The 105,155-nt window shown below is 39.5% G+C and overlaps 5 protein-coding genes across 7 annotated transcripts; 1 reads left to right on the top strand and 4 right to left on the bottom strand.

The window, feature by feature from the left end:
* Positions 1-21,143: 21,143 nt before the first annotated feature.
* On the top strand, positions 21,144-92,941 carry LOC135461342 (uncharacterized). 2 transcript variants are annotated; one of them, XM_064738384.1, is made up of 10 exons: positions 21,144-21,347; positions 22,727-23,292; positions 23,386-23,485; positions 23,917-24,098; positions 26,045-26,145; positions 27,560-27,703; positions 28,352-29,942; positions 30,222-30,394; positions 33,168-33,242; positions 90,364-92,941. In XM_064738384.1, exons 2-10 carry the CDS (start codon positions 22,845-22,847, stop codon positions 90,928-90,930), a joined length of 3,381 nt encoding a protein of 1,126 aa, XP_064594454.1. In that variant the 5' UTR covers positions 21,144-21,347; positions 22,727-22,844; the 3' UTR covers positions 90,931-92,941. The 2 variants fall into 2 exon arrangements, with proteins under 2 accessions (XP_064594454.1, XP_064594455.1); XM_064738385.1 differs by lacking the exons at positions 21,144-21,347; positions 22,727-23,292; positions 23,386-23,485; ... (4 more) ...; positions 30,222-30,394; positions 33,168-33,242 and adding exons at positions 78,360-78,563; positions 79,892-80,644; positions 81,076-81,257; ... (2 more) ...; positions 85,479-87,063; positions 87,343-87,515.
* LOC135466288 (uncharacterized) lies at positions 37,600-51,793 on the bottom strand. Of its 2 annotated transcripts, none has more exons than XM_064743707.1 (5): positions 51,773-51,793; positions 48,479-48,552; positions 47,325-47,455; positions 45,323-46,812; positions 37,600-44,968 (listed from the first exon to the last, which is right to left on the bottom strand). In XM_064743707.1, the coding sequence occupies exons 2-4, from the start codon at positions 48,546-48,548 to the stop codon at positions 46,666-46,668; spliced, it is 348 nt and encodes a 115-aa protein (XP_064599777.1). In that variant the 5' UTR covers positions 48,549-48,552; positions 51,773-51,793; the 3' UTR covers positions 37,600-44,968; positions 45,323-46,665. The 2 variants fall into 2 exon arrangements, with proteins under 2 accessions (XP_064599777.1, XP_064599784.1); XM_064743714.1 differs by lacking the exon at positions 51,773-51,793 and adding an exon at positions 50,661-51,434 and having other exon boundaries at positions 47,325-47,452.
* On the bottom strand, positions 51,585-53,282 carry LOC135466281 (RNA-binding protein 47-like). Its single transcript, XM_064743695.1, is given in 4 exon segments — positions 51,585-51,910; positions 52,620-52,863; positions 52,865-53,202; positions 53,205-53,282. Coding segments are annotated over 4 exon segments (723 nt in total). The 3' UTR covers positions 51,585-51,847.
* On the bottom strand, positions 63,568-69,210 carry LOC135482009 (uncharacterized). Its single transcript, XM_064761819.1, has 4 exons — positions 68,264-69,210; positions 65,534-67,232; positions 64,653-64,834; positions 63,568-64,067 (listed from the first exon to the last, which is right to left on the bottom strand). The coding sequence occupies exons 1-4, from the start codon at positions 68,471-68,473 to the stop codon at positions 63,753-63,755; spliced, it is 2,406 nt and encodes an 801-aa protein (XP_064617889.1). The 5' UTR covers positions 68,474-69,210; the 3' UTR covers positions 63,568-63,752.
* Positions 69,431-78,077, bottom strand: LOC135482273 (uncharacterized). The gene is made up of 6 exons (XM_064762172.1): positions 78,023-78,077; positions 74,598-74,902; positions 73,927-74,112; positions 73,572-73,683; positions 71,895-72,034; positions 69,431-70,339 (listed from the first exon to the last, which is right to left on the bottom strand). Exons 2-6 carry the CDS (start codon positions 74,857-74,859, stop codon positions 70,110-70,112), a joined length of 930 nt encoding a protein of 309 aa, XP_064618242.1. The 5' UTR covers positions 74,860-74,902; positions 78,023-78,077; the 3' UTR covers positions 69,431-70,109.
* Positions 92,942-105,155: the final 12,214 nt, after the last annotated feature.

Below are 105,155 nucleotides of genomic sequence, written 5' to 3'. Positions count from 1 at the left end.
CAGGTACAGCCATCTTCCACCTACAGGGAAGTGTCAGGTACAGCCATCTTCCACCTACAGGGAAGTGTCAGGTACAGCCATCTTCCATCTACGGTGATGTGTCAGGTACAGCCATTGTCCACCTACAGGGAAGTGTCAGGTACAGCCATCTTCCACCTACAGGGAAGTGTCAGGTACAGCCATTTTCCACCCACAGGGAAGTGTCAGGTACAGACATCTTCCACCTAGAGGGAAATGTCAGGTACAGCCATCCTTCATTCACAGGGAAGTGTCAGGTACAGCCATCTTCCATCTACAGGGAGGTGTCAGGTACAGCCATCTTCCACCTACAGGGAAATGTCAGGTACAGCCATCCTCCACCTACAGGGGAGTGTCAGGTACAGCCATCTTCCACCAACAGGGAAATGTCAGGTACAGCCAACTTCCACCTACAGGGAAGTGTCAGGTACAGCCATCTTCCACCTACAGGGAAATGTCAGGTACAGACATCTTCCACCTACAGGGAAGTGTCAGGTACAGCCATATTCCACCTACAGGGAAATGTCACGTACAGCCATTATCCACCTACAGGGAAGTGTCAGGTACAGCCACCCTCCATACACAGAGAAGTGTCAGGTACAGACATCTTCCACCTACAGGGAAGTGTCAGGTACAACCATCTTCCACCCACAGGGAGGTGTCAGGTACAGCCATCTTCCACCTACAGGGAAGTGTCAGGTACAGCCATCTTCCACCTACAGGGAAGTGTCAGGTACAGCCATCTTCCATCTACGGTGATGTGTCAGGTACAGCCATTGTCCACCTACAGGGAAGTGTCAGGTACAGCCATCTTCCACCTACAGGGAAGTGTCAGGTACAGCCATTTTCCACCCACAGGGAAGTGTCAGGTACAGACATCTTCCACCTAGAGGGAAATGTCAGGTACAGCCATCCTTCATTCACAGGGAAGTGTCAGGTACAGCCATCTTCCATCTACAGGGAGGTGTCAGGTACAGCCATCTTCCACCTACAGGGAAGTGTCAGGTACAGCCATCTTCCACCTACAGGGCAGTGTCAGGTACAGACATCTTCCACCTACAGGGAAATGTCAGGTACAGCCATCCTTCATTCACAGGGAAGTGTCAGGTAGAGCCATCCTCCACCTACAGGGAAGTGTCAGGTACAGCCATCTTCCATCTACAGGGAGGTGTCAGGTACAGCCATCTTTCATCTACAGGGAGGTGTCAGGTACAGCCATCTTCCATCTACAGGGAAAGTGTCAGATACAGCCATCTTCCACCTGCAGGGAGGTGTCAGGTACAGCCATCCTCCACCTACGGGGAAGTGTCAGGTACAGCCATCCTCCACCTACAGGGAAATGTCAGGTACAGCCATCTTCCACCTACAGGAAAGTGTCAGGTACAGCCATCTTCCATCTACAGGGAAGTGTCAGGTACAGCCATCTTCCACCTGCAGGGAGGTGTCAGGTACAGCCATCCTCCACCTACGGGGAAGTGTCAGGTACAGCCATCCTCCACCTACAGGAAAGTGTCAGATACAGCCATCTTCCACCTACAGGGAGGTGTCAGGTACAGCCATCTCCCACCTACAGGGAAGTGTCAGGTACAGCCATCTTCCACCTGCAGGGAGGTGTCAGGTACAGTCACCCTCCACCTACAGGGAAGTGTCAGGTACAGCCATCCTCCACCTACAGGAAAATGTCAGGTACAGCCATCTTCCACCTACAGTGAGGTGTCAGGTACAGCCATCTTCCACCTTCAGGGAAATGTCAGGTACAGCTATCCTTCATTCACAGGGAGGTGTCAGGTACAGCCATCCTCCAACTACAGGGAAGTGTTAGGTACAGTCATCCTCCACCTACAGGGAAATGTCAGGTACAGCCATCTTCCACCTACAGGGAAGTGTCAGGTACAGCCATCTTCCACCTACAGGGAAGTGTCAGATATAGCCATCCTCCACCTACAGGGACGTGTCAGGTACAGCCATCCTCCACCTACAGGAAAGTGTCAGATACAGCCATCTTCCACTTACAGGGAAGTATCAGATACAGCCATCTTCCACTTACAGGAAAGTGTCACATACAGCCATCCTCGTGGCTGAGTTGGTTATTGCGCTAGCGTAAGTGGGTTTCTTTGGGCTCTGCTCAGTTTCCTCCCACCATAATGCTGTCTACTGTTTTATAAGTGAAATGTTCTTGAGTGCAGCATTAAACACCTATCAAATCAAATAAATAAATTTGATGAGATTGGACTGCTGTAATCCCATGCAGAGACAGTATAAGCTGTGATTTTTCTGCAATCGAAAAAGCAAATCAACGCAAAGAAAACCATGAACAGTAATCAATAATAAATTCGTTCATTAACAGTATTTTAGGCCATTGGCCCCATATACATGCATCTCTGGAAGTTCATAGGCTGGTGGTGTAACTCAGAGTGTCCAGGCAACAATAGTTTACACACTGTTGACTCTAAGGGACTCTTGGAACTTGGTGCGTCGCTCTAGAGATAGGTAACAGGACTTAGCCAATTCATTAATCAGGCTTAAGGATGCACTTGAGCCTGGGTAGAACAAAACAGTGTGATAGTCTGGACAAATATTTCACTGGTAAATGCTCACGATGAAAGTCCTCGTACATTGGGCATACCAAAACCAATTGGAATTGGTCTTCAGCAAGGTATTGATTGCAGACAGAACATTTGTAAATGTGCCAATGTTGACATGCAGGCCAACGGTACCAACTCTCATGCTTGCCAGAGCGCTCATGTTTTTTACGATTTCTGACAAGGCTCAAGCATACCTCTTCACCAAATACAATTTTATACATCCTGTACAAACCATATCTTCTGCTAGATGCCAGAGTGGCACTCCACTCTCGCTGGAAATTATCAACAAGACGTTGTTTGAGCTCTGACAGAAACACTTGTTGGTTCATTACCCCTTGGTTTACCCAAACAAAACCAAACCTAGCTGGAAGAGCAGCTGTTTTACCCCTGTGGCCCATGTACGTTATCCTGTCCCATCAAGATGTAATGGATTATGCTGTTCTTGGGTATCTCGGGTCAGACATGCTTATTATCTTAAGCCAGTACTTGGCACAGCGGATTGCAGTGGAGCAGTACAATGGGTACCAACCACACTCCCCAAGGGCCATAGCATTCGGAGTACTTTGCCCCATCCTAAGCCACTGTTTACAAACCAGGTACTGAACTACATTTTATTCTAGTTGTTTGCATTTTTGGAACCCCCCATATCTCTTCAGCATCACTTTGGCATCAAACAGTTTAAAAAAGCTACTCAACGGCATATCACGTAGGTACTGCATAGTACGTAGTATCTCTGTCAGTGCATACTTTGCAGAATCGACAAAAATGAAAGTTGAACTACGGAGACTAATAGTGGAGGTAAAAGTTAATCCTAAATATTTGAAATTACTCAATACCTCCTTGTTTCCTATTGAGTCCTGTTTCCTATTGAGTCTTGTTTCCTATTGAGTCTTGTTTCCTATTGAGTCCTGTTTCCTATTGAGTCCTGTTTCCTATTGAGTCTTGTTTCCTATTGAGTCTTGTTTCCTATTGAGTCTTGTTTCCTATTGAGTCTTGTTTCCTATTGAGTCCTGTTTCCTATTGAGTCCTGTTTCCTATTGAGTCCTGCTTCCTACTGAGTCCTGTTTCCTATTGAGTCTTGTTTCCTATTGAGTCTTGTTTCCTATTGAGTCCTGCTTCCTATTGAGTCTTGTTTCCTATTGAGTCCTGTTTCCTATTGAGTCTTGTTTCCTATTGAGGCCTGCTTCCTACTGAGTCCTGTTTCCTATTGAGTCTTGTTTCCTATTGAGTCTTGTTTCCCATCGAGTCCTGTTTCCTATTACCCATTTTTTGGAAGCTAGTAACCAACCACCCAGTACTAGAGTATAAATCACTTTTCCGCCTTTGGTTTCATTGGTTTTAAACCTTCAAGCAGCAAGTACACATGTGCATGTGTTTGTGTGGTAGAAGATCACAACACATCAATCATAAAGAGCATATAGCAGAGCAAACTATTAAAATATTATTTTGCAAATGTGAACTATTACAGCATTATGGCACAAATGTAAACTATTAAAATATTATCTTACAAATGTAAACTATTAAAATATAATGGTACAAAAAAATGAGATTAGTTACAATAATGCATGGTTCTCCCTTTAAAAGTTTTAAAAATATATGCAAATTATGGAATATAACACATGCAGATGCAATAATATTTTAAGACAGATACATATACATATACACAGATGACCTAAGTTTCTAATTGTGAAACATTTACAGCTCAGTGTGTTTTGTAATCCTTCTCTTCAGAGTTTACAAATAAACGCTAAATTCTTAGGTTGTAATAAGTTAATGCCAATATGGATCAACATCAGCCTGATTAATTAAAATATGTGCAACCCACAAGATACACATGTAACCTATGCCTTTCAGGATCCTCCACAATTAGTTCTTAAAATGTAAAAAAATTAGAGAAAATTGATCCACATACCTAAAGGGATAGCGATGAATGGACATCACCTAGAACGGCCGAATATTGGCATCATCCACAATTAAACGTCCCACATACTAAATGTAAACTGTTTATTTTGATAACTAGTTTTCAAAACATGAGAACATCACAGAAAATATGAGCGTATATTAATTTAATGATAGACTGTAAATATGTACCAATCACAAGCAATTAAAATAGTCAAAGGAAACTATGAGTTTCATGAATCTCCTGTACCAGAGAACCTGACCCAGAAACCAACAGAAAAACTACATCTTATATAACACCATAGCTTCTAATATTTTCAGCATTTATCTATAGGTCTTCACACACTTGGAAAACTATAATGTGTCTTTAAGGGAAACTATAATGTGTCATTAAGGAAAACTATAATGTGTCATTCTTCTAATTATTGGGAGACCTGAGCCACTGATTTTAGCCAATATATACCAGTCTCTAATTGTATCAGGAATATTGAATTTCTTTTCTCTCACATGGTTATACCATCTAATGAACAACATACTCATATCTTTACTTTTCCAAAAGGCTGATAAAGAAATGTAATATTCTGCTTTAAACACTACTAATATCCGTCCCCAAAATTCTAAGAATTAGCGTAATGTATGCAAGAACAAATCATATCATTAATTAATCTACTGACTATTCACCCTGATATCTTTCTTTGTGGAGACTTTCAGCTTCACATGATGTGGTCTTCTTATTAATCTCACAATTCATTAAACAAAAGTAACAAAGACCTGCTAAAACCTAGCTTACAAAGTACATTATCAAAATAACAGCTTTACATGTTGATTACCAATATATCTTGGAGACAGGCTAAATGTTATAAATATATAAAAAATACAGTTACATATACATCATTATCTTCATACCATACATGTACATGTTTTGTTTAAACACCTTTCTATATTATTTTCCTTTGAGCATTGTTTTTACTTTGACAAGGGGTTCTTAAAAAACGATTGGTCCTACCTGTTTAGATTATTCTTTTTGACTCTGCAGAGACTTTAATTTCACTTTGTGAGACATTCTTCTTCATATGGCCTTTACACATGTAGAAGGTGATCTGTGTCTTTGTGAAGTCTAATTCAGTTGACTAAGTCGACGTCTTACATTGTAACCATGAATGAACTTAAACAGATAGTGAATCAATGCTGATTGACTGACCGAGATAGGATTTTCTAGGTTAAATCTTCTGGCCTTGAACAGATGTGCCTGAGCCTGGACATCTCTCCCATCAGCCAATCAGAAGGGATTCTGGATTCTGTACCCTTTAAGCAAATTACCAAAATCACAGATACCGGTATATCTTTAAAAAATGGTCTAAACAACAAAAACAACAACCAAAAAAAAATGTAAACAAAAAAAAAAAAAAACAGTCAAAATAACAGATCAGTTTCATTGATACAATCACTATTGCATGGACAATCTTTACAATTTAGTATATAGTTTGAGTAAAACTACCGCTGTTACCTGTCAGTAATTGTGTGTATTGAGGCTTCATACATGTACGTATCAGAAATTCTGAAAGCCAACTATATTCCTGTACACCTATTTGCTTATATACTAAGTTTGAAAGGTTTCAAAGTATATAACAGTTTCAAGCAGGCATTCCACAGCAAAGCACTGAACTGATGACAAACACAATATATACTGTATACAGACTAACAATTATACTACAATTTAATCTGGAAACTGTCTTGACCAAACCATTTTGAATCGGAGTCAGAATAGTCCCTGTGTTGACTCTTGTGTCCCTGTGTTGACTCTTGTGTCCCTGTGTTGACTCCTGACAATTACAAAGGGGGTTTCCTTGAGTCAATCTTCAAGAATCTGTGTAAAAAAAAAAACACATGCACACAACAGTTATATAAGCATCATTCTCTACAACTACATGTATTGTGACAAAGCTCTGACATATAGCTGGTTATTCTTTGCGGACCTTAAACAATAAAGGTTCACTATAAAGAAACCACAATGAGGGGCTATGTTCCTGCCAACCGACCTTATTCCCACGTCACAGTATGCCATCTGTCTGACAATAATGTACATGCTGGTCAGTTGACTGGGTAATAAAAAATCATGGTACAAAACTCCTGGTGCACAGCTTGTACAACAAGCCATAGCTGCATTTGAGCATGCAACAGCATTCGTCCAGGACAAGAGCAAGACATTATTCAAATGAGCATGCTCAAATCAAACAGTGTCTATTCCAACAGCTTTATTTAGCTCCCTGATTAACACTATGCCTTGCATAAGCATAAAAAATAATAAAATGGCAATACATACTTCATCAGCAAAGTGCAGGTGATGAATTCCGTACGTTGTAGAATCTTCCAACAGTTATGGGCTTTCAAAGGTGAAATATAGATCAGAATGCTTCACTGTTTTTACCATTGCTACATACATAGTATTCAGTCAGCCCTCAAGAGCCTTGAGAATATACTGACCTGCATGAAAAACTTCACCGTCTTCTTCATCCAAAACTTCAGGAAAATCATGCTGGTTCAGTGCAAAGTCTAGGTCAACACTGTCATCAAAACCGCTGTCCTGTCTGTTGATGGCTCCTCCTCCGACAGCTAGCCCCACCTCCACCTCCTCTAGCGCCACCTCTTCCTCCTCCTCCTCCACCTCATCCTCCTCAGAGTCCATGTCACTTCCACTACTCTCACCAGCAATTTGACGCTGGATGTTGTTAATCTTCTTGTCATACTTTCCGGATTCCAAATCCTAGGAAATTTGTGAATTTATTAACACATTATTTGGCAACACTGAAGGCTGTTCATGTGCAAAATATTGAACCATTAATGTTACAAAGATGTACTGTATCAAATCGAGAAGTAAACATATGGTTTATTATGACCTAAATTACATTATTCTCAAGTTCATTAACACTCAATACGTTTCACTTAAGCTCAATGAGAAAGCACATTTCATATAAACTGGTAAAAGAGTTACACCAGTCATACCAGGCCAAATTTAACTTCTAATTGAAAAATAAGCATATGACTTCCAACTGCTAAAGTGGCAGTTTCACTTACCCTGTATCTGTGGCTCGGTTAGCGTGCTAGCGCAGCGTAATGATCCAGGAGCCTCTCACCAATGCAGTCGCTGTGAGTTCAAGTCCAGCTCATGCTGGCTTCCTCTCCGGCCATACCTGGAAAGGTCTGCAGCAACCTGTGGATCGTTGTGGGTTTCCCCCTAGGCTCTGCCCAATTTCCACCTACCATATTGCTGGGGCGTCGTCGTATAAGTCAAATATTCTTGATTACGGTGTAAAACACCAATCAAATAAATAAATAAAATACTTACCCTGTAAAAGTTTCTGATTCGCCGTAGCCCAACAGAATCCCTAAAGCCTCCATCCACTCTTTCGTGGGTGTCACGCACGTAATGGTAGTCTTTGTGTTTCCTAGACAATCCACCATACTTCATCATATGAGCAACATCGTCATAAATCTTTTCGGCTTTCTTGAAAGCATTTTCAGCTTCATCTGAATAAAAAAAACAGCCCCAAACACAAATTACATTTATATTACAGTTTACACATTCTCTGGTAATTTAAGCCTAAGTGTAAAGAATTCCTTAGTGCATTTAATTGATACACATGCAAAACATTATCTGATATACAATGCAACACATTAATTATAATTAAGTCTCCACAAATACTTTGCTTCTTGTCAGCCACCACAATAACACATTATTTAATAATGAATCTAATGCTTCAAGCATTTCCTCCAACATTTAAAAAACAAATTGCTGTCGTCAACATATTTTTAAACTCTACAATGAATGTGGAGACAGTAATTCTTCAGGAATGCAATGTGCGCCAGCAAGTAATGCCATGGCAAATTATTATTATTACAAATAGTACAGCCTATCAGAGATTTTCTCAATCTTACCAGTGAGGTCATTATTGGCCAGTTGTTTTAAGTGCTTGCCCTTGCAGTACTGTATATATCCAAGAAGATGCAAAGTGGTTGTCAATTCTACGTGTGGTGGTTGAAAATGACCCTGGAAAATACGAAATGATTTATGGGCGGCTCTGTAAGCTTCAGTGAATTCCTTCAACCGTTTGTAGATATCTGCCATATTTCTCAGTCTGCGAGCCTGAACAAGCTCATCTGGGAAGCCTAGCTCCTTGTCCATGTCTGTGGCATCTCTGTAGTATTTCAAAGCCTTGTGGAACAGTCTCTCGGCTTCAGAAGTATCTGGTGGTTTTTGTGTTGCTATGGAATGATAAACGGCGCCAATGTTGACCAGGTAATTTGGAATGTCTCCATGTTTTCCACCTTTGTCAAGGTTTCTGTTCATCTGCTGTAATGCTTCCTGGTGATACCTCTTGGCGGTTTCAAACTGGTTCAGCTGAAAGTGCACACAACCCATACAGTTTGTCACCCGTGCCATTTCAGACCAGACATATTCTTCCTTAGGGTACAACAAATGGGCTTTCCTGAAATGATCCAATGCCTCACGAAGTACTGGTTCTGATGAAACCCGATCATCTTTGTATTTTGCATTATCAAGTGCATCTTGACCCATCAACATGTGATAGTCGGCCAAAGCTAGGTTCTTGAATGCAGAACGGCCCTGCTGCCCATCTTTTACTCTTGGAAGCATAGTTTTCAGGTTGCTTCGAAGCTTCTTTACTCCTCGTACATTATCAAGTATCTTCTCGCTTATCAACTCATGAATCCTGGAATAAAACACAAACAGATCATCCAGAGCATCCTCTTTCTGTTTTGCCAGAGTATGATAGAAATCGGCTTGTCCGAAGCGAGAGCCAACATAGGACCGAACTTTGCTTAAGTGGAACAGGCACTTGACATCTTCAGAAGTGTCTGCCTGCAGATCATATCGTTTCTCTTTCAGAAGCTCAAAAAATTTGTTGAGAAGGACTGAGTTTTCATGGATATATAAACACGCTGAGATGCTGTTTCTATCTAACTGCCTTCCCAGTGTTGTCTTAATGTAGTTGTAGAAATAATTGCAGAATCTTTCTTCGGCATCATTTTTCATCTTTTCATACAAATCTGGCTCTTCATTGCTCTTCTGCTGCAAAAATCGCAGAACAATAGGATGGAAGGTATATAAATAATCTTCTGGGGATATCACAATTGACTTTTGACGTTTGGGCTCAAAGCTCATCACCCTGGGTGATTTGGGAGTTAAATCTCTTTTCATCAATGTCTCGTCATCATCTTCCTCATCCGAGAGCTGATATTTTTGCAGACTGAAGTTTTTTTCCTCAAATTCTGAGCCATACTCTGCCTCTGCTTCTAACAAATGGTGATTTCTCAGCTGTTTCAAAATATCTTCGGCTTTTTCTTCACGCATATTCATGACAGCTTTTGCCATGCTCCAATCAAAAGACGTCTCAAACACACTAAGCTGAATAAGAGCGCTTTGGCAAATCGGTGACAAAACCTGGAAACTTGCATTTAAACATGCCGTGACTTGTTCTTCCCCAAAGCTTGATCCTGTCGACTTCAGGCGTCGAATCACATCCATTGGCTGGATGTCAGAACGACTCAAATAATCTCCCATGATCTTTATAACTAAAGGACACTGTCCACACAGTTGGACAATTTCCCGACCCTCGTTGTTCTCTATCTGCAAATAGACAGATTTTTAAGTAGTGCTGAAGGTTAATTATGCACTCCCACTCACAGAAACAAGCATAAAGTCGATTGTGGTTATAAGGAAATAAAAAAAGTGTCAAGTTGAATGAATCACAGTATCACGTTAAGACAATACCAGGCCCTAAATGTAACCCTTGAAAATAAACCACAACGACACATACGTAACTTAAATAATATAACTTAATAATGTTACATGTACATGAAGTACCCTCAACTTGGCCTAGTGACGCTGCATTCTTGAATGATGGGGAGCAATTTCAAAAGCACATATATGCGCTGTAGTTTCTGCAAACAGGGTCGCACCAAATTACCTCCCTTTGGGGTCACTCTTGTTTAAAAGGTGCACTTTAAAGAGTATGTTCTGGTTAAGTGGGACCTCATAAAATTTCTGGCGGCAAGTTTTCCGAGTAAAACTGGCATAAGATATCTGATAACCTAGTTTTAAAGCAGATTTTAATTTTGTGAACTTATTCGGAGAACTCTATCATAAACATTATGTATTTTTTAAATCCATTCGGAGGTAATTTTAAAATCCTGGCCCAAATTATGTTACAATAAACAAGCTCTTGAACTGAAAACACTGACTTCATTTACAATCTCTCAATACTTCTACGACTCTCAAAGGTTAATATCAAGTTTCATTAAACTCTGTTGTCTAGAAAATATTTGTAACTGTTATGGTATAACCTACACACGTGCTGTGAAATGATGTCCCACTTCCTGTAGCTTCATGTCTCCGAAACTAATGTCATGTAACGTCATAGTCGCTTTCATGTAACAAGGGAGTTAATTCAGAGCAGGCCTACTGATCATCACCGATCAAGCTGGTTGGTAATTTAAGGCCAGGCAAATGCCATGATTATGTGACTCAGATAAAAGTAGACAGCATATGTGAATCTTTACCTGCTAACTGTATCAACAAAAATTTGTTATATTCGACAACAGTAAGCTACTTGTACTTTATCTCTATACAGCAACTGGCAACATGCCTGAACACTTACATCTCCCGCATATCGCTTGAGCAGCTTTTTGGCATCTTCTATTGACAACCTGCCCAGAGTGACTTCCAAGATGCTCCCATCTAAGCGTGTCATGAAGACACTTTCTCCTGGGTCGTCTTCCGAGTCCACCAGTTTTTGTCTGCAGGTGATCAGCAGCTTCACTTGCTGAAATGTAATGCCAAAAATTTGGAAAATACAAGAGTTCAGCATTATTTTTCCCAATATTCCTCCTGGAATAACAAATTACTGTATTTCACAGAAAGTTTGGTCTGTATAATTGCACATAATACAAAGTTTGGCCCGTAAAATGCGCAATTAGGATAATTTTGATGCCAATATTAACGCCTTTCTGGGAAGAAATTAATCAAATTTCACAAAAAAATCTCTTTAAGTGGCCATATAAAGTGGATCAATCAATAGGAATCCGGTCAAATGTGTCACTTTATGTTTTACAGATTTCTGGGACCCATATAGAACCCACATGGTTTCATTAAGGATAGTGTCTGCTTCATATTTTTACTGACATACTTCTACCAGATCCATAACCTCCTAATATGTTGATTTGATTGATTGATTGATTGACTTACTTGCAGTGATTTAAGGTTTTTTTCACTTTGTATATCATAGTGGTCAGGCTTATGAGTGGAGAAAAGCAGAGTGCCCACAGGGTAAGTGGTACCACTGATCTTAACCAGAGGTAACTGAGACACCTCCTGACTTAAAGATATAGCCAAAGGCAAACATCAGTGCAAACATGTGTGCCAACATCAGAGCAAACATCAGTGCAAACATGAGCGCAAACATCAGTGCAATCATCGGGGCAAACATCAGCGCAAATATCAGTGCAATCAACTCTGCAAAGATCAGCACAAACATCAGTGTAATCAGCAGGGCAAACATCAGTGCAAATATCAGGGCAAACATCAGTGCAATCATCAGGGCAAACATCAGTGCAATCATCAGGACAAACATCAGTGCAAGCATGAGGGCAAACATCTGTGCAAACATCAGTGCAATCATGTAGGCAAATATCAGTGCAAACATGAGGGCAAACATCAGCGCAAGCATGAGGGCAAACATGAGGGCAAACATCAGTGCAGTCATGTAGGCAAACATCAGTGCAAATATCATGGCAAACATCAGTGCAATCATCAGGGCAAACATCAGTGCAATCATCAGGGCAAACATCAGTGCAAACATGAGGGCAAACATCAGTGCAAACATGAGGGCAAACATCTGTGCAAACATCAGTGCAATCATGTAGGCAAACATGAGCGCAATCATCAGTGCAAACATCAGGGCTCATATTTATCACACATCTTAAGCCTTAAAGGATACATGGAAGGATATCTAAAACAAAAATTATGTTTCTAAGCCAAATGAAGAAAATTATACCACAATTTCTTTTTGTTGTTTTGGCTTTTTGAATGTTCACCTGCAAATTACTGCTCTATTTTATGCATATTTTCCGTCAATGGTCAGATTTTTTATGTCACCGTTGCTCTTCCTCAGAGCGTGATGAACACCCCCACATTCTCCATCCACCCTCAAAGTGGCCTGAGTCCAGGGAACCTCAATCGCTATAGTGATGAAACTGCCACTGTAAAACTCCTCCATTAAACAGTCGTAGATTCTTGCTTCACACTGATACGGTTATATGCTGAATAACAGTATTCCATGGTTTATAAATTTACGTTGGTTTCTGTTCACATGATTTATTGTCAGCTGGCTGCTAGCCCTGTATACAGTGTAAGCAAGGTGACATGTGCTCAGACTCTGCATGGCCTCGCCGGGCCAGCTTAGCACGTCCTATTGGGGCAAGTCAACATTTACTCTTTCATCTCATGATAATATATTTGTAATTTTGAAAAAAATAATGGTCATAGTAAATGTTGAGTTTCTTAGGAGAAAAAAGTTGCAAACATCTGATCAGTAGGTGACAGAAATGACTTAATGGTCCGCCAATACACACCTTGTTTGTTGGCATCCTCAGAAGTTCTCGGAGGGCATTGAGAAAATTTACATTCCGCGATACATCATCAAGGTTGTCCAGAAACAGAATTACATCTGGATAAAAACACAAGTACAGGTAAATAATTATTTCCAATGAAATCCTATTCTGTCACACTGAGTAACCATTCATTATTAGAAGGTTATAATCAAGTTTATGTCCCGAGAATGACAGTGCCCGATAACTGTAACATTAATGGTTCTTACTTACCTAGGTTTTATTCATTTGATTACAGTTTTTAGGCCATACTGAAGAATGTTATATCATGAGACGGGCGGCGAGAGAAAATTGGGAAGAGCCTGAGAGAAACAATCTGTAGGTTGCTGACGGATCTTCCCATGTACGAAAGAGAGGAAGCCAGCATGAGCTGGACTTGAACTCACAGCGATCGCATTGGGGAGAGTCTCGTATGTCAATGTGCTGTGTTAGCATGCTAACCTGGTGTTGTACATTTGTCGGTGAATATGTCCTACACCTGGCAAGGTGTGATTGTTTTCTTATGATTTGGGCAATTTGTACCTGGAATACTCAACCATCTTGTCATTTAATTTTTTTGAGATCGGAGATGTTAAGGCTGGGCACAAAGTTCATACCTACATGTATCTATATAATAGACAACAGGGAAATGACAATCTTTACCGCGGCAAACATGAAAATAAATGAATGTCAATTGTTACAAATCGTCATCTCTGTCTCTGTGTTTCCATAAAAAAATTAAGACTATATGTGGAAAGGAATCTGAGTAGTTGCCTGGACTCAAGCTTCAAACCTGTCTATGGCAGATAATATTGAAATGGCAATATCTATGCTTGGAGTTTTACGTGATACGTAACAATTTTTCAGTAGTATGAAAACTAGGGGTCATTCAATGTGTGTATACTGTGTCTTCTTGTGGTAGGGCGAGCCCATGCAACCAAAGTGCTGCCGCCGAAGAATCATACCGAAGACACCAGACATGACACACAACCCTGTTACATAAAACTGCCACCAGGTCAACCTGTTCAAGCAAGCAGTAGCAAGTCAATTTTTAAACAATGATTTATTTGGTTAATCTGATTGGTGTAACGCGCCCAGCACTATGGCGGGAGGAATATATGATGATCCGCAGGTTGCTGGCAGACCTTCTCACGTGCAGCTAGAGATGGACCAGCACGAGCAGGACTTGAGCTCACAGCAACCGCATTATTGACGGTCTCTTTGTTCACTGTGTCGTGCTGGCGTGCTAATTCTTCAGCCACGGAGGCTCCCCTTTTTGGTGTGACACCAGGTATCGCAACTTTCAGGTGGATGTCCTAAACACTAGACCAATGGCAATCTGGATACTATCACGGCAACTCCAGCAATTAAATGTCATGACACACTGTCACCTCTGTATCTGTGAATCCACAAAAAGTTAAACCTCCACAAATTTGTCATTTTGTTGAATTCTTCAAGTCAGTATAATACAATCATGAACAGAGCTTAAGCATCACAAACCCTTTTGCAAGTCCTTGAGTTTTTCTTGAACAGCCATTTTCAGATCATTCTCGGTGTGCTTCTGTGGACTGTAACCTTGAATCTCAGCTGACAAGCCACTCAGAACAGAGTGATAGAAATCAGCCACAGTGTTCTGGCCTCTGAAAAAGAACATCACTTTTCAAAGTTTTGTATAAAAATAAAAATGTTACTAAAGATGATCTCTGTATGGGGTCTGCCAATCAACAGGTAGGCAACATATATTTTAACATCTCATGAACTCATGTAAAACACAGAAAAGTGGAATAAAAAAGAAAACAAAAAACGGTGAAATTTGGTGATCAAACATCAGGAAATCTACCTTAATACATGTACTCTGATACATAGTGGCCTTGACCTTGTGACTTCACAGCAGTATAAGTACATTGCAGAGTGAACAAACATCAGAAAATCAATCTTAATAATGAGTGAGTGAGTGCTTGGGGTTTAACGTCGTACTCAACAATTTTTCAGTCATATGACGATGAAGGAATCATTAGGGTGCATGTACGTGTAATGTGCCTCCTTGTTGCAGGACGGATTTCCACCGCTCTTTTATTTAGTGCTGCTTCACTGAGACGACTTACCGAAGGCAAGTCAGCCGCCCCACCCGAACCATTATACTGATACGGGTGTCAACCAGTCATTGCACTATCCCCTTCATGCTGAACGCCAAGCGAGGAAGTTACAACTTCCTCTTTTAAAGTCTTAGGTGTGACTCGATCAAGGATTGATCCTGGATCTACTGGTCCCGAAGCGGACGCTCTACCAACTGTGCTATCCGGGCCGGTATCTTAATAATGTACTCTGATACATAGTGGCCTTGACCTTGTGACATCACAACAGTATAGGTTCACGGAAGGGTTAAAAAACATCAGAAAATCAACCTTAATACATGCACTTTGATACATAGTGGCCTTGACCTTGTGACATCACAACAGTATAAGTACATGGCATAGTTAACAAACATCAGAAAATCAATCTTAATAATCTACTCTGATACACAGCGGCCTTGTGACATGACAGCAGTATAGGTTCACTTCAGGCCTATGCTTTGATTTGGCTGTACAAACAGCACAGTCCTCAAGATACTTTTACAACAAATATCGGACTTCACGCAATACCAATGTGCTGTTTTACACGTGGTAAAACAACACAGGATGGTGTACAGCCAATACATGCATGAGGAAATATGGATCAGATATGATTATCTGTTATTTCTATATTTCAGCCAACTAAAATAGCTTACTGAGTGTACATGCGTGAAAAATAATCTGGGGAACAACAGTGTGATGTCGCAACTATCGTTATATTTGTGAGAAATCCTTCCAACAGTGAATGGAAATGGTCAAGAAAAATAAACTTTTTGTTACAAAATCACCCTCACCATGTGAATCAATAATCAGACACTGAACCCTGTGTCTATGTGCCACACACTCTATGATGGACAGGTGCAAATTGACATTGCCCCACATTACATTTGGGAGGGGACAATTATTCTCCAGCAGCTAGACTTTAAATGGCCGGTTTACCAAACATAATTTGCTGGCCTTTAAAACTAAAGTATAGAAAAAACAGAAAATAAAACCCAGCCAGCACAGAGTACATGTAGGACTTATCGGCCACAATCATGCATGAGACTGCTAATAGCAACATACCTCAAGCTTAATGTCTTCTTGACAAATATTTCGGACTTTTGTCTGAGTCTGTAGCACACCTCTGTAGCCAAGCTTGTTTTGCCCATCCCAGCTAAGCCACAAATACAGACCCCTACCGAAAAAACATGTAACAGTGTTTGACTGTTTCAGATCAAGCTTGTTACTAAGAAAAATCATATTTTGAATTACTTAATAAGTATTCATTGGCCTCCTCAAGAATTCTTTACACATAATGAAACTAAAGCCGTGACATTTAAAGGTGAAGGAAACCAAAGCTTCATAAATGTGTACAGCAGTATTCACTTTAAACAAGTTCTCATCATTGACATTAGTACTTTACATTCACATCATATACCTTGAATTTTAGAAGATTCTTCCTTCAAAAAATGGCATATCTTCTCAAACTCTTCTCTTCTTCCGACAAAGTTTTCATCTTTGGATATTCCATGCAGTCGCATCTCCTCCTTTTTAGCTTTAAATTTTTGCAGGTACTCACTGATGATGTCCTGCAGCCTCTCACAAGTTGGTCCAATAAAGTTTTCTACACATGTAGACACAGAGAAAGTACACACATGGTGTAGTAAGCCAAACAATTCAATTAATTCCATCAATATTTTTTCTTACACTATTGAAAAATAAATACATCCACTGCTTCAGTGTTCAAATGTCTTTTTCACATCAATATATATACATAACTCTATCAATAATTGAAAGACAAGGACAATGAGAAACCTGGGGTAGATCGCCTGGTAAATATGACTTTTCATTTTGGTGATGAAAGTCATATTTTTCCACTAGCATATGATCCTAAATTCCACACAAACCTCAAAATATGTTTTTATCATCAACAGAACTTAAATGATTTTGAAACTTAGTCACGAATAAAATTTTAGGAAACTTTCAATAGGCAGATATATCCCAGTCCAACCACCTCATCCACAGAGACTGAAGATATATTACATGCACATTCTCTGTCCTTACAATAAGAAAACAGTGAAATGCATTCTTACAGATTTTGAGTTTTACCTGTGTGTTTAGCAACATTTTCCAAAAACTTCAGTAGCTCCTCCTGTCTCCCCTTAAACTTGTCATGCAGAAGTTTGAAAAAACTGTTCCAGTCCTTCACACTCTCAATGTCTTCTGTTTCCAGCTTGTCCTTGGACAGGATCTTCATCTCATAGAAATCTTCATTCCTTAACTTGGCACTCATCTCACTGAAAAGCTCAGCATAATCAACCTCCAGGCAATGAGAATCCAAACATTCTGCTACTTCTGAACTCCCCGCCATATTTAAACACACTCTCTATAACTCAGGAAGGACCAGAGGTTAGCTGAAACACACAAAGGGCATGAATTCTGGTAATATTCCGTACATGCATTGCTTATATATGCCTGTAAATCAAATTAGCAGTATTAGAGATTTAATTACAGGAAATGATGATCCATTTTTAAAAGATTTACTAGTCTTATTCTTGTCAAGAATTTGTGCTTATACTGTCTGTGGTTATGTATGCTGAATGCGGGTGGTGAATTAATATTCATACTAAACTGAATTCAACTTCTGGGCCATTGGTGCAAATTGAACACCTCAAGTTTACAAACTCCAAGTTATGCGGCGATGTAAGTATACACTAAATAATCAACACAAAAGGGCTTGTTGGGAAACAGCCTGCCATGCAGCTAGCCAGTCAGTCAGCCAAATGGTCATACTAACAAAGCCTTATCATAATGCGACTTTTTTTCTGGGACTGACAGAAAACAAATGTATACAATATGTATAAAACAGAGGCCTTACCAAGAAATATAAACTATGCCTAAAAATGAATTTTTTTTTTTCACATTTTTGGCATATCTTTCTTAATTTCACTTAAACATGCTCATCTTTTTACAGATGGCCCACCTTTTCATGTATCCTTTAAGTTGCTTTTTGGAAAGGTATATGGAAATTTAATTACAACACAGAATGAAGATAAAAATAGAGATAGAGATCCTTCACTTTGACGTACGACTGCACAGATTACACACGCGTAGACCTGTCTTGTGTTTCCAGATCATCAAATGCCCCATCAATACATTTTTTAAATTACCAGTATCATTTTTAAATCACAGGATGTGACTTTGTCTCATCACAGATCGCCGCATTAACAACGCCTGGCTGGAAAAAGTTTTTGGACTTGTTGATTGAGATCAGGTTACATTTATTTTTTTACTTGATTGATTGGTGTTTTATGCAATTAATACTTCACTTATATGACGGTGGGAGGAAACTGGACCATCCGCAGGTTGCTGGCAGATCTTCCTGGCACATATGGCCAGAGAGAAAGCCAGCACAGGCTTGACTTGACCTCACAGCGACTGCAATAGTAAGAGGCTCCTGGGCCCTGGCGCCATGCTGACGCGCTAAGCACCTCGGTCACAGAGGCCCCAGCAAAACTATAAGATGCAATAGGGGGTTTCAAGTTGGAAGTCTGCTGTCATCAAAGGTAAAAAACAGTCCTACTGTGTCACGTGAATGGTGAAAAATGTAAGGCAACATTTGGTAAATTTGTTGACCTTAATTTACCATTCACCTGTCCCATTTTTTCAGTGGCATAAATCACACCCCTATTTTTTAGGAACTTCTCAAGTTCACAAACACTCAGATTCTCAATCTTCTCTATAATTCCTCCACTCTAAATTACTTTTCATGACACTTTTTTCAAATGTCCATTTTATCAAGAACGTGATCAAACATAGTTGCAAACGTTTTTGACAGGTCACATGATACAGTCGGATTTTTCTACTTTCTACCTTTTTTTCTGCCTTTTCCTCTGTTATAATGTATAATGGGTAACAAGTAAGCTAGCTATAAGGAAACCTACTCTTTGAGTCCTACTGTCATGCCGGTCAGAGTCTTCGGCAACTCGGCCATCCGTGTGCTTTCCGGTCTAGTCACGTAGAGTGTATATACTAGGATGTAAAGTGAATTGAGATGAACCATTCAATCAATATCTCTAGACAAGTCCACATCTAGCTAGGTCTATATACTGAAAACATCACATATAGTGTGGCGTAAGAAGCTGGAGTGTCAGTGCCCCCGCCCTTTCAAAAGTCAACATATATTCTCTCTCACCCCCATGCCTACCCCTACCCTATAAAAATACATCACAGTGACTGTTCAATGGTTTCCCTTACTCTTTTGAATCATATGGGTCTGCCAGGAGCCTGCGGATGGTCGTGGGTTTCTGCTGGGCTCTGCTCAGTTTCCTCCCACCATAATGCTGGCCGCCGTCGTGTAAGTGAAATATTCTTGAGTACGGCATAAAATACCAATCAAATAAATAAAATGAATCGGATGTTAAAACATTTCTTCAAATAACTTCACAAAGATTAACGCACTACATGTAATTTTACTGGTCAGATATTTTCATCTGGGGAATGCAATCATATGTCATCAGTGCAAACTGATATCTGAAATTTTGTAACTGGCAGTCAGGCTATGCAAGTAAACATATGGGGCACCATTTGTCACTTTCTGATTTACCTACATCATTTATGTAACTGTGAGAATTTCTTTCTTCGGGAGTCTAGCATTGCCAAACACAAACCAATGCATTCACTGCTCCGATTTACCAAAATTAGGTTGAGTATTACAGGTTTGCTCTTTCCGGAGTCAGAGGAAGATTCATTTCATCCACTTTGTTACAGCACATTCATCTTCACAAAGTGATCAAATGTAGGGTCCTAAAAATCTAATAATGGCACCGTTTAAAACCTGACGTTTTGCAGCCGATAGATACAGATTAGTTAGACCTACCGTTTAATACAACTAGTCAGTGCGGCTTAGAACTGCATTGTTAGATCTACAATTAACCCACATCCGTTATAGTCCTGCAACTGCACTGTGCAATAACCACACCTCTTTTAAACCAATATAAGTTCTAGTTTTCTTTTAAAAGAATCTCAAACACATGTACGGCAGGAGCCAAGAGCTTCCGGGACCTTTTCAGTCCCTGGACCCTCGCCTCCTTGGTTGGGACAGTGCACATAAACCCCACCTCCCCACTTTTCATCTGCTTCCAATGTCTGACATTCATAAATATACATGTATAATATAAGGCAAAAGAAAAGAATCTGGCCCCAAATACATAATCAGCAGGGTAGGGTTAAATTTCACATTGTTTTAACTTAATTCAATTCAAAACAAATTAATGCATTAATCTAATTCAAATATAAGCACAGGTATAAAACAATGAGTTAAGATCTGGCCTCTGGCCTTAATCCCAAGTAAGCGTCAGAGTGACAACTTTGTGTGTAAATTTTGCGACATCATGATCAACTCGATCTGACCCCACGAGAAGGTCTATCCAACCACTGTTTCTGTCAACAGGCCTTGGTCTACGTAGATATGTTTAAGAATTAAGGCTCTCCCAATTACAGCTCTAGACTAACTGTGAAAGTTAATGACGCCAAAATAACCCTTACTGGTACTGTGTTTTCCGCCAAGTTCTGGTTTGTTGCCTAGGAAAATGCTCGATAGATGTCCCAGACCCGGATGTACAGGAGGGTCAGGAGAGAGGGTGTTCACAGTGAAAACTCTATGCTAGTTTTAAGCGGTGTTATTTTATAATATACCATTCCATTCAGTATTCTTGTTTATATGTAACTTTCTAATGTCTGCAAACTTCGTTTACCGGAAAAAAGCGAAATCTATGGAATGGCCCGAGACATGAGGACACGAACTCCATTCATCGAGACCCTCTTCATCGAAAATGAAACTAAATCGCCACTTGCGAGTGGGCGCCATTTTAAGTATTTCAAGTCGGATTGAGTCTGTAGCTGGGTAGGTTTGATCACAAATTTCTAGTTTTTGTCAATAATTACAAGTAAACTGAATTTCCTGCAGAGTGTATCACTACAACTTCTGCTGACTGCACAGTTTATGGTAGGCCTGCACCACTGACGCCAGCCCAGAGAGGAGTTGGAAGTAGGCCTACTCACCTGGGGTAGAGCTCCTGCTGTCAAGGTACAGTGTATGACATTCAGACTTGGATGCTCGATTCCTTGCCTTGTAATTATTGAATGTACAAATTATTGATCGAGTGTAACCATGCCATCCCAATAACAGACGTCCTTTCTATGAAACATCAGTTGCGGAATGTAAGTCTGTATCGACCAAGACGATGTTGAGGGGGAATTTCTGCTTCTCGTGTGTTGGATCGACGCCTGCCTCTATCGAGTGTGATAGTTCTTTGGCAGCACTTTAGCAGCATATTTACCCGCCCGGCCTCAACATGTATGCACACAGCTAACAACACTCAAGCTCATCTGTCTAGCTCCAGCGTGAGAAACTGACCAACAACAACAAAAAAAAAAACACCCCAGCATGTCTAGCTTCAGCGTGAAAAATTGACCAACAAAAAAAAAAAAAAAAAACACCCCTGTATGTCGAGCTCCAGCGTGAGAAACTGACAAACAATCAAACACACCTATTAAGCTTCACTTTGAGAAAGTGATAAACAAACCAAACACACACTGTCCAGCACCACCTTTGAGAAACTTGACAAAAAATTAAACATACCACTCCAGCACCTTGAGAAAGGGAACACGACTTTCAAGAATTAAACAGGCCCCACTACGTACAGCACCATATATCTTGACCAGGGTGTACTGAGGAGATGAATGTGGTTTGGGCCAAAACGGTATGCTGCTGTCTGTGAAACAGTTGTTGAATATTACACGGTTTGTAAATCAATTAATTTTTGTTCTGGTGATCCATAAAGGATACACACCTATCCCACTACCCTGTGTAAAATAGCCATTTGGTTACATGTAACTCAATCATTGTAAACAATTTCCAAATGATGTCGTATGCAGTAGTTCTGTGTTATCATACGTCACTTCATGGAGACTACATCACAGCTTAGGCCCGCAATCTGATGGCAACGTGTTTCATTGGATAAAATTCTTTAGATGGCTGCCTCGATTCACACCAGCCATTTGTGCAGTATTGACAGTTTGTTCAACATGGTGTTTGGTGAAATCTCATCAAAATAATAAAGTATGATACTTTTTAGAAAGCTTGAGGATCCTGCTTTTGACTGAAATATGTTTCAACCAGGTGATGTCTGCTCCTGTAAGAAGACCTGTCCAACTCCTGCACTCTCTGCTGCCTTTCCTGACTGTGCCCTCCCTCATGCCGGACACATCTCTGAGCCAACCACAGCTTCTCCGCAGCCAAACACCATGCACAAATCCATGTACCTTTTGTTTCATAAGAGTTCAGATATCCGTAATGAATGTCTTTGATATGTCACAACCTGCATTCTGCTAATATTAAATACTTTCTAAACTTTGAGTTTAGTAGTGGTTTTTACGGTGGTTTTATTTTTATATAATTTTTAGGCTCCCCTTGGGCGATGACCCCCAGTTTGACATGGAACTGATCTAACATGGCTTAAGAGACCGGCTTGGTCACCAGAAAGTCTAAGGTGTGCATGACACTCTTTGTGACAATTCAGTGATGGAGAGTGAAAACGACGAAATAGAGGAGAAAGCCCGGGGCCTTGAGGATTCCCAGGTTCACCCTAAGCAGGCCTTGGTCTACAAGTTAAGGAATTTTTTAACGAAGGAACAGCTGAATGAACTAATACTGTTGGGAGTAGGACATGTTGATGGGAACGGCCAAGACATTACAGACATTGGCCAACTGATGGATGCCGTGGAGAGAAATGGTGGAGACTTCATGGAACTCCTGGTCAACATCTCCAAAAGAGAATTTGGAAGTCAAATGATGGATTCCACTGGCGACACATTCCGAACATTAGTCCAGAAGTACAGTGATGAGATTAAAACAGCGAAATTAAAAAGAGAGCTAAGCCTGTCACCGAAAGACGCCAACTTCGTGGGAAGGATAAGAGAAATGAATGAAATCCTGTGCTTTTTAAGGACTCAAAGCCCGACTGTAAGAGGTATGATATAAAATCTGATCTCAAATCAGTGTCAAGTTTAAACCCTAACCAATTGTGTAAACAAGTACTGTTTGTTTTGTGTGTTACCTGTAGGTGTCTACATTTGGGGAAACGCTGGGATGGGCAAAACAGCTCTGGCTGAAGAAGTCTGCCACAGAAGTAAACTTGAAACCATACTCATCAACAACTTAAGGTAAAAATTGGTTTGTAGTCTGTTTTGAAAACTCTTTGGCATTCATGTTTGTTTGCCAGACTTCATGATTATTACACATATTATTTAAAATAATTGATGACATCATACTTCAAGGAGGTTGAGGCTCATTCTCCAGGATTCTTCTGCATCAAGATAACTGCAGTAATACCCCGGGACAGTATAAAGAGCTTTTAGCAATTAATAATTGCTACATGCAAATAATAGAGGAAAGAAGGTGTGAATGTTACCTTATTTACATTTTATGAGTCATAATTACCAATCAGAAACCTATTGTTAAATGATTTTCAGGTATACACGACATTGTCATAACAGTCACTAAAATACATCAACTTGATACAATGTACACGGTGTATATGTACATGAGTATTTGCCTGGAATTGTGTTAAATTCAGGTTGTACTTGTTTTACAGGCGTAAGAAGTCGATGAGAGATTTCTTCTTGTCCATATTTTATTCACTCTGTCGTTCCAAGATGATCAGACTCTCTAACGCCCAGAAAATAAATGAGGAAGTGAAATTTACTGAGAACTTTGGACAGACATTGGACACTTTGATAGACCGAGTGGAGGAGACTCTACTGTCTTATAAAACAGGTACATACTCTCATAGTAATTAATCAGCCCATTAGACGGACAGGTTTTGTTGGAATTTATCTCTCTGCCTCAAGGGATATTGTATGGCATTTCATACATGTGACATATATACCTGCCTGGGTATTTGTTTCATGCAGATCATACAGAGGTCAAAGGTGAACATCTCTGAAAGTCATTCATGTGTTAAAAATCTTGTTGCCCAGTTGTGTTGTAATCCGTTCAAAATTCGTGAAGCTTGGTGTATGTCATCTCTACTCTATGGATGCAAACTACACGACTTCAGACCAACTGAACATTCATGACATTGGTCCAGTGGTCAATGTCTGAATGAAGATCTGTTTGAAATTTTGGGTGAGAATAGTACTTTATTCAAATTTTGTTTGAATAAAGTTTACTCTGAGTGAAAAGACAGAAAACTGTCTTTTCACTCAGAGTAGACCTCCCTGTATGCATGTCTATATACGGTCAATGACCTAAGGTTCTGCACGTGAGTTAATGCCGTATACTTTCGCACGATCTGAGTTGGTGACAAGATGACAGAAAAGAGCGATTAGCCCCCTGCCCGTTTCCCATTTCCCAGCATGGCACTCGGCATCTCAGATTGCTAATCCTCACCACATTGGGACAAGTCACTGACAATGAGGTGTGCAGGTCTCCTGACTCATAGGCCTACATGTACATCTCTAAATGTACCAATGAATGAAATTGAAGAAAGTATTAAGACAGGTGATGTCTACTACAAACCTTTAAATTCCAAGCACTGTCTCAAAGAATGACCTCGCCAAACATGGACTGTGCAGGCACAGTGTACACTTCAGGCAAACCAATTATTGGTAGGTTGGACCTACGTGGAAGTCATGTTCTGCTGAGAGCCCTAGTTATTCATCGAGTATGTGCACAAATGTATTTCAGCACAAAGACAATTTTGCTGAGAATATCTGTACTCAGCTTCTTGCGTACATGAAATTCCTATTTAATATGTCAGTCTACACGCACATTTAGTCTCACCGTTGGAATGGTCCTCCGATTGTGGAAGAGTTCCTTTCCCCGCGTTTTTATATCGAGAAGCTCCCATTAAACAAAACGCGTGCCACACGAGGTTTCCGTAAACTCTCATGATTTACTATTATCCCTTGTCGGTAGCACTGTGTACGAGCCCGGCATATTGGGAGACAGGATATGTTTGAGTTGTTATCACATTAGGAGTTTGCACAACACCGTCACTGGCTTTACAAACAAAATGTTTTTTATAAATGTGATTTATGTGTTGCCATCAACAGATGAGATTGTTTTGCTTTTCACCAGCAATAACCATGTTATCAAAGGGTAAACACTTGGAAATTGCGAGTCGTGTGATTGTAAGTGGCTTGGATGTACATGTAGTAAAAACCAATCTGTATGACTTAAATTTCATCTCAGTGGACTCGAAGTATTAAGTAATAAAGTATTTAACTTTACAAAATATGACCGGAAGTTGACAGCCTTTGAAATTACGTTAGAATGAACAAGAAATGTTTAGTTGCAGCTGTGCAAATGCATATGTGTAGATGTCACTTTCATCGCAATTTGACAACTTCATCTCCTCTGATGGAAGGCCTATTTTTGCGGATTCGCGGTATGCTGAATTCTGCTACAGCTTTGAGTGCGGACAGCCCTGCAGTTTGAAAAAGGATATTTGACATGACACACCACATGCCTGAAGGTACTGGGTAGTCACACTTAATCTCCACAAATTAGTTTTTCCCAAATTCCCATTTGAACACAATGAATGCTGCGATACACTTTCCAAGTACAAGTGTGAAACTCTAGTTCATTTACCGTAGCTTGTTTCTTTAGTTCATATAGACCAGGGGAATTTGGGCATGTTTTAAGAAAGACTGTGAAGATTTTTGAACAAGGAAAAGGGGTAATTAATCTTAATCATTAAAATTACCCTCTTGTTGCAGATACAGTTCTTCTTCTTGACAACGTGGATGAGATTGAGCAGCACACAGGAGAAGAGTTTCTCACAGCCTTACAGACATTTCTCAACATCAAGACTGACAAGGTATTCACCAGAACTTTGGCTTTTGGTATGATTCTAAAACAAAGCTTTGGGGGCCTCTTTGGCTCAGTTGGTTAGCGCGCAAGCGTAGCGGAATGACCCAGGAGTATCTCACCAATGCAGTCGCTGTGAGTTCAAGTCCAGCTGATGCTGGCTTCCTCTCCAGCTCTGCCCAGTTTCCACCCACCATAATGCTGACCGCCGTCATATAAGTGAAATATTCTTGAGTGCGGCGTAAAACACCAATCAAATAAATAAATAAATAAAGCATTTAGCTTTATTTTGACAGCTTTAGTCTGACAGCTAGCACATCTGACCAAGCGTTTTCAGCTTTGTCCGATTTTTATGGGGTAAATGGTAACCACTACTGAAAAAGGCCTTTCCCACCTTCACCATTGATGCGTGCTGAAGGGTTGTAGTTGTGTAGGTACTTCATGCCCTCAGGGAATTAACAATGACCTAATATGGCTGAACTATGAACTGTTACCATGTCAGCAAGAGTATGCCACTTTATATGAAGATTATAGATAGAATAGGCAATATGGCAAGAACTTGCAGTCTTGCCAGTCACATCTGACAAACATCCTGATTTACTGTGCCAAAGCTGGATTTGAGCTTGCAACCTCACTGCTCAAAAGCCTGACATTCGCCGTGGTGTGATGATCTGTTGATGCTCTCACCAGTTTTATTTATTTATCTATTTCATTGGTGTTGTATGCCGTATTCAAGAATATTTCACTTGTACGACCCTGGGTCTACTGCACCCGATGCAGACGTTTTACCAACTGAGCCATCGGGGGCGGTAGGTCCAGGGTCACTTCTGGATTGGGTCACACCTAACACCCTGGGGGGAAACCCACAACCATCCGCAGGTTGCTGACTCAGCAGTTTTAACATTGCTTAAAACATTCATGGACTTAAGGAGGGTGATTGATGAAGGAAGAAGTATGTCTTTCAAAACCTCCAACTCAACAGTAACACCTTATGTGTCAAGGACCTGGGTCCTGTAGCAGTAACTCACTTAGCATGTCAATGAGTACTAAACCTAAAATAATTGATAAGTTTGTTTGCTTGGAATGGTCTGTAAACAGGACAGGCTTATCTGGGAAATAGTCTCATGACACAACAACATACTGAAGATAACAATCAAAATGCCTGCTCAAGCAAAGTATACCTCCCTCGACCCCAATCTCCACCCTGGCTAATGCTTAGCCTTTTCCTTTTTCCTGCATGATTTTCTAAGCATTATAGGCTTGAACATTAGACACTTGATTTGGACTCAAGATTCCTGGATAAATTAACACTTAGTCACAGAAGTGAAGTCTTAATTTTTTTAAAAAGTTGCATACAATCCTACATGTGATTATTGCAAACATTCATGCATGCAAAGCATTCTTTGGTTGTGTGTTTTTCCAAGGTTAAGTTTGTAATGACCAACAGAAGAGAACTTAGCCTCCCAGCTAATCCACATCCAGAAACTTTGCTTCAAATAGAACTAAAAGCTTTGCCAAGAGATGAGGCCAAACAGCTACTTAAGAACAGCATGAAGGAAACACAACATGTAAGTGTGTTCTTATCAACTTATTCACATTTCAGTCTTGCTTTTGAACAGTTTCTTTTCTATCCAGGAATCTTTCTGTCTGTAGCTAAAAATATTACATTGTAGTAAACACGGTATGTGTGTGGCCATCCTTCAAGCTCATAGAATGATGGGGCCTCCATGGCCAAGGGGTTTACCATGCCAGAACGGTGCAATGACCCATGAAACTCCCACCAATGCCGTCGCTGTGAGTTCAAGTCCAGCTCATGCTGGCTTCCTTTCAGGCTGTACATGGGAAGGTCTATCAGCAACCTGCAGATGGTCATGGGTTTCCACTGTTCTCTGCCTGGTTTCCTTCCACCATAATGATGCCTGCCGTCATATAGGTGAAATATTCTTGAGTACGGCGCAAAACTCCAATCAAATAAATAAATCGTACAATGCTTGAATATTTTTTGTACATGTGAAAATATACAATTTTTAGTACAAGGAGATAGTGTATAAATATATAATGTTACAGTTTGCCAGCTCTCATTCCAAAAGGAGGATTATAACTTAAACTAACCAATCATAGCATTACGTTTATACACAGTATGCTCTTAATGCAGTCAGTGATTTGTTCTTGCCATATCTATAAATAAAGATATTTACCATGTCTATACATTGCAGGTGAGGCTGAATGATTTACAAAGCAACTTTCTTGTCCAGAAATGTCAGTGCTGCCCCCTGGTTATTAAAACTGTGATGAAAAACATGCAGTCGTATTCTGATGAAGACTTCAGGCCTTGTCTGGAGGCAGTCTTTGACTCATTGTCAAAAGGTCAACAGAAACGTTTGATGGAGTTGTCCTTTTTTGAAACTGTGTTCAATGAGGAGATGGCCAAATCTGTTATCATGGAAGAACAACCTTGCTTTGGACTTTCGAAGTTAGCGAAAGAAAACCTGCTTCAGAAACATGAGATACCTTGTGGTGAAGCTGAAAAAAACATCACATATTCATTCCACCCACTTGTACTAGATTGTTTGGCAAAAGTTTGTGCAAAGTACCCGGATAGAAACTACACTGACCTCAAAGATAAAGCCAGACTTCACTTTTTCGAGTTTTTTTCTGGTAAAATTAGATCATTAAAACTGGAGTCAAATTATTATTACAGAGGCAATGATTATGCTTACATAATTGACTTCAAACCTTATTTTGATCAGTTTTTCCAAGTTCTTCAGGAGAATGGTTATCAATTCCCAAAGAATAATGAAAAGAAAAGTGCTGCATTAGAAACATTGTGCAAAGTTTTAAGATTCTCTTCTGACAGAGAGGAAGAAAATATATTCCTCAGAGATCTGGATCTCTCTTTGGAAAACAAAGACACTGAGGCAGATGCTGTGGAGGAATTTAATGTTAAGGTTCGGAGAGTTATCTTGCTGAGAGAATTAAAGGATAATGAAGCAGTTAACATTTTGATGAAGCTTGATGAGAAATTCAGTCAGATTTATCAACTGCCAAACAAAGATTTTCCTTTGAAAAACTTTGCGCTTGGTCGATATTTTTATGCCAAGGGTTTGATTACCATGGATCAGACAGAACAATGTCATAATCAAGATGAACGAGAGAAAAGGCATGACTTTGCCTTGGGGTGTTTCAGCGACTCGTTGAAACAACTTGAACATGTTGAATCAAAAAGTCGTCTGAAATCCCTTAAAGAAACAATTGAAGTGGAAATGGCAAAAGTACATAATGCTAAAGGGTCTATCCACTACAGGATGCAAGATTATGAAAAATCATTTTTTGAATTTGAACAGGCATACAGTTGCTTGTGTAAATATTTAAAGAAGAACCATATGATCAAAGACGGGCATATGGATGTCCCCTTTTACTTTTACAACATGGGCAATGCAAAATTGAAAATGGCTGCTGAATTCAGAAGAAGAAATGAGAAAGGTAGAGCAGAAGGCAGCTTGGAGGATGCTCTGCAGTACATGCAGAAGGCACTGGACATAACAAAGAAGCTAGGTACTCCAGATAATAAGACAACAGTTTTGTGGCTGCTAAATATCGCTGATGTTGAGAGACAACTGGCGGGTTACACAGAAGCCCTTGAAAATTACAGAAAGGCCTCCAATCATGGCAAGCATGCCTGGCGCATTCTCAAGAAGAAGCCACGCGTGCCACGTGAGCTGTTGGTGAACACACTGCATATGCTGGGTTTTATACAGTATGCAAAAGGGAGGCGTCTTCAGAGATCAGAAGATTCCTCACTGACAGGTGAGTTTTGTCTCGTCTCAAGGTTGCTTTACTTTATTTAATAATTACCTTGTTTAAAGCTAAAAAGCTGAACACAAAGAGGGCTGGGACAGACTGAAAGAATATGGAGAGAAAAATTTTTATGCGTTAATTTTCCCATGTCGTTGATGTATTATGACCTTTCACTGTGTAAGAAATGAGGGACAGTTTTGATTGGTGAAAATATTAAAGTTAAATACTAGCTTGTAGTTTTTATTTGTCACACATAATAAATTACACTACACATTTCAAAATTACCAGATGATGCCAGGCAAGCATTTGAGAAATCAGCTCGATACTACCGATTGCTGATCCTTGCAATTGTCGATGGAAAGCTTTGTCGTCTGATAAACCGTAGGATACGACAAATCCATCTCAAAGTTCTGGAGATTCTGGAGGACAAAGATTGGGAGAAAACTCAACGGTTTTACCAGGTACAGTATATACTTAATTATGTCTTATATTCCAGGGAGATTTGTTTCATTTTTTGTTAGTTTGATTGATCTTTTATTACATACTCATGATTACTTCACACACACATGTATACAGTGTTTTCATGGCGATACGCTTCAAGGATTCAGCAAGGTAAGCTCTTGTGGTCTTCTAACAGAACTAAGCCATTTTATACCTGTACATCAAGGTAAGATCAATCAGCTTGCATCTGCAATACAGCATGTAACCCTCCATCTACATGCGTGTAAGCCTGAACCCCATCACATACCCAGATTAGGCAATATCTTGATCGCTACATTAAAAGCCTCATTCAAATAAGGTAGTATTCTCCTTACGTTGTTGCATAGTTTGATATGGTACCATAACTAATGTAATTTTCATGCTACAGGCAAAGAGCGTTTCTAGTAAACAACTCTGCCACCTGGTGGAAGTCGCACACTCCATCACTGAGCTATATCCTGCTCCCCAGAAAAAAAATTCTCAAAAAAAAAAAAAAAGAGTTAAAATGTGTTCAAGGATGTACAGCTAATTTGCTATAGATTTCCCAACGAATTAATTGTCTCACAATCATTTGGGCATATCCTGTCAGTTAAACATTTTTGGGCAAAACCATTGACAAAATTGCTGTGAAGATAATTTCAGCAGTTGAGTTTCAATCTCTTAACATATACCCAAATAAAGTAATGCACAGTTGAAGGCACTAATGTGAAACCTATAATGATTGCAGAGACAACAAAAGCACAATTTAGTTCACATATCATGTTGGCCTACATTCAGTATTCATCAGAAATTTGTAGTCTACTTCTCCTTTATAATGGATTAGTCTAATATATTTTGCTCAACTACATACTTGGCGCCAAATGCTGTCTGGTGGCTGTGTGACCTGCAAGCTGTCTGTAAATTTGTAGTTTATTTTGACTATCAGTGCCTAGATGGATTGAATTCCACTTCACTGCATGCATGCATGTATTTGATGGTCATCCATTTCTTTGTGTTATAATTTTAAAGGTTATAGTTTCTTCCTACTCCAGTGAAATTAAAAAAAAGAAGTGTGGTTTTCAAAGTGAGTATAAGTTAAAGGTGTTGAGTTTTTTAAAAAATGAATGCCTTTTTGTAACTTGTCAACTTTGGAATTTAACCCAAAGCCCATTTACCCGTGGTAATTTCTGTCACCATGGCATTATCTCGTCACAAGTAGGCATGAGTCCGTTAGCCGTATTGTCTTCAGTGGAGTCCACTGATAGACGTGCCAAAAACAAAAAAACCATGTAGAGAACCATAAGAATGATTTGACTCCAGCCACATAGATAGCTGCATGTGGCATCAAAGACTACACAAACTTTTTATTAGTGTATAATTGTCACCAAGTCATTTTATCTGGTCTGGAAAGTAAATGTTCACTGACAAATCTGAGTATTGATCGGTAGCATTTTTTCTCAGCAGACAATTTTATGAAAATGCAACACTGGTATGGAAAATCATAACATAAACCAGAACCTTGCTATGCAGTAAAGATATTTAAATTTAATTAATTTTATTTGTCTGAATGTCAATATTTCAAGCGATCATCTCTGTGTCATCAGCTCAGCTGCCAAGCATACATCTGGCTGTGTCAAGTACCATATGGTTACACAGATGTGCTCCAAAAATGCGTAGTATCTAGTTGAAACATATTCTATAATGTTAATATGTTTCATAAAAACATTAAATTAAATAAGTACAGTGCCCAAAAAGTTGTACATATTGAGCAGTGTTTTAGTGGCACATGTTTTTGTCTGATCCATGCTACCAGATAGACCGAGGACTTTTCAGTGTCCTGTCTTTCCAACTGCTGAGGAAATAATGAGACAAAGTATAGACTAATTCTGGTTTGCAGATGATACATTGTATAGACGTTATAGTATTGAAAACCTTTGAACCATAGTATAAGTCATGTACGCGCCTCAGTCGGTTGATGGTTCGAGTTTTCATCAGTACTTATGTCTTTTTCGAATGACCAGAGAGCACGTTTAAACATCTATCATTACCTTGTTATTCTATGTGTGATCTGTAGCTCACTTAAAAGGCTGAAATCTTCATTTGTTAAATTTATTTATTGGATTGTGTTTAACAAAAGTTGCATTTCTGGTACGTACAGTGATTTTCCGGATTCTGCTGTGTTTAAGACAAAGATATTTCAGTGTGACTGGAGTAGGCTATACATCACTAAAACTAAGACACTCCTCAATATTTGTTTCAATCTTTAAGTCACGCACTAGACATTCAACAGAAAAATGAGGAGCAAAACATAGATGAAGAATGCCCTTACAACAGCTGCCTATCACAGCTGTAATTGGCTGTGGCTTCTTCTGGTGTCCATTATTGTTGTGGTGGGACCGATTTCCTACCCAGATTCTTTTCAATATTATTTTGGATCATGTTTTCTTGAAGGAGGAAGTCATTGGATTTATTTATTTATTTGATTGGTGTTTTACGCTGCACTCAAGAATATACCACTTATCCGACGACAGCCAGCATTATAGTGAGAGGAAACCGGGCAGAGCCTGGGGGAAACCCACAACCATCTGCAGATTGCTGACAGACCTTCCTACATACAGGAAGCTATTGGAATAACAGTTATATCTCATTTTAATTGGTGTTCTGGCACCAGTACTTGTACCAGTTTTTAAGAAGACTGTCATAAATGATGTGACCTGTTTAATGCTTTATCTATGTTTTATAGTCAGTTAATGGAGAATTGAACTTTATTGGCAGGATTTTCATGAGGGTAAACTGGATTGGGGTGATGAAACAAGTCCTCAGGAAAGACTATCAGAGGATTACTATCTGGTAAGTTCTGATGAAGAAGAAGAAGATCCTTCCAAAACAGCAACTCGTCCAAAGAAACAGGACAGCGGATTTGAGGATGTAGAAGTGGCTCCACCTCCGTCTGTAACAAGACGAAGTGTGTTGGTGAAACAAGTCAGTTTTGATGAGAGGACAGAGGGTCCATTGGGGGAGCCCCAAACAACATTGAGTACAACTCAGCAGGAGAAACCTCCTCTTGGGAACCTCCTGACTGAAGCTGATGCTTCCAGTATGCCACAAAAACGAGCACGGTTCCAGAAGCAAAGCAGTTTCAGTGTTGAAAATGAAGAGCTGTCAGTAACAGAAGATGGTAAGCATCAAACGGAAGAGGAACACAGCATTGACAATGGAGATGTAGAATTGCCTAGCTTTAATGAAGCTAACCGTAGAAAGAGACTTGATTCAGCGCAACATGACAGCGCTTTGGGGGACAGCATCTCTGAGTCATTTGATCGAACTCCTAGCCTTTGCTAACATTTGATCAAACCCCTAGCCTTTGCTAACATTTGATCAAACCCTAGCCTTTGCTAACATTTGATCTTACCCCTAGTCTTTGCTAACATTTGATCAACAGTGTATATCTGCAGTTTCTCCAAATTTTCACTAAATAGTGAAAAAGGAACACATTTCCACCAAGGTTACCTGTATGCAGAAAAATGCAGTGTCCGACGACTTGAAAGCATGGTTACGTCAAATGGTTAGATCAGAAAATGTACAGTATGTCATGTCACCAACATGGATCAGTACAGCTCATGAGCAATTGTTACACAGAAATAATGCACAGCTATTTGTACATGTACCTAGCAACTGCCCAGGAAACTTGAATGAAAACTTAATACATGGACATATAAATTAATGAATTTTATGTCGCATGTGATAAACTTACATGTATACGTACTGCAAATGATCGGACCAAAATTTGAAAATATTTTTTGCAAGTATTTTCATGCGTTACTTATATATTACTGTAGAATACATGTATATAGTGTTTGGATTGTATTGCAATGTGGACCAAGTCTTGTTGACAAAGCGAGATGATATTTTATTACATTGTAATTATATTTTTTGAAAGTGTTCTGCAAAGTGAATGGTTTATTAAACATTGTGATATCTTTATGCCATGATATGTGGTTAAATTTAAAATTGAAATTCATTTCATACTTTGGTTTTTTTTTTTTTTACTTCACCTGTACACAGTACAGTGGCAACTTGAAGTAAGTGATAGGTGTTTTTACTACATATTACATACTACATATTCACTGATATTACCTTACTTTCGAGATAACATTTTCTAACTTTAAGAGTTGGAAATATATGGATATCATTATTATGCTAATTACATAATTTGAAATGTATAAATTATTCATTCAAGTTGCAATGTATTCATTAATAAGGTAAAATGTTAAATGTATCTCAAGAAACTTTTGATGTATTGAGCTCAAGTTTTGGATACAGCCGGAGCTTGGCTTGAACTCGGGGTGAGCAACAGCACTGGTGAGAGGTTCCTGAGTCATTGTGCAACATTACTACACTACTCACCATGTCACATCTCCTACAGATCTGCAGTTGTATACAAGATCTCTTTTTGTTTGTTAGTTTTTTTTGGTCTTTTTATTGGATTCCATCTTATATTTAATGTTTTGGAGATTTAACCGATCAGGTGTGTTTATTGCACATATATTTATATCACATGTACTTACTTATTTAATGGGGTGTTCAGTATTTCAAATGAAGTATTATATCTTTTATTGAATGTTTTGGTGACATATGATTTACCCTATCTGTTATGATTTCGCTCTATACATGTATTTCATGTATTTATTTGTTTTTTGAAATTTCACTATGAAAGTGATCAGGTGTAGGGATGGAAAAAACTGTGCAGAGCCTGGAAGAAACCATCACACCTAGCCAAATAACAATGACAAATCTGCTAACTTAAGGCTTCACACGAACCAACATACCTGGATTACACCTGCCTGGCTGCATGTCAAGATATTTTGTGACAAGTCACAGCTGATTAGGGCGGCTGATTTATACCTAGATGTACTTGTAAGTTATGACAGTGTATTACTAATGTTCGTTGTTAATGTAGCTGATTCCCTTGTTTTTTATGCTTCATAAATGTAGCTTTCCCAGATGTTTCACTGAAACATTGAGATTTGTTTAGCCAGAAAGCACATAGGTATATGTCATATATCAACAAAACTGTTGGCACTTATTTAAATACTGAGGTTTCTGGCGAAGAAACAGCTTTTTATATTTCTCTGTTTGGTATTTTCTTTTTTTTTTCTTTTAGCTTTTTAGAATTCCACAGCTTTAGGTCATTACCGCACATTGGGAGTTGTTCAAAGAATATCCTTTATCACACATGTTTTATGTGGTTTCATATATGAATTTTCTTAAGCAGCTATTTTGTTTCGATGTTGAAGGTTTGGAGAAAATTGAAGACGTCTCCGTCTCAGTTATGTGTTTAGCATGATTTTACACATTGGTGTTATTAAATATTACATATTTTACACGCATTGTGTTCTGGTTATTGATATGGGCTTCTAAGTGAGAAAAGTTCTCACAGATGACATTTAGAATTCTCATACTTCGAAAAAGTTCCCTGACTTTTGACTATCACCTTTTCAAAAATTGCCCAGATTGCTAAAACGGAATGTTACCCCCTCAACAATGGAGTTGGTGCCAGTACATACAGCACCCAGGGCGTCAGTGCATCGGGTTAATCTTTTGCCTTTACGCCATCCTTATTAAGCGCGCCTTTTTTTTTAGCTTACGTCATAGAACAGCAAGCAGTTTCACGACTTCCAAGCAGTCTGAACGAATGCATTTCAGCTTATCCTTAAAGTATCGAGAAGTTTGCGAGATGACCATGCATGTTTTTTTAACAGGCTTTCAGCAACTAAGCAATGATGGTGTATTTAGATACACAATCCATTTAGGGAAATCATGGACATTTAACTGGGCAGTTCAGGGGTATGTAATTGTCTAGTTGCCCTCTAATTCTAGGTTAAACGAACGAGTTTAAATTCTTTCTGAAAAAGGGTGATGTTATTTGCACACATCAAGCGAGAAAAATCGCAGCTTTAATACGTTCAGATTCCACCAAAAGTGCATACCGTGGGTTACAATTTGGTGTAAATTATACATTTCTAGATCTCATAGTTTTCAATTTACACGCCAATGAAATTAAGTACTTCAAAACCCTAAAATTAGTTTTTTGACGATTTAAAACAATCAAAGGAGATTCGGAATCACCGGCCTGATGCATCAAAATTCGAAACTTCTATTTATTGAGAAAAATACGAAAATAAAACACCTGCACACTTACTCTCGTGGCATTGATTTCACGACACACCGGAACTTATTGGTTTTGTTGTAGACGTTCACATTATTGCTTATTTTTATCATAATATTTTTATATAATTTTTTACTAAATACACTTTCATAAAAAGAACAGTATCCATCTGACTTAAGACCTGGATCCTCCGAATGCTTGTTCACATGATGTCTGCCTAATTAATCCTTGATAACAGTTGTATCAGTGGTAACACTATGTGACTTACTTTATGAGTTTTCCTAGCTTTCTTCTATTTCCAAAAACGCATATTACAGTATAAAGTGGAAGTATTAGAATGTGAAGAAAGAAACTGGGAGGTATATAAGTATACATAGCATATGTCTATGATCTCGGGTAGGCCTAATACTTTGGTCAGTTATCATGATGGCTTACTTTCCCGTCTTACATGTCAAGGTCTGTCAGAAACCTACGGATGCTTGTGGTTTCCTCCAACAAAAGTGCTGAACTCTGTCGTATAAGTGAAATATTCTTGAATACGGCGTGAAACTCAAATCAAATAAATAAATAAATTTGGTCAGTTAAATGTTGGGTACGACTTGACTGGAGTTGGGTACGAGTAGACTGGATTCGGTTACGGCACGAGTTACGCTCTACTCACTAGTCGTACCGCTAGGCTAAATTCCAAGTTGTACGTGGGAAGGTCTTGCAGCAACCTGCGGATGGTTGTGGGTTTCCCCCGGGCTCTGCCCGGTTCCCTCTCACCATAATGCTGGCCGCCGTCGTACAAGTGAAATATTCTTGAGTACGGCGTAAAACACCAAGCAAATAAATAAATAAATCCCAAGTTAGACCATGTCTAGTCTGGATACTAATCCTATAACATATCGTCAGTTGCCGCTACCAAAACATTAAAACTTGGATTGTATTTTGCTGGACTCCTTCAACAGAGAAAAAGAATGGTGAGTGGAAGATATCAAGTGAACTCAAAGATTATGGACAGCAAAGCCATCTAACCAAAAAAAAAAAAAAAAAAACGGATTTCCATCGCTCTTTTATCTAGTGCTGCTTCACTGAGACGACTAACCGAAGGCAAGTAAGCCACCCTGCCCGAACCATTATACTGATACTCGTCAACCAGTTGTTGCACTATCAACTTCATACTGAACGCCAAGCGAGGAAGTTATAACTCCTTCTTTTAAAGTCTTAGGTGTGACTCTACCCAGGATTGACCCTGGATCTACCGCTCACGGAGCGGACGCTCCATCACATTTGAAGTGAGGGGCATAGGGGCTTTAAAAACAGCTTAAGAAACTGGTCATACTGATTTTTAAGAGGAAAATAAAAAAGTTTATAGCCCTTAATGTCCTAGGAGCAAAGTTAAAGGAGAAAAATGATGCCAAAATCAGATGAAAGGGCGTCAAAACTTAATTGCAAATATGAACTTTAATATTTTTTGGCTTCTTTTTTTTCGGGAGAAACGCATATTTGAAAATTTTTTCTATGGTGGTATTTGGGACCAACTTTTGGTATTGATCGTTGTTGGATGATAATGTTGTAAAAAAGGATGTGATGCTTGTCTAATAAATTTTTTTGAATGTAAATTTGTTTATATGGAAACATATGCATTTAACCTTAATTATAATAATATTTATGAACATATTAAAAATATAAATATGATCCAAATTGAGGTTTAACACGTGTTAACTGTAAAGAACAAATTCTAGTGCAACAATATTTATTAAATCTGTGTTTCATCCTCATTTATGACATTATTAAACAAAGACTTCGTCGTCATATGACTGAAAAATTGTTGAGCACGACGTTAAACCCCAAGCACTCACTCATTAAACAAAGACTATAAATACCAAAAGGTGGTCCGAAATACCCACCATACAAAAATTACTTTCAACTGTCTTTTTCTCCTGGAGGAAAAAATATTGAAGACCACATTTAGGAATAACTTTTGGCAATCTTTCATCTAAACCTTATTTCATTTTCATGTTTTCTCCACCTTTAAAATAACCTGATTGCCTGGTTTATCTTGTGATAGAGGCGCATAAGAAGTGCAATGCAGGAGATGTTAGGATACATTCCATTGTATTTATATTTAGGTATTTATCTATTGGTTGATTTATTTAACATGATTGCCACATTAATCTGAATAATTCATTACTAATGAAACGGCGGTTGGGCTCATGGGTGATGAAAACCGGAGGTCCTGGAGTAAACCAGTGTTCTTCGCCAAGTAAGTTACAGACTTTCCAGTAGTAGGAAATGTTGAGTTGGTGCGGTATTAGGGAGTGAGTGGAGTGTGACGTCACAGGAAGTGACGGCGCCCAGCCGGGAGAAGACGACAGCCATCCTTAGACTTAGCTGCCTACTGACCCGCCTGCTTACCTACCTGCTTCTATCCTACTGCCTGCCGAGAGAAGAGAGACTGCCGAGATGAAACGCTCTACGACTGCTAATCCCCTGCATGCTGCCATCAGGATGAAACGCTCTGCTTCTGTCCCTGCCCTGCTACCCACCATTGTCGAGCTGCAACAACCTGCCGAGGGTGTGTATAGACGAGACGATTGAGATTTGCCAATCACCCATAGACCCGAACGCTCCACCCAAGCGTGTCAGGCTTGACGGGGAGGGTGGACTCGGCTCAAGACCCTGACTGCTAATCTACCCGAGGTGGGCTTACCAGCGCGGGAACTGTTATCCAACGGTTACTTTCTCTCCACTCGGACAACCTCGGACGGTGTCCTGTATGTTCATGTGAAGAAATGGCGAGCCTACCGTCCGAACGGTCCCCTCTACCCGACGAGTGAGGGTATCACGTTCAAAAGCAGGTACAGGCCATCCCCGACATCGACGCCTTGTTGGTGATGGTGGTGGAGGCTGAAGATAACGACACCCAAGAGCAGGGGATGGAGATGGAGGGGGAAGGGACTGCTGCTGCTGCTACTACCGCCCCCAACATCCCCGACGGTGATAGTGAACACACCCTTACCCCTCGCACCCCTGACTTTTGTTTGTTTTTTTTCCCCCTTCATTCATTCTCGTTCTACCTATGTGTTTTACAGGAAGGTGACTAGGGTGGTGCGAGTTATAAACATTGACCAGTGCCAGGACATTCATATTGGTGATTCAACCGTCATTACGTGGCATGTCTTACCGTGAAAACACACACATTTCATCGTTCTTTGTTCGAGTTCAAATAAAAGTTTTAAGGTTGAAATTTCACCCCGGTCTTTTGTGTTGGTGATGTCTTACCTTTACTTCAGGTGAGTGGAGTGAGTTGTGTTTTTTTTTTTTGATTGATGTTGATATGGTTCGGTCGGTGACGGCACTAGAATGACGACGGTGTCTGCCTTAAGTCTTTCTAACCTGACTAAGCTGTGTACAACACCTAAGTGGAAAGACTGGGTAGCTGTCGTCAACGACCTACAAAGCTACAAGGGTGTACTTCTCAGTATGTTTGCGGATGGTGTGGTGAATGGGGGACGACTGCAGGTGCTGCGAGCGTACACTGAAGACGTCTGCCGGCATGTCAAGGATCCCCGACCCATTCGGCAGTATTATGTAGAAATTGTTCGCCCCGGGTTAATATACGAAGTGCGACTCCCTGCCAACCACACAGTCACTACTCTATCAACGCTCCGTGTTAAATGCCTGTACATTGCTGTAAATAATAATAATACTGTTTTTTTTTTTTAGTGTAAACCCCAAGGTCAGATCTGCCCAAATCTCCAGGCCAGACCTGCTCTGGGTGTTCACCAGTAAACTAGTCACATCAGTAACCAAGCCTTATGCTTGTGGGGGAGTGCCCATGGCCTGAGAGGGGGTTGGAGGTCACATGACCTCCACACCCTAGCCTTGCCATGCGGCCCTTTGTTTTAGCCCCATTCCCTCCAAGACAGCCGAGCAGTCAAGACGTGTTTTGCCAAGATCACAGCCAGTCTTCATTCATACATTTCACCCAGGTAAGAATTTAACCCTTGTGGTCTCAGAACAATTCCATAAACTGATATATATAATTGTTGTTACATATGCACTTATCTGACTGTGCCATATAGGATATATTATGCACATCTTTTTGAGTAATTTAAGTTATTACTTCGAGTAGTTATTCACAAGTTAGTGTGATCTCTGCAAAGAGATACACACATTCTAAAAGGATTGGCTGAATAGCTTTCAGGAATTTACACTAAGAAACAGGTGGGATAACTGCTTCTCCCATCAACCTGTTTACAGTGAAAATATTTGGTTAGCTGTGTTAGTTTGGGATAAACCTCCACATTGGAACTATTAACCCACTTAAGTTCACTAGTTTTAAAAAGTGACCACTGTTTACTTAAATTAATCTGGAATTTAAGGACTATATGTATCAACTACTAGCTTTTGCCTAAACTTAACTTGATCTCCTAACTTCCAGAACAAATAGTTCCTTTTACACTGGTTAACACATGGTCAAGCTTAATTCCTTTGTTTGAGCTGACCATGCCAGCCTCCAGTAGCTACAGACATGTGTATTACCCCAGTGTATGTAAGCAAGGTGGCAGCACATCTGGAAGGGATTAATTTCTCCTTGGCATCTATTGCCCCTGATGACCCCTGCTGGTTAATCTCATCCTATCAGCCCAGCCTCTATCAAGTGGCTAAACAAGATGGCTGCACCAGCAGTACACAGGCCAAATGAAAACTCAGTACAAAAGCAACCACTTGTAACTGTTCTGAGTTTTTGTATTTAGTTATGCCTGTGATAGTCCTAACACAACACAGTCCTCAGAAATTACATATCACTGCAGATGCACATATACTGGAAGTTATCATGCTTTTGGACTTTGACATTTTGAGTCCAGTGTACATGTTCTCTATGGCCAGTCAGTAAGCATTTGTTATTATTGTTGATAGATACATATATATAGATATTAACTTTGTATATACAGTTAATATGCATATAGGCTATCGTGTGGTAATATTGTATTTAGTTTATAGGTATTATCAAAATACCCTGCGTGACCCGTATCATTGTTCCTCATGCGGTAACCGTTGTGGGTTGTACAATATGTATACAGCCCATAAAAATGTACCACTCCGATTATTACTGCATACATTAACCTACACTATTGATTTGTAACCTGTATGTTTAATGATCAAAAGAGTAATTTACGAATGTTATGTTTTGGTTGGAGGTGAAGGTCAGCTGGCATAGACCAGCATGTCTTGTTATATATGAGATATGACCTGGCATCATAAAATGCATTTGTACCCATCATGTGGATACACTGAGTCATCTAAATTTCTAATGCGAGCCTGGCCCCTTATTAGCCTGGCAACGTACTTGACATTATGTTTAGATGCCTCTCTTAAACAGGATACCGGTAACCCTGTGACCCTTGGCCTCTCTAGTATTGACTATGTTGCGATCATTGTTAGCATGATGTCACTTGGTTTCTAGATGCCATGCTTAGACGTTACATGCATTATGGTCTGACTGTCAGGCTGACCTCTCAACTTCAACCTACCTTGACCTACATGTATGTGTATAGGTCGCTGTGTATACATGTGGACACACATCAAACGTGTCTATTATATAATTGGGTTAATAATCATGTCCAACACCGTAACTTGTTTAACTTACCTGTTATGATCATATGGCACTTCTGTTAAGTCTTTAAAAGCTAAGTTCTAAATTATTTACTCATTAATACTTGAAAGCTCTCCCATTCCCTCCAAGACAGCCGAGCAGTCAAGACGTGTTTCGCCAAGATCACAGCCAGTCTTCATTCATACATTTCACCCAGGTGCTGTACCGTCTTGACTGCCAGACGTTACCCTCCAGGCTGCTTCTCCTTGTGAGTCCCTCAGCGGGAACACTGTCCAAACTCAGAAGGAAGGAAGGAAGGGAAGAAACCTATTTACAGATACTCCTACTCTTATACTGATTACCTCTGCCTCACGTAATAAATTCTCACGCTGTGGCACTTGTGAAAACCCACCAGAGCATTTGTGTTTCTTTGTCCAGCATATATTTAACACTTGTTCCCCCAAAAGCCAGTCACGTGTCCACCCGACAAGGTAAGATAGTCTCGCAGGTGATTCAACCGCAGACAAACAGGTCTTACATTACTAGGGAATCATCCCCGGTCTTTGTGTTATTTGTGTTGGTGATGTCTCACCTATAGCACGGGTGAGGTTGAATGAGTTGAGCTAGGGGTTATGGAATGCACCGTACGTGATAGAGAGAGCCAGGCAGGCAAGCAGGCAGACAGGCAGGTCACAGCCAGTCAAAACAAAACCACGTGTCAAAACAAACCACAGCCGACAACATTGTTGGCCTGCCTGACTGCTGGCTGGTGGGTAGGATCGCTCAGCGTGTCTTCGCAACAATGTTTGCCCAGGAAGGCTCACTGCTGCAGGCAGAGGGTCGTCGCTATGGACCGTAGAGCCTGTCGGTGGGATTTTTTTTTTTTTTTTTTGGGCTGGCCTGCCTGCCTGGTATGGATTGATTGATGGATTGATCACCGTGACCTGGTTTGCTCGTGTCTGCCTACCTCGAATAAGCCGTACACAACACCCAAATATGCATGTACACTGGATACTATTCTAATGGAATAAAATAATAATTATTGGACATCACAGACGGCGCCGTGTGGCTCATCTAAGCCCACAAGTATAAACAGAATGTGGTCGGTTCGTGTTGCAACACTTTTAATGTCCGAAACTGCGAAAAATGGGTTTGTAGATTTCATAGGCTGTGTTAAACTTGGTCTGTTTTTGTTCATTTTACTTGGGGACATCACCATTGAGGACAATGAAACAGGTAATCATGTTTAAAAAATGTAAACAAATTAGAGTTTGACAGTGGTAAGGGACGATAACTCTCGGGTATTTCACCGAACTCTGGGACATGCATGCGAGCTTGTCGGGCCTACAGTTCGGCAATTCGGTTTGTTGTTTCTTCCTACTATGAATGGTCCATTTTTCAATACTTAAGATTCACGGGTGAATTGTTTTCGCAGTGGCACAGCGAGTGCTACACAACCGTATGCCTCCAAGTTATCAGCTTATTTTTTGCCTATATGTTGCCTAACACGTTTCTGTGGTCATATTCTCTAGATTTGGTGCCTTTTCTATGTAAATTTGAATAAAAGAATAATTATTGGACATCATAGATGGCGCTGTATGGCTCTTCTAAGCCCAGTTGCCATCATGCTCGCTAGGTCAACACCCACAGCTATTCGCTTCTGCACATACATGAAAAAGTATGACTATCGATACCAGTAGATAATTGTGTGACATGATAAGCTGTTCTATAAGACAATCCAGAAGCTAGAACAACGCGAAAAAAAATTTGTTTTTTCTATTTTGGAATATTACACAGGACAATGCCTGTTGTCAAATCGATGTCAGCGATAGTAGATTGGATTTGTGTCATTTTCAGCCACCCAGATAGCCTTGGTGTTTTTTGCAGAACTCATGTGATGTTTTTTAGTACAACATAACGCTAGACATACGGGCCGTCGACTGAAACTGACATATTTATCATACGATCATGCAGTATAAAGACATGCCGTATTTCGTTCAGAGAATTTCAGGGGGAATAACTCTGGGCCGCTTGTTGACACGGCTATAGATGGGGAACAGCCTTTGGCACTGTATGGCTAATCGAAGCCCACCTGTTTAAACGGATTTATGTAAAAATGAACAAAATAATTATTGGGACATCACTGTTAGCGTTGTATGGCTAATCTAAGCCCACTTGCCATCATGCTCGCTAGGTCATCGCCGGCCGCTATTCTGCTTACATAACCCGTTTCCTAACCACTTAAATAACCCGTTACCTAACCACTTACTTTGACCTGTGACGTCACACCGGTGGTAAACGCAGTAAAAGTATTTATTTTACTGTTCAACTTCACATAAATCTTTCTCGTTTTCCTGTGGTAGAAATTAAATTATTAAATTATTTGAGGATTTTTCAATCAGTCCTTATTGGCTAGACATGAACAACAGCTTCATTTTTATATTCATTATGATGGAAACTTTGATTGGTATCACAAATATTTTACATTAAAATTTGACTAACATCGCTTATTTCTAAGGTCAGGGTTTAAGTAACATATATCGTTATCCAGAACGCGCGAGGCACCGGTTCCACAAATCTGATTTTGTCTGAAGTCAAATTGTAAAAGATGATTTAAACGCTTATTTTCCTAACTCCATATGTCAAAATATTTGGTCTTTATTATAGCACATTATAATACAAACCTTTCTCATGCGAGTCGTGTTGAGGCAGGTGTTTAGTTTACATGTACCTTAGGTCATCAATGGAGTTCCACAGCTGGGCTGGAGTGGCTGGCATAGCTGGGCTGGGTGTAAGGATATGGCGGGCTACTGTACTCTGGGGCTGCAGCACAAAACAATATACTCTGACAATTCTAGTTATGCAAACAGTTACTTTCCTGGCTAATATTCAGTCAAAATATACTTGGGTAACCGCATGCATGTATGTATGTGAGTAGTTAACCATTCATTCTTCAAATGAGTTGCTAAGACACAGAATACCTGATGCATGTCACAAGTGCTTACATAACGGTCAAACAAAGAACTCCCACAATAAAAGGATTGACTTCATATTATACATGCATTTTAGTCGGCAATAATTCATATGTACAGTTAAAACAAAAAATAAATATAGAGAAAAATCTCCAGTGCAAAGATCAGAAAACAGTTGAAGGGAAGCAATAAGCTGATGTCTTACTGGAAGGCATTTTCCCCGGAGAATCTCCGTAACAAGCGCTTGACATTACAGGCACGGCAGAGGTATGAGTCAAATGATCACAGTGCGCACCATTTGTCAGGGAACAGGCAGGAGCAATGGGACGTCCCACCTGATATGGACTGGATGGGGCAACCATAGTACTTACACGCACTTCACCATCTAAGGACAAACAGACCCACAAATATATACACCACCCAGTTGAAGTCCATAAATGGAAACAACAAATTTTGAAATATGTCAAATAAATGTTGAAAAACATATAAACAGAAAATCCCCTTACTGCAGTGCATGTAAAATACCAAGTTAAAGAAAGACCTTCTTTCCTTTATTCTTCTTTGTATACTGATTTCTAAACATGCAAGTCAAAGTTATACTTAAAGCTTGGTTATATAATAGGCAACAGGGAGTTTTTCAAAGCAGTCATAACAATACACATGTGGTCTAATTGCCATGTTAATTTATAACACTCAATTTATAGACTGAGGATAGCTTAATTCTGACTAGGCCTATAAGTACTCTGAAAAACAGCCCTCTGGGTTTGAACTGGGTTGGCATTTTGAAGTGAGCCTGAGGAAGCACTATGCACATTACAAGGCAGGGAGGGTGAGGACGAAGCATACTTTTAGAGCTGTCATATTTACACATTCTCCTTTCACTCAGCTATTAATAGTAATTTTCAGCAATTAAGTTTTTGCAGCATGTCTTATTACATATTATCCAGTAAAGAAGTTTTTATACTTTTCATATACTGTTATAAACATGTAAAATGAGACAGCTCTTACTTTCTTAAATTAACTTTCAAGAAGCAAAGCTGGCTCAGGAAAGTAAGAAGAAATCAAAGCCTACAATGGCCACTTATTCAATCATGTATCATAAGTGAAAAAGGGTAGAGCTTGGGCAGTGAAGCATTTGTTTGTCTTTCCTTTTTTCTCTGGACACTAACTTTACCTTCAACAGGCACACCTAACTGCACCAAAGTGTACTCTGCTGCAAAAACCTTTGCCCCCTCAACAGTAGAACACAGTTTATGTGGGGCAAATGGGTTATGATTTGGAAACTGAGCACTGAGAGCTGGTATGGTGATCTGAAAGACAACTGTACTTTAAAATAGATTAAAAATGTAAATGCCTAACATCAACTTCTACATGACACTTATACATGTATAAATCACAACCACAAAATTCTTTTTTTCGATTTACTTCAGATCAATTGTTTTTATAAGATAACTTACTTCTTATTCTTTCTGGTACACATGGATGTGATTAATTGTATAAATAAATAAAAAAGTTACATTCCAGCAAAAGAACTTGATTCTTATCTCTTCAAACAAGTTTCTTGTCAACATTTTGTTGAAACCTATGGTAGTACCTTGTACAAAAAGAGCTGTTGGGCACCACTTCCATCACAGCAGAATGAAGCTGGTATACAGGACTTCCCCATCCATTCTTCTGGCAAAGGTCATCGAGCACCTATAGTGAATGCGGTTACATGCATACACTTCTGACACTCTTGATTTACTGAAGCCTCACTGGGGCAATCAGGCTATAAATTAAAGGTAATTAGTAAAACAAAAATTCTTCCACAAAACAAAATTAGGGTCAAAGGTTAAACACAGAGCCTTGCATTATGACAATTTTCAATGATAACAAAACAGCCAATTTTTTTTAGCTATTAACACATCTGAATTAACAAAATTTAATTCAAATCTCATTACATGTATACGAAATATTAGATAAGAATTAGTTTCTAAGTATGTTACTTGTTACTTCAAAGTTTAAACAAACACCCATCTTCAACGAAACTGGACTAACTCACCTTCTGGTTAATTGCACAATCGGTTCATGTCTTTTAGTACGGCGTAGGCAGATTATAGATTTTAAGACTTTGTAATCCTTTAAGCATGCTTCAGAAAAAGTTGCAATGCATAACTTTTTAATGGGATATGGGACCAGAAACCTTCTGCACTGACAACGATACACACCTCTGCTGGATGCTTCTTAAAGCCCCACCCACTCATCATCCCTCCTCTTTGCCCCACACCTATACCTCTGGAGCCCTCGGCCTCGCACAGGGCTTTTGATGCCCATGTGACCTCACTCTGCCAACCCCCTGCTAACAGTACAAAAGTACAAATATTCAAGCTATTTCATAGTAAAAATTATGTGACTGAGCCTTCTAAGTTTCTTCTTCCTGCTTTTCCTCCTGGGATGTTCACATAAAATCAAATATATTGAGCTATTAAGGTTCAGTTGATGAAACTTAACATTTCTTTGTATACTTACATGTAAGAAGTTCATAAAACATTTTTTGAGGACATTGCATGGATAGCACATAAATGCAACTTCTTTCATGTCAAATGACTCTATCAACCACAATGGCAAAACCACCAAATATGGTAGTGTACCTTTCCTACATATATGCTGATGAATGGAAAGCTACAGTGACAATTAAAGAATATAGGTTACAGGTGGTACTAACTTCACATTAATTCTTGGCAAAAAGCAAGCCCCTACCATTCAATAAAATCGCCTGTTTTCAATAAAGCTATGCCTTGCACAGTCTTGCAGATATTTCTGCTCCATGTGAAACACCTTCCAACTGAAATCCGTCATTACCTCATTTTGGATTTCAGTTGCCAAAGTAGACTTGCCCATGTCATTTTCCTAGTTCTCACTCTGTACTCTGTATCCATTAGCATATCAGCAGGAGAGCTACAATACTGTACTTTGTAAAACCCACTTATATATGCTTATTTACATTTACAGTTATTACAGACAAATCATAAGGTAAAATTTAATCTTAGGTTATCTAAGATTTCATATTAGATTATCCTAACTTAAATGATTTAAAACCAAAAACAAATATCCTGTCCCTGGTCTGAAGCACACAAATGACAGAGCATCTGACAGTTCTGAGAACCCTGATATTAAACAGACAAACTGGACACACACAGTGGAATATGACAACCTATGCTCCTAATTCTGCAAATATTGTTCTAAGCTAACCGATTTTTTATAAAAATTCGAAGAATACAACTCTATTCTGACTGCAAGATCATCTGCTGTGCTGGATTCTCATCTGTATTCTTATATTGGGTGAACAGAGTTGTGAATTTCAGGCCAAAATAGTTCTTACCTTGCAGGTGGTGGAGACATCGGGTTGTAATATGATGGTGGAGAGTAACTAGGATCAAAATCATAGCCATAGCCCTGAAAAATTTGTCACAGTATCAAGTACACTTGTCATACAACCAAAGCATGCATAAAAGCAGATTGGCTCAGACAGTTGAACAGCTGACTTGCTTCCACTGTAGGAACTTGACCAGTGAATTCATGTACAAATCCAGGTCTTACTCCAATTTCCTCCATCCATAAACCTGATTGTGGTGGAATAATGTGACAATTCTTGAATATAGTATTATACACAGATTTAAAAAAGTTATTATTAAAGATTTTTAGCATGTAGTTCTAATCATTTTTAATCAACTGCCTGAAAGGCTAAGCCATTAAAGTACAAATATGAGGCCTTCAATATTTCTACACACTGGAAAATTTCAACATCATAAGCCATCAGTGCCAAACAGAAATGTACATCAAACATAGTATAAAATGTATAAAACAATCCTCACCCTTTGAAGCATCAGACTATTAATGGCAATGCCAAAGTTCACAGCAAAACAAAGATGACCTTAATTTTGGTGAAAACAAAGGCTCAAAAACCAAACATCTGACTACAACTCATCTTGATGAAACCATATTTCAATTCAATACAATTCTGTGATCTTCTTGAAACTGGATAAAATGGGTTTGAAACTCTAACTTGATTTGTCACATGACATGATGTAACCGTGTAATAAGTTTCAATTCAATACAATGTAACTGTACCGATTACTCTCCCAAGTCATAAAACAGGGCAAAAATAGTTTTTGTTAAAACAAAAAAAAATTTCAAACTAGGAAAAGACACTGTTTAATGCAGGTTAACTCTAACTCAAATCAGAATAGTATCAAGGTTTTTCATTTGAATAATTACACGACAATCAAGCTTCTGAGTGCAAAGAATGTATTACGGCTTCTGAGTGCAAAGAATGTATTAAATCTAAAGTCTTTCTTTATTGAATCTTTTGAAGGTATATACAGGTGTGAAACCACAACATTGTGAAATATTTTCGGGCATACAACTGTGACCAAGTTATAGTGAATGGTGTGTCGTCAGGAAATGTGATATAATGAGAAAGAGGTCTGGAAACAAGTCTGGAAATTTATTCAAAAAAGTTGGATATAAAAGGGCATAACTTTGTTGCAAATAAACAAAGTGGCCCCAGTGATGAACTTCATCTGTAACTAGTCATTTTGAAGCCATGTACCAAGTTTCAATTCAAAAAGACGAATCATTTTAAAACAGGTCCAGAAGTTGTCAAAGTCGTTTTTAAAAGTTCAAAAGCAGCATAAGAAAGGCCATATAATTTTTTTTGAAAATTGATGGAACAAGCCAAAACTTGAGCTTTCTAGATCTGTAAGTCTTTATGTTGAAGTCATGCACCAGGTTTAAATTGAATATGGTGAACTGTTTGGAAAAAAAAGTCCAGAACTGATTGGTACAGACTGACAGACAAGACAAATACCTATCTCCTGTGGTACCAGTAGGAGACTATAATAAGGTGCAGTCGGTTCAACCACAAAAGCACCTTCACAGCTGCTTCCCAATCAATGCCTCCATCACTGCTGACAATTGCTCAGACATCATACATACACCAACGCGTGTAACATGTACCAAATTTTATAAGAATATTAAGTTCAATTCTTAAAATCTGGAAATATAAACAACATAAAAACCAGCACACGGACAACATCTGTTGTTGAAAACAAGATTTCTTGATCCAGACAACAAAAAATCCTCAAAATTTAATTGTGTGCCGGTAACCGCAACAAGAATTCCTGAGTCTGGAACATTTGATCCAAATACTCCAATGGTTCAATTTTGGCCAACAAAAAAATGCAGAAACAAGTGAGCCGGGCAAAAGATTTTGCTTGTGTGAGGACAATCTAGATCTTGTGAGATTATTGTCATCTACATCAACCAATCAGCGTCTATGGAAATGTCATATGAGTACTTACAAAATTGAAGCAACATTTGGGATCACATGACCTTAAACGTATCTCACTGTCTTTCGCCGCTAGAATCTTCAAAAATGACCAACAAATGTTGCCCGTGTGCAGGTAAACGATATTCTGGATCATTTTACACCCGCATCTGAAAATCCGATTGTCGACAACAAAATTGTCCATGTGTGCTAGGCTTTAAGGCTGAGAACTCACCAGTTCCCCTTGTCACCAAAGATCCCCTTGTCCCAATTTTGGAATATCTCACGTAATCTGTTTTGTTCACAGGCTTTGCCAATACAACCTCAACGTAAGTGCCTTCAACATTCATTCCTAGAGAGAAATATATATGACTTATTATATAAAGCCTTTTCATCTTGATCTTCCTTTAATTTTATTTCTTGAAAGAATCAGGACCTAATACAAATGCTACATATCAGTTAAAAAGTGTTCCAGATACTGTCTACCTACAGTTTCTCCCTAAGAAAACTTCTTATATTCTCAAAAATTCCTGGCAAAATGGTCCTGGGAGCTTGGGTTCAATATTCAGCCTATGACATGTAACTATTGAAACAACTTCCCTCTTTAAACCTTTAAACCTTTAAACATTTAATGTTCAACAGCTTCTTTTCATGCTGAATGATTTATTGATTGGTGTTTTTACGCTGTATAAGTGAATATTTCACTTATACGACGGCGGCCAGCATTATAGCATGAGGAAACCAGGCAGAGCCTGGTGGAAACCCACAACCATTCACAGGTTGCTGGCAGACCTTCCCATCCATGTTGAATGAGGGACGATATTAAGTTAATAATAAGCTAACATAAAATCCAAATTATACAGAAATATATCCAAACAAACATTCTAGAGACTGCACACAGCTTATGTTTCGAAGCGTGAATCTGTAAATATATGTAAGTCTGTCCCATAATTGTGCGCCATTTCCTGTACGTAGTTGGAGTATCAATCATCCTATAGGCAAGCAATGTGTCAGTTATTCACTGTTTCATCTTAATTACTTGAGTTAGCATGTTTTCCAAATACTCTCCCTTAGATGTTGGTGGACATTCTATCATGTAATTTTCTGTAAACATCAATCAAGTGAAAAACTGGTTAGAAAAATAATAATGTGCCACATGTGACTGACAAATAAAAATTAACTTTTAATTATCAGAAACAGAACTATCAGAATGGAAATATATCCCACTCTATAAATGCACACAAAAACTACATTCACCTACCGATAGAAGAAATATACTTCCATTAATGCATTTTGTATTTATCCAAAACCAATCAACACAACTCCAAAATAAATAATTTTTCTCACCATTAAGTTTAGTCATGGCCATAATAGCATCATCTCTGTCTCTAAAATGAATGAATGCATAATCTCTTATCTTCTTTACTCTTTCCACAGCATTGTCTCTTCCCACAACTTGACTGCACAGCTCTCTAATTTTGTCTTCTGTAGTTGTCAACATAAGGCTCAGCATCAGTGCTTTTAAGCAATAAGTGACTATATTAATTATTACCGCTGCCTCCCGCACAACAGAAATGACTTGTTGCAACAAATGCTGCGCGCGCGCGCACACACACCACCCTCTCGTGACGGAAAATGAAAGAGCAGACGATAAGAAATTTCAAGAAGTTACGTGACATTTCACACATATATATCCACGCAAAACACCCCTTTGATACAAAAACTTTAGTTCAATTATAACTTTTCAAATAACGGCTTACATAAAGGTCAAATTTGTTTGGACATGTGCTTTTAAGCCATAAGTGACTATATTAATTATTACCGCTGCCTCCCATACAAAAGCAATGACTTGTTGCAACAAATGCTGCGCGCGCGCGCGCACACCACCCTCTCGTGACAGAAAATGAAAGAGCAGACGATAAGAAATTTCAACAAGTTACGCGACATTTTACACATATAAATCCACACAAAACACCCCTTTGATACAAAAACTTTAGTTCAATCATAACTTTTCAAATAACGGCTTACATAAAGGTCAAATTTGTTTGGACTGTGATACCTACTCGTGAATTTTACAACTAACCAACCGATATTTCCGACATCTGGTGCTGTCTACATTGGCAATTAAATGTGTTTTAATTTGCAATGAAAAGACAACCAAAAAGGCTTCTATAGTGGACATTACATGACTTACAGTAGACATAACGTCTTCATCAACATTTTGTTCTGGTTCAGCCCAATCAACTACAATCCGATGGCCCCATAACTGAATTCTGCCGGGAATGAGCTTCCTTCTCACCATGGCGGCTGCCAGATGCGATTCATATTCCACGAACGCAAATCCACGGTTCTTTGCTTTGTCAACGGCTGATGAAGGTACAAAGACACCCGTTACACCATCTGTTACCTTTTTCATCTCCAGCAAAATTCCATCTCTGTTTGTTCTTTGGAATACCTCCAACGAACAATCGACAGTTGTCGATGGATTTCCGAACACCCAAGAGCCGGCCTTTACGAATTTCGAAGTTGTTAAGCTCCTTTACCGCTTGTTTCGCGTCTGCTTTTTTAGTGTACATAACGAAGCCATATCCTCTATTGGATCCAGAGAAGCCCATGAATCTCCTTTCGTAAATCTTCCCTATCTTCTCAAATACTGGAACAGGTTCGTCTTTGTAACAGTCTCTTGGAATCTTTCCAACGAAAATTTCGCAACCCTTTAAAGGAGCCGGGCTTTCCCAGTCGGGAGGTGGACCGCCGTACTTTCTATGCCCATTTTCTGGTGTATCCTGGTGTATCCTGCTTCTTCGTTTGGCGCCCCGGCCACACCATGCAGCAAAGCCTTCTCCGCGGATGCCATACCCACACCTTGCTGTTGGTCTCACTGCTGACGAACTAGAAGTAGGCAAAGTGAACTTTGACACGCATATGAGTGGGCTTAGAACAGCCCTACAGCGCCATCTATGATGTCCAATAATTATTGTTTTATTCAAATTTACATAGAAAAAGCACCAAATCCAGAGAATATGACCACAGAAAGGTGTGAGGCAACATATAGGTAAAAAACATAAGCTGATAACTTGGAGGCATATGGTTATGTAGCACTCGCTGTGCTACTGCGAAAGCAGTTCACCCGTAAATCTCAAGTATCGAAAATTGAATCATTCATAGTACGAAAAATGGCATGTGTTTACACTTCAGTGAGTGTTCGGCTATACCAACTGAGAAAGAAAAGTCCTTTTTTTTCTAGACCTAGCAAGCATGATGGTAAGTGGGCTTAGATTAGCCATACAACGCTAACAGTGATGTCCCAATAATTATTATTTTCTTCAATTTTACATCAGTCCGTTTAAACAGGTGGGCTTTGATTAGCCATGCAGTGCCAAAGGCTGTTCCCCCGTCTATAGCCGTGTCAACAAGCGGCCCAGAGTTATCCCCCCTGAATATCTCTGAACAAAATACGGCATGTCTTTATACTACATGCTCGTATGATAAATATGTCAGTTTCAGTCGACGGCCTGCATGTCTAGCGTTATGTTGTACAAAAAACATCACATGAGTTCTGCAAAAAACACCAAGGCTATCTGGGTGGCTGAAAATGACTCAAATTCAACGAATACGCTATCGCTGACATCGATTTGACAACAGGCATTGTCCTGTGTAATATTCCAAAATAGAAAAAACAAATTTTTTTTTCGCGTGGTTCTAGCTTCTGGGTTGTCTTATAACAGCTTTTCATGTTCCACGCAAACCTTTGCACTGCGACGTCCAATGAGCGAGGGACGTGACGGACCAATGAGCGCGACAGGGAGCAAAACGTCGGCTTGTAAAGTTGAGTGGAGCAGCCCCAACAGCTCCATGCTATGCCAGCCACCCCGACCCATTTTGGTGCCGAATGGTGCTCATCCATTGGTCCGTTTTGGCGCAAGGGAGCTGTTTGGAGCTGCTCCACTCAACTTTACAAGCCGACGTTTTTGCTCCCGTCTCGCTGATTGGTGCATCCACACTTACATCAATCCATGACGTGACGGAAAAACCCCGTGACCTAACCACGTACATAATATCCCGGTACTTACATAACCCGGTGACGTCATACCTGTGTCACACCTCTAAACTCACTCCTCAATGGAACACCAACACCGCAAATACAACTACTGTCATACCTGTAATTACAATGGAAACTTTAGGCCATACAGATGTGACCATTAAGTAATATGACCATTACCACACTCTCTCTTTCTACACCTTGTGTTGTTTAGGCCGGTACCAGACCATCAGTGAAGACGAAACATGAAAAATGTGAGGACAATAGAATCATTGTTGTAAAAGTAGCCTACAGTTTTCCGACATCAGGACATCCGTGTAGGTTCTTGACCTCAAGATGCACTTTACACTTTAGATGGTATAAGATCACTCATGTGAAAGTCAAAATGTATTTTAAGCCTCTTGTGTGATATAATTATACAACACAACAATTACATTCATTTATTTATTTGGTTTAAAAAGCTCGGGCGGAGGTCCATGATATCTTCTTCCACCTACAGGGAAGTGTCAGGTACAGCCATCTTCCATCTACAGGGAGGTGTCAGGTACAGATATCTTCCACCTACAGGGAAATGTCAGGTACAGCCACCCTCCACCTACAGGGAAGTGTCAGGTACAGCCATCTTCCACCTACAGGGAAGTGTCAGGTACAGCCATCTTCCACCTACAGGGAGGTGTCAGGTACAGCCATCTTCCACCTACAGGGAAATGTCAGGTACAGCCATCCTTCATTCAGAGGGAGGTTTCAGGTACAGCCATCCTCCACCTACAGGGAAGTGTCAGATACAGCCATCTTTCACCTACAGGGAGGTGTCAGGTACAGCCATCTTCCACCTACAGGGAAGTGTCAGGTACAGCCATCCTCCATCTACAGGGAAGTGTCAGATACAGCCATCTTCCACCTACAGGGAGGTGTCAGCTACAGCCATCTTCCACCTACAGGGAAATGTCAGGTACAGCCATCTTCCACCTACAGGAAAGTGTCAGATACAGCCATCCTCCACCTACAGGGAAGTGTCAGGTACAGCCATCTTCCATCTACAGGGAAGTGTCAGGTACAGCCATCTTCCACACGCAGCAAAGTGTCAGGTACAGCCATCCTCCATACACAGCAAAGTGTCAGGTACAGCCATCTTCCACCTACAGGGAAGTGTCAGGTACAGCCATCTTCCACCTACAGGGAAGTGTCAGGTACAGCCATCTTCCATCTACAGGGAGGTGTCAGGTACAGCCATCTTCCACCCACAAGGAAGTGCCAAGTACAGCCATCCTTCATACACAGGAAAGTGTCAGGTACAGCCATCTTCCACCTACAGGGAAGTGTCAGGTACAGCCATCTTCCACCTACAGGGAAGTGTCAGGTACAGCCATCTTCCATCTACAGGGAAGTGTCAGGTACAGCCATCTTCCACCTACAGGGAAGTGTCGGGTACAGCCATCCTCCATACACAGGAAAGTGTCAGGTACAGCCATCTTCCACCTACAGGGAGGTGTCAGGTACAGCCATCTTCCACCTACAGGAAAATGTCAGGCACAGACATCCTCCACCTACAGGGAAGTGTCAGGTACAGCCATCCTCCATACACAGGAAAGTGTCAGGTACAGCCATCCTCCTCCTACAGGGAAGTGTCAGGTACAGCCACCCTCCACATACAGGGAAATGTCAGGTACAGCCATCTTCCACCTACAGGGAAGTGTCAGGTACAGCCATCCTCCATACACAGGAAAGTGTCGGGTGCAGCCATCTTCCACCTACAGGGAAGTGTCACGTACAACCATCTTCCATCTACAGGGAAGTGTCAGATACAGCCACCCTCCACCTACAGAAAAGTGTCAGGTACAGCCATCTTCCACCTACAGGGAGGTTTCAGGTACAGCCATCCTCCACCTACAGGGAAGTGTCAGATACAGACATCTTTCACCTACAGGGAGGTGTCAGGTACAGCCATCTTCCACCTACAGGGAAGTGTCAGGTACAGCCATCCTCCATCTACAGGGAAGTGTCAGATACAGCCATCTTCCACCTACAGGGAGGTGTCAGCTACAGCCATCTTCCACCTACAGGGAAATGTCAGGTACAGCCATCTTCCACCTACAGGAAAGTGTCAGATACAGCCATCCTCCACCTACAGGGAAGTGTCAGGTACAGCCATCTTCCATCTACAGGGAAGTGTCAGGTACAGCCATCTTCCACACGCAGCAAAGTGTCAGGTACAGCCATCCTCCATCTACAGGGAAGTGTCAGGTACAGCCATCTTCCACACGCAGCAAAGTGTCAGGTACAGCCATCTTCCATCTACAGGGAAGTGTCAGGTACAGCCATCTTCCACACGCAGCAAAGTGTCAGGTACAGCCATCCTCCATACACAGCAAAGTGTCAGGTACAGCCATCTTCCACCTACAGGGAAGTGTCAGGTACAGCCATCTTCCACCTACAGGGAAGTGTCAGGTACAGCCATCTTCCATCTACAGGGAGGTGTCAGGTACAGCCATCTTCCACCCACAAGGAAGTGCCAGGTACAGCCATCCTTCATACACAGGAAAGTGTCAGGTACAGCCATCTTCCACCTACAGGGAAGTGTCAGGTACAGCCATCTTCCACCTACAGGGAAGTGTCAGGTACAGCCATCTTCCACCTACAGGGAAGTGTCGGGTACAGCCATCCTCCATACACAGGAAAGTGTCAGGTACAGCCATCTTCCACCTACAGGGAGGTGTCAGGTACAGCCATCTTCCACCTACAGGAAAATGTCAGGCACAGACATCCTCCACCTACAGGGAAGTGTCAGGTACAGCCATCCTCCATACACAGGAAAGTGTCAGGTACAGCCATCCTCCTCCTACAGGGAAGTGTCAGGTACAGCCACCCTCCACATACAGGGAAATGTCAGGTACAGCCATCTTCCACCTACAGGGAAGTGTCAGGTACAGCCATCCTCCATACACAGGAAAGTGTCGGGTGCAGCCATCTTCCACCTACAGGGAAGTGTCACGTACAACCATCTTCCATCTACAGGGAAGTGTCAGATACAGCCACCCTCCACCTACAGAAAAGTGTCAGGTACAGCCATCTTCCACCTACAGGGAGGTGTCAGGTACAGCCATCTTCCACACGCAGCAAAGTGTCAGGTACAGACACCTTCCACCTACAGGGAAGTGTCAGGTACAGCCATCTTCCACCTACAGGGAGGTGTCAGGTACAGACATCTTCCACCTGCAGGGAGGTGTCAGGTACAGCCATCATCCACACGCAGCAAAGTGTCAGGTACAGACACCTTCCACCTACAGGGAAATGTCAGGTACAGCCATCCTCCACCTACAGGGAAGTGTCAGGTACAGCCATCCTCCACCTACAAGGAAGTGTCAGGTACAGCCATCTTCCACCTACAGGGAGATGTCAGGTACAGCCATCTTCCACCTACAGGAAAATGACAGGTACAGCTATCCTTCATTCACAGGGAGGTGTCAGGTACAGCCATCCTCCACCTACAGGGAAGTGTCAGATACAGCCATCCTCCAACTACAGGGAAGTGTTAGGTACAGTCATCCTCCACCTACAGGGAAATGTCAGGTACAGCCATCTTCCGCCTACAGGGAAGTGTCAGGTACAGCCATCTTCCACCTACAGGGAAGTGTCAGGTACAGCCATCTTCCATACACAGTAAAGTGTCAGATACAGCCATCCTCCACCTACAGGGAAGTGTCACATACAGCCATCCTCGTGGCTGAGTTGGTTATTGCGCTAGCGTAAGTGGGTTTTTTTGGGCTCTGCTCAGTTTCCTCCCACCATAATGCTGGCTACTGTTTAATAAGAAATGTTCTTGAGTGCAGCATTAAACACCTATCAAATCAAATAAATAAATTTGATGAGATTGAACTGCTGTAATCCCATGCAGAGACAGTATGAGCTGTGATTTTTCTGCAATCGAAAAAGCAAATCAACGCAAAGAAAACCATGAACAGTAATCAATAATAAATTCGTTTATTAACAGTATTTTAGGCCATAGGCCCATATACATGCATCTCTGGAAGTTCATAGGCTGGTGGTGTAACTCAGTGTCCGGGCAACAATAGTTTACACACTGTTGACTCTAAGGGACTCTTGGAACTTGGTGCGTCGCTCTAGAGATAGGTAACAGGACTTAGCCAATTCATTAATCAGGCTTAAGGATGCACTTGAGCCTGGGTAGAACAAAACAGTGTGATAGTCTGGACAAATATTTCACTGGTAAATGCTCACGATGAAAGTCCTCATACATTGGGCATACCAAAACCAATTGGAATTGGTCTTCAGCAAGGTATTGATTGCAGACAGAACATTTGTAAATGTGCCAATGTTGACATGCAGGCCAACGGTACCAACTCTCATGCTTGCCAGAGCGCTCATGTTTTTTACGATTTGTGACAAGACTCAAGCATACCTCTTCACCAAATACAATTTTATACATCCTGTACAAACCATATCTTCTGCTAGATGCCAGAGTGGCACTCCACTCTAGCTGGAAATTATCAACAAGACATTGTTTGAGCACTGACAGAAACACTTGTTGGTTCATTATCCCTTGGTTTACCCAAACAAAACAAAACTTAGCTGGAAGAGCTGCTGTTTTACCCCTGTGGCCCATGTATGTTATCCTGTCCCATCAAGATGTAATGGATTATGCTGTTCTTGGGTATCTCGGGTCAGACATGCTTATTATCTTAAGCCAGTACTTGGCACAGCGGATTGCAGTGGAGCAGTACAATGGGTACCGACCAGACTCCCCAAGGGCCATAGCATTCGGAGTACTTTGCCCCATCCTAAGCCACTGTTTACAAACCATGTACTGAACTACATTTTATTCTAGTTGTTTGCATTTTTGGAACCCCCCATATCTCTTCAGCATCACTTTGGCATCAAACAGTTTAAAAAAGCTACTCAACGGCATATCACGTAGGTACTGCATAGTACGTAGTATCTCTGTCAGTGCATACTTTGCAGAATCGACAAAAATGAAAGTTGAACTACAGAGACTAAGAGTGGAAGTAAAAGTTAATCCTAAATATTTGTAATTACTCAATACCTCCCTGTTTCCTATTGAGTCCTGTTTCCTATTGAGTCTTGTTTCCTGTTGAGTCTTGTTTCCTATCGAGTCCTGTTTCCTATTGAGTCCTGTTTCCTATTGAGTCTTGTTTCCCATCGAGTCCTGTTTCCTATTACCCATTTTTTGGAAGCTAGTAACCAACCCCCCAGTACTAGAGTATAAATCACTTTTCCGCCTTTGGTTTCATTGGTTTTAAACCTTCAAGCAGCAAGTACACATGTGCATGTGTTTGTGTGGTAGAAGATCACAACACATCAATCATAAAGAGCATATAGCAGAGCAAACTATTAAAATATTATTTTGCAAATGTGAACTATTACAGCATTATGGCACAAATGTAAACTATTAAAATATTATCTTACAAATGTAAACTATTAAAATATAATGGTACAAAAAAATGAGATTAGTTACAATAATGCATGGTTCTCCCTTTAAAAGTTTTAAAAATATATGCAAATTATGGAATATAACACATGCAGATGCAATAATATTTTAAGACAGATACATATACATATACACAGATGACCTAAGTTTCTAATTGTGAAACATTTACAGCTCAGTGTGTTTTGTAATCCTTCTCTTCAGAGTTTACAAATAAACGCTAAATTCTTAGGTTGTAATAAGTTAATGCCAATATGGATCAACATCAGCCTGATTAATTAAAATATGTGCAACCCACAAGATACACATGTAACCTGTGACTTTCAGGATCCTCCACTAACTAGTTCTTAAAATGTAAAGAAATTAGAGAAAATTGATCCACATACCTAAAGGGATAGCGATGGACGGACATCACCTAGAACGGCCGAATATTGGCATCATCCACAATTAAACGTCCCACATACTAAATGTAAACTGTTTATTTTGATAACTAGTTTTCAAAACATGAGAACATCACGGAAAATATGAGCGTATATTAATTTAATGATAGACTGTAAATATGTACCAATCACAAGCAATTAAAATAGTCAAAGGAAACTATGAGTTTCATGAATCTCCTGTAACAGGGAACCTGACCCAGAAACCAACAGAATAACTACATCTTATATAACACCATAGCTTCTAATATTTTCAGCACTTGTCTATAGGTCTTCACACACTTGGAAAACTATAATGTGTCTTTAAGGGAAACTATAATGCGTCATTCAAGAAAACTATCATGTGTCATTCTTCTAATTATTGGGAGATCTGAGCCACTGATTTTAGCCAATATATACCAGTCTCTAATTGTACCAGGAATATTGAATTTCTTTTCTCTCACATGGTTATACCATCTAATGAACAACATACTCATATCTTTACTTTTCCAAAAGGCTGATAAAGAAATGTAATATTCTGTTTTCAACACTACTAATATCCATCCCCAAAGTTCTAAGAATTAGGGTAATGTATGCAAAAACAAATCATATCATTAATTAATCTACTGACTATTCACCCTGATATCTTTCTTTGTGGAGACTTTCAGCTTCACATGATGTGGTCTTCTTATTGATCTCACAATTCATTAAACAAAAGTAACAAAGACCTGCTAAAACCTAGCTTACAATGTACATTATCAAAATAACAGCTTTACATGTTGATTACCAATATATCTTGGAGACACACTACATGTTATAAATATATAAAAAATACAGTTACATATACATCATCAACTTCATACCATACATGTACATGTTTTGTTTGAACAGCTTTCTATATTATTTTCCCTTGAGCATTGTTTTTACTTTAACAAGGGGTTCTTAAAAAACGATTGGTCCTGCCTGTTTAGATTATTCTTTTTGACTCTGCAGAGACTTTAATTTCACTTTGTGAGACATTCTTCTTCATATGGTCTATACAAATGTAGAAGGTGATATGTCTCTTTGTGAAGTCTAATTCAGTTGACTAATTAGACGTCTTACATTGTAACCATGAATGAACTTAAACAGATAGTGAATCAATGCTGATTGACTGACTGAGATAGGATTTTCTAGGTTAAATCTTCTGGCCTTGAACAGATGTGCCTGAGCCTGGACATCTCTCACATCAGCCAATCAGAAGGGATTCTGGATTCTGTACCCTTTAAGCAAATTATCAAAATCACAGATACTGGTATATCTTTAAAAAATGGTCTAAACAACAAAAACAACAACCAAAAAAAACAACAAGGAAACAAAAAAAAAAAAAACAACACAGTCAAAATAACAGATCAGTTTCATTGATACAATCACTATTGCAAGGACAATCTTTAAAATTTAGTACATAGTTTGAGTAAAATTACCGCTGTTACCTGTCAGTAATTGTGTGTATTGAAGCTTCATACATGTACATATCAGAAACTCTGAAAGCCAACTATATTCCTGTACACCTAGTTGCTTATATACTAAGTTTGTAAGGTTTCAAAGTATATAACAGTTTCCAACAGGCATTCCACAGCAAATCACTGAACTGATGACAAACATAATATATACTGTATACAGACTAACAATTATACTGCAATTTAATCTGGAAACTGTCTTGACCAAACCATTTTGAATCAGAGTCAGAATAGTCCCTGTGTTGACTCTTGTGTCCCTGTGTTGACTCTTGTGTCCCTGTGTTGACTCCTGACAATTATAAAGGGGGTTTCTTTGAGTCAATCTTCAAGAATCTATGTAAAAAAAAAACACATGCACACAACAGTTATATAAGCATCATTCTCTACAACTACATGTATTGTGACAAAGCTCTGACATAATATAGCTGGTTATTCTTTGCGGACCTTAAACAATAAAGGTTCACTATAAAGAAACCACAATGAGGGGCCATGTTCCTGCCAACCGACCTTATTCCCACGTCACAGTATGCCATCTGTCTGACATAATGTACATGCTGGTCAGTTGATCGGGTAATAAAAACTCATGGCACAAAAGTCCTAGTGCACAGCCTGTACAGCAAACATAAGGAATTCATCATGACTACAGGTTGATATTAATTTCAATGGTATTATATATCTAAAGACTGCTATCAGGGCAGTCTTGTCTATATAGCCTATGCCTCTCATATTTATTGATTTATTTATTTATTAGACTGAGATTTACCTGAAAATTACAAGTACAACACTGACAATGCCAGATTTTTCACAGAAAATGGTTATAAAGACTCCTGAAACATTTTTCAGACAGTTATGATCATTTTAAAAAGAGGTACTGATTTCTTGAAAATGAAGATGTTGCCCTGAACAATAAATATATATAATATATGCCCTGCATATATATTCCAGGCTGTGGAAAACAACCCAATTATGCACTGATTGATGCTTTCTGGGAAAGAATTTGTAACATCTTTGGGCACATGAACAGTTCTAAAAGGGGACAGAAAAGGAGCACCACTAAATTTTGATCAAGCAGCTAGAAAGCCTCATGTAAATGTACATCGTTGTTGTTGTAAATCAGATGAGATTTACAGATACTGTAAACAAACAACGTGCAACATGCACTTACAAACTTTTCTGAACGTATCTATTATTTATACAGCCAATATTTAAGTGCTTTGAGCTTGTTTTCTGTCTAAATAAAAGTGGGAACAGTATACATCCACCTTGCCTATAAGCATGTACTTCAGCTGTACCCCAGCTGCACCTCAGATACACCTAAGGCATCATATTTTTTACCTTATATTTACAGGGTACACCTCCACTGAGGTGTACAATAGATTTACTTAAGGTACTAATTTGCATGATTGGCAGCACCTCAGATACTGCTTCAATACATCTCAAATATACCTTAGACACACCTCAGTTCAGATATGCTACACCCCAAAGGTACACCTCAGAAGTACCTCAAGCATATCTCTTGTATACTTATAACAGTAAGGGAATGGACACAAATGGAAATGCTTGGGATATGACACAAATTTCAGAGCTGCTGTTTAACCAGCCATAGCTGCATTTGAGCATACAACAGCATTCATCCAGGACTGTTGGCAAGAGCAAGACATTATTCAAATGAGCATGCTCAAATCAAACAGCGTCTATTCCACCAGCTTTATTTAGCTTCCTGATTAACACTATGCCTTGCATAAGCATAAAAAAATAAAAAAATGGCAACGCATACTTCATCAGCAAAGTGCAGGTGATGAATTCCGTACGTTGTAGAATCTTCCAACAGTTATGGGCTTTCAAAGGTGAAATATAGATCAGATTGCTTCACTGTTTTTACCATTGTTACATACATAGTATTTAGTCAGTCCTCAAGAGCTCTGAGAATATACTGACCTGCATGAAAAACTCCATTGTCTTCTTCATCCAAAACTTCAGGATAATCATGCTGGTTCTGTGCAAAGTCTAGGTCATCACTGCCAACAAAACTGCTGTCCTGTCTGTTGATGGCTCCTCCCCCGACAGCTAGCCCCACCCCCACCTCCTCTAGCACCACCTCTTCCTCCTCCTCCTCCTCCACCTCGTCCTCCTCAGAGTCCATGTCACTTCCACTGCTCTCACCAGCGACTTGACGCTGCATGTTGTTAATCTCCTTGTCATACTTTCCGGATTCCAAATTCTAGGAAATTTGTGAATTTATTAACACATTATTTGGCAACACTGAAGGCTGTTCATGTGCAAAATATTGAACCATTAATGTTACAAAGATGTACTGTATCAAATCGAGAAGTAAACATATGGTTTGTTATGACCTAAATTACATTACTCTCAAGTTCACTTCCACTCAATACCTTTCACTTAAGCTCAATGGGAAAGCACATTTCATATAAACTGGTAAAACAGTTACACCAGTCATACTAGGCCAAATTTAACTTCCAAGTGAAAATTAAGCATATGACTTCCAACTCCTCAAGTGGCAGTTTTACTTACCCTGTATCCGTGGCTCAGTTGGTTAGAGCGCTAGTGCAGCGTAATGACCCAAGAGTCTCTCATAAATGAACTCGCTGTGAGTTCAAGTCCAGCTCATGCTGGCTTCCTCTCCGGCCATACCTGGGAAGGTCTGTCAGCAGCCTGCAGATGGTTGTGGGTTTCCCCCAGGCTCTGCCCAGTTTCCACCTACCATAATGCTGGCCGCCGTCGAATAAGTGAAATATTCTTGAGTATGGTGTAAAACACCAATCAAATAAATAAATAAAATACTTACCCTGTAAAAGTTTGTGATTTGCCATAGCCCATCAAAATTCCCTAAAGCCTTCATCACTCCTTTGTGGGTATCACGCACGTGTTGGTAGTCTTGGTGCTTCCTAGACAATCCACCGTTCTCTATCATATAAGCAACATTGTCATAATTCTTTTTGGCTTCCTTGAAAGCATTTTCAGCTTCATCTGAAACAAAAAAAAACAGCCCCAAACACAAATTACATTTATATTACAGTTTACACATTCTCTGGTAATTTAAGCCTAAATGTAAAGAATTCCTTAGTGCATTTAATTGATACACATGCAAAACATTATCTGACATACATGCAACACATTATCTGATATACACGCAACACATTAACTGATATATATGCAAAACATTATCTGATATACATGCAACACATTAACTGATATACATGCAACACATTAACTGATATACATGCAACACATTAACTGATATACACGCAACACATTAGTTATATTAAAGTATTTCATAATGGTTTCCTCATAAATAGCAACCTGCTGATTGTCTTGGGTTTCCCCCCAGGCTCCGCCCGGTTTCCTCTCACCATAATGCTCACTTGCGTCATATAAGAGAAATATATTTGAGTATGGCAAAGAACAAAAGGTAAATAAATAAGTAAGTCTCCACAAATACTTTGCTTCTTGTCAGCCACCACAATAACACATTATTTAATAATGAATCTAATTTTCTCCAACATTTAAAAAACAAATGCTGTCGTCAACATATCTTTAAACTCTACAAGTGCAATGAATGTGGTGACAGTAATTCTTCAGGAATGCAATGTTTGCCAGCAAGTAACGTGATGGCAAATTATTATTACTGAAAATAGTACAGCCTATCAGAGATTTTCTCAGTCTTACCAGTGAGGTCATTATTGGCCAGTTGTTTTAAGTGCTTGCCCTTGCAGTACTGTATATATCCAAGACGATGCAAAGTGGTTGTTAATTCTACGTGTGGTGGTTGAAAATGACCCTGGAAAATACGAAATGATTTACAGGCGGCTCTGTAAGCTTCGGTGAATTCCTTCAACCGTCTGTAGATATCTGCCATATTTCTCAGTCTGCGAGCCTGAACAAGCTCATCTGGGAAGCCTAGCTCCTTGTCCATGTCCGTGGCATCTCTGTAGTATTTCAAAGCCTTGTGGAACAGTCTCTCGGCTTCAGAAGTATCTGGTGGTTTTTGTGTTGCTATGGAATGATAAACGGCGCCAATGTTGACCAGGTAATTTGGAATGTCTCCATGTTTTCCACCTTTGTCAAGGTTTCTGTTCATCTGCTGTAATGCTTCCTGGTGATACCTCTTGGCGGTTTCAAACTCGTCCAGCTGAGAGTGCACACAACCCATACAGTCTGTCACCCGTGCCCTTTCAGACCAGACATATTCTTCCTTAAGGTACAACAAATGGGCTTTCCTGAAATGATCCAATGCCTCACAAAGTATTGGTTTTGATGAAACCCGATCATCTGCGTATTTTGCATTATCAAGAGCATCTTGACCCATCAACATGTGATAGTCGGCCAAAGCTAGGTTCCTGAATGCAGAGCGGCCCTGCTGCCCATCTTTTACTCTTGGAAGCATAGTTTTCAGGTTGCTTTGAAGCTTCTTTACTCCTCGTACATTATCAAGTATCTTCTCGCTTATCAACTCATGAATCCTGGAATAAAACACAAACAGATCATCCAGAGCATCCTCTTTCTGTTTTGCCAGAGTATGATAGAAATCGGCTTGTCCGAAGTGAGAGCCAACATAGGACCGAACTTTGCTTAAGTGGAACAGGCACTTGACATCTTCAGAAGTGTCTGCCTGCAGATCATATCGTTTCTCTTTCAGAAGCTCAAAAAATTTGTTGAGAAGGACTGAGTTTTCATGGATATATAAACACGCTGAGATGCTGTTTCTATCTAACTGGCTTCCCAGTGTTGTCTTGATGTAGTTGTAGAAATAATTGCAGAATCTTTCTTCGGCATCATTTTTCATCTTTTCATACAAATCTGGCTCTTCATTGCTCTTCTGCTGCAAAAATCGCAGAACAATAGGATGGAAGGTATATAAATAATCTTCTGGGGATATCACAACTGACTTTTGACGTTTGGGCTCAAAGCTCATCACCCTGGTTGATTTGGGAGTTAAATCTCTTTTCATCAATGTCTCGTCATCATCTTCCTCATCCGAGAGCTGAGATTCTTGCAGACTGAAGTTTTTTTCCTCAAATTTTGAGCCATACTCTAACAAATGGTGATTTCTCAGCTGTTTCAAAATATCTTCGGCTTTTTCTTCACGCATATTCATGACAGCTTTTGCCATGCTCCAATCAAAAGACGTCTCAAACACACTGAGCTGAATAAGAGCGCTTTGGCAAATCGGTGACAAAACCTGGAAACTTGCATTTAAACATGCCGTGACTTGTTCTTCCCCAAAGCTTGATCCTGTCGACTTCAGGCGTCGAATCACATCCATTGGCTGGATGTCAGAACGACTCAAATAATCTCCCATGACCTTTATAACTAAAGGACACTGTCCACACAGTTGGACAATTTCCCGACCCTCGTAGTTCTCTATCTGCAAAAAGACAGATTTTTAAGTAGTGCTGAAGGTTAATAATGCCCTCCCACTCACAGAAACAAGCATAAAGTTGATCGTGGTTATAAGGAAATAAAAAAAGTGTCAAGTTGAATGAATCACAGTATCATGTTAAGACAATACCAGGCCCTAAATGTAGCCCTTGAAAATAAACCACAACGACACATACGTAACTTACATAATATAACTTAATAATGTTACATCTACATGAAGTTACACTCAACTTGTCCTAGTGACGCTGCATTCTTGAATGATGCGGAGCAATTTCAAAAGCACATATATGTGCTGTAGTTTCTGCAAACAGGGTCGCACCAAATTACCTCCCTTTGGGGTCACTCTTGTTTAAAAGGTGCACTTTAAAGAGTATGTTGTGGTTAAGTGGGACCTCATAAAATTTCTGGAGGCAAGTTTTCCGAGTAAAACTGGCATAAGATATCTGATAACCTAGTTTTAAAGCAGATTTTAATTTTGTGAACTTATTCGGAAAACTCTATCATAAACATCATGTATTTTTTAAATCCATTCGGAGGTAATTTTAAAATCCTGGCCCAAATTATGTTACAATAAACAAGCTCTTGAACTGAAAACACTGACTTCATTTACAATCTCTCAATACTTCTACGACTCTCAAAGGTTAATATCAAGTTTCATTAAACTCTGTTGTCTAGAAAATATTTGTAACTGTTATGGTATAACCTACACACGTGCTGTGAAACGATGTCCCACTTCCTGTAGCTTCATGCCTCCGAAACTAATGTCATGTAACGTCATAGTCGCTTTCATGTAACAAGGGAGTTAATTCAGAGCAGGCCTACTGATCATCACCGATCAAGCTGGTTGGTAATTTAAGGCCAGGCAAATGCCATGATTATGTTACTCAGATAAAAGTAGACAGCATATGTGAATCTTTACCTGCTAACTGTATCAACAAAAATTTGTTATATTCGACAACAGTAAGCTACTTGTACTTTATCTCTATACAGCAACTGGCAACATGCCTGAACACTTACATCTCCCGCATATCGCTTGAGCAGCTTTTTGGCATCTTCTATTGACAACCTGCCCAGAGTGACTTCCAAGATGCTCCCATCTAAGCGTGTCATGAAGACACTTTCTCCTGGGTCGTCTTCCGAGTCCACCAGTTTTTGTCTGCAGGTGATCAGCAGCTTCACTTGCTGAAATGTAATGCCAAAAATTTGGAAAATACAAGAGTTCAGCATTATTTTTCCCAATATTCCTCCTGGAATAACAAATTACTGTATTTCACAGAAAGTTTGGTCTGTATAATTGCACATAATACAAAGTTTGGCCTGTAAAATGCGCAATTAGGATAATTTTGATACCAATATTAACGCCTTTCTGGGAAGAAATTAATCAAATTTCACAAAAAAATCTCTTAAGTGGCCATATAAAGTGGATCAATCAATAGGAATCCGGTCAATTGTGTCACTTTATGTTTTACAGATTTCTGGGACCCATATAGAACCCATATGGTTTCATTAAGGATAGTGTCTGCTTCATATTGTTACTGACATACTTCTACCAGATCCATAACCTCCTAATATGTTGATTTGATTGATTGATTGATTGACTTACTTGCAGTGATTTAAGGTTTTTTTCACTTTGTATATCATAGTGGTCAGGCTTATGAGTGGAGAAAAGCAGAGTGCCCACAGGGTAAGTGGTACCACTGATCTTAACCAGAGGTAACTGAGACACCTCCTGACTTAAAGATATAACCAAAGGCAAACATCAGTGCAAACATGTGTGCCAACATCAGAGCAAACATCAGTGCAAACATGAGCGCAAACATCAGTGCAATCATCGGGGCAAACATCAGCGCAAATATCAGTGCAATCAACTCTGCAAAGATCAGTACAAACATCAGTGTAATCAGCAGGGCAAACATCAGTACAAATATCAGGGCAAACATCAGTGCAATCATCAGGGCAAACATCAGTGCAATCATCAGGACAAACATCAGTGCAAGCATGAGAGCAAACATCTGTGCAAACATCAGTGCAATCATGTAGGCAAATATCAGTGCAAACATGAGGGCAAACATCAGCGCAAGCATGAGGGCAAACATGAGGGCAAACATCAGTGCAGTCATGTAGGCAAACATCAGTGCAAATATCATGGCAAACATCAGTGCAATCATCAGGGCAAACATCAGTGCAATCATCAGGGCAAACATCAGTGCAAACATGAGGGCAAACATCAGTGCAAACATGAGGACAAACATCTGTGCAAACATCAGTGCAATCATGTAGGCAAACATGAGCGCAATCATCAGTGCAAACATCAGGCTCATATTTATCACACATCTTAAGCCTTAAAGGATACATGGAAGGATATCTAAAACAAAAATTATGTTTCTAAGCCAAATGAAGAAAATTATACCCCAATTTCTTTTTGTTGTTTTGGCTTTTTGAATGTTCACCTGCAAATTACTGCTCTACTTTATGCATATTTTCCGTCAATGGTCAGATTTTTTATGTCACCGTTGCTCTTCCTCAGAGCGTGATGAACACCCCCACATTCTCCATCCACCCCCAAAGTGGCCTGAGTCCAGGGAACCTCAATCGCTATAGTGATGAAACTGCCACTGTCAAACTCCTCCATTAAACAGTCGTAGATTCTTGCTTCACACTGATACGGTTATATGCTGAATAACAGTATTCCATGGTTTATAAATTTACATTGGTTTCTGTTCACTTGCATTGCACATGATTTATTGTCAGCTGGCTGCTAGCCCTGCATACAGTGTAAGCAAGGTGACATGTGCTCAGACTCTGCATGGCCTCGCCGGGCCAGCTTAGCACGTCCTATGGGGGCAAGTCAACATTTACTCTTTCATCTCATGATAATATATTTGTAATTTTGAAAAAAATAATGGTCATAGTAAATGTTGAGTTTCTTAGGAGAAAAAAGTTGCAAACATCTGATCAGTAGGTGACAGAAATGACTTGATGGTCCGCCAATACACACCTTGTTTGTTTCCATCTTCAGAAGTTCTCGGAGGGCATTGTGAAAATCTACATTCCGCGATACATCATCAAGGTTGTCCAGAAACAGAATTACATCTGGATAAAAACACAAGTACAGGTAAATAATTATTTCCAATGAAATCCTATTCTGTCACACTGAGTAACCATTAATTATAAGAGGGTTATAATCAAGTTTATGTCCCGAGAATGACAGTGCCCGATAACTGTAACATTAATGGTTCTTACTTACCTAGGTTTTATTCATTTGATTACAGTTTTAGGCCATACTGAAGAATGTTATATCATGAGACGGGCGGCGAGAGAAAATTGGGAAGAGCCTGAGAGAAACAATCTGTAGGTTGCTGACGGATCTTCCCATGTACGAAAGAGAGGAAGCAAGCATGAGCTGGACTTGAACTCACAGCGATCGCATTGGGGAGAGTCTCGTATGTCAATGTGCTGTGTTAGCATGCTAACCTGGTGTTGTACATTTGTCGGTGAATATGTCCTACACCTGGCAAGGTGTGATTGTTTTCTTATGATTTGGGCAATTTTTACCTGGAATACCCAACCATCTTGTCATTTAATTTTTTTGATTACAGCATTACATAAGCAATATCTCTATAGCAGACATCAAGAAACTGGCACTCTGGCTACTGTGATGTGACACATGAACACTTCTACATACATGTATCTATGGCCAAAATAGAAGTATAGGTAAACTGGCAAACCAATCGGAGATGTTAAGGCTGGGCACAAAGTTCATACCTACATGTATCTATATAATAGACAACAGGGAAATGACAATCTTTACCGCGGCAAACATGAAAATAAATGAATGTCAATTGTTACAAATCGTCATCTCTGTCTCTGTGTTTCCATAAAAAAATTAAGACTATATGTGGAAAGGAATCTGAGTAGTTGCCTGGACTCAAGCTTCAAACCTGTCTATGGCAGATAATATTGAAATGGCAATATCTATGCTTGGAGTTTTACGTGATACGTAACAATTTTTCAGTAGTATGAAAACTAGGGGTCATTCAATGTGTGTATACTGTGTCTTCTTGTGGTAGGGCGAGCCCATGCAACCAAAGTGCTGCCGCCGAAGAATCATACCGAAGACACCAGACATGACACACAACCCTGTTACATAAAACTGCCACCAGGTCAACCTGTTCAAGCAAGCAGTAGCAAGTCAATTTTTAAACAATGATTTATTTGGTTAATCTGATTGGTGTAACGCGCCCAGCACTATGGCGGGAGGAATATATGATGATCTGCAGGTAGCTGGCAGACCTTCTCACGTGCAGCTAGAGATGGACCAGCACGAGCAGGACTTGAGCTCACAGCAACCGCATTATTGACGGTCTCTTTGTTCACTGTGTCGTGCTGGCGTGCTAATTCTTCAGCCACGGAGGCTCCCCTTTTTGGTGTGACACCAGGTATCGCAACTTTCAGGTGGATGTCCTAAACACTAGACCAATGGCAATCTGGATACTATCATGGCAACTCCAGCAATTAAATGTCATGACACACTGTCACCTCTGTATCTGTGAATCCACAAAAAGTTAAACCTCCACAAATTTGTCATTTTGTTGAATTCTTCAAGTCAGTATAATACAATCATGAACAGAGCTTAAGCATCACAAACCCTTTTGCAAGTCCTTCAGTTTTTCTTCAACAGCCATTTTCAGATAATTCTCAGTGTGCTTCTGTGGAATGTAACCTTGAATCTCAGCTGACAAGCCACTCAGAACAGAGTGATAGAAATCAGCCACAGTGTTCTGGCCTCTGAAAAAGAACATCACTTTTCAAAGTTTTGTATAAAAATAAAAATGTTACTAAAGATGATCTCTGTATGGGGTCTGCCAATCAACAGGTAGGCAACATATATTTTAACATCTCATGAACTCATGTAAAACACAGAAAAGTGGAATAAAAAAGAAAACAAAAAACGGTGAAATTTGGTGATCAAACATCAGGAAATCTACCTTAATACATGTACTCTGATACATAGTGGCCTTGACCTTGTGACTTCACAGCAGTATAAGTACATTGCAGAGTGAACAAACATCAGAAAATCAATCTTAATAATGAGTGAGTGAGTGCTTGGGGTTTAACGTCGTACTCAACAATTTTTCAGTCATATGACGACGAAGGAATCATTAGGGTGCATGTACGTGTAATGTGCCTCCTTGTTGCAGGACGGATTTCCACCGCTCTTTTATTTAGTGCTGCTTCACTGAGACGACTTACCGAAGGCAAGTCAGCCGCCCCACCCGAACCATTATACTGATACGGGTGTCAACCAGTCATTGCACTATCCCCTTCATGCTGAACGCCAAGCGAGGAAGTTACAACTTCCTCTTTTAAAGTCTTAGGTGTGACCCGATCAAGGATTGATCCTGGATCTACTGGTCCCGAAGCGGACGCTCTACCAACTGTGCTATCCGGGCCGGTATCTTAATAATGTACTCTGATACATAGTGGCCTTGACCTTGTGACATCACAACAGTATAGGTTCACGGAAGGGTTAAAAAACATCAGAAAATCAACCTTAATACATGCACTTTGATACATAGTGGCCTTGACCTTGTGACATCACAACAGTATAAGTACATGGCATAGTTAACAAACATCAGAAAATCAATCTTAATAATCTACTCTGATACACAGTGGCCTTGTGACATGACAGCAGTATAGGTTCACTTCAGGCCTATGCTTTGATTTGGCTGTACAAACAGCACAGTCCTCAAGATACTTTTACAACAAATATCGGACTTCACGCAATACCAATGTGCTGTTTTACACGTGGTAAAACAACACAAGATGGTGTACAGCCAATACATGCATGAGGAAATATGGATCAGATATGATTATCTGTTATTTCTATATTTCAGCCAACTAAAATAGCTTACTGAGTGTACATGCGTGAAAAATAATCTGGGGAACAACAGTGTGATGTCGCAACTATCGTTATATTTGTGAGAAATCCTTCCAACAGTGAATGGAAATGGTCAAGAAAAATAAACTTTTTGTTACAAAATCACCCTCACCATGTGAATCAATTATCAGACGCTGAACCCTGTGTCTATGTGCCACACACTCTATGATGGACAGGTGCAAATTGACATTGCCCCACATTATATTTGGGAGGGGGACAATTATTCTCCAGCAGCTAGACTTTAAATGGCCAGTTTACCAAACATAATTTGCTGGCCTTTAAAACTAAAGTATAGAAAAAACAGAAAATAAAACCCAGCCAGCACAGAGTACATGTAGGACTTATCGGCCACAATCATGCATGAGACTGCTAATAGCAACATACCTCAAGCTTAATGTCTTCTTGACAAATATTTCGGACTTTTGTCTGAGTCTGTAGCACACCTCTGTAGCCAAGCTTGTTTTGCCCATCCCAGCTAAGCCACAAATACAGACCCCTACCGAAAAAACATGTAACAGTGTTTGACTGTTTCAGAACAAGCTTGTTACTAAGAAAAATCATATTTTGAATTACTTAATAAGTATTCATTGGCCTCCTCAAGAATTCTTTACACATAATGAAACTAAAGCCGTGACATTTAAAGGTGAAGGAAACCAAAGCTTCATAAATGTGTACAGCAGTATTCACTTTAAACAAGTTCTCATCATTGACATTAGTACTTTACATTCACATCATATACCTTGAATTTGAGAAGATTCTTCCTTCAAAAAATGGCATATCTTCTTTAACTCTTCTCTTCTTCCGACAAAGTTTTCATCTTTGGATATTCCATGCAGTCGCATCTCCTCCTTTTTAGCTTTAAATTTTTGCAGGTACTCACTGATGATGTCCTGCAGCCTCTCACAAGTTGGTCCAATAAAGTTTTCTACACATGTAGACACAGAGAAAGTACACACATGGTGTAGTAAGCCAAACAATTCAATTAATTCCATCAATATTTTTTCTTACACTATTGAAAAATAAATACATCCACTGCTTCAGTGTTCAAATGTCTTTTTCACATCAATATATATACATAACTCTATCAATAATTGAAAGACAAGGACAATGAGAAACCTGGGGTAGATCGCCTGGTAAATATGACTTTTCATTTTGGTGATGAAAGTCATATTTTTCCACTAGCATATGATCCTAAATTCTACACAAACCTCAAAATATGTTTTTATCATCAACAGAACTTAAATGATTTTGAAACTTAGTCACGAATAAAATTTTAGGAAACTTTCAATAGGCAGATATATCCCAGTCCAACCACCTCATCCACAGAGACTGAAGATATATTACATGCACATTCTCTGTCCTTACAATAAGAAAACAGTGAAATGCATTCTTACAGATTTTGAGTTTTACCTGTGTGTTTAGCAACATTTTCCAAAAACTTCAGTAGCTCCTCCTGTCTCCCCTTAAACTTGTCATGCAGAAGTTTGAAAAAACTGTTCCAGTCCTTCACACTCTCAATGTCTTCTGTTTCCAGCTTGTCCTTGGACAGGATCTTCATCTCATAGAAATCTTCATTCCTTAACTTGGCACTCATCTCACTGAAAAGCTCAGCATAATCAACCTCCAGGCAATGAGAATCCAAACATTCTGCTACTTCTGAACTCCCCGCCATATTTAAACACACTCTCTATAACTCAGGAAGGACCAGAGGTTAGCTGAAACACACAAGGGGCATGAATTCTGGTAATATTCCGTACATGCATTGCTTATATATGCCTGTAAATCAAATTAGCAGTATTAGAGATTTAATTACAGGAAATGATGATCCATTTTTAAAAGATTTACTAGTCTTATTCTTGTCAAGAATTTGTGCTTATACTGTCTGTGGTTATGTATGCTGAATGCGGGTGGTGAATTAATATTCATACTGAACTGAATTCAACTTCTGGGCCATTGGTGCAAATTGAACACCTCAAGTTTACAAACTCCAAGTTATGCGACGATGTAAGTATACACTAAATAATCAACACAAAAGGGCTTGTTGGGAAACAGCCTGCCATGCAGCTAGCCAGTCAGTCAGCCAAATGGTCATACTAACAAAGCCTTATCATAATGCGACTTTTTTTCTGGGACTGACAGAAAACAAATGTATACAATATGTATAAAACAGAGGCCTTACCAAGAAATATAAACTATGCCTAAAAATGAATTTTTTTTTTCCACATTTTTGGCATATCTTTCTTAATTTCACTTAAACATGCTCATCTTTTTACAGATGGCCCACCTTTTCATGTATCCTTTAAGTTGCTTTTTGGAAAGGTATATGGAAATTTAATTACAACACAGAATGAAGATAAAAATAGAGATAGAGATCCTTCACTTTGACGTACGACTGCACAGATTACACACACGTAGACCTGTCTTGTGTTTCCAGATCATCAAATGCCCCATCAATACATTTTTTAAATTACCAGTATCATTTTTAAATCACAGGATGTGACTTTGTCTCATCACAGATCACCGCATTAACAACGCCTGGCTGGAAAAAGTTTTTGGACTTGTTGATTGAGATCAGGTTACATTTATTTTTTTATTTGATTGATTGGTGTTTTATGCAATTAATGCTCAAGAATACTTCACTTATATGACGGGGGCCAGCATTATGGTGGGAGGAAACTGGACCATCCGCAGGTTGCTGGCAGATCTTCCTGGCACATATGGCCAGAGAGAAAGCCAGCACAGGCTCCTGGGCCCTGGCGCCATGTTGATGTGCTAAGCACCTCGGTCACAGAGGCCCCAGCTAAACTATAAGCTGCAATAGGGGGGTTTTAAGTTGGAAGTCTGCTGTCATCAAAGGTAAAAAACAGTCCTACTGTGTCACGTGAATGGTGAAAAATGTAAGGCAAACTTTGTTGACCTTAATTTACCATTCACCTGTCCCACTTTCCCAGTGGCATAAATCACACCCCCTATTTTTTAGGAACTTCTCAAGTTCACAAACACTCAGATTCTCAATCTTCTCCATAATTCCTCCACTCTAAATTACTTTTCATGACACTTTTTTCAAATGTCCATTTTATCACGAACGTGATCAAACATAGTTGCAAACGTTTTTGACAGGTCACATGATACAGTTGGATTTTTCTACTTTCTACCTTTTTTTCTGCCTTTTCCTCTGTTATAATGTATAATGGGTAACAAGTAAGCTAGCTATAAGGAAACCTACTCTTTGAGTCCTACTGTCATGCCGGTCAGAGTCTTCGGCAACTCGGCCATTCGTGTGCTTTCCGGTCTAGTCACGTACAGTGTATATACTAGGATGTAAAGTGAATTGAGATGAACCATTCAATCAATATCTCCAGACAAGTCCACATCTAGCTAGGTCTATATACTGAAAACATCACATATAGTGTAGCGTAAGAAGCTGGAGTGTCAGTGCCCCCACCCTTTCAAAAGTCAACATATATTCTCTCTCACCCCCATGCCTACCCCTACCCTATAAAAATACACCACAGTGACTGTTCAATGGTTTCCCTTACTCTTTTGAATCATATGGGTCTGCCAGGAGCCTGCGGATGGTCGTGGGTTTCTGCTGGGCTCTGCTCAGTTTCCTCCCACCATAATGCTGGCCACCATCGTGTAAGTGAAATATTCTTGAGTACGGCATAAAATACCAATCAAATAAATAAAATGAATCGGATGTTAAAACATTTCTTCAAATAACTTCACAAAGATTAACGCACTACATGTAATTTTACTGGTCAGATATTTTCATCTGGGGAATGCAATCATATGTCATCAGTGAAAACTGATATCTGAAATTTTGTAACTGGCAGTCAGGCTATGCAAGTAAACATATGGGGCACAATTTGTCACTTTCTGATTTACCTACATCATTTATGTAACTGTGAGAATTTCTTTCTTCGGGAGTCAAGCATTGCCAAACACAAACCATTGCATTCACTGCTCCGATTTACCAAAATTAGGTTGAGTATTACAGGTTTGCTCTTTCCAGAGTCAGAGGAAGATTCATTTCATCCACTTTGTTACAGCACATTCATCTTCACAAAGTGATCAAATGTAGGGTCCTAAAAATCTAATAATGGCACCTTTTAAAACCTGACGTTTTGCAGCCGATAGATACACATTAGTTGGACCTACCGTTTAATACAACTAGTCAGTGCGGCTTAGAACTGCATTGTTAGATCTACAATTAACCCACATTCGTTATAGTCCTGCAACTGCACTGTGCAATAACCACACCTCTTTTACACCAATATAAATTCTAGTTTTCTCTTAAAAGAATCTCAAACACATGTACGGCTATACACAGGAGCCAAGGGCTTCCGGGACCTTTTCAATCCCTGGACCCTCGCCTCCTTGGTTGGGACAGTGCACATAAACCCCACCTCCCCACTTTTCATCTGCTTCCAATGTCTGACATTCATAACTATACATGTATAATATAGGCAAAAGAAAAGAATCTGGCCCCAAATACATCATCAGCAGGGTAGGGTTAAATTTGACATTGTTTTAACTTAATTCAATTCAAAACAAATTAATGCATTAATCTAATTCAAATATAAGCACAAGTATAAAACAATGAGTTAAGATCTGGCCTCTGGCCTTAATCCCAAGTAAGCGTCAGAGTGACAACTTTGTGTGTAAATTTTGCGACATCATGATCAACTCGATCTGACCCCACGAGAAGGTCTATCCAACCACTGTTTCTGTCAACAGGCCTTGGTCTACGTAGATATGTTTAAGAATTAAGGCTCTCCCAATTACAGCTCTAGACTACCTGTGAAAGTTAATGACGCCAAAATAACCCTTACTGGTACTGTGTTTTCCGCCAAGTTCTGGTTTGTTGCCTAGGAAAATGCTCGATAGATGTCCCAGACCCGGATGTACAGGAGGGTCAGGAGAGAGGGTGTTCACAGTGAAAACTCTATGTTAGTTTTAAGCGGTGTTATTTTATAATATACCATTCCATTCAGTATTCTTGTTTATATGTAACTTTCTAATGTCTGCGAAGTTCGTTTACCGGAAAAAAGCGAAATCTATGGAATGGCCCGAGACATGAGGACACGAACTCCATTCATCGAGACCCTCTTCATCGAAAATGAAACTAAATCGCCACTTGCGAGTGGGCGCCATTTTAAGTATTTCAAGTCGGATTGAGTCTGTAGCTGGGTAGGTTTGATCACAAATTTCTAGTTTTTGTCAATAATTACAAGTAAACTGAATTTCCTGCAGAGTGTATCACTACAACTTCTGCTGACTGCACAGTTTATGGTAGGCCTGCACCACTGACGCCAGCCCAGAGAGGAGTTGGAAGTAGGCCTACTCACCTGGGGTAGAGCTCCTGCTGTCAAGGTACAGTGTATGACATTCAGACTTGGATGCTCGATTCCTTGCCTTGTAATTATTGAATTTACAAATTATTGATCGAGTGTAACCATGCCATCCCAATAACAGACGTCCTTTCTATGAAACATCAGTTGCGGAATGTAAGTCTGTATCGACCAAGACGATGTTGAGGGGGAATTTCTGCTTCTCGTGTGTTGGATCGACGCCTGCCTCTATCGAGCGTGATAGTTCTTTGGCAGCACTTTAGCAGCATATTTACCCGCCCGGCCTCAACATGTATGCACACAGCTAACAACACTCAAGCTCATCTGTCTAGCTCCAGCGTGAGAAACTGACCAACAACAACAACAAAAAACAAAAAAAAAAAAAACACCCCTGTATGTCGAGCTCCAGCGTGAGAAACTGACAAACAATCAAACACACCCATTAAACTTCACTTTGAGAAACTGATAAGCAAACCAAACACACACTGTCCAGCACCACCTTTGAGAAACTTGACAAAAAAATTAAACATACCACTCCAGCACCTTGAGAAAGGGAACACGACTTTCAAGAATTAAACAGGCCCCACTACGTACAGCACCATATATCTTGACCAGGGTGTACTGAGGAGATGAATGTGGTTTGGGCCAAAACGGTATGCTGCTGTCTGTGAAACAGTTGTTGAATATTACATGGTTTGTAAATCAATTAATTTTTGCTCTGGTGATCCATAAAGGATACACACCTATCCCACTACCCTGTGTAAAATAGCCATTTGGTTACATGTAACTCAATCATTGTAAACAATTTCCAAATGATGTCGTATGCAGTAGTTCTGTGTTATCATATGTCACTTCATGGAGACTACATCACAGCTTAGGCCCGCAATCTGATGGCAACGTGTTTCATTGGATAAAATTCTTTAGATGGCTGCCTCGATTCACACCAGCCATTTGTGCAGTATTGACATTTTGTTCAACATGGTGTTTGGTGAAATCTCATCAAAATAATAAAGTATGATACTTTTCAGAAAGCTTTCTGCTTTTGACTGAAATATGTTTCAACCAGGTGATGTCTGCTCCTGTAAGAAGACCTGTCCAACTCCTGCACTCTCTGCTGCCTTTCCTGACTGTGCCCTCCCTCATGCCGGACGCATCTCTGAGCCAACCACACCTTCTCCGCAGCCAAACACCATGCACAAATCCATGTACCTTTTGTTTCATAAGAGTTTAGATATCCGTAATGAATGTCTTTGATATGTCACAACCTGTATTCTGCTAATATTAAATACTTTCTAAACTTTGAGTTTAGTAGTGGTTTTTACGGTGGTTTTATTTTTATATAATTTTTAGGCTCCCCTTGGGCGATGACCCCCAGTTGGAACTGATCTAACATGGCTTAAGAGACCAGCTTGGTCACCAGAAAGTCTAAGGTGTGCATGACACTCTTTGTGACAATTCAGTGATGGAGAGTGAAAACGACGAAATAGAGGAGAAAGCCCGGGGCCTTGAGGATTCCCAGGTTCACCCTAAGCAGGCCTTGGTCTACAAGTTAAGGAATTTTTTAACGAAGGAACAGCTGAATGAACTAATACTGTTATGAGTGGGACATGTTGATGGGAACGGCCAAGACATTACAGACATTGGCCAACTGATGGATGCCGTGGAGAGAAATGGTGGAGACTTCATGGAACTCCTGGTCAACATCTCCAAAAGAGAATTTGGAAGTCAAATGATGGATTCCACTGGCGACACATTCCGAACATTAGTCCAGAAGTACAGTGATGAGATTAAAACAGCGAAATTAAAAAGAGAGCTAAGCCTGTCACCGAAAGACGCCAACTTCGTGGGAAGGATAAGAGAAATGAATGAAATCCTGTGCTTTTTAAGGACTCAAAGCCCAACTGTAAGAGGTATGATATGAAATCTGATCTCAAATCAGTGTCAAGTTTAAACCCTAACCAATTGTGTAAACAAGTACTGTTTGTTTTGTGTGTTACCTGTAGGTGTCTACATTTGGGGAAACGCTGGGATGGGCAAAACAGCTCTGGCTGAAGAAGTCTGCCACAGAAGTAAACTTGAAACCATACTCATCAACAACTTAAGGTAAAAATTGGTTTGTAGTCTGTTTTGAAAACTCTTTGGCATTCATGTTTGTTTGCCAGACTTCATGATTATTACACATATTATTTAAAATAATTGATGACATCTTACTTCAAGGAGGTTGAGGCTCATTCTCCAGGATTCTTCTGCATCAAGATAACTGCAGTAATACCCCGGGACAGTATAAAGAGCTTTTAGCAATTAATAATTGCTACATGCAAATAATAGAGGAAAGAAGGTGTGAATGTTACCTTATTTACATTTTATGAGTCATAATTACCAATCAGAAACCTATTGTTAAATGATTTTCAGGTAGACACGACATTGTCATAACAGTCACTAAAATACATCAACTTGATACAATGTACACGGTGTATATGTACATGAGTATTTGCCCGGAAGTGTGTTAAATTCGGGTTGTACTTGTTTTACAGGCGTAAGAAGTCGATGAGAGATTTCTTCTTGTCCATATTTTATTCACTCTGTCGTTCCAAGATGATCAGACTCTCTAACGCCCAGAAAATAAATGAGGAAGTGAAATTTACTGAGAACTTTGGACAGACATTGGACACTTTGATAGACCGAGTGGAGGAGACTCTACTGTCTTATAAAACAGGTACATACTCTCATAGTAATTAATCAGCCCATTAGACGTACAGGTTTTGTTGGAATTTATCTCTCTGCCTCAAGGGATATTGTATGGCATTTCATACATGTGACATATATACCTGCCTGGGTATTTGTTTCATGCAGATCATACAGAGGTCAAAGGTGAACATCTCTGAAAGTCATTCATGCGTTAAAAATCTTGTTGCCCAGTTGTGTTGTAATCCGTTCAAAATTCGTGAAGCTTGGTGTATGTCGTCTCTACTCTATGGATGCAAACTAAACGACTTCAGACCAACTGAACATTCATGACATTGGTCCAGTGGTCAATGTCTGAATGAAGATCTGTTTGAAATTTTGGGTGAGATTAGTACTTTGTTCAAATTTTGTTTTGACAGAAAACTGTCTTTTCACTCAGAGTAGACCTCCCTGTATGCATGTCTATATACGGTCAGTGACCTAAGATTTTGCATGTAAGTTAATGCCGTATACTTTCGCACGATCTGAGTTGGTGACAAGATGACAGAAAAGAGCGATTAGCCCCCTGCCCGTTTCCCATTTCCCAGCATGGCACTCGGCATCTCAGATTGCTAATCCTCACCACATTGGGACAAGTCACTGACAGTGAGGTGTGCAGGTCTCCTGACTCATAGGCCTACATGTACATCTCTAAATATACCAATGAATCAAATTGAAGAAAGTATTAAGACAGGTGATGTCTACTACAAACCTTTAAATTCCAAGCACTGTCTCAAAGAATGACCTCGCCAAACAAGGAATGTACAGGAACAGTGTACACTTCAGGCAAACCAATTATTGGTAGGTTGGACCTACGTGGAAGTCACGTTCTGCTGAGAGCCCTAGTTATTCATCGAGTATGTGCACAAATGTATTTCAGCAAAAAGACGATTTTGCTGAGAATATCTGTACTCAGCTTCTTGCGTACATGAAATTCCTATTTAATATGTCAGTCTACACGCACATTTTGTCTCACAGTTGGAATGGTCCTCTGATTGTGGAAGAGTTCCTTTCCCCACGTTTTCATATCAAGAAGCTCCCATTAAACACAGAAAACGCGCGCCACGCGAGGTTTCCATAAACTCTCATGATTTACTATTATCCCTTGTCGGTAGCACTGTGTGCGAGTCCGGCATATTGGGAGACAGGATATGTTTGAGTTGTTATCACGTTAGGAGTTCGCACAACACCGTCACTGGCTTTACAAACAAAATGTTTTTTATAAATGTGATTTATGTGTTGCCATCAACAGATGAGGTTGTTTTGCTTTTCACCAGCAATAACCATTTGATCAAAGGGTAGACACTTGGAAATTGCGAGTCGTGTGATTGTAAGTGGCTTGGATGTACATGTAGATAAAACCAATCTGTATGACTTAAATTTCATCTCAGTGGACTTGAAGTATTAAGTAAATTAAGCATTTATCTTTACAAAATATGACCGGAAGTTGACAGCCTTTGAAATTACGTTAGAATGAACAAGAAATGTTTAGTTGCAGCTGTGCAAATGCATATGTGTAGATGTCACTTTCATCGCAATTTGACAAATTCATCTCCTCTGATGGAAGGCCTATTTTTGCGGATTCGCGGTATGCTGAATTCTGCTACAGCTTTGAGTGCGGACAGCCCTGCAGTTTAAAAAAAGATATTTCACATGACACACCACATGCATGAAGGTACTGGGTAGTCACGCTTAATCTCCACAAATTAGTTTTTCCCAAATTCCCATTTGAACACAATGAATGCTGCGATACACTTTCCAAGTACAAGTGTGAAACTCTAGTTCATTTACCGTGGCGTGTTTCTTTAGTTCATATAGACCAGGGGAATTTGGGCATGTTTTAAGAAAGACTGTGAAGATTTTTGAACAAGGAAAAGGGGTAATTAATCTTAGCCATTAAAATTACCCTCTTGTTGCAGATACAGTTCTTCTTCTTGACAACGTGGATGAGATTGAGCAGCACACAGGAGAAGAGTTTCTCACAGCCTTACAGACATTTCTCAACATCAAGACTGACAAGGTATTCACCAGAACTTTGGCTTTTGGTATGATTTTAAAACAAGGCTTTGGGGGCCTCTGTGGCTCAGTTGGTTAGCGCGCTAGAGTAGCGTAATGACCCAGGAGTCTCTCACCAATGCAGTCGCTGTGAGTTCAAGTCCAGCTGATGCTGGCTTCCTCTCCGGCTCTGCCCGGTTTCCACCCACCATAATGCTGACCGCCATCATATAAGTGAAATATTCTTGAGTGCGGCGTAAAACACCAATCAAATAAATAAATAAATAAAGCATTTAGCTTTATTTTGACAGCTTTAGTCTGACAGTTAGCACATCTGACCAAGCGTTTTCAGCTTTGTCCGATTTTTATGGGGTAAATGGTAACCACTACTGAAAAAGGCCTTTCCCACCTTCTTCATTGATGCGTGCTGAAGGGTTGTAGTTGTGCAGGTACTTCATGCCCTCAGGGAATTAACAATGACCTAATATGGCTGAACTATGAACTGTTACCATGTCAGCAAGAGTATGCCACTTTATATGAAGATTATAGATAGAATAGGCAATATGGCAAGAACTTGCAGTCTTGCCAGTCACATCTGACAAAAATCCTGATTTACTGTGCCAAAGCTGGATTTGAGCTTGCAACCTCACTGCTCAAAAGCCTGACATTCACCATGGTGTGATGATCTGTTGATGCTCTCACCAGTTTTATTTATTTATGTATTTGATTGGTGTTGTATGCCGTATTCAAGAATATTTCACTTGTACGACCCTGGGTCTACTGCACCCGATGCAGACGTTTTACCAACTGAGCCATCGGGGGCGGTAGGTCCAGGGTCACTTCTGGATTGGGTCACACCTAACACCCTGGGGGGAAACCCACAACCATCCGCAGGTTGCTGAATCAGCAGTTTTAACATTGCTTAAAACATTCATGGACTTAAGGAGGGTGATTGATGAAGGAAGAAGTATGTCTTTCAAAACCTCCAACTCAACAGTAACACCTTATGTGTCAAGGACCTGGGTCCTGTAGCAGTAACTCACTTAGCATGTCAATGAGTACTAAACCTAAAATAATTGATAAGTTTGTTTGCTTGGAATGGTCTGTAAACAGGACAGGCTTATCTGGGAAATAGTCTCATGACACAACAACATACTGAAGATAACAATCAAGATGCCCGCTCAAGCAAAGTATACCTCCCTCGACCCCAATCCCCACCCTGGCTAATGCTTAGCCTTTTCCTTTTTCCTGCATGATTTTCTAAGCATTATAGGCTTGAACATTAGACACTTGATTTGGACTCAAGATTCCTGGATAAATTAACACTTAGTCACTGAAGTGAAGAGAATTTTTTTAAAAAGTTGCATGCAATCCTACATGTGATTATTGCAAACATTCATGCATGCAAAGCATTCTTTGGTTGTGTGTTTTTCCAAGGTTAAGTTTGTGATGACCAACAGACGAGAACTTAGCCTCCCAGCTAATCCACATCCAGAAACTTTGCTTCAAATAGAGCTAAAAGCTTTGCCAAGAGATGAGGCCAAACAGCTACTTAAGAACAGCATGAAGGAAACACAACATGTAAGTGTGTTCTTATCAACTTATTCACATTTCAGTCTTGCTTCTGAACAGTTTCTTTTCTATCCAGGAATCTTTCTGTTTGTAGCTAAAAATATTACATTGTAGTAAACACGGTATGTGTGTGGCCATCCTTCAAGCTCATAGAATGATGGGGCCTCCATGGCCAAGGGGTTTACCATGCCAGAACGGTGCAATGACGCATGAAACTCCCACCAATGCGGTCGCTGTGAGTTCAAGTCCAGCTCATGCTGGCTTCCTTTCAGGCTGTACATGGGAAAGTCTATCAGCAACCTGCAGATGGTCATGGGTTTCCACTGTTCTCTGCCTGGTTTCCTTCCACCATAATGATGCCTGCCGTCATATAGGTGAAATATTCTTGAGTACGGCGCAAAACTCCAATCAAATAAATAAATCGTACAATGCTTGAATATTTTTTGTACATGTGAAAATATACAATTTTTAGTACAAGGAGATAGTGTATAAATATATAATGTTACAGTTTGCCAGCTCTCATTCCAAAAGGAGGATTATAGCTTAAACTAACCAATCATAGCATTACGTTTATACACAGTATGCTCTTAATGCAGTCAGTGCCATATCTATAAATAAAGATATTTACCATGTCTATACATTGCAGGTGAGGCTGAAAGATTTACAAAGCAACTTTCTTGTCCAGAAATGTCAGTGCTGCCCCCTGGTTATTAAAACTGTGATGAAAAACATGCAGTCGTATTCTGATGAAGACTTCAGGCCTTGTCTGGAGGCAGTCTTTGACTCATTGTCAAAAGGTCAACAGAAACGTTTGATGGAGTTGTCCTTTTTTGAAACTGTGTTTAATGAGGAGATGGCCAAATCTGTTATCATGGAAGAACAACCTTGCTTTGGACTTTCGAAGTTAGCGAAAGAAAACCTGCTTCAGAAACATGAGATACCTGGTGAAGCTGAAAAAAACATCACATATTCATTCCACCCACTTGTACTAGATTGTTTGGCAAAAGTTTGTGCAAAGTACCCGGATAGAAACTACACTGACCTCAAAGATAAAGCCAGACTTCACTTTTTCGAGTTTTTTTCTGGTAAAATTAGATCATTAAAACTGGAGTCAAATTATTATTACAGAGGCAATGATTATGCTTACATAATTGACTTCAAACCTTATTTTGATCAGTTTTTCCAAGTTCTTCAGGAGAATGGTTATCAATTCCCAAAGAATAATGAAAAGAAAAGTGCTGCATTAGAAACATTGTGCAAAGTTTTAAGATTCTCTTCTGACAGAGAGGAACAAAAGATATTCCTCAGAGATCTGGATCTCTCTTTGGAAAACAAAGACACTGAGGCAGATGCTGTGGAGGAATTTAATGTTAAGGTTCGGAGAGTTATCTTGCTGAGAGAATTACAGGATAATGAAGCAGTTAACATTTTGATGAAGCTTGATGAGAAATCCAGTCAGATTGATCAACTGCCAAACAAAGATTTTCCTTTGAAAAACTTTGCGCTTGGTCGATATTTTTATGCCAAGGGTTTGATTACCATGGATCAGACAGAACAATGTCATAATCAAGATGAACGAGAGAAAAGGCATGACTTTGCCTTGGGGTGTTTCAGCAAATCGTTGAAACAACTTGAACATGTTGAATCAAAAAGTCGTCTGAAATCCCTTAAAGAAACAATTGAAGTGGAAATGGCAAAAGTACATAATGCTAAAGGGTCTATCCACTACAGGATGCAAGATTATGAAAAATCATTTTTTGAATTTGAACAGGCATACAGTTGCTTGTGTAAATATTTAAAGAAAAACCATATGATCAATGACGGGCATATAAATGTCCCCTTTTACTTTTACAACATGGGCAATGCAAAATTGAAAATGGCTGCTGAATTCAGAAGAAGAAATGAGAAAGGTAGAGCAGAATGCAGCTTGGAGGATGCTCTGCAGTACATGCAGAAGGCACTGGACATAACAAAGAAGCTAGGTACTTCAGATAATAAGACAACAGTTTTGTGGCTGCTAAATATCGCTGATGTCGAGAGACAACTGGCGGGTTACACAGAAGCCCTTGAAAATTACAGAAAGGCCTCCAATCATGGCAAGCATGCCTGGCGCATTCTCAAGAAGCCACGCGTGCCACGTGAGCTGTTGGTGAACACACTGCATACGCTGGGTTTTATACAGTATGCAAAAGGGAGGCATCTTCAGAGACCAGAAGATTCCTCACTGACAGGTGAGTTTTGTCTCGTCTCAAGGTTGCTTTACTTTATTTAATAATTACCTTGTTTAAAGCTAAAAATCTGAACACAAAGAGGGCTGGGACAGACTGAAAGAATATGGAGAGAAAAATTTTTATGCGTTAATTTTCCCATGTCGTTGATGTATTATGACATTTCACTGTGTAAGAAATGAGGGACAGTTTTGATTGGTGAAAATATTAAAGTTAAATACTAGCTTGTAGTTTTTATTTGTCACACATAATAAATTACACTATACATTTCAAAATTACCAGATGATGCCAGGCAAGCATTTGAGAAATCAGCTCGATACTACCGATTGCTGAGCCTTGCAATTGTCGATGGAAAGCTCTGTCGTCGGATAAACCGTAGGATACGACAAATCCATCTCAAAGTTGTGGAGATTCTGGAGGACAAAGATTGGGAGAAAACTCAACGGTTTTACCAGGTACAGTATATACTTAATTATGTCTTATATTCCAGGGAGATTTGTTTCATTTTTTGTTAGTTTGATTGATCTTTTATTACATACTCATGATTACTTCACACACACATGTATACAGTGTTTTCATGGCGATACGCTTCAAGGCTGGAAGGGCATAACATTAAGTATTTGTACTTGACAATCTCCCTGATATTAGACCTTGCTGAATCTACAAGATCTGGATTCAGCAAGGTAAGCTCTTGTGGTCTTCTAACAGAACTAAGCCATTTTATACCTGTACATCAAGGTAAGATCAATCAGCTTGCATCTGCAATAGAGCATGTAACCCTCCATCTACATGCGTGTAAGCCTGAACCCCATCACACACCCAGATTAGGCAATATCTTGATCGCTACATTAAAAGCCTCATTCAAATAAGGTAGTATTCTCTTTACGTTGTTGCATAGTTTGATACGGTACCGTAACTAATGTAATTTTCATGCTACAGGCAAAGAGCGTTTCTAGTAAACAACTCCGCCATCTGGTGGAAGTCGCACACTCCATCACTGAGCTATATCCTGCTCCCCAGAAAAAAAATTCTCAAAAAAAAAGAGTTAAAATGTATTCAAGGATGTACAGCTAATTTGCTATTGATTTCCCAACGAATTAATTGTCTCACAAGCATTTGGGCATATCCTGTCAGTTAAACATTTTTGGGCAAAACCATTGACAAAATTGCTGTGAAGATAATTTCAGCAGTTGAGTTTCAATCTCTTAACATATACCCAAATAAATACAAATAATACACAACTGAAGGCACTAATGTGAAACCTATAATGATTGCAGAGACAACAAAAGCACAGTTTAGTTCACATATCATGTTGGCCTACTTTCAGTATTCATCAGAAGTTTGTAGTCTATCCCTCCTTTATAATGGATTAGTCTAATATATTTTGCTCGGCTACATACTTGGCGCCAAATGCTGTCTGGTGGCTGTGTGACCTGCAAGCTGTCTGTAAATTTGTATTTTATTTTTGACTATCAGTGCCTAGATGGATTGAATTCCACTTCACTGCATTTATCTCTCCGTGTTATAATTTTAAAGGTTATAGTTTAGTCCTACTCCAGTGAAATTACATGTCATCAAAAAGTAAAAGTTTGGTTTCTAAAGTGAGTATGAGATAAAGGTGTTGAGTTTTTTAAAAAAATGAATGCCTTTTTCGTAACTTGTCAACTTTGAAATTTAACCCAAAGCCCTTTTACCCTTGGTAATTTCTGTCACCATGGCATTATCTCATTATCTCACCATGTCACAAGTAGACATGAGTTTGTTAGCCGTATTGTCTACAGTGGAGTCCAGTGATAGACGTGCCAAAAAAAAAACCATGTAGAGAACCATAAGAATGATTTGACTCCAGCCACATAGATAGCTGCACGTGGCATCAAAGACTACACAAACTTTTTATTAGTGTATAATTGTCACCAAGTCATTTTATCTGGTCTGGAAAGTAAATGTTCACTGACAAATCTGAGTATTGACCGTTAGCATTTTTTCTCAGCAGACAATTTTATGAAAATGCAACACTGGTGTGGAAAATCATAACATAAACCAGAACCTTGCTATGCAGTAAAGATATTTGAATTTAATTAATTTTATTTGTCTGAGTGTCAATATTTCAAGCGATCATCTATGTGTCATCAGCTCAGCTGCCAAGCATACATCTGGCTGTGTCAAGTACCATATGGTTACACAGGTGTGCTCCAAAAATGCGTAGTATCTAGTTGAAACATATTCTATAATGTTAATATGTTTCATAAAAACATTAAATTAAATAAGTACAGTGCCCAAAAAGTTGTACATATTGAGCAGTGTTTTAGTGGCGCATGTTTTTGTCTGATCCATGCTACCAGATAGACCGAGGACTTTTCAGTGTCCTGTCTTTCCAACTGCTGAGGAAATAATGAGACAAAGTATAGACTAATTCTGGTTTGCAGATGATACATTGTATAGATGTTATAGTATTGAAAACCTTTGAGCCATAGTATAAGTCATGTACGCGCCTCAGTCGGTTGATGGTTCGAGTTTTCATCAGTACTTATGTCTTTTTCGAATGACCAGAGAGCACGTTTAAACATCTATCATTACCTTGTTATTCTATGTGTGATCTGTAGCTCACTTAAAAGGCTGAAATCTTCATTTGTTAAATTTATTTATTGGATTGTGTTTAACAAAAGTTGCATTTCTGGTACGTACAGTGATTTTCCGGATTCTGCTGTGTTTAAGACAAAGATATTTCAGTGTGACTGGAGTAGGCTATACATCACTAAAACTAAGACACTCCTCAATATTTGTTTCAATCTTTAAGTCACGCACTAGACATTCAACAGAAAAATGAGGAGCAAAACACAGATGAAGAATGCCCTTACAACAGCTGCCTATCACAGCTGTAATTGGCTGTGGCTTCTTCTGGTGTCCATTTTTGTTGTGGTGGGACCGATTTCCTACCCAGATTCTTTTCAATATTGTTTTTGGATCATGTTTTCTTGAAGGAGGAAGTCATTGGATTTATTTATTTATTTGATTGGTGTTTTACGCTGCACTCAAGAATATATCACTTATCCGACGACAGCCAGCATTATAGTGGAAGGAAACCGGGCAGAGCCTGGGGGAAACCCACAACCATCTGCAGATTGCTGACAGACCTTCCCACTTACAGGAAGCTATTGGAATAACAGTTATATCTCATTTTAATTGGTGTTCTGGCACCAGTACTTGTACCAGTTTTTAAGAAGACTGTCATAAATGACGTGACCTGTTTATTGCTTTTTATGTATTATAGTCAGTTAATGGAGAATTGAACTTTATTGGCAGGATTTTCATGAGGGTAAACTGGTTTGGGGTGATGAAACAAGTCCTCAGGAAAGACTATCAGAGGATTACTATCTGGTAAGTTCTGATGAAGAAGAAGAAGATCCTTCCGAAACAGCAACTCGTCCAAAGAAACAGGACAGCGGATTTGAGGATGTAGAAGTGGCTCCACCTCCGTCTGTAACAAGGCGAAGTGTGTTGGTGAAACAAGTCAGTTTTGATGAGAGGACAGAGGGTCCATTGGGGGAGCCCCAAACAACATTGAGTACAACTCAGCAGGAGAAACCTCCTCTTGGGAACCTCCTGACTGAAGCTGATGCTTCCAGTATGCCACAAAAACGAGCACGGTTCCAGAAGCAAAGCAGTTTCAATGTTGAAAATGAAGAGCTGTCAGTAACAGAAGATGGTAAGCATCAAACGGAAGAGGAACACAGCATTGACAATGGAGATGTAGAATTGCCTAGCTTTAATGAAGCTAACCCTAGAAAGAGACTTGATTCAGCGCAACATGACAGCACTTTGGGGGACAGCATCTCTGAGTCATTTGATCGAACTCCTAGCCTTTGCTAACATTTGATCAAACCCCTAGCCTTTGCTAACATTTGATCAAACCCTAGCCTTTGCTAACATTTGATCTTACCCCTAGTCTTTGCTAACATTTGATCAACAGTGTATATCTGCAGTTTCTCCAAATTTTCACTAAATAGTGAAAAAGGAACACATTTCCACCAAGGTTACCTGTATGCAGAAAAATGCAGTGTCCGACGACTTGAAAGCATGGTTACGTCAAATGGTTAGATCAGAAAATGTACAGTATGTCATGTCACCAACATGGATCAGTACAGCTCATGAGCAATTGTTACACAGAAATAATGCACAGCTATTTGTACATGTACCCAGAAACTGGCCTGGAAACTTAAATGAAATACATGGACATATAAATTAATGAATTTTATGTCGCATGTGATAAACTTACATGTATACGTACTGCAAATGATCGGACCAAAATTTGAAAATATTTTAACAATTATTTTCATGTGTTACTTATATATTACTGTAGAACACATGTATATAGTGTTTGGATTGTATTGCAATGTGGACCAAGTCTTGTTGACAGAGCGAGTTGATGTTTTGTTACATTGTAATTATATTTTTTGAAAATGTTCTGCAAGGTGAATGGTTTTATTAAACATTGTTATGTTTTTATGCCATGATATGTGGTTACATTTAAAATTGAAATTCATTTCATAATTTGGTTTTTTTTTTACTTCACCTGTACACAGTACAGTGGCAACTTGAAGTAAGTGATAGGTGTTTTTACTACATATTACATACTGCATATTCACAGATATTACCTTACTTTCGAGATAACATTTTCTAACTTTAAGAGTTGGAAATATGTGGATATCATTATTATGCTAATTACATAATTTGAAATGTATAAATTATTCATTCAGGTTGTAATGTATTCATTAATAAGGTTAAATGTATCTCAAGAAACATTTGATGTATTGAGCTCAAGTTTTGGATACCTGTTATTGTAAAGCGGAGTGACAAGACAGTCATATTCGATCATTGATACCCTGTTGTGCATATTTATCAATGTCACATCTCCTAGAGATCTGTAGTTGTATACAAGATCTCTTTTTGTTTGTTATTTTTTTTTTTTTGGTTTCCATCTTATATTTAATGTTTTGGAGACTTAACGGATCAGGTGTGTTTATTGCACATATATTTATATCACATGTACTTACTTATTTAATGGGGTGTTCAATATTTCAGATGAAGTATTGTATCTTTTATTGAATGTTTTGGTGACTTATAGGATTAACTGTATCTGTTATGACTTCGCTTTATACATGTATTTCATGTATTTATTTGTTTTTTGAAATTTCACTATGAAAGTGACCAGGTGTAGGGACGGAAAAAACTGTGCAGAGCCTGGAAGAAAACACCACACCTAGCAAAATAACAATGACAAATCTGCTAACTTAAGGCTGCACACAAACCAACTTACCTGGTTTACACCTGGTTGGCTGCATGTCCAGATATTTTGTGACAGTCACAGCTGATTAGGGCGGTTGATGTATTCCTACAGATGTACATGTATGTTATTACAATTTATTACAAATGTTCGTTGTTAATGTAGCTGATTCCCTTGTTTTTTATGCTTTATAAATGTAGCTTTCCCAGATGTTTCACTGAAACATTGAGATTTGTTTAGCTAGTAAACATATAGGTATATATCATTCTGAAAACTGTGGGCACTCACTTAAATACTGAGGTTTCTGACGAAGAAACAGCCCTTCATCTTTCTCTGTTTTCTGTTTGATATTTTCTTCTTTTTTTTTTTCCTTTTGGATTTTTAGAATTCCACAATTTTAGGTCATTACTGCACATTGGAAGTTGTTCAAAGAATATCTTTTATTACACATGTTTTATGTGGTTTCATATATGAATTTTTTTAAGCAGCCGTTTTGTTTCGATGTTGAAGGTTTGGAGAAAATTGAAGACGTCCCCGTCTCAGTTATGTGTTTAGCATTATTTTACACATTGGTGTTATTAAATATCACATATTTTACCCGCGTTGTGCTCTAGTTATTGATATGGGTTTCTACGTGAGAAAGGTTCCCACAGTTGACATTTAGAATTCTCATACTTTGATAAAGTTTCCTGACTTTTGACGATCACCTTTTCAAAAATTGCCCAGATTGCTAAAACGGAATGTTAACCCCCTCAACAGTGGAGTTGGTGCCAGTACATACAGCACCCAGGGCGTCAGTGCATCGGGTTAATCTTTTGCCTTTACGCCATCCTTATTAAGCGCGCCTTTTTTGTATCTTACGTCATAGAACAGCAAGCAGTTTCACGACTTCCAAGCAGTCTGAACGAATGCATTTCAGCTTATGCTGAAAGTATCGAGAAGTTTGCGAGATGACCATGCATGTTTGTATTTAACAGCCTTTCAGCAACTAAGCAATACTGGTGTATTTAGATACACAGTCCATTTAGAGAAACCATGGACAGTTAAGGAGTATGTAATTGTCTAGTTGCCTTTTAAGTTTAGGTTAAACGAACGAGTTTAAATTCTTTCTGAAAAAGGATGATGTTATTTGCACACATCAAGCGAGAAAATCGCAGCTTTAATACCTTCTGATTCCACGAAAAGTGAATACCGTTTTTCACAATTTGGTGTAAATTATACGTTTCTAGATGTCATAGTTTTCAATGTACAGGCCAGTGAAATCAAGTAAATTCACAACCCTAAAATTAGTTTTTTGACGATCTAAAAACATCAAAGATTCTGAATCACCGACCTGGTGCATCAAAATTCAAAACTTTTATGACGTAATATATTCCAATAATGGTGGGCTTCTAAGGGTTCTAACGGATTTAAATGTATTTTTTAAACTTTATGGAGCCGGTATTGTTCTTTAGAAGAAGTTAAAATGTTTTTCTCGAAATCCAATATGATCGCGAAACTAAGTGATGCAGAAGAATAATTTCAAGCTGGGATACCACATCGGATATTGTATTCCTGCTTGAAGACCCTCAAAGATTATATCTGTGAGAAGTTTGCTGCCAAATTTCAAACAGATGCGATCTGCAATTTTCTTTAAATCGACCAAAACCATCGTCCGGAAAGAAGAGGTTTAATATTCCCAGCTAGGACAATGGATTTGGAAGCCTTATAATGGTACGAAATCTGTACGTCGAAACAGACTTTCGTATGCCAACCGTCAACTAATAAGGACGTTCCAGGTCAATAACAGCAAGGCCAATTCCCAAAACGGTGCATAACACAAACCAAACAACTAAGAAAGTATATAAAGTATGAAAATAGGTCGGAACCATGAAAACCACCTGTCAGTTGTCACTTTATGTCGTACTCACGAATATTTCTAGGACTGCTTATCGACGGTATTTGATTCTTTTTCACTTTATGCATGTGCATGTCAGAGTAACCTTTACTGATGTTAAAATTATTGACAGAAGGCAGCCCATGAAAAGAAGTACCCGTATCGAATTGGTTGGTCGCTCCTTTAAAATGTTTCAATACGGATCCGTCATTGTACCGCGCCCAAAAGGATGGGGGATGGGGAATCTTACACTAATGTCCAGAACTTGACAATAAATTTATTGAGAAAAATACGAAAATAAAACACCTGCACACTTATTCTGGTGGCACTGATTTCACGACACACCGGAAATTATTGGTTTTGTTGTAGACGTTCACATTATTGCTTAGTTTTATCATAATATTTTTGTATAATTTATTTCAGCAGTATAAAATTCTTTTCATCCACTTTCATAAAAAGAACAGTATCCATCTGACTTAAGACCTGGATCCTCCGAATGCTTGTTCACATGATATCTGCCTAATTAATCCTTGATAACAGTTGTATCAGTGGTAACACTATGTGACTTACTTTATGAGTTTTCCTAGCTTTCTTCTATTTCCAAAAACGCATATAACAGTATAAAGTGGAAGTATTAGAATGTAAAGAAAGAAACTGGGAGATATATAAGTATACATAGCATCTGTCTATGATCTCGGGTAATACTTTGGTCAGTTATCATGATGGCTTACTTTCCCGTCTTACGTGTCAAGGTCTGTCAGAAACTTACGGATGCGGTTTCCGTGAAACGGCGGTTGGGCTCATGGGTGAGGGAAACCGGAGATCCTCGAGTAAACCAATGTCCTTTGGCAAGTAAGTTACAGACTACAGACAGAAAAAAGAAACGAACAGAAAAGCAAACAAACTTGAAAATAATAGCCTCTTGGAAGACAAATCTTGCAATTCGAGCAAATGAGTGGGAGTTAAGGCTACCAACACGGCATGAGCAAGCGCAAGCTTGTTCTTTCACCTCACATTGAGTCCGCGTTCCTACGTTCGTGATAATTTGTGTGGGAGATTGCAATAATGTTTCAGCTTAACCCGATAGACTAATGGGGTCTAGGGGTCCAGTATGTCACTAAAATGTGGTTCGCGTAATGCTCTCAGCTGTGTTATGTATCGTGTATACATGCAAACCATTACTAAGTCTGCTAAACTTTGCAGGATATGAAAATCACGAAAAGAGAATTTTATTTCAGATTTAACTCAATTTATTACCAGTGAACACTACACGGAGGAGAACAGTGCTGCTCACATTCAGCATTCAAAACAGATTTTTCCATTTACATCTAATTCGTCGTTAAAATGCTAATATTTTAGACACGAACGAAAAGTTTCCAAATTATTCCGTTCAGAATTGTCGTAGATAAGTCTCATAATTAGTCCATGGTTCCATCACCGAGGTTTGTTCGGTAGAAAGTTGTGTTGAAAAACAGTTGATGTCTTGCGAATCCCTCGCGGAAATGGCATTGAACGCGAAAATATCACAGCTGACGTCCTGGAGGCAAAACCGAGCACATTCCAAGGCAGATCTGGCAAAATCTTCTCGCAGTATGTGCCGGTGGGACACAACAGTCGGGTCAATGGCTATCCAATGACGTTCATCAGCCGTGGCAACTAGATAAAGAAAAATGCATAAATATATCAAAGCACATCGATGTAATTTAACTCTTGAGCATCACTATAAAATCTGTGGTACAGTCTTAATTAAAGCGTACAACCATCTCGTAAAGTGGGATTGGCGAGTCCTCCATCTATAGTCGCGTTCAATAACTTTTATTGAACAGAGTAGTTCTGGTTTGACATTTCATCAAGGTCTCCTAGACCAAAAAATTGTGGGTTTGTATCTGTACTAAAATAGTGGGTTTGTGTCTGTATTAAAACTAGTGGGTTTGTGAGTTCTAAAATAGTGGGTTTGTATCTGTACTAAAATAGTAAGTTTGTATCTGTACTAAAACAGTGTGTTTGTATCTGTATTAACACAGTGAGTTCGAATCTGTACTAAAACAGTGTGTTTGTATCTGTACTAACATAGTGAGTTCGAATCTGTATTAAACTTGTGTATTTGTATCTGTAATAAAAGTCTGGGCTGTATCTGCCGCAGATATGCACCCAGCCTATACCTGTTTTCATCTCACAGACAGACGGGTAGTCGTTCTCACATTCTCTGTCATGCCACGTGTTACTCTGAACTTGCACGACACAGTTCTGGCTGCTTCCACCATTAGGCTGCCCACGGTCCATGTTGTTCATGGTGACCAAATTGACCAGATTGTAATCTATCCATCGGAACTCCCCTTCTTTAACGACATCATTGGCTCCTATCCAATATTCTAGGTTCCTGAAAACAGCGATTTCAACTTATTGTACAAAATGGAGCATATTTCACAAATCACTAAAGCAGCCTCCCGAAAAGTATACATTTTCAGCCATAAAGGTGAAAAGCCGATGGAATCCAGATAGAGCTCTCGGATTTGAGAATGTCATCTTATTGGCCAAGCATCAGTGCTGTACCTGCTGGTGGTGCTACAGCTACGTTAGGCCCGGAGTTGATCAGGTACTTCTCGGCCTTCCTATATTCCTTAAATTAGCTAATTACACACATACGTCTGCCAAGGCTTCACCGAAATACATTTTATCCAAAGCACAAATATTTTTTCTCTAAATTATTTTGTTGCTTCTGTTAACCGCACTGCTGCAGGGTTCACAGGTCTGTGCTGATGTAAAGTTCACAGATCTGTGGACAACACTAATGCAGGGTTTACAGGTCTGTACTGATGTAAGGTTCACAGATCTGTTGACCATACCGATGCAGGGTTCACAGGCCTGTTCACAACACTGATACGTGGTTCACAGATATGTTGACCATACTGATGCAGTGTTCACAGGCCTGTTGACAATATTGACGCGTGGTTTACAGGTCTGATACTGATACCATACTGACAGGTCAGTTGACAATACTGATGCAGGGTTAACAGGACTGTTGACAATGCAGATGCGTTGTTCATAAGCCTGTTGACAAAATGATACAGGGTTCAGGGGTATCTTAACGATACTGACACAGGGTTCTCAGCCCTGTTGACCATTCTGTAGACATGTTTCGGGGGTGTTGTCTATACAGACACTGCTCAAATCGGTACAAATTACTTTTTAAAACTCACCCTGGTTCCCCATCCAAAAGCTGACTAATGAAATTATGTGTTTCGGCATTAACACTCTGAGCCAGGTCTCCACTCAAGCCATGGCAGTAGTTCCTTGCTTCTGTCCATGTCATTGATTCCCGAACTACAAGGTAACAGAAGGAGTCTTCTGGGTTCAAGGTAAATTCATCCGGGCACTGTGCAGCTGAAATACATGATGTACACTGTGCAACTTATTTACACGTTTCCAAAAAATTATGCTTACATTTCGAGCACAGCTCTCTTTTATTTTTACGAATAAACCAAAACAGATAGGAAACATTTTAATAAAGTTTGTATACGATGTCCCAAAGGACACATATTATTGTCTTTTGAAAATTTACATTCGTACAAACGAGAGAGGATAAGTTCAGACTGCGTATGAAATGAGGGATCCGGGTCCGGATATCAGGTATAAATAATAGGTCAAGTCTTCATTTTTGTAATCAAAAATATTTGATTAACAGTATATTAAATATGTATATTAAAATCTGCAGCGGTTTCATTTGGTCTCTGTACAAGTGTATTGGTTAAGGGGTTTTGTTTAGCCAAAGGGCCTGTCAAATCCTTGTATATCTTCTAATACAAAGCCAAGGAGGACCAATGCACTCCACTGATCTTTGTGGTCAACGGCTTGTGGTTAAAACGGAAGTTGTGAGACAATAATGAGTTCGGACGTGCACAAAATAAAATTATTTCACCTTCAATGACTGACGTTTTTTCCCAGTCTCATTTTTCATATCTATTTACACTGTTGTATACAAATTTTATATATTAAAAAAAGGTCTGGCAGCAACCTGCGGATGGTCGTGGGTTTCCCCGGACTCTGTCCGGTTTCCTCCCATCATAATACTAGCCGCCGTCTTATAAGTGAAATATTCTTGAGTACGGCCTAAAACACCTATCAAATACATAAATAAATAAATAAATAAATAAATAAATAACACGGGGAAATTTACACAACGGATCAGTGTTTAAAAATAGCGTGATAACCACAAGGCGATTGAAGCATAACAGAAGGAAACCATACAATTGTTGTTCACATTGTAGCATTAAAATCCGTCAGAATCCTTAATTTTCATTAAGGCAATGTTTTTAGCATTTTGAAACAACTGACTGAGAATAATTACATACTGTGTTGCCAATACTACGCCAGCTAATATGTACCCACCTGAAAGACACCCAGTTAATTTCACCCAGAGAACTTGAAGGTGGAAAATTATCAGCTTGTGGCCTGCCGACATGATATATACAGTTTCTTGTCAAATCTCGGGTGGTATGCTTATATAAACAATTTTACCGTATGTCTTTGGTCACTCGGGATTATTCTGATAGAAAGGTATCGCGATGGATAAACACGAACAAATTATCTGTTTTAAGTTTTAAGGCTCGCCGTAAACAAAAAGACTGCATTGTTGCCGGAGATCATCCATTGGCATGTAGAGGTTCCACACCGCATTTCTGCTTAATGTCCCAATCAGGAAACAATACGAAGTATTGATGTCCAATAACGCACCTCATCCAAATCAATTATAAACCCATCCAAATCAACCCTCCTTCAGTTCAAGCATAAAGACTTGGATCTATATTGTTCATATTATAGTTTTGTCAAACACAGTTTGGGACGATACATAACTTGGCTTCACGCATGGACTCTTAAAATAGTCCAAGGTTGTATAGATTTTATCAAAAACGCTTAACACATTCAACGATAGATTAGGAATCAATTATGTTGACCTCATTATTGATTGTCTTTGTAAATTCAAAGACCACAACTTAAAGAACGTAGAAGGGCGTGCATTTTGGGTGGACTAAGTTATTGACATTTACAAGAGACTACACATGCACTGTTTCAAAAGTATAGAACTCCTCTACCTCTACGTTTACACAACTTTTCTCAAATATCAAGTTGCAATAATGTGTCATTTACTGGAACAGGTATCGGATTTTGAAGGTTTAGTGAAGAATGTGGCCCCAATACCCCAAATTCATTGTTTTGGTCCGAACTTTTCGGTGTATCATTAGACGATTCAGCCCCACTATCTTGTTTCCATCTTTTTAGAAGTGAGTGAGTGAATGCTTTGACGTTGGTTGGGTTTAACGTTGTACTTAAAAAATTTTCAGTCATATGACGACGAAGGAATCCTTAGGGTGCATGTATTGTGCCTCCTTGTTGCAGGACGGATTTCCACCGGTTATTTATCTAGTACTGCTTTACTGAGACAAGTTACCAAATGCAAGTAAGCCGACCCGTCCCAGCCATTATACTGATACGGGGCCAACCAGTCGCTGCACTATCCCCTACATGGTGAACGCCAAGCGGGGAAGTTACAACTTCCTCTTTTAAGGTCTTATAGTTGTGACTCTACCCAGAATTAACCCTGAATCTACCGCTCCCGAAGCGATCTTTTTAGGAAGATTTTAATGTAATCACATTGCTACCATCCATTCCCTATAAATTTTCTACAGTTATCATACTTTCGATCTCGTGATAGTAAGATTTCCTTCAGGATAAGTTTATAATTATAAATTTATAAATTATAAATCACAATAACATGGGGGCATTCAGAGGTCACTGAGCATTTCATCCTGAGCATAGCTCATCACAATAACATGAGGGCATTCAGAGGTCACTGAGCATTTCACCCTTGGCATGGCTGATCACAATAACATGGGGGCATTCACAGGTCACTGAGCATTTCATCCTTGGCATGGTTGATCACAGTAACATGGGGGCATTCAGAGGTCACTGAGCATTTCATCCTTGGCATGGCTGATCACAATAACATGAGGGCATTCAGAGGTCACTGAGCATTTCATCCTTGGCATGGCTGATCACAATAACATGGGGGCATTCACAGGTCACTGAGCATTTCATCCTTGGCATGGCTGATCACAGTAACATGGGGGCATTCAGAGGTCACTGAGCATTTCATCCTTGGCATGGCTGATCACAATAACATGGGAACATTCAGAGGTCAGGACATCGAGAAATCACATGCATCATTTAATCCTGGTGCATGCTTCATCACAATAGGATGGGGATATTCAGAGGCGATTGAGCATTTCATCCTGGGTTTGGAATTATTAATTAAAATAAATTTGCAAACGAATGATGAAGAATTTTTGTCAAAAAATGAGTTTCCTTCTGACATTTTCTTTTTTTCTGTTTTTGAGAAAATTGTGTGGAGAAATACTTTGGTTTCTCGCTTATTTTATAACACAACAATTTGAAATTTGGCACAAATGTAGCTGGATACCAAAACAACCCATCATATTCCTATGTTTCTATTTTAAACTCCAAAAACATATATCAAGGGCTTGTAAATATGGCTGTTTCAATGTTTTCATCTCTTGCTATGTATAATGGTATTTACTGGTGTATCTGAAATACCAAAGGGTTAGTTTATTATATTTTAAACGGTTAGTTTACTATGTTTAGAAGTTGATATTTAATCGTGAATAATGAATAATTGTGGTGGAAATGACAATGTGCCGACCTCACTGGCATTACACCGTCAAGCAACCTCGAATTGGTAGTCTAATCTTGAAAGTTGCCATGAGGCTCATCATGAGATTTCAGGCTACTGACGGTCGGTCCCATCGTGGTGGGCTAGACTAGTGACCGTCCATTCCATCATGAGGGGAACGACTAGTGGCGGTCGGTCCCATCATCAGGGGATAGACTGGTGACCCTCCGTCCCATCACGAGGGGACAGACTGTCACAGATCGGTCCAATCGTGAAGGTGATAGTCGGTTTATCATGAGCGGATAGGACCGACTGGTCCCATTTATGATGGGATGGACGACTCAGTATCATTGCAGAAATATACATGTATGTCAATGAAATATTGTCTGAAGCCAAGAAATCATGAAAACTGCAGCCTTCTGGAAATGAGTCCTACGATTTGAACAAATGAGGCACCTGGAAATCCGTGGATTGATCCGTCTGAGTAATCTTATGATGAAAAAACTGGATTCTAGCAAGACGGTTTTTCTAAAAGGCTGATTATAACAGTGGAAAGCGAAAAAAATCCAACACGGTGTGAAGAACAAGCCCGTGTGAGCTTTTAGCCCTTATATTCATGAACATTTTGTAAGAGAGTGCAATAGCTTTTCAGCTAAACCATATGGACGGACTGCTGTGAAGTTCGGAGTCTAGATGCCACTAAAACCACAGTGTTACACTCAGATCACTATTAAGTCTGCTAAACGCTAACGTATATCGAAAACTCGCCTCTTTTCTCTTACGTCAACTTATAACTGCTGAAAACGCCTTGCCGGAAAACCGGGTTGGCCACATTTAATGATACAGCTTAGGAAAACAGTAGGGTTATTCCATTCCACACTGATTGGTCCATAGTCACAACAACATATCCGATCTGACAATGCTATTTTTACACGAACACGTCACAATGCATTTTGTTAAAATTGTTGTTAAATTATTTCTTATCATCCATTGTATATCTTTAGTAACATCGCCTATCAGGCCAGAGGGGGTAGAGACATGCTACCTACACCCTGTAACCCAGTGGCAAACTTCTCTCTATTTATGTTTTTCTGATATTATATGTAATTAATCGTCTTTTCGCCATCAACTTTGATCAACTGTTAACACAAGTTTCCAAATTATTCTGTTCAGAATTGCGGTTGATAAGTCTCATAATCAGTCCATGGTTCCATCACCGAGGTTTGTTCGGTAGAAAGTTGTGTTGAAAAACAGTTGATGTCTCGCGAATCCCTCGCGGAAATGGCATTGAACGCGAAAATATCACAGCTGACGTCCTGGAGGCAAAACCGAGCACATTCCAAGGCAGATCTGGCAAAATCCTCTCGTAATATGTGCCGGTGGGACACAACAGTCGGGTCAATGGCTATCCAATGACGTTCATCAGGTGTGGAAACTAGATCAAGAAGAATTGCATATTTTCAATATTTGCCGATATAATCTAACTGCCATCATTTTCATGGCACGATTTATGGTACTTCATCACAAGTGGTACCCTTTGAGGAAACATTACATTTCACACACTATCATGTCAGACTTTAAGTCTATGATGTAGGCTTCTATTTTAATATCGATCTAAGAGCAGTACAAAACAAACGGGAATTTAGTTTGGGATAATTTCACTTTTGAACAACTAGGCCCAGATCATTTCTCGAGGGATCGCCTCTGGCATAACGCAGGTGCGAGTACCTGCTTTCCGCTGACAGACTTGTAGGAGTTCGCGCAATTCCCGTCGTGCCATGTGTGACCGGTCCGTGGCCTGGACTTGCAGGACACAGTTCAGAGATGTGTTGACCATACTGATATGGGGTTCTCAGAGATGTGTTGACAATTCTGATACAAGTTTCTCAGAGATGTGTTGACAATTCTGATACAAGTTTCTCAGATATGTATTGACAATTCTGATACAGGTTTCTCAGAGATGTGTTGACAATTCTGATACAAGTTTCTCAGATATGTATTGACAATTCTGATACAGGTTTCTCAGAGATGTGTTGATTATAATGAAACAAGGATTTTATGATCATATTGACCCTGCTCATGGTTCACTGAGGTCAACATATCACATAAAAAGCAGGATGCCCCAACTGAATGATTCATCCATTTACACGTGCTTATAAGCTCCCAAGGAACTGAACATACTTCAGTTCTACATCTGTGTTGTTATGGCTAAGGTAATGGCATTTTTGTGAATATTGCTGTTTTCCGTTTCTTCCACCCTACAGCAAAATAGATATGTAGGCTATATTCCTCCAGCGACGCTGCTCGGATCAGCCATGGCAGGTGGACCATTCACATAATGTGGGTGGGACCTAACTTCCCTATCCCGGAACTCCCAGAGTTGAGTTTTGGACACTGGTTATCTGTATATTGAAGAATATGGTTGGAATAAAGGAATGTAACATTGTCTAAATCCAAGGGGAAATGCTACCATGAGTTCGGATCCACTGTGCACATTAAATTATTTCACTGTTTAATCTGACATTCTTTTTAATCCTATTTTTCATGTTTGTTTACACTATTGTGTAGAGGTTTTTACAGGAATACATGAAGTTTGTTCATAAAAACTTTAAATATGACATGGTAAAATTTCCTATATATTTGACTATTAGAACCAGCTTATCGCTGACCCACGAAGGAAAAGGGTAAGATAACCTTAATACACATGTTTTCAGATCGGAAATATTTTCCTTCTACATTCAGAAAAAGAGGGCAAAAACTGACTCGAACATCGCCGTCCACAAGATCGGAAAATATTTCCGTTTTCTACAGAGGTGTATTCAGCTGCAGTTTTGGACTGTAGATTTCTTTCACTAGTTGAATATGGTTCAATATTGCATGCTCTACTTTACATAAATATGTTTAAGAATTTTATCATTTAAATCGGTTCAAGGTCAATGACTTTATTAAGGCCATGGAGGCACCGGATGCACGTAATGCATGTACTTTGTTTCCAGTACTATACAGACTAATATGTACCCACCTGAAAGATATCCTGTTAATTTCACGATCAGAACTTGAAGATAGAAAATGACCAGCTTGTGGCCTTGACATGGTATATTAACCTTGTCCTGGTTCAATGTCAGGTGGTAGTAATATAACATTTTCGTACCATATCCATGCATGTTGACTCCAGACAGCCTGAGCCAATAGAAACGTGTGGCTATCGTTAAACACAAAACAAATCATTTTACCTCACTAAATAATTAGCTCTCATTATTCCCTGAGAGCGTGTATTAGCATTTCGGGGCGTCATGTCAGACTTCTCTTTTATGCTCAGATCCGAAAATGCCCAATTTTTAAGACACGGTATTCGATTTTAGTACGACAGAACAGCATACAATGTCAGGATAACACATAATAGTGAACCAAACTAGATCCGAGAGAATTGATCTTCGATAAGGCAACTTATTCACGCCAATTATATGTTACCATCAAAATCAACTCTATATCACACCTTCAGTTCAAACACAAATTTTTTGTACTATTAACACTGTTTTATTGGACATGTTGTGACGATACATTAAGACCTTAATGTATGACTCCTCGAGAAACACCAAGGTTGTACAGACATTAACCATAGCATTTTATCCTTAACACTCGCGGTTGACTGTGAATGAGTTATGTTGACATGAACACGGATTTTCTCAAATAGCTCGTTGCATTATGACGTCATTTCCCAAAACATATATGAGAATTTATGATTTTAGAAGTTTTGTGAAAGTGTTCCTAATGACTGGCTAATCAATAAAGTTTCTATCCAGATCACCATTTACATGTAGCACGCTTGTTGACAATAGGGGAATTTCAAGTTAGAATTCGTTCATCGCTCAGGGTCAAAAAAAGAAAAGAAAAACCTTACTGTATCATGTGTCAAACATGTTAGGGAACATTGTTAATTTCAGTAGCTGGAGTAGGCGAGCGATAATTGAGGAGCTGAACGTTTGTGAACTTTAAAAGTTTCTAAAAAAAAAAATAGGTGTCGTTTTCACCTCCGTGACACGGTGAGATAAGTGATCAGCAAATTAATGCCAACAAGAGTTGTCTAACTTTTACGTGATAAAGTAGGACTCTTTTTAACTTCAACGACGAAAGATCGTCTTAACTCCTCTGTTGTTGCATGTATGATTGACTTCGTGGAATATACATGTAGGCCTATATTCGTCCCAGATGGAATTCGGTTTGAACATAGCGTAAGTGTGATGACA

Source organism: Liolophura sinensis, chromosome 1 (genome assembly GCF_032854445.1).
Source record: "Liolophura sinensis isolate JHLJ2023 chromosome 1, CUHK_Ljap_v2, whole genome shotgun sequence".
Lineage (NCBI taxonomy): Eukaryota > Metazoa > Mollusca > Polyplacophora > Chitonida > Chitonidae > Liolophura > Liolophura sinensis.
The sequence above is the reverse complement of the archived record's forward strand: the minus strand, read 5'-3'. Positions and strand labels throughout refer to the sequence as shown.

Excerpts from the sequence above, each read along its gene's own strand:
- LOC135461342 (XM_064738384.1), top strand. The coding sequence starts at position 22,845 with ATGGAGAGTGAAAACGACGAAATAGAGGAGAAAGCCCGGGGCCTTGAG. Across the intron at positions 23,293-23,385 it reads TCAAAGCCCGACTGTAAGAG|GTGTCTACATTTGGGGAAAC; the intron begins GTATGATATAAA and ends TGTTACCTGTAG. Across the intron at positions 26,146-27,559 it reads TCAACATCAAGACTGACAAG|GTTAAGTTTGTAATGACCAA; the intron begins GTATTCACCAGA and ends TGTTTTTCCAAG.
- LOC135466288 (XM_064743707.1), bottom strand. The coding sequence starts at position 48,548 with ATGGCTATGATTTTGATCCTAGTTACTCTCCACCATCATATTACAACC. Across the intron at positions 47,456-48,478 it reads ATGTCTCCACCACCTGCAAG|CAGGGGGTTGGCAGAGTGAG; the intron begins GTAAGAACTATT and ends TTGTACTGTTAG. Across the intron at positions 46,813-47,324 it reads TTAAGAAGCATCCAGCAGAG|GTGCTCGATGACCTTTGCCA; the intron begins GTGTGTATCGTT and ends CATTCACTATAG.
- LOC135482009 (XM_064761819.1), bottom strand. The coding sequence starts at position 68,473 with ATGCTGAACTCTTGTATTTTCCAAATTTTTGGCATTACATTTCAGCAA. Across the intron at positions 64,835-65,533 it reads GGCCAATAATGACCTCACTG|ATGAAGCTGAAAATGCTTTC; the intron begins GTAAGACTGAGA and ends TTTTTGTTTCAG. Across the intron at positions 64,068-64,652 it reads AAATCACAAACTTTTACAGG|AATTTGGAATCCGGAAAGTA; the intron begins GTAAGTATTTTA and ends CAAATTTCCTAG.
- LOC135482273 (XM_064762172.1), bottom strand. The coding sequence starts at position 74,859 with ATGGCGGGGAGTTCAGAAGTAGCAGAATGTTTGGATTCTCATTGCCTG. Across the intron at positions 74,113-74,597 it reads AAATGTTGCTAAACACACAG|AAAACTTTATTGGACCAACT; the intron begins GTAAAACTCAAA and ends CTACATGTGTAG. Across the intron at positions 73,684-73,926 it reads AGAATCTTCTCAAATTCAAG|GGGTCTGTATTTGTGGCTTA; the intron begins GTATATGATGTG and ends TTTTTTCGGTAG.